At 41.9% G+C, this 144,179-nt stretch overlaps 3 protein-coding genes, 2 non-coding genes and 1 pseudogene across 30 annotated transcripts; 5 read left to right on the forward strand and 1 right to left on the reverse strand.

Annotated features, from left to right (window-relative positions):
* Positions 1 to 30,155: 30,155 nt before the first annotated feature.
* LOC138440815 (adhesion G protein-coupled receptor E2-like) lies at positions 30,156 to 47,301 on the forward strand. The gene is made up of 5 exons (XM_069590780.1): positions 30,156 to 30,219; positions 30,500 to 30,591; positions 31,477 to 31,645; positions 31,727 to 31,837; positions 44,003 to 47,301. The coding sequence occupies exons 2-5, from the start codon at positions 30,521 to 30,523 to the stop codon at positions 44,009 to 44,011; spliced, it is 360 nt and encodes a 119-aa protein (XP_069446881.1). The 5' UTR covers positions 30,156 to 30,219; positions 30,500 to 30,520; the 3' UTR covers positions 44,012 to 47,301.
* A 4,441-nt stretch (positions 47,302 to 51,742) lies between these two features.
* On the forward strand, positions 51,743 to 52,829 carry LOC138440645 (protein SET-like; annotated as a pseudogene).
* A 1,127-nt stretch (positions 52,830 to 53,956) lies between these two features.
* Positions 53,957 to 93,386, forward strand: LOC138440813 (uncharacterized). Of its 6 annotated transcripts, none has more exons than XR_011257139.1 (5): positions 53,964 to 54,350; positions 54,997 to 55,116; positions 63,867 to 64,101; positions 81,997 to 82,149; positions 90,581 to 92,915. XR_011257139.1 is itself a non-coding variant. In XM_069590775.1 (5 exons), the coding sequence occupies exon 5, from the start codon at positions 90,364 to 90,366 to the stop codon at positions 91,507 to 91,509; it is 1,146 nt and encodes a 381-aa protein (XP_069446876.1). In that variant the 5' UTR covers positions 53,964 to 54,350; positions 54,997 to 55,116; positions 63,867 to 64,101; positions 81,997 to 82,149; positions 90,301 to 90,363; the 3' UTR covers positions 91,510 to 93,386. The 6 variants fall into 6 exon arrangements, 3 of the variants coding, with proteins under 3 accessions (XP_069446876.1, XP_069446877.1, XP_069446878.1); XM_069590775.1 differs by having other exon boundaries at positions 90,301 to 93,386; XR_011257137.1 differs by lacking the exons at positions 81,997 to 82,149; positions 90,581 to 92,915 and adding an exon at positions 65,840 to 66,083 and having other exon boundaries at positions 53,957 to 54,350.
* An 8,679-nt stretch (positions 93,387 to 102,065) lies between these two features.
* On the reverse strand, positions 102,066 to 131,315 carry ZNF333 (zinc finger protein 333). 21 transcript variants are annotated; one of them, XM_069590747.1, is made up of 12 exons: positions 131,075 to 131,315; positions 125,265 to 125,308; positions 124,105 to 124,228; positions 123,039 to 123,140; positions 117,570 to 117,652; positions 116,235 to 116,414; positions 114,736 to 114,823; positions 109,917 to 110,005; positions 109,046 to 109,172; positions 108,554 to 108,649; positions 107,782 to 107,858; positions 102,066 to 106,687 (listed from the first exon to the last, which is right to left on the reverse strand). In XM_069590747.1, exons 2-12 carry the CDS (start codon positions 125,265 to 125,267, stop codon positions 105,590 to 105,592), a joined length of 2,067 nt encoding a protein of 688 aa, XP_069446848.1. In that variant the 5' UTR covers positions 125,268 to 125,308; positions 131,075 to 131,315; the 3' UTR covers positions 102,066 to 105,589. The 21 variants fall into 21 exon arrangements, with proteins under 21 accessions (XP_069446848.1, XP_069446865.1, XP_069446858.1 ...); XM_069590764.1 differs by having other exon boundaries at positions 116,307 to 116,414; positions 123,039 to 123,099; positions 131,075 to 131,305; XM_069590757.1 differs by having other exon boundaries at positions 123,039 to 123,099; positions 131,075 to 131,305.
* TRNAG-CCC (transfer RNA glycine (anticodon CCC)) lies at positions 126,763 to 126,835 on the forward strand. Its single transcript has one exon. It is a non-coding gene; the product is annotated as a tRNA-Gly (tRNA).
* Positions 131,316 to 140,188: 8,873 nt separating the features above from the next.
* LOC138441946 (U6 spliceosomal RNA) lies at positions 140,189 to 140,295 on the forward strand. Its single transcript, XR_011257504.1, has one exon. It is a non-coding gene; the product is annotated as a U6 spliceosomal RNA (small nuclear RNA).
* Positions 140,296 to 144,179: the final 3,884 nt, after the last annotated feature.

The following is a 144,179-nucleotide window of genomic DNA, read 5'->3' on the forward strand; positions in this document are numbered from 1 at the left end:
TTAGGCACATCCAAACAATGCACTGTGGTGTCCCTGAGTTCTCCTGCATATGAAGCAGAGTTGATAGGGTCAGCAGAAGCTTCTATGAAGCGAAGTGAAGTCGCTCAGTCATGTCCGACTCTTTGCAACCCCACAGGCTCCTCCATCCATGGGATTTTCCAGGCAAAAATACTGGAGTGGGTTGCCATTTCCTTCTCCAAGGGAACTTCCTGACCCAGGGATCGAACCCAGGTCTCCTGCATTGTATGCAGACTCTTTACCGCTGAGCCACAGGGGAAGCCCAGAACCTTCTATAGGATAAATCTATTAGTTTGCTTTCCTCTGAGAATTCCGGTTTTTAGTTCAAGTATCCTGATGTGGTAGCCATGTCTACTGGGATCTCAAGAATGAGCCAGACATGAAGCAGGGAATCTTACAAGTCTCCTTCTATGTGCATGAAAAGAGATAGAAAATACAGAGAAGGAGAGAGAAATGAAATAGACAAAAAGGGAGGAAAAGAAGCAAAAGACTGTATTCCACTGAAAGAAGAAACGATGGGGAATCACCTTCTTTGGGTGATAGCTGCTTCTGCTGCTGCTAAGTCGCTTCAGTCGTGTCTGACTCTGTGCGACCCCATACACGGCAGCCTACCAGGCTCCCATCCCTGGGATTCTCCAGGCAAGAACACTGAAGTGGGTTGCCGTGTCCTTCTCCAATGCATGAAAGTAAAAAGTGAAAGGGAAATCGTTCAGTTGTGTCCGACTCTTTGCGACCCCATGGACTGCAGCCTACCAGGATCCTCCATCCATGGGATTTTCCAGGCAAGAGTACGGGAGTGGGGTGCCATTGCCTTCTCCATTGGGTGATAGCAGTATTATTCATTCATCTTACAGTTCCCTAAATGCCCCCAACAATAATAATGTGAATACCCAACTAGATAAATATTTTCAATCTTTATGACCTAAAATTATTCATAGCCTCACAATACCATTTATCCTCACATTACTATTTATCTGTTTAAATAAAAATCAATAAATAATTTTAAATACATATAGTGAAATTGATAGAATTAAAGCAAAACATTTTAAAGCTTTTTTTTTTTTCAAAATGTAGTGATGTGGGAAAATGTTTTGATAGGTGAAACAGTTATTTTTTTTTTCTATTGGTTTTGCCATACATTGACATGAATCCACCATGGGTGTACATGCGATCCAAAACATGAACCTCCCTCCCACCTCCCTCCCCACAACATCCTCTGGGTCATCCCCATGCACCAGCCTCAAGCATGCTGTATCCTGCATCAGACATAGACTGGCAATTCGATTCTTACATGATAGTATACATATTGCAATGCCACTCTCCCAAATCATCCCACCCTCTCCCTCTCCCTCTGAGTCCAAAAGTCCGCTATACCCATCTGTGTCTCTTTTGCTGTCTTGCATACAGGGTCATCATTGCCATCTTTCTAAATTCCATATATATGTGTTAGTATACTGTATTGATGTTTTTCTTTCTGGCTTACTTCACTCTGTGTAATCGGCTCCAGTTTCATCCATCTCAACAGAACTGATTCAAATGTATTCTTTTTAATGGCTGAGTAATACTCCATTGTGTATATGTACCACAGCTTTCTTATCCATTCATCTGCTGATGGACATCTAGGTTGTTTCCATGTCCTGGCTATTATAAACAGTGCTGCGATGAACATTGGGATACAAGTGTCTCTTTCAATTCTGGTTTCCTCAGTGTGTATGCCCAGCAGTGGGATTGCTGTGTCATATGGCAGTTCTATTTGCAATTTTTTAAGGAATCTCCACACTGTTCTCCATAGTGGTTGTACTAGTTTGCATTCCCACCAACAGTGTAGGAGAAAATATTGCTGAAATGATAGTGAATTCTAGCAGTGATTTCAGAAAGAAATTACTTCAATGCCCCACAATGTTTCCAGAAAGTAGAAACAGTTAGGATACTTCCTAATTCATTCTGTAAAGCCAGCCTTAACTAACAGAAAACTAGGTAGACATATTACAGGAAAAGAAAACTGCAGATCAGTATAAGTCACAAATATAGGTACAAAGGTCCTCAACAAAATATTAGCAAATCAAAACAAACAATAGAGGGAATTTTATACCAAGACCAAGGAGAATTTATTCCAGGTATGCAGGGTGGGTTCAAAATTTGAAAATAAATGTAATCTATTCCGTCCTTCAGGAGAAGACAATGGCACCCCACTCCAGTACTCTTGCCTGGAAAATCCCATGGATGGAGGAGCCTGGTAGGCTGCAGTCCATGAGGTCGCTAAGAGTCGGACATGACTGAGCGACTTCCCTTTCACTTTTCACTTCCATGAATTGGAGAAGGAAATGGCAACCCACTCCAGTGTTCTTGCCTGGAGAATCCCAGGGACGGGGGAGCCTGGTGGGCTTCCATCTATGGAGTCGCACAGAGTCGGACACGACTGAAGCGACTTAGCAGCAGCAGCAGCAGCAGCATTCTTTCCTTCCGTTAACAATAGTGTTAACTTTAAATTTTGTTAATTACCTCATGTTAATTTTTAAAATACTAATAAGAAAATCAATTTAATCTACTATGTCAACAAGCTAATGAAGAGAAATCATATCAATTGATGTAGAAAGAGCAGTCGACAAAACCCAAAACACATTCATAATAATAAACCTGCAGTAGATTGAGTATAGGAACTTCCTCTATTTTGTAGAGAACGTGTAACACAAAGCCAACAACTAAAAATTCTACTTGATGGTGAGAAAATAGGACAAACCCTTTTCACAAAAATTACCTCAAGATGTATCATATACTTAAAACACAAAACCATCAGTCATTTGGAAGAAAACACTGAGGGAAATCTAGAGTGTCTTAGACTTGACAATAAGATTTTAGACAGAGCACCAAAAGAATAATTCATGAAAAAATAAGTTGTATTTCATTTCCTAAAAAATCCGCTTTGTAAAAGTCACTAAGAGTGACAATAGTCAATCAGCAATCTTAGAAATAGTACTTGAAAACCATGTGTCTAATAAAGGACTTGAATCCAAATTATACATAGAACTCATAAATTCAACAATAAGAAACCAAGTAACCCAGTTCAAAATGGACACCACTGCTGACTTAGCATGAACAAAGGCAAAGACATCTCACCAAAGAAACACTGATGGCAAGAAAGCTTCTGGAAAAATGCACAGCATCTTTTATCATTAGATAATTAGAATATACAACAACCAATATACACCAATTAGAATAGATGAAAACAAACCAAAAAACTCTACATACCAATTGACAAGTATGTGAAGCAATACAAACTCTCATTGGGAGAGTTTGGGATTAAACAATAACAATGGGATTAAAAAATAACATAGCCACTTAGGAGGACAGTTTGGTAGATTCTTCTGAAGTTAAATATAATCTTACCATACAATCCAGCAGTGTAACTACTAGGTATGTGCATGCCTATGTAGTCATTTGTCATGTCCTACTCTTTGTGACCCCATGTACTGTAGCCTGGCAGATCCTCTGTCCATGGAGTTTTTCAGGCAAGAATAATGGAGTGGGTTGCCATTTCCTCCGCCAAGGTATCTTCCTGACCCAGGGATCAAACCCGCATCTCCTGCATTGGCAGGCAAATCCTTTACCACTGTGAAACCTGGGATGTACAACTAAGGTATATACCCAACTAATCCAAAAACGTGTCCACACAAAAATCTGCATTCAAATGATTATAGCAGCTTTACTCATGGTCTCTAAAATTGAAAGCAACCAAGGTGCACTTCAATTAAGTAAATGTATAAACACACTGTGGTACATCTGTACAAATGAATAAAAATAAATTAGTGATAAAAATAAATTAGCAAGCCATAAAATGGCGTGGATAAATCTTATATGCTTGTTTCTAAATGAATGAAGTCAGATTGAAACATTAAGGTTGTATGACTCTGAGGAAGAAACAGTTAAAAGAAAAGGAAAGTTAAAAGACAAGGAATTTTTCACAGCACTGAAACTATTCCATAAGATACTGTAATTGTGAACATGTGACAGTGTGTATTTGTCAAAATGCATTAAACTTTACAAAAAGTAAATATCAAGGTATGCAAATAAAGACATCAGCTAGAAGTTTAAGGGAATTCCAGGATGGAACGCAGACTGTGGAGAAAAAAATCTAACTGTATTCAAATAAATGGAACACCTTCACTGAAGGAAGAAGGGGAAACAGTGGTGAACTTAGTATTACTGGAAATGAGTAGAGACTATGAAATTAAAGGCAAAGAATTGTACATAATTACTGTACTCAAGTTGATACAGTTATATTCCACCATAATATGAGTTAACAATTATGATGCTCCTATAGGTGTATACTGAAATGGAACAATTAAGTAAGTGGATGACAGATGTGGAAACTCAGAATCTCACTACTGCGGTGGTTTTTACACATAAGAAAGGAGAAGGGGCTGGAGTAACTCTATGGTAATAAATTCAAGTTAGAGACATAAATGCACAGGTTTTATATATGTGTATATAAACAGGGGTGTGTATATATATATACATACACAGATTGGTATAGGGCTTCCCTGGTGGTTCAGAGGTAAAGAATCTGCCTGCCAATGCAGGAGACCTGGGTTTAGTCCCCGGGTCAGGAAGGTACCCTGGAGGAGGGCATGGCAACCTGCTCCAGTATTCTTGCCTGAAGAATCCCATAGACAAGAAACCAAGCAGGCTACCGTCCATGGGGACCCAGAGTTGGACACAATTGAATGACTAACCATACATGCAGGCACATAGATTCGTATACACACATGTGTTGTTGTTGTTGTTGTTGTTGCTTAGTCACTAAGTCATGTCCAAATCTTTTGTGACTCCATGGACTATAGACCACCAGGCTCCTCTCTCCACAGGATTCTCCAGGAAAGAATACTGGAGTGGGTTGCCACTTCCTTTTCCAGGGGATCTTCTCTGCCTAGGGATAATTTTTTTTTTTTAATTTTAAAATCTTTAATTCTTACATGCATTCCCAAACATGAACCCCCCTCCCACCGCCCTCCCCATAACATCTTTCTGGGTCATCCCCATGCACCAGCCCCAAGCATGCTGCATCCTGCGTCAGACATAGACTGGCGATTCAATTCTTACATGATAGTATACATGTTAGAATGTCATTCTCCCAAATCATTTTGTTTTAAATATTCAAGCACCCATTCATTAAAAAAGTCAAAATACGTTGGGATATATCTCTATGAATAAAAAAGAATAAAATTCATATATCTGCAGTATAGCTTCTATAAAGACAAGAAAAGATCTTCAATATACCTAGCTGAGTTTAAAATAAAGCAACTTGAGATACAATATGCACAGTATTATTGGGTTAATTCTTTATAAAGTGTAAAATATTCTATTTTTAAAGGTGCCTGAGTTTGGGGCAGTGATTAGAGGCATGTCAACTTTTGTAATGTCCGAGATGTTTCAGCAAGAATACATTTTACTAATGTGATTAACAGGTTATGAATTCAAAAGCAGAGACATCACTTTGCTGACAAAGGTCCCATAGTCAAAGCTGTGGTTTTTCTAGTAATCACATACAGATGTGAAAGTCCTCTATAAAGAAGGCTGAGTGCTGAAGAACTGATGCCTTCGAATTGTTGGGCTGGAGAAGACTATTGAGAGTCCCTTGGACAGCCAGGAAATCAAACCAGTCAATCCTAAAGGAAATCAACCCTGAATATTCATTAAATGATGTAATGCTGAAGCTGAAGCTCCAATATTTTGGCCATCTAATGCGAAGAGCTGACTCATTTGAAAAGACCCTGATATTGGGAAGGGTTGAAGGTAGGAAGAGGAGGGGACGACAGAGGATAAGATGGTTATATGGCATCACCGACTCAATGGACATGAGTTTGGGTAAACTCTGGGAGTTGGTGATAGACAGGGAGGCCTGGCATGCTGCGGTTCATGAGGTCACAAAGAGTTGGACACGACTGAGCAACTGAACTGATACTGATACTGAATGCTGAAGCCCTGTATTCTACAGTTGATCATGGGCTTTTTTTTTTTTTTTGCATATCTTGGTAATAGTGCAAGGATTTCACAGACAGATATGGGGTCTTTGCCCTCCTTCACGCTGATAACATGTCCATCTACATATCAAATCGGCATCTACCTCAAATGCGTAACTCTCCTTTAAAATTAAACATTTGCTAAAAAGGCAGAGTTAAATCAGAGTTCAAAATGTGTTTAGTTGCTTAGTCATGTCTGACTCTTTGTGACACCATGGACTGTAGCCCACCAGGCTCCTCTGTCCATGGGATTTTTCAGGCAAGAATACTAGAGTGGGTTGCCTTGTCCTCCTCCAGGGGATCTTCCCAACCCAGGGACTGAACCCAGATCTCCCACATTGCAGGTGGATTCTCTACTATCTGAGTCACCAGGGATGAAATAGGAAAATATATACAGCTAGGAATAAAAATCAAAGGCATGTATACTTAAAAGGAAAATTTTTATGTGAAAAATGGTAGTCACAGAATCCTACGTATAGTTTGATACAAATTTCTTAAAATGTATAGATAGACAAATCCATGTAGATTAATTTTAGAAAAAGTAATGAAAAAAGCAAGAGTTTCAGAAAACATCTATTTCTGCTTTATTGACTATGCCAAAGCCTTTGACTGTGTGGATCACAATAAACTGTGGAAAATTTTTCAAGAGATGGGAATACCAGACCATCTGACCCGCCTCTTGAGAAACCTATATGCAGGTCAGGAAGCAACAGTAAGAACTGGACAGGGAACAACAGACTGGTTCCAAATAGGAAAAGGAGTACGTCAAGGCTGTATATTGTCACCCTGCTTATTTAACTTATATGCAAAATACATCATGAGAAACGCTGGGCTGGAAGAAACACAAGCTGCAGTCAAGATTGCTGGGAGAAATATCAGTAACCTCAGATATGCGGATGACACCACCCTTATGACAGAAACTGAAGAGGAACTAAAAAGCCTCTTGATGAAAGTGAAAGAGAAGAGTGAAAAAGTAGGCTTAAAGCTTAACATTCAGAAAACAAAGATCATGGCATCTGGTCCCATCACTTCTTGGGAAATAGATGGGGAAACAGTAGAAACAGTGTCAGACTTTATTTTGGGGGGCTCCAAAATCACTGCAGATGGTGACTGCAGCCATAAAATTAAATGACGCTTGCTCCTTGGAAGGAAAGTCATGACTAACTTAGATAGCATATTCAAAAGCAGAGACATTACTTTGCCAACAAAGGTCTATCTAGGCAAGGCTATGGTTTTTCCAGTGGTCATGAATGGATGTGAGAGTTGGACTGTGAGGAAAGCTGAGCACCAAAGAATTCATACTTTTGAGCATCAATTGGTGCTCAAATTGGTGATCAGTTGGTGCACCTGGTGTTGGAGAAGACTCTTGAGAGTCCCTTGGACTGCAAGGAGATCCAACCAGTCCATTCTAAAGGAGATCAGTCCTGGGTGTTCTTTGGAAGGACTGATACTAAAGCTGAAACTCCAATACTTTGGCCACAACATGTGAAGAGTTGACCCATTGGAAAAGACTCTGATGCTGGGGGGGATTGGGGACAGGAGGAGAAGGGGACGACAGAGGATGAGATGGCTGGATGGCATCACTGACTCGATGGACATGAGTTTAAGTGAACTCTGGGAGTTGGTGATGGACAGGGAGGCCTGGCATGCTGCAATTCATGGGGTCGCAAAGAGTTGGACACGACTGAGCGACTGAACTGAACTGAACTGAATGTATTATTATGAAGTGTATATCATAAGTACCTTCATAAGTGAGAAAGAAAATGCAAGTCCATTTGTGACTGTGTTTTGGACAGATTAGCAGTGTAAGGGAATATTTTGTATCTTGCTGTCATCAGCTGTGTGTAAGACAGTTTTTTGTATTTTGCTGTATCGATATGCATTTAACTTCTTTGAAAGAGAATATCCATATTTGTGGTATGACAAAAATTTTTATTTCTATCCAAGAAAAAGAAGCATATTTATCAATAACTTTCCACTTCTTCAGTTTAATGTGTTCACATCTAAGAACATATGTGTTTCATATCCACCAGAAGCAGAACTATTTCTTGGGTTCTCAGCATCTCTGAGGATCAAGCCTTAGATTCCTGAGTCACGCTTCTAGATTTCTGGAGGCCCAAGGCTGCAATTTCAATTCCCCTTAGTCTCAGGTTTCCATTTGTTGCAGTATGTGGTTCCCAGTGTCCTTTACTCACAAACTTCTGGTTTCCAGATCCCTGAGAACACCAGCTTCCGGCAATCAGCAGAACAGGTGTGAAATCTCAGAAAAGGTCATTTTTATCTATCAGACAATAGGAAGCCTCTGCTGTCAACACCTCTAAACTAGGGAGCTCATGGAGAAGATTGGTTCATTGCAGCACTGTAAGAAGAAAACACAAACTACTCAAATGAACCATTAATAAACTAGAGCAAAATGAAAAGTCATCTCAGTTTTAAGGTATACTGGCCCACGGACCCAAAGACTGAGTTATTTCTATCTATGTTGACATGGAACAATCTTCATGTACGCTATAAAGAGAAGTCAAATTGTTGGGTGATTTTTCGGTAAAATACCTCATAATTCTAAAATTATATATTATTAATACTTGAATATTTATGGGAAATCTTACATAACTTTCAAGATTAAAATATAGATTCTATGTTTACTGGAACAAATTATAATTTTGGGATAGTAGATGATAACTATTTAAGGAAGCCTAGATCAGGGTAGTAATCAACCATATGTCTTTTGTGTTTTGGGTATATTTTTTTCCCAATACTTATTCATGTTGTCGGTATCAAAAATGATTTTTTCAATTTTGATAAGGCAAGAATGTAATTGCTGAAAAGCACCATCTAAGGCATAACATATTCTAAGGCATAAACATATTCTGTTTGTGCTCTACCAACAAAACTTCTTGAAATTCTTTATGCATACAAAACATCTGATATATTTTCTTAAATTACAATTTCAAACTCAGTAGCAACTGAGCTTTTATCATTGTTAGGAAGCAGGATTTATTGTGGTGAAACCTCGTGGACCATATGATAAATGTTCATCTCAAAATATTTTGAACACTGGCAACTGAATTTTCTCACAAATCTTTATTCCACCACAAAATGCACACAAATACGATGAAAACAGAGAAGCACAAGTGCTTGAAAGAAACTCACGAAATAGACTATTTGCAGAAGGTATAGTTGTCTACCAAAGAAACTTCAGAGAGTTTACTGAAAAATATAGAGAGTTCTACGTCTATACCAGACTTCCCTGATGGCTCAGATGGTAAAGCATCTGTCTACAATGCAGGAGACTCAGGTTTGATCCCTGGGTAGGGAAGATCCCCTGGAGAAGGAAATGGCAATCCGCTCCAGTACTATTGCCTGGAAAATCCCATGGACCGAGGAGCCTGGTAGGCTACAGTCCATGGGGTCACAAAGAGTCGGACACGACTGAGCGACTTCACTTTCACTTTCACGTCTATACCAAGATAAACATGGAAAGTCCACTGGTTTTCCTATCAAAGGAAAATCCAGGCTTAATATAGGAAAACTGTTTGAAATTTAAGAATAATACTAGGAACAATCCTCCACTGTTGAAATGCTGTAATTTCTCAAGGAGAAAACTATAAAGTGTAATTAAAAGAAATCATATGCTTACATAGAGAGCTATACTGGTGGTGTTGGGAAATCTTAGTTTTATAAGGAATCAATTACCTTCAAATTAATCTACACAACCAGTTCAATCAAAATCAAAGTCCAAAAGACATTTTATGGAACTTATTAAACTTATTAAAGTTTATAGAAAAAAATGTGAAAGGGGAAATAGCACAGTTGTAAAGAATGACATTGATTAATTGTTCATAACTGATATTTCTTACCCTCTACTTTGCCAGTGATCAAACTTGAAACAGGTGTTTCTCTTTCCTACAGGTCCCTGAACTAAGTTAATCCACAAGTCTGTGTAAGCACCAAGATAAAGTGAAATATGCCTTCATTTATAACTTCTCCTGGAAAATGGCTGACCATAGTAAGATACATTTCCTGTCACAAACCAGGGATAATTTCCCCTTATTTATCCACCAGCCCCCTAAAATTAAGTTTATTTTTGCCTACTTCCTCCTTTACCCTATAAAAGAAAAACTTTTTTTCTGTATGATTTTGAGATGCTCACAGATTTCTGAGATCAGAGCATTCTCCCTATTGCAATAGACTTCTTGATGAAAGTCTCTTCTTATCCAACCAGATTTACAATAATTTAAAAGAAAATACACAAATTTGCCTCACAGCATCTATAAAAATGAAACTAAAGCATTTTAAGCATAATATTGGCCTGGAAATGGAAAAATGGATTCATGAAATAGAATCACAAATACATCATGTATAGAAATTTAATGTTTGGTAGGTATGGTATTTTAAATCTATGTTATGAAAGATTACATGTAAAATCAGGAAAGTCACAATAATTTCTTTAATAAAGCACATCAAGACAGCAGGTTATTTATTCAGGAAAAATTATTGATTGAACAAATTCCAGGGCTATTAAAAACCTACCAAATAAACATTGAAAGATGAAGGACAGTGTTCAAGGGAAGACTAAAGCAAAATCCATATAGCAAATAATGGAAAAACTAGACCAAAATAAAAGTTTGTAATAACATAACTGCCAATTTCATCTTATTGCAATTGTAATGGGGATGATATTTACCCTGTTTGCTATCAATATGAGCATGGACATGCATCATCATCAAGTGAGCCTGGTGTTCCCAGATACTCCTGTCCATAGAGGTCAGAAAATGTGCAGTGAACAGAGTGTGAAAGTCATCTTGGACCCACTGCACAGCATTCAAGTTTTTACTGGTTCATCCTCAGTATCTGTCTTTCCTGACAACATACTTACTAATTCCCATCCTTGAAGGCAGCTGTGAGCTAGAAAGGACATTAGTAGTCATATCCCAGCTTAGAAGGGTTGACTTGATTGTATCTGGTTAATAATGCCTTTGTTCGAAAATTTCACAATTTGTATGAAAACAGAAAAGACCCCAAATAGCCAAAGAAGTCTTGAGAAATAAGAATGAAGCTGGAGGAATCAACCCTCCTGACTTCAGACTATACTCCAAAGCTACAGTCATCAAGACAGTATGTTGCTGGCACAAAAAACAGAAATATAGACCAATGGAATAAGATGGAGAGCCAAGAGATAAACCCATGCACCTATGGGTACCTTATTTTTGACACAGGAGGCAAGAATATACAGTGGGGCAAAGAAAGCCTCTTCAATAAGTGGTGCTGGGAAAACTGGACAGTTGTGTGCAAAAGAATGAAATTAGAACACTTCCTAACACCAGACACAAAGATTAACTCAAAATGGATTAAACACCTAAATGTAAAATCAGAAACTATAAAACCTGTAGAGGAACACATAGGCAGAACACTCAATGACATAAATCAGAGCAAGATCTTCTATGACCCACCTCCTAGTGTAATGGAAATAAAAACAAAAATAAAAAACTGGGACATAATTAAACTTAAAAGCTTTTGCACAGCAAAGGAATCTACAAACAAGGTGAAAAGACAACCCTGAGAATGGGAGAAAAATAATAGCAAATGAAACAACTGACAAAGAATTAATTTCCAAAATATACAAGCAGCTCATACAACTTAATATCAGAAAAACAAACAACCCAATCAAAAGGTGGGGTAAGACCTAAACAGATATTTCTCCAAAGAAGACATTTCTTTGTTAACCAAAGACATTTTTTGTTAACCAAAAATGGTCAACAAATTCATGGAAAGGTGCTCAGCATCGCTTATTATTAGAGAAGAGCAAATCAAAACTACAATGAGATACCACCTCACACCAGTCAGAATGGCCATATCAAAAAGTCTACAAACAATAAATGCTGGGAAAAGTGTGGAGAAAAGGAAACCCTCTTGCATTGCTGGTGGGGGTGTAAATTGATGTAGCCACTATGGATGATGGATGATACAGAGATTCCTTTAAAAACTAGGAATAAAACTAGCATATGACTCAGCAGTTTCACTACTAGGCATATATCCTGAGGAAACCAAAACTGAAAAAAGACACATGTACCCCAATGTTCAGTGAAGCACTGTTTACAATAGACAGAACATGAAAGCAACCTAGATGTCCATAGACAGATGAATGGATAAAGAGGCTGTGGTACATATACACAATGAAATACTACTCAACCATAAAAAAGAATGCATATGAGTCAGTTCTAATGAGGTGGATGAACCTAGAGCCTATTATACAGAGAGAATTAAGTCAGAAAGAGAAATATAAATATCATATACTGGTGCATATACATGGAATCTAGAAAGATGGTACTGATGAATTTATTTTCAGGGGAGCAATGGAGAAACAGACATAGAAGACAGACCTAAGGACATGGAGGGAGAGGAGGAGAAAAACGTTGAGACCCATGGAGACACTAATGTGGAAATTTATAATACCATATGTAAAACAGACAACCAATGGAAATTTGCCATATGACTCAAGCAACTCAAACCGGGGCTCTGTGACAATTTAGAAAGGTGGTATGGGGAGGGAGATGGTAGGGAGGCTTCAGAGGGTGGGGACATGGGTGTACCCATGGCTGATTCTTGTTGATGTATGACCAAAACCACACAAGATACTGTAAAGCAAATATCTTTTAATTAAAAACTAAATTGGCAAAAAAACAAAATTAAGAGAAAACTAATACCTTTGTTCTTCACGCTCCTACTATGGGTAGGAGACCAACTGAATTCAGAGGAAATACAACTGTGACTTACACAGATGTTTTCATTTAAAAAAATCTGCATTTGAAAGAAGCAACCTGGTGCTAATTTCTGTGTTAAAACCTCATGTAGTGTTATTGAGCTTGTTTTCCTTCATTCTTTTATCCCAATGAAAATGGATCCTCTTGCTCTAGTCTCCAAAGATGATTCAACATTCCCTTTACTGCTGAGAATATTCTTAGGGATTTAAAATGGTTGATACTTTTGCTTCCAACACAGCTGCCTCTCAAATTTAAGTGAATAGCTTCTCTCTTTTGTTTACTCTTCTCCAGGAATAAAACAGGTAACAAATTTTCAGGGAAAAAATATGGTAACAAAAGACACCACAATCAGAGTTTGAAGACATGATACCATTAAAAATTTGCATTATGTTTTTTCAAAAAGAAGACATATACACACAGCATGCACATGTATATATTCTTAACAATGTAAGTGAATACAATGAATAAAATAGAGAGTTTGCAAAAGACATGAGTATATAATTAACAGAGTACCATGAAAATACCAAAATACATGAAAATTTCAACTACACTGGCAATCAAAGAAATCCAAATTTTTCTGAGATTAAATTTTTTATCCATTAAATTGGGGAAGTTGAAACCATGTGATAATGTATAATTTCAAGATTCCTAAGTCTCCTAATGTTTAAATGCAAGCCTTACAGAATCTTATAAATGTAAAAGTTGAATGTTTCTCTACAAATTATCTAGACTGGTTCTTTACAAATTATATACTGTCATTCTGTTGAGGGAAAGAAAAAAATAAATAAATAAACCTGTGCTCCTTCAGAGACAGTGGCTCATAAGCTTGAAGTTTTGACCTTTTTGTATCCACAGATATGTCAGGCCAGTCCAGTTTATTTCTCTCACTTTTGTTCTTGTCTCCTTATAACAAAGATTTGTGGTGACAGACTAATTACAGTTCAAGCAGGCATGATTTCTTGACTTTTGTCTGGTCATAGCAAGGACTCAAGACAATAGCCTAGTTACAGCTGAACTAGGCAGGATTTGTTAAGAAGACAGCAGACTGTGCATTCTCGGGGTTCTCCTCAAGGTTCTCCTCTCATCAACAGACTAGTTACACTGCAAGTAGGCTAGTTATAAATCAAGTAGGCAGGCTTAATTAAGGAGGCTGCAGACAGTGTACCCTCAAGGTTCTTGTTTCACTGACACAGTAGTTAAAGTTCTGGTAGGCTAGTTATAGCTCAAGCATAGATAGTACACTATCTAGTAGGCATCAGATAGTACACTCTTAAGATGTGAGTGTACAGACAGACTCCATAGGAGATCCTTGATCCCTCTTGTCTTCCACTTTTATACTTTCTGTCTCCTCCTCCTCCAGTGTGATTGGTTCAGCCTTACTCAAAATAGTGCTTGTACCCACCACCAATCAGGGAAGGGAATGCAAATGGGCATATACTCAAAGCCAGCCAAAGAATGGGATGTGCTCTGGGCATGTTTTCCTACCACCGGTTCTCACCCCTGTCCTCAGCCTCCTTTTTTACAGGCTTTTTCTCTTGTTTGCTATTTGCGTGAGTCTTCTAGCTGCCATCTTGGACTGCTTTTTCTATTCTATCTAATATATAATGAATACAACTTCCTAACATTTTTAAGTTCCTCTATCTTAGTCTTCTATTAATTTGATGCCCCAGAGGGATAGTATGGGGAGGGAGGAGGGAAGGGGGTTCAGGTTGGGGAACACGTGTACACCTGTGGTGGATGCATGTTGATGTATGGCAAAACCAATACAATATTGTAAAGTAATTAACCTCCAATTTTAAATAAATAAATTTATATTTTAAGAATTTTAAGAGATAAATGGTGAAGTAGTACGTATAAGTCACTTAAGCCAACTGACAACAAAAACTTTTATATTAAAAGTGAAAAGCAAAAGGAGTATGTTAGCAAAAGTTTTAACTGAATATAGGAAGTTGATCCTATCCTCTAGCACCTGGGTAATGCAGTACCATTAAATAGAAGACTTGTAGAATTTATCACAATGTAATACATGGAAAATAGATGGGGAAACAGTGGAAACAGTGTCAGACTTTATTTTGGGGGGCTTCAAAATCACTGCAGATGGTGACTGCAGCCGTGAAATTAAAAGATGCTTACTCCTTGGAAGAAAAGTTACGACCAACCTAGATAGCATATTCAAAAGCAGAGACATTACTTTGCCAACTAAGGTCCATCTAGTCAAGGCTATGGTTTTTCCAGTAGTCATGTATGGATGTGAGAGTTGGACTGTGAAGAAGGCTGAGCGCTGAAGAATTGAACTGTGGTGTTGGAGAAGACTCTTGAGAGTCCCTTGGACTGCAAGGAGATCCAGCCAGTCCATTCTGAAGGAGATCAGCCCTGGGTGTTCTTTGGAAGGACTGATGCTAAAGCTGAAACTCCAGTACTTTGGCCACCTCTTGCGAAGAGTTGACTCATTGGAAAAGACTTTGATGCTGGAAGGGATTGGGGGCAGGAGGAGAAGGGGACGACAGAGGATGAGGTGACTGGATGGCATCACTGACTTGATGGACATGAATCTGAGTGAACTCCGGGAGATGGTGATGGACAGGGAGGCCTGGCGTGCGGCAATTCATGGAGTCGCAAAGAGTCAGACATGACTGAGCGACTAAACTGAACTGAATATATATTTATATGTATATATATTTACTATATATAGAGAGAGAGAATAAATATATATATTTACTTATTTAACTTATATGCAGAGTACATCATGAGAAACGCTGGGCTGGATGAAGCACAAGCTGGAATCAAGATTGCCGGGAGAAATATCAATAACATCAGATATGCAGATGACACCACCCTTATGTCAAAAAGTGGACAAGAACTAAAGAGCCTCTTGATGAAAGTGAAAGAGGAGAGCGAAAGAGTTGGCTTAAAGCTCAACATTCAGAAAACGAAGATCATGGCATCCAGTCCCATCACTTCATGGAAAACAGATGTGGGCTCCAAAATATCTGCAGGTGTTGATTGCGGCCATGAAATTAAAAGATGCTTACTCCTTGGAAGAAAAGTTATGAACAAGCTAGACAGTATATTAAAAAGCAGAGACATTACTTTGCCAACAAAGGTCCGGCTAGTCAAGGCTATGGTTTTTCCAGGAGTCATGTATGGATGTAAGAGTTGGACTATAAAGAAAGCTGAGCACCAAAGAATTGGTGCCATTGGACTGTGGTGCTGGAGAAGACTCTTGAGAGTCCCTTGGACTGCAAGGAGGTCCAACCACTCCATCCTAAAGGAGATCAGTCCTGGGTGTTCATTGGAGGGACTGATGTTGAAGCTGAATCTCCAATACTTTGGCCACCTGATGCGAAGAGCTGACTCATTTGGAAAGACCCTGATGCTGGGAAAGATTGAGGGCAGGAGGAGAAGGGATGAGAGGATGAGATGGTTGGATGGCTTCACCAACACAATCGAATTAGGTTTGGGTGGACTCCAGCAGTTGGTGATGGACAGGAAGGCCTGGCGTGCTGCAGTTCATGGGGTCACAAAGAGTTGGACATGACTGAGTGACTGAACTGAATTCAACTACCCAAAGTTACAACTATGTAATGTCTATTCTATGGAAAATAACAAATGTTCTCCTTATGGTACTTTTGAGACCTTCACTGAAGCATTATTGTATGGGCACAAAATATAGAAAACAGAAAAATATAACTTCTTCATATTGAATGATCTAGATATATGCAACAGCAGCCAAAAAGAAAAGTGTGGATTTACATGCAATGACATTAAATAACTCCCTAAAAACTATCGCTGACTAAAGGAACTTCGAGGACAAAGTTTATAGCATAAAAAATTTCATTTTAAAACACAGAAATAGCTAAAATATGTACAAACATTTCATATATCAGACAAAAATAAGACTTAAAAAGGTGGAGAGAAGGAAGATAAGACAAAAAAAAAAAAAAAAACCTTGTAAATACAGAGGACAAAGGCCAGGAAGGGGAAGTGGGTGCATTGGGTGAAAGGGATCAAGAAGTCATGCAGATATAACATGCAGTGAAGTGACAATAGTTAATACCATATTGCAAATTTTCTAACAAAGTAAACCTCTCTCTTTTTTTTTAATGTTCCATTGTAAATCACTCTTATCTATGGGCAGTAATCACAGTGATGGGCTCTCGCTCTCTCTCTCTCCCTATTCCCCAGCTTAAGCAAAAGGGAAACTTATTATCTTACATATTGGGAAGTTCTGAGGCCAAGCAAGCTTCAGCACTGGGTGGTTTAGCTGGTCAACAGTGTCATCAAGGTCCATTTTTCTGCTCTGCCTTTCTGACTGGACTGGCGCCACCTTCATGCTGCTGGATGGAGCCTTTCCAGCACTGCATCCAGAGTAGAAATGTCTAGAAAGGGAGGGGCTCTAAGTTTTTTCTTAGGAAGGCAGAATCTTACTAGAAGCCCCATGGATTTTTGTCCTCATTGCAAGAATGAGTCACCAGTCCATCCTAAAATCAATGTCTGACTGGGGATGAGGCACCATAATTGTTTATGGTCAAACAGAATGTACCTTAGAAATGGTGCAGGTGATGGTGGTGGTTGTGCATAACTAGAGATCTTGGACCTTGAGGGCTAAGAAAATAAATGTGAGGGACATCAAAGAACACCTGCTTGTGGGTTAACTTGCTTAATTTAGTTAAGCTCTGTTTTGTTACTGGGTTACCGAAAAGTAAATCTTAAATGTTCCCATCACAAGCAAAAAGATTTGTAACTATGTGTGGTGATGGATGTTAACTAGACTTATTTGGCAATACATATAAATATGAACCAATCATGTTCCACATTTGAAACTAGTATCATGTTGTGTGTCCATTATACCATAATTTTTTAAATGCCCACTAATAAATAATAAATACATCATTCTGCTCACTGGCAACCCGCTCCAGTACTCTTGCCTGGAAAATTCCACTGATGGAGGAGCCTGGTAGGCTACAGTCCATGGGATTGGAAAGAATCGGACATGACTGAGCAACTTCACTGTGTTCACTGCTCACTCTGACCTATGGGCCTCATAGGGATTAAAAGACCAGTAATGATTATTCCCAGGGACGGGGGAGCCTGGTGGGCTGCCGTCGATGGGGTTGCACAGAGTCGGACACGACTGAGGCGACTTAGCAGCAGCAGCAGCAGCAGTGATTATTCATGTTGGGGAGATTTTCTTATACTTGTTATCACACTTTCTTATATCAAAAAATTGAAAACCACCTTCAATGAGTATTTCAGTACAAATACATGCAATTGGGCTTCCCTTGGGCTCAGCTGGTAAAGAATCGGCCTGCAATGCAGGACACCTGGGTTAAATCCCTGGGTTGGGAAGATCCCCTGGAGAAGAGAACAGCTACTCACTCTAGTATTCTGGCCTGGAGGATTCCATGGACTGTATAGTTCACAGGGTCACGAAGAGGCGGACACGACGGAGCAACTTTCACTTTCACCATGCAAATAGTTTCTAAGAAGCTAATCATAAGAGAGATCAGGGGAAAGAAAGAATCCAGATCAGCGTTTTCCCAAGTCGGCGCCTCCAGGGTGCAAATTAGACTTAAAACAAGAAGCCTTTTCAATACACACAGACCAAGATCAGATGTCTTCCGTGGCTGGGCTTGCTGGTCTCTACATCACAAAAAATGCATGCATAAGGTTGCTGCCAGGTATGCAGAATTATAACACGGGGGATAGACAAGTAAAACTGTCTGAGAACTCCCTGTCCAGTCTGCGAATATTATCTCTTCTTTCTTTCTTCCTTGATATTTGACTTGCTTTCCCACTATCTTTATAAGGGAATAGACAGTAGAAATTTTAAGAATATTAGCACAAACTTCAGTTCAGTTCAGTTCAGTCACTCAGTCCTGTCCAACTCCTTGCGACCCCATGAATCACAGCATGCCAGGCCTCCCTGTCCATCACCAACCTCCGGAGTTCACTCAGATTCATGTCCATCGAGTCAGTGATGCCATCCAGCCATCTCATCCTCTGTTGTCTCCTTCTCCTTCTGCCCCCAATCCCTCCCAGCATCAAAGTCTTTTCCAATGAGTCAACTCTTCGCATGAGGTGGCCAAAGTACTGGAGTTTCAGCTTCAGCATCATTCCTTCCAAAGAAATCCCAGAGTTGATCTCCCTCAGAATGGACTGGTTGGATCTCCTTGCAGTCCAAGGGACTCTCAAGAGTCTTCAACACCACAGTTCAAAAGCATCAATTCTTCAGCGCTCAGCTTTCTTCACAGTCCAATTCTCATATCCATACATGACTACTGGAAAAACCATAGCCTTTTTTTTTTTTCTATTTTAAATTTTTATTTTTACCCACAGCAAACATTATTCTCAATGGTGAAAAATTGAAAGCATTTCCCCTAAAGTCAGAACAAGACAAGGGTGCTCACTTTCACCACTACTATCCAACATAGTTCTGGAAGTTTTGGCCATAGCAATCAGAGCAGAAAAAGAAATAAAAGGAATCCAAATTGGAAAGGAAGAAGTAAAACTCTCACTGTTTGCAGATGACATGATCCTCTACATAGAAAACCATAGCCTTGAATAGATGGACCTTAGTCGGCGAAGTAATGTCTCTGCTTTTGAATATGCTATCTAGGTTGCTCATAACTTTTCTTCCAAGGAGTAAGCATCTTTTAATTTCATGGCTGCAGTCACCATCTGCAGTGATTTTGGAGCCCAAAAAAATAAAGTCTGACACTGTTTCCCCATCTATCTGCCATGAAGTGATGGGACCAGATGCCATGATCTTCGTTTTCTGAATGTTGAGCTTTAAGCCAACTTTTTCACTCTCCTTTTTCACTTTCATCAAGAGGCTTTTTAGTTCCTCTTCGCTTTCTGCCATAAGGGTGGTGTCATCTGCATATTGGGGACTTAAAGATTCCTCATTTTACCACAAGTGTTAGTCCAGGTTCTCCTGAGAAACAGACATCACTAGAATGTGTATAGAGAGGAAGAGAGAAAGGGATTTATTTAAGGGGTTGGCTCATGGGATTGTGGAGACTGGAAAGTTGAAAATCTGCAGGGCAGACAGGCAGGGATGACCTGATGCTGCTTCTCAAGTCCAAATGCAATCTGGAAGAAGAATTCCCTCTTCCTCGGTGAGGTCAATCTTTTTACTGTGTTTTTCAACTGCTTGAAAAAAGGATCACCTATATAACAGAGGATAATCTGCATTAGTCAAAGTCTATTGATTTAAGTGCTGTGTGTGTGCATGCGTGCTCAGTCTCTCAGTTGTGTCGGACTCTGGGACCGAGTGGACTACAGCCCTCCAGGCTTCTCTGTCCATGGGACTTCCCCTGCAAGCATATTCCAGCAAGTTGCCAATTCCTTCTTGAGGGGATCTTTCCAGCCCAGGGACTGAACCCACAACTCCTGCTTGGCAGGTGGATTCTTTACCACTAAGTGACCTGGGAAGCGCTGATTTAAATGTTAGTCTCATTAAAAAAAAAAAAAAAAAAAAAAAAAAACCTTCACAGCAACATCTAGGCTAGTGTTTGACCAAACATCTGATACTGTGGCTGAGAAAAGCTGAGAAAATAACTGTTTTGTTTTGTTTTGTTTTTCACAAGAGTAGGAAACCATACTATTTGAAAATTCTAATGGGATAAGAAAAAGCAAGATTACATAGTCTATCGGCTTTATGTGGGATGAAATGATCTGAAGGAAACCAGTATTCTTGCCTGGAGAATTCCATGGACAGAGGAGCCTAACAGGCTACAGCCCATATGGAGGCAAAGAAGTGGACAGAACTGAGAGAGTAACACTTTCAACAGTAAATTAATGAAAAAACTCTATCAGGTCACCTTAATTCTAATGTGTCTTTATTTTCTTCACTGTTTAGAATAATTCCTTTTACCTAGTCAGTCATATTGTCCTCCTTGGATGTAAATTGTTTCCTGATTTTTATGAGAATAGCCATATTTCTTATCTTCTGATAAGTGGAACATAACATTTCTTAATGCTGGATACATTTGGAGGAAATCCTGTAAAGACTCACAGATTATAAGAGGTTTTCATGGGGTTCACTGGGTCATATGGATACGATGAAAGACTGTACCAAGTGGTATACATATTGCCTCTAAGAATAAATTCTATTTATTTGCACCCATAGTTATTTCCTTTTTATTTTTTTTAACTTTTTATTTTGTATTGTAGTAAAGCCAATTAACATTGTTGTGATAGTTTCAGGTGAACAGTGAAGGGACTCAGGGACTTTAGGGACTCAGCCATACAGAAATATGTATCCATTCTCCCCTAAACTCCCTCCCATCCAGAATGCCACTTAACATTGAGCAGATTTCCGTGTACTCTGCAGTAGGTCCTTGTTGGTTATGCATTTTAAATATGGCCATGCATATGGGCCATGGCCCATCCCCAGCTCCCTAACAACCCCTTCCTTCCATCCTTCCCCCTGGAAACTATAAGTTCATCTCTATGTATATGAGATTTTCTGATTTGTAAGTTAGCTCATTTGTATCATTTCTGTTTATGTACCACATATAAGGGTTGTTTTCATAACCTTGATCAGTAACTCATTTTCTCAGACTGAACTGGGAGATCAAGGAAGAAGGCTGGGCCCTGATGCACAGGACCAGGAACTCACTTGAAAAGAACCAGGGAGGTCATTGGACTTCTCTCGTGGCTCAGATGGTAAAGAATGTACTTGCAATGCAGGAGATCCAACTCAGGTTTGATCAACCCAGGTTTGACCCCTGGGTTGGAAAGATCCCCTGGAGATAGTGAGAGGGTAACAGGCAGGAAGGCCAGGGGTCTCCAAATGGAGGAAATAGGCTTCAAGTGTCAGACGTTTTTTATCTCTCCCTCAAGCAGCAGGAAGAAACAAACTACAAGTGTCAGATTTTTTTCCTTCTCCATAAAAAATTAAAAGGAGGTTACTCTATGGAAATGTTTTTCTTAAGCTATGTTAATGAAACTATGCATTTGCTTTGGAATTTGCCTTTCTTTAAAATGGTTCCACCTAAGACTAACTTTTTTTCTTTTCCCAAACCTTGGGTTAATAATAGCTCAACAAACCAGTATTCATATTAATTGTTTTATGGCTGGGAGATGGCACATCTCGTGCCATCCTATCTCAAAAATGCATATTGTAGGAGAGGGGCTTGGTGAAACTCCTTCAGCCTTGAGGTGTCTCTCTTATCTGATTAATAGCTTTCTTTTTTTTTTTTTTTTTTACTTTTTTTTACTTTACAATACTGTATTGGTTTTGCCATACATTGACATGAATCCGCCACGGGTGTATACGAGCTCCCAATCCTCTAACAGACATAAAACAGCTTGCTAAAACTAGCGGGGCGGGGGGTGGGGGGGGGGCACTCTCCACCCCACTTCTGATTTCTATGTCAGAAGCTTTCTCTGCCCATTTTTATAATTTAATAAAACTCTGCTGTACAAAAGTTCTTGAGTGATCAAGCCTGGTCCTTGGTCCCAAAGTTAAATCTTCTTCTTTGGAGATCATGAATCTGACACCGTTACCATAAGCTATCAGTAGGAATGGCTACCCCCTCCAGTATTCTTGCCTGGAGAATTCCATGGACAGAGGAGCCTTTTGGGTTACAGTCCATGGGGTCACAAAGAGTCGGACATGATTGAGTGACTAACATTTTCCTTCAGTTTCATAGAAATCATTTGTGCTATACATGGAGAAGCCACTTAACCAGGGGATAGTGACTATACCTTAGTTATTCTACCTTAGAAGTTGCCTTAGTTCTTACTTCTCACCTGTCCTCAACTCCCTGTCTCCTGATTCCAGGGCTCCATGCCCTACTGACATAATTGTGAGCTCGAGCTCAAACTCAAGGCTGTTTCACTTCTACTACCCATGCTCATCTTGTGTCATGTATGTTAAACCTGAGGAGAGATCCTGGAAGAGAATTCTTCAGAGCAGATTGCTGCCATTGCCAGAGAACAAAGAACCTAGGTACACCAATCTAAAGAACTTTCTCCTCTACAGTTTCATACTTCCATTGGGAGAGGGTGGAGTTTCTAAGATATCCTGCTGATATCAGCTGTCAGTCTATGTATGCTCTGTCCTTTACCTGTAGCATCTGAGGTTCTATGAGGACTGTGTCCATTGATGACTGACTCTTCAGGGAGTCCCAAGAGTTGGAGGTGAAAGGCTGAGTTCTTGATTCTGAGTACAGTACAGGAGGATATGGGATGCCATTGAACAAGAAGGATGCAGGGCCTGGAGCCACCTCCCCAGGAGGAAATGGTTGTGGGGACAGGAGGTGAAATTGTTTGTGACTGTACTATTTTTGTCTTCTTTCTGTTTATCTGTCTCAGGATTCTTGATGCTTATGCTTTTGCCATTGGAATCCACATCTTCAAACAAGAAACATAAGTCTGCTCAGCCAGGCCCATTAGGGACATAAACTGTGAAGTATTTGCTGGGGTCTACGTCCTCTTACCAACAAAGGAAGAGGAAGGTAGGATTATCTGGAATGTAAGGCTCAGTCACAGTTTTATGAATGTAAGAGAAGTTATTCCTCCCCACCCCAACATGCTCAGAAGTTCTTGTCTCTTCCTATTCCAACAGAGGGCTTCCCAGGTGACTCAGTGATAGAGAATGTGCCTGCCAATGTAGGAGACACAGGTTTAATTCTTAGATAATGAAAAGCCCCTGGTAAAGGAAATGGCAACCCACTCCAGTGTTCTTGCCAGAAGAATCCCATGGAGTCTGGCGGGCTAAAGTCCATGGGGTCACAAAGACTCAGACAAGGTTTAGTGACTAAACAACAACAACTTCTAATGGAAGTCACCCCATCCTTTCCTTCCCTCCCTCTACTACTATATCACCAGCTTGAAGCAGGCTTTGTTCATTCCTTGACTTTCTGACTAAGTCTCCATCCCCACTGCTTCTTCCTTCACAGCTTGTGCTTGGTGATGCCCTCCAAACCCTCCATGTGTCAACACTGATGCCTGCCACTGCATTGCAGGATTCAGTTCTGCATCTGAGGACAGCTTCACCAGCCCCTTGAAGAGTCGCCATGGTACAGAGCCCTGGGGTGGTGGAAATGCTCAGACAGATTTGGGGAGAGGCTGTGGTACATCTGTAGCATTCAGCTCTGAGGACAGCACAGAAGCACTTTATTGAGAATAAGAAAGGAGACAATTTAAGAAAGCATGAAGGAGCTGAGCAGTCCCAGAGGGGCTGCAAATTTAATTGATACCAACAATGGGAAAAAATCCTTTCCTCCACACATCGCTAACACTTGTTATTTCTTGTCTTCTTTATAATAGTTATTCTAACAAGTGTGAGGTGATATCTGATTCTGGTTTTGATTTCCTTTTCGTTGATGATTGGTGATGTTGAACACCTTTTCATGTACCTTTTGGCCATTTGGCAGTCTTCTTTGGAAAAATGTCTATTCGGGTCATCTACCCATTTTTTAGTCACTTTGTTTATTTTGCCATTGATTTGTATGAGTTTTTTTATATATTTTGGATATTAACCCCTTGTGTATGTATGATTTGTAATCAGCTTTCTTTATGGTCCAACACTCACATCTACATGACTACTGGAAAAAGCATAGCTTTGACTACAGGGACCATTGTTGGCAAAGTAATGTCTCTGCTTTTTAATATGCTGTCTAGGTTGGTCATAGCTTTTCTTCCAAGGAGCAAGTGTCTTTTAATTGCATGGGTGCAGTCACATTTGGCAGTGATTTTTGAACCCTAGAAAATAAAGTCTGTCACTGTATCCACTGTTTTCCCACCTATTTGCAATGAAATGCTGGGACCAGTGGAGAAAGCAGTGGCAACCCACTCCAGTACTCTTGCCTGGTAAATCCCATGGATGGAGGAGCCTGGTAGGCTACAGTCCATGGGGTCGCTAGGAGTCAGACAGGACTGAGCGACTTCACGTTCACTTTTCACTTTCATGCACTGGAGAAGGAAATGGCAACCCGCTCCAGTGTTCTTGCCTGGAGAATCCCAACTACAGGGGAGCCTGGTGGGCTGCCATCTATGGGGTTGCACAGAGTAGGACATGACTGAAGCGACTTAGCAGCAGCAGCAGCAGCTGGGACCAGATGCCATGATCTTAGTTCTTAAATGTTGAGTTTTAAGTCAGCTTTTCTCTCTCCTCTTTCACTTTCATCAAGAGGCTCTTTAGCTCCCCTTTGTCTTCTGCCCTAAGGGTGGTGTCACCTGCATATCTGAGGTTATTGAAAATTTTCCCTGCAGTCTTGAATCCAGCTTGCGCTTCATCCTGTCAGGCATTTCACTAGATGTATTCTGCATATAAGTTAAATAAACAAGGTGACAATGTTCAGCCTTAAAATACTCCTTTCCCAACTTGGAACCAGTCAGTTGTACCATGTCTGGTTCTAACTGATGCTTCTTGACCTGCATACAGATTTTTCAGGAAGCAGGTAAGGTGGTCAGATAATCCCCTTTCTTTAAGAATTTTCCACAGTTTGTGTTGATCCACATAGTCAAAGGCTTTAGCATAGTTAATGAAACAGAAGTAGATGTTTCTCTGGAATTCTCTTGCTTTTTCTATGATCCAACAGGTGTTGGCAATTTAATAGTTACAGAATCACAGAATAGATGCTCATCAGTTTTTACTGTTGATAGCCTGACAAAAAATAAAAGATGATTACAATTGCAAACCATAATGGGAACATGATTAAGCTAACAATGTAAAATAATTACATACAATTTGGGGGGTCAAGCAGAGTGACTTGGTAAGTGGAAAGATATACCTGGACATGTTTTCATCTGCTCAGCCAGTCTATGTCTTTTGGTTGGTGCACTTAATCCATTTACATTTAAGATAATTACCGATATATATGATCTTATTTCATTTTCATAATTGTTTTGGGTGCATTGTCTCTAGGTAGGGCTTTTCCTTTTCTGTTTCCTGCCTGGAGAAGTTCCTTTACCATTTGTTGTATAGCTGGTTTGGTAGTGCTGAATTCTCTTAACTTTGGTTGTCTGGAAAGCATTTGACTTCATCAAATCTGAAGGAGAGTCTTGCTGGGTAGAGTATTCTTGACTAGAGATTCTTCTCTTTCATCACTCTAAATACATCATACCATTTCCTTCTGGCTTGTAGCATTTCTGTTGAGAAATCAGCTGATAGCCTGATGAGAGTTTTTCCCTGTTGCTTTTAATATTTTATCTCTGTCTTTAATTTTTGCCAATTTGATTACCATGTGTCTCAGTGTGTTCCTCCTTGGGTTTATCCTGCCTGGGACTCAATGTGCTTCTTAGACTTGGTTGACTGTTTTCTTTCCCATGTTAGGGAAGTTTTCAGCTATTATCTCTTCAAGTATTTTCTCAGGTCGTTTATCCCTCTCTTCTCCTTCTGTGACCCCTATAATGTGAATGTTCATGCCTTTAATGTCCCAGAGGTCTCTTAGGCTCCCTGCATTTCTTTTCATGCTTTCTTCTATATTCTGTTCTATGGCAGTGATTTCTACCATTCTGTCCTCCAGGTCATTTATCTGTGCTTCTGCCTCAGTTATTCTGTTATGGATTCCTTCTAGGGTATTTGTCATCTCTGCTTCTTTGTTCTTTAGTTCTTGTAGGTCTTTGGTAAACATTTCTTGTATCTTCTCAATCTTTGCCTCCATACTTTTCCCAAGATCCTGAATCATATTCATTATCATTATTCTGAACGCTTTTTGTGGAATGTTGCCTGTATCCATATCATTTAGCTGTTTTTCTGGGGTTTTATTGTGTCCCTTCATCTGGGATGTAACTTTCTGCCTTTTCATGCTGATTAACTTTCTGTGGTGTGGTTTTGTTTTGGTTGCTGTGGGATTGTGGTTCTTCTTGCTTCTTCTATCTGTCCTCTGATGGAGGAGGCTAAGAGACTTGGGTAAGCTTGGCAGGGACTGGTGGTGGGAAAACCTGGGTCAGGGCCTTACTTGCTGGGCAGGGCCTTACTTAATAAAGCTTTAATCCAATTATCTGCTTATGGATGGGGTTGCTCTTCCTCTCTGGTGGCTTTTTGGCCGAGGTGACCCAACCCTCAGGTCTATGGGCTCTATGGTCAGGTTAATTTCTCCAAGCGGGTTTACACCAAAGGAGACATTCCCAGACAGCTGCTGCCAGTCCCCTCTGTCCCTGTGATGAGCCCCTGCTGACCCACACCTCCACAGGATGCCCTCCAACACTAGCAGGTAGTTTTGGTTCAGTTTCCTGTGGAGTCACTGCTCTTTTTCTTTGAGTCTTGGTGCATGCAAGGTTTTGTTTGTGCCCTCCAAGAGTACAGTCTCCATTTCCCCCATTTCTGTGGAAGTCTTGTAATCAAATCCCACTAGCCTTCCCAGTCAGAAAGAGTCCCTAGGATTCCCAGTTCCTTTGTTGGATCCCCAGGCTAGAAGCCTGACATGCGGTTTCAAACCTTCACAACGGTGGGTGATCTTCTTTTGTATTACTGTTCTCCAGTTTGTGGGTTACCCACCAGGTGGGTATAGGATTTGATTTTATCATGATTGTGCCTCTCCTACCATCTCCTGCCATTTCTTCTTTGTCTTTGGGCATGGAGTATCTTTCTTTGGTAGGTTCCAGCGTCCTCCTGTCTGTGGTTGTTCAACAGCTAGTTGTGATTTTGGTGCTTTTGCAGGAGGAGATGAGCAGAATCCTTCTACTCCTCCATCTTGAACCAGAAGCCCTGGACATGCTCGCTTTCACTTGTAGGTCTTTTCTTGGTTGTGACTCAGAAAGGCCAAGTCCTCTTTCAGTTTGACTCCAGGTCTTTCTCTTCAGTTTTTCTACCTGGTTGCTAGTTATGACCCTCTCCTCAATCTGGTTAAGTATTCATGTCAAGTATTGTTCTTCTGAAAACAGAATTTCTGTCTCTAATACCAAGTTCAACAGTGATCCCTTGCCTGCTTGCTTAGTCACTAAGATGTATCCAACTCTTTGCAACCCCATGGACTGTAGCCTTCCAGGCTCCTCTGTCCATGGATTTCCCAGGCAAGAATACTGGAATGGGTTGGCATACCCAGGGAATCTGCCTGACCCTGGGTCAAACCTGAGTCGCTTACATCTCCTGCATTGGAAAGCAGATTCTTTACCACTCGCCACCATTCCCCAAAAAGGACACTAATTTTGAATAAAGATTTCACCAAAGATAAGTAAATGACAATAAGTGCATGAAAAGATGTTCAACATCATTAGTCATTAGGAAAATACAAATCAAGTCTCACAAAAGGACACGTCACTTCATACTCATTCACTTAAATAATTAAAGGGACTAAAGACTGACAATTTAAAAAAATGAAAAGTTGTGGAAAAATTATAACCCTCATACATTGCTTGTTGAAATGAAATTAGTGCAACCACTTGTAGAAGACAGTTTCTCAAAAGTTTTGACATGTAAGTACCACAGGACCCAGCAATTCCACTCTTAGGTATATATCCTAAACATATGAAAATCCACACACAAAAATTACATCAATGTTCATTGCAGCATTATTCAGAATACCCTAAGCCTGACAATGACAGAAATGTCTATCAACTGATGAAGGCATACCAAAATGTAGTATAGCCACATAATAGAATATTACTCAGGTATGAAGAAAGACTAAAAATGAGTTTTCAGCCATAAAACCATGTTGCAACATGATGAACCTTGAAAACATTAACTGAAAGGATCTAGTCGCAGAAGACCACATACTGTATGATTCCATTTATGTGAGTATCCTGAACAGGCAGATCCATAGTGACAGAAAGTTGATTAATGGTACCCTAGGGTTAGGATCAGGGTTGGGATGCATGGAAGTGGGAATCAGGATTTCCTCATGCTAATGTGAATGCAGTTTCTTTTTGAGGAGTTGAAAGTGTTCTGAAGTTAGACTGTGGTGATGGTTGCACAACTCTGTGACTATCCAGAGATCACTGAACTGTACAGTTTTAATGGGTAAATCTCATTGGATGTGAAATCATATCTCAATAAAACCATAATTTTTTTTTAAAAAAGCAGTGGATGAGTTTTACAGCAGATAAAAAATTAAATTGAATCATCCAAGAAAGGCTCTTAAAACTATGTTAGGTTCAGAGGACTCTCAAAAACTAACACATTTACAGACTTTCCCTGCTTCAACCCTGTTTATCTCAGGAACATCTAGTCATCGGTCTTGTTTCTACTAAAACATGATTTCTTTGGGAATCTTCCTTAACCATTCTATTTCCTTAGACCCAAAACTGAGCATTGCATTCAAAGATACATTGTCATAACCTCCTTTTTTATCATTAAATTGTGTATCTCCTGCCAATATGGGATTTACATGTATAGTCTCTTCACCACTGTATTGTCAGAGACAATCACAGAAACTGTCAAAAAAGAGACACTCAATACTTTTAGAGTAATAAGTGAAATATATAATTATTATACATCCCTAAGGATAAATGCATTTTTTTAATTTTTTAAGGGAGTCACTTTTTAAATATCTGTTTTTAATTGGAGGATAATTGCCTTGCAGTGTCCTGTTTTGTTCTGCTGTACAACAATGTGAATAATCCATAAATATGCATATATTTCCCCCTCTTGATGCTACCTCCCTCCCACCACCATCCCATGCCTCTAGGTTGTCACAGGGCATTGGGTTGAGCTCCCTGTGTTGTGCAACACCTTCCCACGATTTTACACATGGTAATGTATACGTTTCACTGCTGCTCTCTCAATTCACCCCACATTCGCCCCTCATTGTGTCCACAAGTCTGTCCTCTATGCCTCTGTCTCTATTCCTGATCTACAAATAAATTCACCGCTCCATTTTTCTAGATTCCATGTATATGCACTAATATGCAATGCAAATTCATTTTAAAATTAATTCTCATTGGAATATAGTTGATTTCCAAAGTTGTGTTGGTTTTTGCTGTACAGCAAAGTGAATCAATTACCATATACATATATTCAGCCCCTTTTCAGATTCTTTTCGCATATAGGTCATTACAAAGTATTGAGAACAGTACCCTGAGCTCTATAGGAGGTCCTTACTAGTTATCTGTTTTAAATATAGTAGCATGTATATGTCAATCCCAGTCACCCAATTTATCCCCCCTCCTTTCCCCCTTGGTGACTATAAGCTTGTTTTCTACATCTGTGACTTTATTTCTGTTTTGTAAACAGGCTCATTTATACACTTTTTTTGAGGTACTGCATATAATCAATATCATATGATATTTGTCTTTCTCTGTCTGACTTACTTCACTCAGTATGACAATCTCTAGGTCCATTCATGTCACTGCAGATGGCATTATTTGTTTCTTTCTGACTCAGCAATATTCCATCATAAATATGTACCATCTTCTTGATCACAAATGCATTTTTTATTCTCTCCCTTCTCAGCTGCTGGCTCCACTCAGAAGAGGGATTTAAATGGGGTTTCCTTGGACCAGTCTGTGCCATCTTCTCTGTGAGTGATGACATCAAAGCATCTTTAATACTCAGCTAAGCATCATTTAAAAAAGAGAACTAAAAGTGGGGGGGGGGGGGCGTGGGTTGGTGACAGAGGTGACAAGAACAGGAGTGTTCCTGGGTCACCACGGGATTGGTTCCATTTTCTAAGACCATTCTTAAAACTTAACACACTAATATGGTTAAAAATAGAAACTACTTAAGTGTGGAAATGATGTTGGACAGGCTGGACAATGGACTGAAATTTTATTCAATAAATCTTTTCTGGTTTCCTGAAGGTCAATTTAGCTTTCTTTCTGATGACCCTTTGGATTTTGAAAAGCAAACTCTGTTCCCTCAACAGTGAGGTGTCCACCCTGCAGAACACGAGGTAAGATGGAGAGGAGACTGACAGCTCTGCAGATGTGTGGTTGCAAAAGTGAAGGCATGTGCCTGAACAGTTGCTTGTGTCCATTCTCAGGTTTTCTAAGGAATCCCAGAGTAAAATGAATGGAGGTGTCCTAAGGCAGCAAGTTCAGACCCAGTTGTGTTCTCGATCCATCTCTAATTCCAGTTTTGACCTTGTGACTCCCTCAGCAACATTCTCTGGACTTTGTCAGCAGTCTTATGACAAATGTGCAGAGAACAGTTATGTTCCCATGAAGCGCTTAGAGGAATCTGTGACCACTTCCACAGTCTAGCACACTTTCACACCCCACATTTCAAGCTCGTTCTCACCTCTCTCCCACTCCTCTTCCTGGTAAAAATCCAGTGAACATTAAATCTTCCAGGAGGTTTAGGCAGTGCTTTGTTCCAGGAAATCTTGTGCATATCTGATGCTCTTTCTTTTGCATTTCTACCATTATCTTTTCTAAATTAGGCATCTTACTGTTTTGTTGTATTAGTCATTTGAGTAGATCATGAGCTTTATGAAAATAGAAATCTCGCCTTTGTGATGTTTAATGCCCAGGACCCAACACAGAGTGTGACGCATGGTACTTCCTCTGGAACTTTGGTTGAATGAAATTAGGTATCTCCACAGAGGATTATAAAGCTTTTGCAACTTATGAAGTGTCACTTCCCTTTCCATCCAAATCAAAATGTCATTCTAGACCTCAGTGGCATTTCTATTGTGGAGCATCATTGACAGCAAAGAATAAAACCAATCACAACCCAGTCTGAGAAGTCATTACCAACAGGAAAGGAAGGAGCATCCATGGGTGAAGATGAGAATGGCTCTGGTTGTGTCAGGAACTTACTTTCTCCTCCTACCCAGGATGCTGACATTTAAAGCCACAGCTCAGCTCTTCATCTTGGGATGCACGTGGTTTCTGGGACTCCTGCAGGTGGGACCGGCTGCCCACGTCATGGCCTACCTCTTCACCATCATCAACAGCCTGCAGGGTGTCTTCATCTTCCTGGTGTACTGCCTCCTCAGCAAGCAGGTACCACTGTCTTGACTCCCTGTCACGACTCGTCCCATCCTCAGTCCTCTCAGGTGAGCTGACTCAGAGCATGCTTTGCAGGTCCGTGAGCAATACAGGAAATGGTTGAAAAGAATCAGGAAATCCAAAGCCAAGTCTGAGAAGTACACGCTGTCCAGCAGGACCATGTCTGATGATTGCAAACACAGTGAGGTAAGATCATGCACTTCCCCCAGAGCACTTCACTAACCAATTCATTCATCAGCACATGCCTAGCACACTGGACAACTGCATATGAGCTGTTGCTGTCTTAGGATGGCTTACCCTTTGTTTACTATTTGACTCATTCTCAAGTGACATTGGTGGTAAAGAATCCACCTGTCAGTGCAGGAGATGCCAGATACCTGGATTTGAACCCTGGGTCAGGAAGATCCTCTAGGTAGAAAATGGCAATGAACTCCAATATTCTTGCCTGGAAAATTCCATGGACAAAGGAGCTTGGCAGGTACAGTCCATTGGGTTGCACACAACCAGACACTACTGAGCATGCATGCATGCGCACAACACACACACACACACACACACACTAACCATTAGCAGTAATCTCTGTTTGTTTACAAAATGTATTTCACCTGTATTCCTTTGGGAACTGTGTCCATCTTGACTCATATCAATATTCTTATTGAACACTTACTATGTGCCATGCATGATTAACTAAATAAGCAACTATCAATGATCTGAAGTGGTGAGGTACATTCTACTCAGAGTCACATTATCCTACCATTTTGCTGTACACCTGTCTCTACATAACACTCAGAAGCACCCCTCAAAAATGCAGAAAATGGGGGGAGATTATGTACTTATGTGTGCACCAAAGAGAAAGGTGTTAGCTGGAATTTTAGACTTTCTTAACAAGACTGCCTGATATTTTGGGCACTCTCCATGCTGTGCTGTGCTCAGTCGCTTCAGTCATGTCTGATTCCATGCTATCTCATGGACTGTAGCACGCCAGGATCCTCTGTCCATGGGATGTTCTAGGCAAAAATACTGGAGTGGGTTGCCATGCACTCCTCCAGGGGATCTTCCCGGTCCAGGGATCGAATGCAGGTCTCCTGCACTGCAGACAGATTCTTTATCCCCGAGACACTGGGGAAGCCCCTTGGTACCCTCTATCCACCACAAAACCAAAAAAAGATAAGCAGTAGTGACACAAGATAATTCATGGCAGTGAGGACCAAGAAACAACACTTACTGGTTTAGCCTTACAAATGTATTTTCCTTATATTTTCTGACCTCCTCCATCTTCTATTTAATGCCTTCAATCTTCATCTCATTGAAAGGAAACTACTATTCGTGTGGAAGCCCTTCTACACTTCTCACATTACCTGTCCCCCCAACTTCCATAAGCACTGATTCCACCATTGACTCTTCTACCACTTTGCCCTTTCTCAACAAATGTTCTCAGCACTTATTTCACAAAGAAAATCAACAGTCTCGTGATGATACTTTATGAACTCTATGCCATAACAAATATTAGCGTGCATCCTCTTGTATCATTGAGACAATGATCCTTCTCCTCTCTGAAGACAATTATTCCACCTGCTTTGAATACCATTTTTAATGCTTGTCAATTTTCCTTACATTCTTTTTCACACATATTCTCTCATTCTCTCTTCCCCTTACCCTTCTTCCCTCACCCTTGCCTCTCATTTTCAACAGTATTTTCCCCATAGCCATGGATACATGTTTGGTTCTCTTCTGTCTTACAAACATGTACTACTTGGCCATCTTCTAGCTACCAGCCAAGAGTTGACATTTCTGTCTTTATTTCCCTGCCTTAAACTCATGCCTTCAGCCCATGAAAATTAGTTTCTTTCCCCTATATTTCACCAAAATAAATCTCTCTTAGATTTACAATGATCTCCATCTCCTAGAAAGTCTTTCAGAATTTCTGATCATTCTCTGCTGTTTTCTCATAAAACACTCCATCCTTATCCTCACGAGATTCTACTTATGCATTCCTCTTTGTCTTTCTTCCATTCTCTCTTGCTATTCTCTGTCTCCTTTGTAGTTCCATACAAGGGATTGGTTCCAGAACAACTTTAATTCCTATTTTATTCCTTTCTCTTAGACAACAACATTTATTCCTTAGATTCAGTCATAATAGCTGCAAATGGTGACCATTAGTTTCTTTATCTCTTAATTCTCCTCTGAAATCTAAAGGAGTATGGAGTATTTGAAATTTTGGTATCTCAAGGTCATCATCAACTCAGCTTTCCAATTTAAGGCTTGCAATCTTTACCCTAATCCAGCTCTTTCCCATGATGTCCTTCTCAATCTTCATGATACCATGGTTCACCCTTTGGCACAAGTTTGGATCCTGAAAGTTACTCTCAACAGTTATCTTATTATCATCACAACCTACCACCTCTGATCTTCTTGTTCTTATCTTTTCAAATGTTCACAATCTCTCCTGCTATCTCAACTTCCATCACCTCTTCCTTAGCCAGGCTGCCAGCTTGCCTAAACACCTACTATGCTCACCTAACTGACTATTCTTTCCATCCTTGTCACCTCCCAATACATCCTTTACCCAGAAATCAGAAAGATCTTTTCAAAACACAAATAAAATCATTGCACTCTTTGGTAAAATCATTACATATAGGGTCAAAACCAAGAGCCATAGGTCAGTGAGAATTTGTTTGATTCATCTCCTGCTTTCCTCTCCAGCTTCATATACCATGTACTCACCATTATTCCAGCCACATCAAATTTCTTCAATTTTGAAAATTCAATGTGCCTCTTTGAGACAAAGCCTTTGCATATATTCCTTCTCCTTAAAACACTCTTTTTTATTCCTTGACTCAAAACTATGTATGCCTTCAGACATATCTCTATATGTCGATTCCTCCATGAAGCCCGTACCTGCTCAGATTAGATCAGATTCTTCCATGTTTCTCTCCAATAGCCCCTAGAGAGTTTTGTCAGAGTCACTTTGCTCTTGATTTTCTCTATTTGATTAATATGTTTCCTTCTAGATTTACCATCTTCAGGCACCATTTTGCTTTTCCTGTCTGTTATACCTTCAACATTTCACACAGTGCCAGACATGTAGAAATACTCAATGCATAATTGCTACATGATTCATTAAATTAATGAGTGAATAATCTACACCTGCAAGAAGGGGCAGAAACAGTCTTATTCATCAATCTCTCTCTCCAATATTTAACATTTTCCAAATGACCAGAAATTATTTCCTAAACAAAGATGAATGAATGAATGAACTCCCTGATCATTAAGCGGTAGAATATCAGAAAAAAAAATTATCGATTATTTTATGGTGCCTCTTTCCTTTGGAAATATCAAGGTAATTATCTGTCCTATTATTCTTTTTTTATTGTTAACCATTCTGTCTACCAATTAAACCAAAGTATTTCCTTATGATCCCAGAGCATTGTGTAGATCCTAGTTCCCAGGCTGAAACAAATCTGGAATGAAATATTAGCTCAACCAAGTGTTTGCTGTATGAGCTTGGTCAAATTGCTTTTCAAATTGTTTCCAAATTGTGAAACATTTTAAACCCTCAGTTGCCTCATTTGTCTCCTCCCTCCAAATTAAGACCATTTTCTTCAATTAACTCAATCAGAAATAACCACACACTTCCCTTTGCAGACTCTAAGTGGGTCAAGTCTTGGTAGTAGGGCCTGAACATCCTCCTCACACTAAATTCTGATTCAGCCAAGGTTGCAGAATGTAACCTAGCAGGAGTTAATGCGGCTTCCCTCATACAATTGAGGCTGTCCACATGGGGAGGACCCCACAGATCTGAGATTCAATGCCTTGCTCTATCACAGCCCTGTCCCACTCATGGATTACACTCATTCAGAGAGAACAGAACAAATAACTTATGAGTGTCTGCTTAAGGGAATGCTAACGGCGTGTGACTCTCCATGTTCTTGAGTCAACTCAGCCACAGCAAGGGCATAACCCTGTCCCTGGGAGACACAGAGCAGAATCTGAGCTTCCTTCACTTTAGAACCCAAGAAAACTTGCACGTCCATAGGGTAGTTTCCTACCGTTGCTGTAACAGGTTACCACACACTTGCTGCTAAAAACAAACAAATTTATCCCACAGATCTAGAAGTCAAAAGTTCAAAATGGATCTTATGGGACTAAAATCAAAATGTCTGTATCCCTTCTGGAGGCTTTAGGGAAATACACATTTCTTCACCTTTTTTTAACTTCTTGGTGCTGCCTGCATTCCATGGTTAGTGGCCTCATGATGCACTCAATCTTCAAAGTCTGTTTAGTGTACTTTTCAGATCAATCAACTCACCTCTATCCTCCTCCTCCTTCTTCCCCTTCTTCTTCTCCTCCTCCTTCATCTCTCTCTCTCTCTCTTCCTCACCTCCATCATTGTATCTTTCCCCGCCTCTTACTCTTTTACTTCCCTCTCTCCTTTATGAAAACCCAGGTCATTACATTGGCTCATCAGGTAATCCAGGATAAATTTTCCATCTCAAGATCATAAAAGTTCATTTTCCATGTAAGCTAATATATTTGCAGCTTCCAGAGTGAAGATGTTGACATCTTTGTGGGATCATTATTCTGCTAGCACATCTATTGTACATGGGTTTGATTTATAGTTCAGGTCAGTCGCTCAGTCATGTCCAACTCTTTGCAACCCCATGGACTTCAGCACGCCAGACCTCCCTGTCCATCACCAACTCCTGGAGTTTACTCAAACCCATCTCCATTGAGTCAGTCATGCCATCCAACCATCTCATCCTCTGTCATCCCCTTCTCCTCCTGCCTTCAATCTTTCCCAGCATCAGGGTCTTATCAAATGAGTCAGCTCTTTGCATCAGGTGGCCAAAGTATTAGAGTTTCAGCTTCAACATCAGTCCTTCCAATGAACACCCGGACCGATCTCCTTTAGGATGGACTGGTTGGATCTCCTTGCAATCCAAGGGACTCTCAAGAGTCTTCTCCAACACCACAGTTCAAAAACATCAATTCTTTGGTGCTCAGCTTTCTTCACAGTCCAATTATCACATCCATACACGACTACTGCAAAAACCAGAGCTTTGACTAGACAGACCTTTGTTGGCAAAGTAATGTCTCTGCTTTTTAATATGCTGTCTAGGTTAGTCATAACTTTCCTTCCTAGGAGTAAGCATCTTTTAATCTCATGATTTATAGTAGAAACACTGAAATCTTCTTCATATTATATGTATATATGAATAAATATTTGCCACTCTCCCCTACTTCCTGCAGAGATGATATACATGGTGAAAAAACGAAATATACTTTCTCTATACAGAAACACAGCAATGGCATCAGATAGCCATTGAAGCATTCCAAACTTCAAGTAATATGGTCAGCTATTTCTACTATGTATGGGCAAAGGACCAAACAAATCCACGGCTTAATGTAATTACATCTTCTACTGTCTCCTAAGATTTGGTGTCTCTTGGGTTTAAAAGTTAGGGATGTCTTTCTTTCATCCTGGAATTTCTTCTATGGCTTCTTGTCGTCTCATTCAAGAAAAACAAAATAATTTATCTGTGTTCCATTGTGTATAATTTCCTGGAGCACAATATTTGAAACCTTCTTGAGTGAAGTTGCCCATCCCAAACACCAGAATTTTCCCTGAGCTTTCTATAGACCTAGGAATAAATAACTCACTGGGGGTGGTAAGGATTGTCCAAAGGACTTTAGTGTTTTTTCCTTTACATCTCAGGTGATTAACAACAGATAACATTTCTAGACTTTTATCAATCTTTTCAAATTGCCCTATTTTATGACTCCATGAAGAAAACATTTCCCAAACTCTGAGCAGAGGAATCAAGACATACATTTAGAAACAGATGGATTTTTTTTTGGGAAGGACATTTAACTGTTATTATATTCTATAACTTCAGGGTTAGGAAACCTAGGGAGATGGGACTTCTGAGAAAGACTAGGCTCAACCAAATTTCATCCAGTCTGATAGGCATTTTGATCTTATCCTGACAAGTCCATCTGACAAAGAGATTTTTTTTTACTAAACTCTCCTTAAATTTCTTTTCTTTTTTCAAAAGAAATATTTATCTTTCTATGGTCTTATGTATCATTTCTAAAATATTACCTTTCCAAGTTGCTTTAAAAAATCTTTGATTTTTCACAGAGCTAGGACAAATAATTTTCCAATTTGTATGAAACATAAAAACTTCGAGTAGACACAATAATTTTGAGAAAGAAGAATGAAACTGGAAAAATCAACCTTCCTGACTTCAGACTACGCTACAAAGCTACAGTCATCAAGGCAGTATGGTACTGGTAACAGAAATATAGATCAATGGAACAAAAGAGAAAGCCCAGAGATAAATCCATTCACCTATGGACACCTTATCTTTGACAAAGGAGGCAAAAATATATAATGGAGAAAAGACGATCTCTTTAAAAAGTGGTGCTGGGAAAACTGGCTGACCACCCATAAAAGAATGAATCTAGAGCACTTTTTAACACAGTACACAAAAATGAACTCAAAATGGATTAAAGATTTAAACATAAGACCACAAACTATAAAACTCTTAGAGGAAAACATAGGTAGAACAGTTTCTGACATAAATCACAGCAGGATCCTCTATGACCCACCTCCCAGAGTAAAGGAAATAAAAACAAAATAAACAAATTGGGCCTAATTAAACCTAAAAGCTTTCGCACAATGAAGAAAACTATAAACAAGGGGAAAAGGCAGCCTTCCGAATGGGAGAAAATAATAGCAAACAAAGCAACTGACAACAAACAATTAAACTCCAAAATATACAAACAGCTCATGCAGCTCAATACCAGAAAAACAAATGACCCAATCAAAAAATGGGCCAAAGAACTAAACAGACATTTCTCCAAAGAAGACTTATAGATGGTTAACAAACACAGGAAAAGATACTCAACATCGCTCATTACCAGAAAATGCTAATCAAAACCACAATGAGATACCATCTCACACTTTTCAGCATGGCTGCCATCAAAAAGTCTACAAACAGCAAGTGCTGGAGAGGGTGTGGAGAAAAAGGAACCCTCTTATACTGTTGCTGGGAATGCCAACTAGTATGGCCACTATGGAGAACAGTGTGGAGAGTCCTTAAAAAGCTGGAAATAGAACTGCCATATGACCCAGCAATCCCACTGCTGGGCATACACACCAAAGAAACCGGAATTGAAAGAGACACGTGTACCCCAGTATTCATTGCTGCACTGTTTGCAATAGCTAGGGCATGGAAGCAACCTAGATGTCCATGGGCAGATGAATGGATAAGGAGGTTGTGGTACATATACAGAATGGAATATTACTCAGCTATAAAAAAGAATGCATTTGTGTCAGTTCTAATGAGGGGGATGAAGCTGGAGCCTATTATATAGAGTGAAATAAGTCAGAAAGAGAAACACCAATACAATATATTAATGCATATATATAGAATGTAGAAAGATGGTAATGATGACCCTATATGCAAGACAGCTAAAGAGAGGCAGAGGTAGAGAACAGACTTTTGGACTATGTGGGAGAAGGTGAAGGTGGGATAATTTGAGAGAATAGCATTGAAACATGTATATTACATATGGAAAATAGATGACCAGTGCAAGTTTGATGCATGAAACAGGGCACTCAGAACCAGTGTTCTGGGACAACCTGGAGGGATGGGGAAGTGAGGGAGATGGGAGAGGGGTTCAGGATGGTGGGACCCATGTACACCCACAGCTGATTCATGGCAAAAGCCACCCCAATACTGTAAAGTAATTAGCCTTCAATTAAAATAAATTAATTAATTTTTAAAAGATCTTTGGAGGGATTCTCTGACAGTCCAGTGGTTAAGACTTGGCACCTTCACTGCTCTGCGCCCAGCTTCAGTTCCTGCTCAGGAAACTAAGATCCCTCAAGCTGCACAGAGTGGCAGAAAAATAATCATTTGAACTGTATCTTCTTTTTTATTATTTTACTTTATTTTACTTTACAATACTGTATTGGTTTTGCCATACATCAACATGAATCTGCCACAGGTGTACACATGTTCTCAATCCTGAACCACCCTCCCACCTCCCTCCCCATACCATCTCTCTGGGTCTTCCCAGTGCACCAGCCCCAAGCATCCTGTATCCTGCATCGAACCTAGACCGGTGTTTCATTTCTTATATGATATTATACATGTTTCAATGCCATTCTTCCAAATCATCCCACCCTCTCCCTCTCCCACAGAGTCCAAAAGACTGAGCACTGTATCTTCTTATCCCATGGACAACCTGAAGTGTTATTCTTTGAGCCATGAAGTGAGGACAAAAGATACTTAGTAGTGTGTGTTTCAAGAAATTCATCATCTCATCAGTGTGAAAGAAGTCATGCTGGTGGACTCTTGGTTACTCAATTCCTGCAAATCTGGAATTTTACTGTGTCCCAAGGACTTATATTGAAGCTGAAACTTCAATACTTTGGCCACCTGATGTGAAGACCTGACTCATTTGAAAAGACCCTGATGCTGGGAAAGATTGAGGGCAGAAGAAGAAGGGGACGACAGAGGATAAGATGGTTGGATGGCATCACCAACTCAATGGACATGGGTTTGGGTGGACTCTGGGAGTTGGTGATGGACAAAGAGGCCTGGCGTGCTGCAGTTCATGGGGTCGCAAAGAGTTGGACACGACTGAGCAACTGAAGAGAACCGAAGGGTGCATTCAAAAACCTTTAAACACCTAAGATAAATCATAATGGAAAATACTATAAAAAGAATGTATATATGTGCATAACTGAGTCACTTTGCTGTATCTAATTATTAGAGAAACCTTGCCCCACTCAGAGCAGCTTGTTGTGGCCACTAACCAAGAAACAATATTAAAGTTTAAAAGGAATTGCAGGTTATGATGGGGCTACAAAGAAAGAGCCCATCTAAAAGAGGGGTCGTGTTGGGCACTCCCAGATGTCAATCTTGTCCTTGTCCTGCAGGTCCTATAGTGGCAGGGCTTATCTCCACACCTGGTATGGGAAAGTTGCTGGATAAAGTCCCTCTGGTCCTTGATACTGAGGAACAGGCAATTGCACATGAGACACATGGAGGTTTGCTGTGGGAAGTCCCCCCCATCCTGCTGTCAGACGGTGTATCCACCTTTATCAGCAACAATAACACCCAGAACCTCAGCTCCCCTGTCACCTTGGTCTTCCAACATGTGAGTCCTGCTGGGATGGAGCTGTGGATGTGGAAGAGTCCTGAATCCTGGGCAGAGACTTGGGTTTCAGGGGGCTCCCCCACAAATGCGTCATATCCCCAGGAAAGCCCAGCATGAGCTAGCTTTGGGTCAGCATTTCTGAGCAATAGACCCACCAGCTCACACCTACTTCCTGTCCCTATAGTCAGTGATCCTTGGGCCAAAGAAGAAGGTGTACTGCATCTTCTGGGAGCGTGGCCAGAATGGAAGTGGTCACCAGGCCACCAGAGGCTGCAAGATGGTGGGAACCACCTGTCAGTGCACCCACCTCAGCAGCTTTGCTATCCTCATGGCCCACCGTGATGTGCAGAGGAGAACCTTCAGAGTGGCTACATTCAATGTGTGCTGCTGAGTAACAAATTCCCACCCATGTGAAACCAGAAAAAATTAAATCTTGCATGGTACAACTGGGATGGCTGCTCAGATTTTCACAATGCTGAAATCATTCTGTCCACCTGGACTGCATTCTTATTGAGGCTTGGAGTCCTCATCCAACCCTCTGACTTCTGGCACAGTTCAGTTCCTTGTGGTTGTCGGACTGAGGTCTCATCTTCCTATCTGTCAGCAAGGGAGCTGGTATAGCTCTCAAGGCCTATATGTGTTCCTTCTCAGCTGGCCTCTCCTGGACCCTCTCACAGTGTCTCTAAAACTCTCTAAATGTTGAATCTTTTCTCCAAAAAAAAAAGCTCAGTTTGTGGTTTTGCTTTCTTTTGTAAAGAAAGTTCTTTTTTTGTTTGTTTCTTTTTTTCTCAAACTGGAGGATAATTGCTTTACAATGTTGTGTTGGTTTCAGTGATAAAACAATGTGAATTAGCCATGGTGGTTTAGTCTCTAAGTTATCTCCAACTCTTGGACCCAATAGGCTGTAGCCCCCCAGACTGCTTTTCCATGGACTTTCCCAGGAAAGAATACTGGAGTGGGTAGCCATTCTCTTCTCCATGGGGTCTTCCCAGCCCAGGGATGAAACCTGTGTCTCTTATGTCACCTGTGTTCTTACTGCATTCTTTATCACCACCTGGCAAGCCCACCCAGATTCGCATTTGACTTCCAACCTGGAAGTGGTTATGTATACCACACGGGACAGTGATATGGTTGTCAATAGAATTCTCAATACCATGAGGGTCTTCTGGAACGGAGTGACAGGGGCTGTAGAAAGAAAGATTTGATGATGGCAGAGGTCAGGGGGGACCAGAGGAACCAGTGAGTACAGGTGATTCAGGAGAAATCTTTGCCTCTTCACATGACCGAGTGAGCTGCTTACTTTCTCTGGTTCATCAAAACCAACACTCTCTGGCAACCTGAAACAATGGGGAATTTACTGAAATGAAAGTGGCACTCACATGAAAGTAAGCATGAAATGACTGTAGCACAAAATGCTTAAGAATCACAGGAGCCCCTAGAAGTTTGAACAACAATCCAAGGCCATGTTTCTTACAACCATGTGACTAGATGTCAAAATATCCCTACTTAATACACCATTTTACATTGATTGAAGAGTTAAAATATTTGGGCTTTGAATGCCAAGACAATAAGAAAGGAACCATCTCCAGCTCACTTCGAACCCCAGACACTGAGTTCCTCTTGGTCCAAAAACCAAATTTGCTTTCTCCTGCAAGTGCCAATAGATACTTTACACAGTAAATACAATCTATGTATTTCTTATTTGTTCCTTCTTTTTTCACACATCTGATAGATTATTCTCTTGAGTCTACAAAGAGATTCTCCATTATTTTTTTTGACCATGTGGCATTCTGTTGTATAAATTACATATCAAGGCTCTTATAGTGAGTGTTTTTGTTGGATCATTTGCTAATACAAATAATGTTGCAACTGTTTACACTTACTTCATTGATCTCATTTTTGATTATGCAGTTAGGTTGGATACTGCATCAAATTCACAACTGCATGTTTGTAGACACTTCCATATTTCAACATCTTGAGGTCATTCCATCGACCCTGCCACCAGTAGTATGTGTGTGTGTGTGCTCAGTTTTGGTGAACTCTCTTGTGATTCCATGTACTGTAGCCTGCAAGCTCCTCTATCCATGGGATTTTCTGGGCAAGAATACTAGAGTGGGTTGCCATTTCCACTTCCAGGATCTTGCCAACCTAGGGGTCAAACTCACATCTCTTGCATTTCTTGCATTGGAAGGCAGATCTTTTATCCTGAGCCACATGTTTCCCTACAGCCTCACCACAAGGTTCTTATCAAGTTTTGTACTTTTACCCATCTGAGATGTAAATAGCATATCTAAGGAAAGATGTGTATCTTTGTATCCTTTTTATTATTAGTGGAAGGGAACATCTTTCTTTATGAGTCAGTAATCTTTCAATCTCTGGAAACAATTTGTTCATATCCTTGCTATATTTTTCTATTAGCTTGTAGTTCTTTTCTTATGGATTGGGGGACACTCTTTAGATACGCTGCTGGTGAAACTAAAGACTCTCAAGTCCTACAGGACATCAAAAATCATCTGGAAGTCTTGTTATTTATTTGACATTTTACTGATAGATGTCATACCTGACCTAGGATCCAGCATAATCCCACTACCCTCATCCACACTACTGTACCTGGTGAAATCAGGTTCATTATCCACTTATCACATCTTCTAAGAAGCCAGGGAGGTCCGTTGTTTTCTTTTCATTAACACAGAGAGAATCATCTGGACAGAGAATGCTCTAGGTCATTTCATGGAGAGGAAAAAGATAGGGACATCTTCGGAGGGACCAGGGCAGAGGGACCTCCCACTTCACAAATATAACTGACCATTTGTATTTGTCTTCCCACTAGATGGTAAGATTTGTGAAATCAGAAATCTTGCCTGTCTTATTTTTAATGCACAAGGTCAGCACAAAGCCATATGCACAAAACATCCACAGTAATATCAGTTGATTGAAACTGGGGATATTTATTCAACATCATAAGGTTACTGAGATTTGATAAGGAATCCACTGAATTTATAGGTCAATTTGCTGCAATGCTACCATATTAACAATATTGTCTTCTGATCCATGAATGTGGCATGTTAATCCATTTCTTTGGGTCTTCTTTGACTTCTTCTGACAATCTTCTTTAGTTTTCGGTGTAAAAGTTTTGCACTTTCTAACCAAGTGTCATTTTTACATATTCCTTCTCAGGAGGCTTAAATTAATGGCTAAATCCGATGATCTTGTATCCTGTTCGGCAAGGAAAATTCTGAACCGTCATCTTTGGGCAAAACTTTTAAAACTTGTTTTCAGGTTTGTTACAGGAACTCTTCACAGAACCATTGTGTAAGGAAGTATGATGGGAATTCTTGAAATTTAGGTTGCTGGGAGAATTTTGCTTTTCTACTCCATACGGTATGCTCTCCTCACTCTCAGCATAGTCAAAGGGATCTGATGCAATTCCTCAGTTGTCTTAGATTAAATCACCTGCTTCAACATTTTTCTAGAAAGTTCCTAAAGTTTATAGGTATATGAAGATATTTGAAGGTATATGATAAGGAAAATGAGCTTCAGAAAACTGTCTTAAAATACCATAAGACAGGAAAGTAAGGTTCAAATAGCTACATGGAGGGTAAACAATTGCTATGTTGTCCCAAATTTTTCCTGGATTATGTCCTAAAAACACTTGAGTTACAAGCAAGCAGGACAGTTGGTTGCAATACATACATGTTTCAACTTCTTCACACTCCAGCTAAAGATTACTACCTTATGCATGAGAAAAATATATTTTACTACTCACCATATGTGTGGGTGTTTGTAAGTCACTAAGTAGTGTCCAACTCTTTGTGACCCATTGTCCATAGCCCACCAGGCTCTTCTGTCCATGGATTCTCCAGGCAAGAATACTGGAGTGGATAGCTATTCCTTTCTTCAGGGGATCTTCCTGACCCATGGATTGAAGTCAGGCCTCCTGCATTGCAGGCAGATTCTTTACCATCGGAGCCACCATGGAAGCTCAGTACACACCATGTACTGCACTAAATTAAGAGACCTAGTTTCTAATTTCACAGAGCTTACATGTTAAACAAAAGGCTTTGTTAAGAGTAAAATCAGAACCCTGTAAATAAATAAAATCTCTACATCCTGACAATTGTAAGATGTGCTGGGTTAGGAAGAGTATATTGCTACTGCACATTTTTTAAGTTTTACTTACATGTATAACAAACTATTTCACTCTCAGAATGTGATCTTGGCAAGATGCAAGTCCAGTGGGACATAGAAATGTCCCATGGACATCCACTGAACAGATTTGTATCAATTTAAACCAAATGGAAAATGACTTTAAATGATCATAACGTGTTAAATTTTAAATATCCATCAGTACATAATGATACTTAACATATATGAAAATAAGTGTACAAGATATGAGAGAAGGCGATAATGACAATTTTTCAGTATCCGGTAAACCACCACTAAAAGCACTGGGAGAAATCTTGTTGAAAGACTGGCCAATCTCACAATGCTAAAGAATTCTCTTAAATGATCATTGATTTATTACAAAGACCAAAGTGTATTTTTTATAATGTTAGACCAGATAGGCACCAAATGAACTTAATGATCAATCTTAATATCAATAATATCACTCTGATGTTATATATTTCCTGATAAGACATGAACTGAAAACATCCCATTTGTGCTAAATAAAGGTTTGTGCCCATATTGTAAGAATGTGTGTGTGTGGGTGTGTGTTTGTGTGTGTGTGTGTGTGTGCTGTCACTTCAGTCATCTCCAGCCCTCCAGGCTCAGCTGTCCATGGCATTCTCCAGACAAGAATACAAGAGTGGGTTGCCTCTAGTATTGATCTCTTCCAGGGCATCTTTCTGATTGAGGGATCAAACCCTCATCTGCCTGTGTCTCCTGCATTGCAGGCAGATTCTTTACCCACTAAGCCATCGGGGAAGCCCAATCAATTTCACCTATATCTAATCTAAGCTTTAGATCAAGACTTAGCAAAGTATAACCTGCAGGCAAATCCAGGAAGCTGCCTGTCTTTGCAAATAAACTCTTACTGGTTCATAACCACACTATTCACTGGTTTATTGTCCATATTGCTTTCAGGCTACAGTGTGAAGTTGAGTGCTTGTGAAACAGTCTGCAAGACCACAAAGCCCAAAGTTTTTACCATCCAGCCCTTTCTAGAAAAATCTTTCTGGTACCTGTTCTTTGAGACCAGACTTTCAGTACACATGAAACACAGGGGAAAGGCATGCAAGTTAATTAACCATGATGAAGCAGTCAGGCAAATCTAGAACACAGGGAATTTTTCTAATGTCAGTCTCACTGTAAAAGGTGCATAAGGCTATCTAGATTAAAGTGACGAAAGTAGCACGGCAATCAAATTCACTGTCAACTTTAGTAATGAGAGGGTAACAGGCAAGAAGGCCAGGGGTCTCCAAATGGAGCAAATAGACTGCAAGTGTCAGACATTTTTTATCTCTTTCTTAAGTGTCAGGAGGGAAAAAACTGCTCAATTTTATCCCCCTTCTCTATATAAATTTAAAAAGAGCTTTTTCTTAAAATTCTGTGTTGCCATGATGACACCTGGCTCCACCTGAACTTAACTTGTCTCAAACCTTGAGTTTACCAATGCGTGTTTCTTATGGAAATGTTTGTCTTAAGCTTTGTTAATGAACTATGCATTTACCCCAGACTCTGTCTTTCTTCAAGTCGGTTTGCTTAAGACTCAGAACCAATGAGGGCTCAACAAACCTGCATGTTTTACTCATACATTGTTCTCCTAATCTATATTAATGAATCTATATATTTACTTGAAAACCCACCTTTCTTCATGATTCATGTCAATCGTTTTACGGCCCGGGATGACTCACCTGGTGCTAATGTTATCTCAAAATGCATGTTGTGGGTGAGGGGCCTGGTGCCACTCTGAGAGTGGGCACTCTCAGCCCCCTTCTGGTGTCTGTGTCAGAAGCTTTCTCTACCTCTTTTTACTTTAATAAAACTGTATTGCACAATAGTTCTGAGAGAACAAGCCTCGTCACTGGCCCCAGATTGAATTTCTCTCCTCCAGAGGCCAAGAATCCTGGCGTCTTTCATGGCTCAGCAACAGCCTTTCAGTAGGACACAGATTTGGATATATGCTATAAAAATATTTTGGAAACAATTGGGATAAATTGAATATGTATGAGATATTTAAAGTTATTATGAAATTATTTTCTTGGATATAGTAGCATTATAACTATGTAGAGCATATTCTATAAATTCTTCAATATTTGATGAAAATATATTAAAGAAAAAAGTGTTACAGTATGTTCCCTGAAAATCATGTATGAGCAGGAAAATATATGTATGTGTAAATACATTGTGAAAGATTTTTAATATGGCATTATGTGAATAACTGTGGTTTCAAGGTAGAGCATATATAACTTTATGTGTCATTACACAAAATTCTGTCTGTTTAAACTTATAAATAAAATCTATCATAAAATAAATGCTTAATTAATTAATTCCTAAAATATATATACTAATGAATTTTGAGGTTTAGAAAACTAACTTTGTAAATAGATATCTTATAAATATATGGATTTTTATTGCTATATGATGATGATATAAAATCTAAACATTAAAAATAACATTATTATAATACAGGAGGAATAGAGGGTATTTCCACTTCTGCTTAGGAAATAGAAAATGGCAACCAGTAACAGCAAGCTCATAAGAAATATCCAGATAAACTACAAAGTCATTCATTTTCTTGGACTCAGAGAGAGCTGATATACAGCAAAGTAACCTGAACTCTGAGAAAAGACACTATCATCCACGGAGAGACCATCAGGAAGGAACACTGATACACATATGCAAAGCCCAAAAAACAATGATCTGGCTGTCACAGATGATTAGGAGGAATTCATTTAAACTTTTAATCGGAGAAAATGCTTTCACCTTTTCACTGTTCAGTATGATGTTATTTGTGGGGTTTTCTCATATGGCCTTTTCCACAAAACTAGAACAAAAAAATTTTAATGTGTATGGAATCGCAAAAGCAACCTTGAGAAAGAAAAATAGAGCTAAAGGAATCAAGCTCTCTAATTTCAGACTACACTACAAACGACAATTATCAAAACTGCATAGTACTGACACATGCAAAAAAACAGAAATACAGAAGAGTGGAACAGGATAGAAATTCCAAAGATAAATTCATGCACCCATGGTCACCTAATCTATGACAAAAGAAGGAAAAATATACAGTGGAGAAAAGACAGTGTCTTCAATGAGTGGTGCTAGGAGAACTGGACAGCTACATATAAAAGATTGATATTAGAACACTTTTAAACATAATACCAGAAAAAGAAAATCAAAATGGATTAAAGACCAAAACGTAAGGCTAGATACTATAAAACTCTTAGAGGAAAGCAAAGGCACAACACCCTTTGACAGAAATCACAGCAGTATCTTTTGGGGTTCATCTCCTAGAGTAATGGAAATACAAATAAAAACAAACAAATGAGACCTAATTAAAATCAAAAGTTTTTGCACAGCAAAGGAAACGATAAATGAAAAGAAAAGACAACATACAGAGTGGGAGAAGATATTTGCAAATGATGCAACAAACAAGGAGTTAATTTGCAAAATAACAAATAGCTCATAGAACTCCATATAAAAAAGAAAACAACCCAACTGTGTGGACACAGATGGAGAAGGATAGGGTGGGACAAATTGGGAGGGTAGCACTGAAACATAAACTTTGCATGTGTGCATACCAAGTCACTTCAGTTATGTGACTCTGTGTGACCTCATGGACTGTAGACCCCTCAGGCTCCTCTGTCCATGGGGATTCTCCAGGCAAGAATACTGGAGTGGGTTATGAGGCCCTCCTCCAGGGGACCTTCCCAACCCAGGAATCAAAATCACATCTCTTTTGTCTCCTGTGTTGGTGGGCAGCTTCCTTACCACTAGCACCACCTGGGAAGCCCCAAAACATATACTTTACCATATGTAAAATGGATAGCCAGTGGGAACTTGCTGTATAGTGCAGGGAGCTCAAACCCAGTGCTCTGTGACAACCTAGAGATGTTGCATGGGGTGCGAAGTGGGAGAAAGGTCCAAGTTGGAGGAGCTGTGTGTATACCTATGGCTGATTTATGTTGGTGTATAGCAGAAACTAACACAATATTGCAAAGCAATTATCCTCCAATTAAAAAATAAAATTAAAAAGAGACTAGTTGAAGCAACCAGACACCAATAAAATGGACTACCCAGAAGAAATTAAATTCTTAGAAAGGAATAACCTTCTAAGACTGAGCCAGGAAGAAACAGAAAACATGAATAGATTAATCACAACGATTGAACTTTAAACTGTGGCTTAAAATCTTCCAACAAACAAAAGTCCAGGACCAGATGACTTTACAGGAAAATTCTATCAAACATTTGGTGAAGAGTTAAAATCTATCCTTCTCAAACTATTCCAAAATTTCAGAGGAAGGGACACTCATAAGCTCATCCTATGAGGCCACCATTATCTTGATAACAAATGCAGACCAAGATATCATCAGGCCAATATCCCTAAAGGCTCAAATATCCTCAACAAAATACTAGCAAACAAAAATCCAGCAGCACATTTGAAGGATCATATACCATGATCAAATGTGATCTATCCCAGGGATACAAGGTTCTTCAGTAAACACAAATCAATCAATGTGATACACCATATTAACACATTGAAGAATAAAAACCATATGACCATCTTAATGGATACAAAAAAAGCTTTCAACAAAATTCAACACCCATTTATGATAAAAATTCTCCAGAAAGTGGGCACAAAGGGAATCTATCTCAATATGATAAAGGCCATATAAGACAAACCCACAGCAAATACTATTCTCAATGGTAAAAAACTGAAAGCATTTCCTCTGGGATCAGGAACAAGACAAGGATGTCCAATCTCACCGCTATTATTCAACATAGTTTTGAAAGTCCTAGACATGTCAATCAGAGAAGAAAAAGAAAATGACTGAAATCGGAAAAGAAGCTAAACTGATTGCAGATGACACAATACTGCGTATAGAAAATCCTAAACATGCTATGAGAACACTGTTAATACTAGATCTAAACAATGAAGTTGGTAAAATTGCAGGATATGAAATCAATAAGCAGAATCTCTTGCTTTTCTATATACAAAAATCAAAATATTGGAAAGAGAAATTAAAGAGACAATTTCATGTTCCAACAACAACCCAATCAAAAAAATGCACTGGAGATCTATATAGACATTACTCCAAAGAGGATATAAAATGGCCAAAAAGTACACAAAAAGATGCTCAGCGTCACTAAATATTAGGGCATACACATCAAAACTCTCATGAGGTATCACCCACACTGGTCACAAGGGCCATCATCAAATAATCTACAAACAACAAACGCTGAAGAGGGTGTAGAGAAAAGGGAACCTTCCTACACTGTTGATGGGAAAGCAAACTGGTACAGCCACTATGGAGAACAATATGCAAACTGCGGGGTGTCTATAGGATTAGGGAGCAGAAGCACTTCCATAAGGGGACAGAGGCCAAGGGAAGAGTGAAGGGAATAGGGCACTGGTGTTGTCGTGTCCAAGAGATGGACAATAAGAGCTCAACCTTTAGAACTAGAGGATGCCAGTGATCACTGGCAGAAGAAAGGGTCATATGAGGATGCAGTGAGATGAGGGCCAGGTACAAGCCCAGAGAGCACTTTCCTCAGAAACCAACCCTGCCAGCCCTTGATCTTGGAAATCCAGGCCCCAAAACTATGAGAAAATAAATTTCTGCGGTTTGAGACACTCAGTCTATATTTTGTTGTGGCAGTTCTAGCAGGACTGATAATCATGGCCACATAGAAAACAGTAAAGGTGAAAAATGCAAACAAGGAAAATTATCATAATTCCATCACACAGACTACTAGAAAATTTGAGGGATATGTGTTTATCATCTTTAAAAACATATCAGGAATATTTTCTTTTGTCATCAGATATGAATCTCAGACTATGTTGAGCTTTGTTGAAGAATTAAAAAAAAAAAAAAAAGAATTAAATCCTTAGTTTTAGACCTGCCAAGGTTTAGGGATGCTGGGGTGGCATGAGGGAAATCTTTGTGGTGATGGAATATTGATGGATCTTGATTGCAGTGACAGTTGTAGGAATCTACATATGTGATAAAACGACTTGGAATTACAACACACATCGTACCAATGTCAGTTTCTTCATTTAAATATTGGACTGCTGTTGCTGCTGCTAAGTCGCTTCAGTCGTGTCCAACTCTGTGCGACCACATAGACAGCAGCCCACCAGGCTCCCCCGTCCCTGGGATTCTCCAGGCAAGAACACTGGAGTGGGTTGCCATTTCCTTCTCCAGTGCATGAAAGTGAAAAGTGAAAGTGAAGTCGCTCGGTCGTGTCCTACTCCTCGTGACCCCATGGTATGTAGCCTACCAGGCTCCTCCGTCCATGGGATTTTCCAGGCAAGAGTACTGGAGTGGGATGCCATCGCCTTCTCCAAAATATTGGTCTATCATTATATAAAAATGTAATCTTTGTGGGAAAATGACTGAAGATTTCACAGGACTGCTTGGCAGTGTTTTACAACTTCCTCTTAATTTATATTTCAAAATAAAACTAAATATTTCAAAATCAAAATAAAAAAGTCTGAGTTCCCTGAGCTTGCAGTACCTCTCTCCTCCTGTGGGAGGATTCTTGGCTTTTTTTTTTTTTTTTCCCAGCTGCTGCTGCTGCTGCTAAGTCGCTTCAGTAGTGTCGGACTCTGTGCGACCCCACAGACGGCAGCCCACCAGGCTCCCCCGTCCCTGGGATTCTCCAGGCAAGAATACTGGAGTAGGTTGCCATTTCCCTTCTCCAAGGCGTGAAAGTGAAGCTGCTCAGTCCTGTCCGACTCCTAGCGACCCCATGGACCACAGCCTACCAGGCTCCTCCGTCCATGGGATTTTCCAGGCATGGTCCCCCAAACATCAGTCTTCACTTCCACCCCAACCAAAGAAAACATGAAAGCGAGGCCGACTCCTGCCTCCAGGCCAGACGAGGCATCTGCTTCTTCAAACTTGCTGAAGGAAGAAAAAGAACAGCAAGAAGCAATTGAACATATTGATAAATAGACAGACTTAATGAACAAGCCAATGAAGGGACTTTAGAAAGTAGAACAGAAATATAATAAACTCCACCAACCAGGGCTTCCCTGGTGGCTCAGAGGTTAAAGCGTCTGCCTGGATTTCAGGAGACCCGGGTTCGATCCCTGGGTCAGGAAGATCCGCTGGAGAAGGAAATGGCAACCCGCTCCAGTACGCTTGCCTGGAGAATCCCATGGAGGGAGGAGCCTGGTAGGCTACAGTCCATGGGGTCCCAAAGAGTTGGACACGACTGAGCGACTTTCAACCATTTTTAAGAAAGAGGTCAGAATTGATGGCCAAAATCCCAAAATTTTGGATAACAGCATTTGATAACCATCCACAAGTGTCTGCACTGCTTGGGGAGGAGGATGAAGAGTCACTGCATTATTTGACAAGAGTCGAAGTGACAGAATTTGAAGACATTAAATCAGGTTACAGAATAGATTTTTATTTTGATGAAAACCCTTACTTTGAAAACAAAATTCTCTCCAAAGAATTTCATCTGAATAAGAGTGGTGATCCATCTTCAAAGTCCACTGAAATCAAATGAAAATCTGGACAGGATTTGATGAAACAATCAAGTCAAACACAGAATAAAGCCAGCTGGAAGAGACAGCATCAGGAACCAGAAAGCTTCTTCACCTGGTTTACTGATCATTCTGATGCAGGTGCAGATGAGTTAGGAGAAGTCATCAAAGATGATATTTGCCAAATCCATCACAGTACTTGGTTCCTGACGTGGATGATAAAGAAGGGGAAGGAGAAGACAACCACGATGAAGAGGCCAAAGGATTGCTGAAGAAGAGGATGAGGATGAAGGTGAAGAAGATGAAGATGATGATGAGAGAGAGGAAGAAGAAGATGACTAATGGAAGGAACACACGGATTCCAACCTTTTTTGATTTTCTCCAGTCCCTGGGAGCAGGTTGCCGTCTTTTTTTTTTTTTTTCCTCCTCTTGTGTTCAGTCGCCCTGTTTTTGAGGTCTCTTTTCTCCTTTATACCACGATTCAAAACTTATTTGGTGGGGGGTGGGGGGAATACCTTGAGCAGAATTCAGTGGGAAACAAATCTCTACCCACTTCTGTTCCAAATTCATTTTTATCTCTTCCTGTCTCAACAAAAATTTTATGGAATAAACACCACCATGCTCTGTGAGAAAAAAAAGAAAAACTTTCTGCTCCCTTAGCTCTGCTGGAAGCTGGAGGATGCTAGGCCCATTAGTAGGGCATAGAGTTCTAGCTTTTTTCCTCCCTTCTCTGTATATTGTGCTCAGAGATCACACAGTGTCTTTATATGAATATGGATAGCATTTACCAACATGTATCTGTCTACTTTCTCTTGTTTAAAAAAAGAAAAAAAACTTTTAAAATGAGGTTATAAAAGGTCAGCAAAAGGGTGGGTTTGACATGTTTGGGTGGGTTAAGTGGGCATTTTGACAACATGGTTTCTCCTTTGGCATGTTTAATTATGCTGTTTAATGGAAATCCTTGCAGTTTAAGATGACACTTTTAAAATAAAATTCTCTCCTAATGATGACTTGAGCCCTGCCACTTGATGGGAGAATTAGCAGAACCTGTAGGATCTTATTTGCAATTGAAATTCTCTATTGTATTTTTGCTCCTGTTTATTTTTAAATTTTAGTTTCACTGGAAAGGAAAAATGATGCTCAGTTTTAAATGTTAAAAGTGTACAAGTTGCTTGGTTACAATAAAACTAAATGTGTACACACACAAAATTTTAATCTGTTAATATATAGCAAATAAATAATTCTATTCACTCTGAACCAAGATCCTCATACATGCAAAAAGACCAATAAAATGCATCTTCATGTTTGATATAGGGCGGTCACACGCGCGGGACGCGCAGGTCTTCATCTATCAAAAAGACATAAAAACCACTTTTGAAGAGTCTTGCAGTACAAATACCGGTAATGCTATGTAAATGCTTAGAAATTTCAGAGAAGTAATCATCAGGCAAAACAGGAGGAAGAAACACCCAGACCAGTGATTTCCTGTTAGGTAATGAAAAGCAGCATGCGGGTGTGCTAAGTCCCTTCAGTCATGTCTGACTCTTTGTGACCCTATGGGTCATAGCCTGCCAGGCTCCTCTGTCCACAGGATTCTCCAGGCAAGAATACTGGAGTGGGTTGCCATGCCCTCCTCCAGGGGATCTTCCCAACACAGCTATCGAACCCATGTCTCTTCAGTCTCCTGCATTGGCAGGTAGGTTCTTTACCGCTAGCGCCACCCAGAAGAGCCCCGTGAAAAGCAGAAGTCATACTGAAAGCCAGAAGTTCCTCCCCAACACACAGAGGAAGATAAGACATCTACTGTGGCTGGGCTTGCTGGTCTCTGCACCATGAGAAACAGCTATCTAAGTTTGCTTCCAGGTAAGTAGAATTACAACGATGGAGTGAGACAACCAAAGCCATCTGAGACTCTTTATCCAGTTTGAGAATTTTCTCTGTTCTTTACTTTTAAAAAGCTCTTGCTTTATTTCTGGTTTTCCCACTATGTGTACAAAGAAAAACAGGAAAAGAAATTTCAGTTCTGTTCAGTTGCTCAGTCATGTCCAACTCTTTGTAACCCCATGAACTGCCACACGCCAGGCCTCCCTGTCCATCACCAACTCCCAAAGTTCACCCAAACCAATGTCCATTGAGTTGTTTATGCCATCCAACCATCTCATCCTCTGTCGTCCCCTTCTCCTCCTGCCCTCAATCTTTCCCAGCATCAGGGTCTTTTCAAATGAGTCAGCTCTTCGCATCAGGTGAGTTTCAGCTTCAACATCAGCCCTTCCAATGAATATTCAGGACTAATTTCCTTTAGGATGGACTGGTTGGATCTCCTTGCAGTCCAAGGGACTCTCAAGAGTCTTCTCCAACACCATAGTTCAAAAGCATCAATTCTTTGGCGCTCAGCTTTCTTCATAGTTCAACTCTCATATCCATACATGACCACTGGAAAAACCATAACCTTGACTAGATGGACCTTTGTTGACAAAGTAATGTCTCTGCTTTTCAATATGCTGTTTAGGTTGGTCATAACGTTTCTGCCAAGAAGTAAAGTGGAAGTGAAGTCGCTCAGTCGTGTCCGACTCTTCGTGACCCTGTGGACTGTAGCCCACCAGGCTCCTCTGTCCATGGGATTCTCCAGGCAAGAATACTGGAGTGGGTTGCCATTTCCTTCTCCAGGGCATCTTCCCAACTCAGGGATCAAACCCGGGTCTCCCACATTGCAGGCAGACACTTTACCCTCTGAGCCACAAGGAGTAAGCGTCTTTTAATTTCATGACTGCAATCACCATCTGCAGTGATTCTGGAGCCCAGAAAAATAAAGTCAGCCACTGTTTCCACTGTTTCCCCATCTATTTCCCATGAAGTGATGGGACTGGATGCCATGATCTTAGTTTTCTGAATGTTGAGCTTTAAGTCAACATTTTCACTCTCCTCTTTCACTTTCATCAAGAGGCTGTTTATTTCTTCCTCACTTTCTGCCATAAGGTGGTATCATCTGCATATCTGAGGTTATTGATGTTTCTCCTGGCAATCTTGATTCCAGCTTGTGCTTCCTCCAGCCCAGGGTTTCTCATGATGTACTCTGCATAGAAGTTAAAAAGCAGGGTGACAATATACAGCCTTGACGCACTCCTTTTCCTATTTGGAACCAGTCTGTTGTTCCATGTCAGTTCTAACTGTTGCTTCCTGACCTGCATATAGGTTTCTCAAGAGGCAGGTCAGGTGGTCTGGTATTCCCATCTCTTTCAGAATTTTCCACAGTTTATTGTGATCCACACAGTCAAAGGCTTTGGCATAGTCAATAAAGCAGGAATAGATGTTTTTCTGGAACTCTCTTGCTTTTTTGATGATCCAGCAGATGTTGACAATTTGATCTCTGGTTCCTCTGCCTTTTCTAAAACCAGCTTGAACATCTGGAAGTTCACAGTTCACATATTGCTGAAGCCTGGCTTGGAAAATTTTAAGCATTACTTTACTAGCATGAGAGATGAGTACAATTGTGCAGTAGTTTGAGTGTTCTTTGGCACTGCCTCTCTTTTGGATTGGAATGAAAACTGAACATAAGAAGAATATTAACTCAATTATGTTAAGTTCTCAAAGGAGAAATTGGTGAAATATTTAGTTAGTTAATTAATTTATATTTTTGGTTGTGCTGGGTCTTTGCGGTTGAATGTGGGCTTTCTCTGTTTGCCATGCATGGGGGCTCCTTCTCATTTTTGTGACAACTCTCTCTTTTAAAAAACTTTTTATTTTATATTGGCATACAGCCAATTAACAATGTTATGATAGTTTTAGGTGGACAGTAAAGGGACTCAGCCGTATATCTATATGTACCCACTCTCCTCCAAACTCTGGTGGCTCCTGTTGTTGCAGAGGTTGGGCTCTAGCTATGTGGGCTGCAGTAGCTGTGGCCCATGGGGTTAAGTTGTTCTGCAGCATGTGGGACCTTCCTGGACCAGGAATCAAACCCGTGTCCCCTGCATTGGCAGGCAGATTCTTGCCCACTGGGCTACCAGGAAAGTCCCAAGTTGGTGAAATGCATTCTTAGGGAAACTTAACAAAGATTTTCCATTTTACCACCTGTATTAGCCCATGTTCTCAATAGCAACAGAACCAATAGGATGAATCTATAGAGGTGAGAAAGGATTTTATTTAAGAAACTGATTCATGAGATTGTGGAGGTTGGAAAGTCCCAAAATCCCGAAGACCAGGGGCAAGATGGAAACCCAGGATGACCAGATGTTGCATCTCAAGTTCAAGGGCCTTCAGAAGCAAATTTTTTTTTTTCCTTCAAGAAGGTCAATTTTTTTTTCCTTTTAGGCCTTCAACTGATTGGATGAGGCTCACCCAGATTATAGAGGGTAATGTGCTTTATTCAATGTCCACTGATTTAAATGTTAACTCAGAAACAGACTCACTGACTTAGAAAATGAGCTTATGATTACTGGGCTTTTCGTGTGGGGAGGTTTTGATTTCTCACTTAGTCTTCTTACTAGTTACAGGTTTGTTCAGATTTTCTGCTTCTTCAGTTACTTTTGTAGTTTATGTGTCCATAGGAATGTTTGTTTTTTGTGCTAGTCTCAGCCTATTCATAATCACTGTTGTCGTTGGACTGGTCCTTGGGTTCTGTTATCTAACCAAACTTGGATCCCCTCCTCATCTTGGAGTAAAGCCAACCTACTGAAACTGGATTGTGGTGAAGGAAAATGCAGTGTTTATTGTAAAGTACCATACAAGGAGTCCAGGGCATTTAATCCTCAAAGCACCTAAACTTCCCAGTGGGCTTCAGGGACCATTTTTAAAGCCAAAGTGAGGGAAGAGAATCTCAAGTTATGTGACCAACTCATGCACAATTCTCTGATTGGTTGATGGTGAAATAACAGGGCAACTGTTGTATCAGTCCTCAAACTCCTGCAGGCCTGGGGGCTATGTGCTCATGGTCACCAAGAGGTTAGCTTCTTCCATTTGGTGGAGGTTTTAGCATCTGTAAAACTGAAACAGGAAACCAAGATCTTGTTCCCAGAGCCAAAAATTGAATTTCACAAACTCACAGTCACACAGGTAAAATTTATGTTGACGTGTTGGGGGAGTTTGAAATTTCCTCGGTTCTGTCTCACCACAACAAAGATTTGAAATGGTGGACCAGTGTTACAGCTTGATTACAGCTTTGAGTTTTATTCTCAAGCAAAGGAAAATACACCCTCAAGGCATGAGGGCAGACCAACCCCAAAGGAAAGACCTCAGTCTGTCTTGGCTTCCTCTTTTTATACATTTTGTTCCCTCCTCCCTGTACCAGTCCTATGCAAATTGCACTGGCCAAGAAGGGGACGTGTTTGTTTCACCTGAAATTTTCACTTCAGTCCATAGATTTTCTTTTGTTACATTTTCACGGGCTTTTCTCTATCTTTGTCTTTTAGCTACCACCATTTTGGATACCTTTTTCCTATTCTAACTACCTAATATTCCCCCCTCAAGAGATGGGAGGCCCAATTCTTTGGAAATAGTGGCATCGAGGTCTTGCTGGTTACTTCCTGCTGGGCTGGGATGATGAGGGGCATTGGGCCTCCCCCTCTTGCTAGTCTCAAGTCTCAGAGTCCATATAGTGCTGTCCATCCAAGGGTGAGTGACATTTTCTGTGGTCAGGTATAGTTTTATATATCCTTGTTGAATTGGCACAGCATGTTGTAGCTTGTTGATCTGGGCAGAGACAAATGGGTTAGACAATTGATAATACATGGAGCAACCATAAGCAGCATCAATATGGTGATAACAGGATTAGTTGGGGCACTAGCCAACTCCAAATCCCCTCTCACCAAGAGAATTATCCCCCAAAGACAGATTGTAGCCACCCCAAGAACTCTCCAGCTCATTCTATGAGATCCCATAGGATCTGAATGTTTTTCTTGAGGCCTGTGAGATTTTCTTCAACTTAGCTGGAGGTATTTAACCAGAAAAAACACATCTCATTCAAGATGGCTCAAGTCCCTCTTTGTTCAGGGATTAGGAGGTCTATCTCCTGTCTATTTTGGAGTACAACCTCTGCCAAGCTGTGTAGGCCCTTTAGAACTATCCTGAGAAATCTTATCTTCAGAAACTTAATTTTGGGGGTGTTCATTAGAATGGCACTAATTTGTAGTCCTGAATAGGCATCTGCTATCTCCCAGGGGCTCACAGGTGTATTGAGTGTCCTCTTCTGTTTTCTTCCATGGCTTGAATCATGAGTAGTGAATCCAGGAGTCATGTCCTGGTACCTTGACTGTTGTGAGGGTAGAAAGTATTACATGACAGGGACCCTTCCATGTGGGCTGGACCTTTGGGGACCCATTCTCCAGACTTAATTTAGGACTTGAGTCCCTGGAGCATATAGTGGTGGCTCTTTAGAATCTTTTGGGTCCTGATTGACACCCCACAAGTGTATATCTTGTAAGAATTACTCAATGGCCATTGTATAAGATTGGAAGGTCTGAGCCTCTGGATCTAGGAAGAGGTCATTGACATAAACAAAATGTCTCCCATATAGCATCTCATAAGGACTAAGACCAACCTGTTCCTTAGGGGCAATGCCGGTGTGGGGGAGAGCTATCGGTAAAGCCTCCTTCCATCCCATGGATGTCTCCTGGATTATATTTTTTTTTATCACTTTAAGAATCTCTTTCTACTTTTCCTGAAGAATGAGGCCTCCAGGCACAATGGAGATAATAAGTAATGCTTAATGCTTCACTTAGGCATTTACTTAAGGACCCCTCGGGTGCCCTTGGAAGTAAATGATGTCCCATTGTCACTTTATAATGACCCAGGCAGACCAAATCTTGGAATGATTTCATGGAGCAATTTTTTTACCACCTCCTCAGCCTTCTCAGTCCAGGTGGGGAAGCCTTCAATCCATCCTGTGAATGTATCTATCATGACTAGTAGGTATTTTTACCCTTGAGAAACTGGCATCTGGGTCAATTTCATCTGCCAGTCCTCTCCTGGGTAGGCCCCACGTTGTTGGATGGGCTAGGCCAGCTGGGGTCTTCAAGCTCCTTGGGGGTTGTTTAATTGGCAAGTGAGACAAGAGGAGACCACTTGCCTTATAGTCGTTTGGAGGTCTGTTCCTCTGAAGGACCTTTCTAGTAATCTTTGGAGGGCCTTTTCCCCTAAATGAGTGGTAGGTAGCATGTAAGGAGTTAACCAACTTTCATTGGAGGTTCCCAGGCAGAAAAAGGAGTCCTCCCTTTTGGAACCACCCCATATGATCTTCTTGAAAGCCCTCGCTCTTAGCTTTAAGAGTCTCACCTTCAGTATATGAAGGAGTTCCTGGCAAATTAGTCTGTAGAACTAAGGTGGTCACCCCTATTAGGTCATGATTCTGTAATGCTGCTCTCCTAGCTGCCTGATCAGCTGCTTGGTTCCCTCATGCCACTTCTGTGCTCCCTTTTTGGTGTCCTTTACAGTGGGAGACTGAATCCTTAGTGGGCAGATGGACTGCCTCCAAGAGTCGAAGAATCTGATCACCATATTTGTTGGGGACCCTCGGGTGGTCAAGTGGCCCCTTTCTTTCCAAATAGCATCATGTGCATGTAGCACCAGAAAGGCATACTTGGAATCAGTGTAAATGACTCCTCTTTTTCCTTTTCCCAGCTCTAAAGCTCAAGTCAGGGTTATGAGTTCATCCAATTGGGCTGAAGTACCTGGTGGCAAAAGTTTAGCCTCTATGGTCTCAAAATTGGAGACTACTGCATATCTGCCTCTTCTTTTTTCCACCTAAGACAAAGCTGCTTCCATCAGTGTACCAGATTTCCTCAGAATTGGTCAGAGCATCTTCTGGCAATCCCTCTTGGGTTTTGTCCAGTGGTCCAAGGTTTCTAGGCAAGAGTGAAAGGGGAGAGAGCCATGGGGGTAGGCAGGAGGGTGGGTGGGTTAAGAACCTCACAAGGGGATATAGTGAGGCCTGGATTTTCCATCAGAACTACTTGATATCTGAGGATTCTTTGATCTGACATCCATAAATGGCCTCTCCCATTCAGGAGTTGTTTCACTTGGTGGCTGGTAAAAATAGTTAATTCTCCCCCAAGAGAGAGTTTTAAAGCATCCTCTATCAGGACTGCAATCACTGCAAGATTTAGAAGGCAGGGAGAGATCTCTTTCCAATAAGGGAGCAGGACACTCAGGACCACCAGAAACTGGTGGGAAAATATTTGCCATCCCAAATTGTTGCATCTTCATTTGCAACAAAGAAGTGCAAAGGTGAATTTTTTCTAATTGTTTTTCCTGTAGCACCCAAAATGGTACAGGTTTGGGAGGAGAAGTCTCCAGAGTAAGAGGTCAGGTCAGAGTAGGTAGCCCCTGTGTCAACCAAGAAATTCTTGGACCTATCTGCCACATCCAATTGCACCCTTGGCTCCAGCCCCGTGATGATTATCTGTGACAGGTGGGCTGGCTGAAGCGGGCCACTTCAGTCCTGTTGAACCATTGTGAGGGAAGGCTTGGCACTTGACCTTGAAGTTCTTGGGTCCCAAGGGCAAAGTGCTGCCCAATGTCCCAATTGATGGCATTTGTAGCAAGCCATTTTAGGAGACTTTCCATGATTCGTACACTCTTTGGCCCAATGTCCCACCTGTCTACAGATTAGGCATTTGTCTCATGCCCCGTCCTTCAAGGACCCAGGGTTTGCCATAAGGCTTCCCTGGAGGGTGGCCAGCATCCGGGCATGCCTTGTCTCTTTCCCTTTCTCCCTTTCTTGGCCCTTGGCCTCCCTCTCCTGTTCTGTTATAAAAGATATTGGTGACTGGACCATCTCATCTAAAGAGCCATCAGGGTCCTGCTGCTATACCTGTTGTAACTCTATCCTGATGTCTAATGCACATTGGGTCTGGAATTTGTCCTTTAAAATCACCTGTCCCTTGTAAGATTCTAAGTCTAGACTGGTAAACTTTTGGAGGGCCTCTTTTAGCCTTTCTCATTGGACTCCCGAGTTATTGCTGAGATGGGGCACAGTCCCACAACTAGTAAGCTTCTTTTTATTTCTATGGGTGGACTTCCTTAGGGGTGAGTTTTTCTAAAGTTTATTGTGTCCAGTACTGTTGCAACCTGAGAACCGGGCATCCTCAGGTCAGGGTGCAGATCCCCAGGCAAGTTGAGGCATGACAACCTCCTGAAGATCAAATTCCCAGGCAGGTTGAAGCCCAGTATGATGTGCTGGTGAGAACCCTCAGAGGGATGACATTCAAAGGCTACTGCTGTGTAGCAAGTTCCGAAAGTAGTCAGCTTTAAAAACATAAATTTATTATTATCTCACAGTTTCTTCATGTTAACAAATAGTCGTGCTGCAGATGAGCTTTCTGTTCAGGGTCCTACAATGGTCCTTTCATGAGAGGATTGGAGTCCTTCCCTAACTCCCCGATTTCTGGAAGATTTCAGTTCCTCATAGTAGCAGGACTGAGATCTTGTTTTCTTCTCTCTGACAGCCGAGAACCAGGCTCAGTTCCAGGGCTGCCTGTATTCCTTCTCATCTAGTGTTGCTGTTGTTCAGTTGCTAAGTCAGGTACGACTCCTTGCGACCCCGTGTACTACAGCATGACAGGCTCCCCTGTCCTTCACAGTCTCCCAAAGTTTGCTCAGATTCATGTCCATTGAAGTGGTGATGCCACCCAATCATCTCATCCTCTGCTGTCCCATTCTCCTTTTGCCTTCATTCTTTCCCAGCATCAGGGTCTTCTCCAATGAGTGGATTCTGCACATCAGGGGCCAAAGTATTGGAGCTTCACCTTCAGTCCTTCCAATGAATATTCAGGGTTGATTTCCTTTTGAATAAACTAGTTGGAACTTCTTGCTCTCCAAGACACTCTCAGGAGTCTTCTGCAGCACCACAGTTCAGAAGCATCAATTCTTTGGTGATCAGCCATCTTTCTGGTCTCTTCTGTGCCCTCTCACAGTGCACTACTAAATCTATCCAGAGATCAGCAGAAGAAACTCCCTCCTGTCAAAACTCTCTCAAACTCTGAATCTTTTTCTCCAAGTACAGTCCAACTCTTCTGAGGGTTAGAGCAAGTCCGACCAGGGTAAACTCTCTAAGTCAGTTAATGGAGGACTTGAATTCTACCTGCAAGAATCTCTTCACAGAAATACCTGGGTTGGCTTTTGATTGAACACCTGGCAGAATATGGGGATAAGGGTGAGGCTGCCAAATTAGAATTCTTTTTACCTCAAGGGGCTTCAGGACAGGGTGCTCAGGGGCCGCTGCTGATGTGCTCAGTCGTGGCCAACTCTGCAACCCCGTGAACTGTCTGCCAGTTCTGCTGTCTGTGGAATTTTCAGGCAAGAATACTGAAGTCAGTTGCCATTTCCTTCTCCAAGATCAGGGGCTGCAGAAAATATGGATTTTATGCTACCACCATTGTCAAAATATAGTAGTTTTCCACCATCAAGTATCCAGTTCTAATCTGTAGGAATTAGTTCCCATCTAAGAACGGACATTGCAGAGATGTGTGATTGGAGTCCAAGGTGGGTGGTTAATACCTGGACATTGAGTCTCAGATACAGACTCTGCCACACACCATCACATGGTGGGGATGGAGGGTGATGCTCAGCATGAAGTGTCATGCCTCTGTGTACCTACTGTGATAACCAGGAGGCTTAGTCATGCTCAGAAGTCAACAAGAAAATAAACCCTTGTGAGTTCCAGAGTTTGTTCTTGACTAAAGATTCTCCTGTCCCTCTGTCCTTCCAGGGACAGAATTAATCATTCAGATTCCATAAAATTCTAACATTCAGAAGCTGGAGAAAACTATCCACAAATATACCAACTCTATCTGTGTCCTCTATTCTTGATTTTTCTATGTCTAAAAATAAAAATGGTGGAAGGGTCATTACCCAGAGCAGGAAAACATGACTGTGGTCCCCTCTCTGCTGGGTCCCAGGAGGAGGATCCCGCACTGACAGTGATCATCTACGTGGGGCTGAGCCTCTCTCTGCTGTGCCTCCTCCTGGCGGCCCTCACCTTCCTGCTGTGCAAAGCCATCCAGAACACCAGCACCTCGCTCCACCTGCAGCTCTCGCTCTGCCTCTTCCTGGCCCACCTGCTCTTCCTCACAGCCACTGACAGAACTGAGAGCAAGTTACATCTACTGTCCCAGAATATCCCTGTCACAGGGGCTGCTGAGTTCATGGAGCCATGCTTCTTTGGACACTTTAATAAAATGACTTGGGTTCCAGGCAAGGTTAGATTGGTAAATAACCAATTTCACATTGACTGCCGCAACTAGAAGATAAAGACTCTGTTGACAACTCCTTCTTATACATCAAAGTTCTCCCTAGTGGCAAGTTATAGAAATACCCGGGCGGTGCTCCACCCTGACAGTCCCTCCTGGTGACATTTGACAAGCCACCTTCCTCCTCCTCCCCCAGGTGCTGTGCGCCATCATCGCAGGTGCCTTACACTATCTCTACCTGGCCTCCTTCACTGGATGCTGCTGGTGGGCCTGCACCTCTTCCTCTCTGCACGCAACCTGACAGTGGTCAGCTATTCCAGTGTCAACAGGTTCATGAAGAAGGCCATGTTCCCTGCGGGCTACAGAGTCCCGGCTGTGATTGTGTCCACTTCTGAAGCATCCAGGCATCATCTTTATGGGACTTCCACCAGGTGAAATAAATTCTCACTTTTTATCTCTCTAGTGCAACCATGTGTGGAGATTTGTTCACAGTCATAGAAAAAATGTAGCACTTAATTATGGCAGATCATAATATACAGACACTAAGTAATAATCCCTAGGTCATCTTTCTGGTGGAGGATGATAATAATTAAGCAGAATGCCTTCAACCTCTGTTCATGAAATAACAAAGAGGAAATTAAAGGAAGTGCTTAGGGCATCATTTAGAAAAATATAACCTGCTTTTTTATCCTAAATCTATTGGATGTTTCAATTTTTCTTTTGTAATAGTAGAGCTGATATAAACAATCAAAACAATAAACTATCATAATTAAGCATTTACAAGATGCTTACTTTGTGCCAAGGCATTTTTCTAACCATTTTAATGTATGTTAATTCAATTAATCCTGATACCAATACTATGAAGTAGATACTGTCATTCACCTCACTTTACAGATAAGAAAACTGAGGCACAAATAGCTTACGTAAATGCCCAAAGGTGCACAGCTTAATTCAGTTTAGTAGGTAGCCAAGCTTAATTCAAATTCAGAGAGTCAGGCTCCTTAGATTGTACTCTTAATTCAACTTTTATTATTAGGTTTAATGTTTTTACATTTTTACTGAAGTATATCACATATACAACAAAATTCACCCTTTAAAAGTATAAAGACCAGTGGCTTTTAGAATAGTCACATAGTGCTGCTATCACCACAGTCTAATTTTAGAACATTTTCAATTCCCCCAAAGAAACTTCATACACAATAACATTCACTCCTCATTTCTGTTACCCACTCCTCTGTCCCAACCCTTGACAACTGCTTACCTGCTTTCCATCTCTGTTGGATATTTCATATGAATGCAATCATGCATGTGGTCTTTGTGACTAGATGTTCTTACTTAGCCCAGTGTTTTCAAGGTTCATTCATGTTGTAGCATGTATCATGGCCTCACTCTTTGTTGTTGTTTTTGTTGCTATTGTTTTGCAAATAATATTTTATTATATGTTTCTCCATTGACACAGAGTCTTCCTAGTTGACCTAGAGGGATAGAATGGGGACAGAAGGGAGGGGGACAAGAGGGAGGGGCCATATGTATACCTATGGCTGATTCATGTTGGTGTTTGACAGAAAACAACAAAATTCTGTAAAGCAATTATCCTTCAATTAAAAATAAACAAATTTAAAAATATATATTTCATTATATGGATATGCCACATTTTGTTTTTCCATTGATCAGTTGATAGACATTTATGTTATTTACCTTTTTGTAAAGCTATTACAAATGATGTCACTATGAACATATATGTATATGTTCATTTTTCCTGGTTATATATCTACTTTACAAGGAGAATTTCTGGGGTCAAAATGGAAAATCTGTTTAGCATTCTGACAAACCACCACCTGTTTTCCAAAGCTTCTGAACCATTTTACATCCCCAACAGCAACATACAAGGATTTCAATTTATCCACATCATTATCAATACTTATGTTCCACATTTCAAAATTTGGCTATCCTAATGAGGGGTAAGTGAAATTTCATTGTGGTTTCAATTTGTGGTTTCAATTTGTGGTTTCACCAGTGACTAATAATGTTGGGCATCTTTCCACAGGTTTATTGACCATTTGCATATTTTCTTTGGAGAAAAACAGATTCAAATCTTTTGCCTGTTTTTTTTTAAACTTTTGATGTTATTAGTATTGGCATTGAAAATACTATCTAATATCTTTTCAGAAAAAATATGCAGTTGGATTAAAACACGCAAAGCCTAACATAAAGCCATTTGTCAAAGAAGACATGTCTATAAGGTCAAGATGAAATATTACAAAGAAGAACAAAGAAGGGTGTTACTGCACATAAGAGGCAAAAAGTTAGTAACTGGTACAATCCACCTCTTTCACTTCTAGAAGAACTATGGACAGAGGTTCATGACACTGAACAGGAGGCAGTGATCAAGACCATCCCCAAGAAAAAGAAATGCAAGAAGGCAAAATGGCTGTCTGAGGAGGCCTTACAAATAGCTGAGAAAAGAAGAGAAGCTAAAGGTAAAGGAGAAAAGGAAAGCTATACCCATCTGAATGCAGAGTTCCAAAGAATAGCAAGGAGAGAAAAGAAAGACTTCCTCAGTGATGAATGCAAAGAAATAGAGGAAAACAGTAGAATGGGAAAGACTAGAAATCTCTTCAAGAAAATTAGAGATACCAAGGGAACATTTCATGCAAAGATAGGCACAATAAAGGACAGAAATGGTATAGACCTAACAGAATCAGATGATATTAAGAAGAGGTGGCAAGAATGCACAGAAGGACTATACAAAAAAGATCTTCATGACCCAGATAACCACGATGGTGTGATCACTCACCTAGAGCCAGACATCCTGGAATGTGAAGTCAAATGGGCCTTAGGAAGCATCACCATGAACAAAGCTAGTGGAGGGGATGGAATTCCAGTTGAGCTATTTCAAATCCTAAAAGACGATGCTATGAGAGTGTTGCACTCAATATGCCAGCAAACTTAAAAAACTCAGCAGTGGCCACAGGACTAGAAAAGGCCAGTTTTCGTTCCCATCTCAAAGAAAGGCAATGCCAAAGAATGCTCAAACTACCACACAGTTGCACATATCTCACACACTAGTAAAATAATGCTCAAAATTCTGCAAGCTAGGCTTCAAAAGTACATGAACCAAGAACTTCCAGATGTTCAAGCTGGATTTAGGAGAAAAAAAAAAAAAAACAGAGAAACCAGAGATCAAATTCCCAACATCTGTTGGAAAATTTAAAAAAGAGAGAGTTCCAGAAAAATATGTATTTCTGCTTTATTGACTACACCAAAGTCTTTGACTGTGTGGATCACAGGAAACTGTGAAAAATTCTTCAAGATATGGGAATATCACCACCTTACCTGCCTCCTGGGAAATCTGTATGCAGGTCAAGATACAACAATCAGAACCAGACATGAAACAATGGATTGATTTAAATTGGGAAAGGAGTGTGTCGAGGCTGTATACTATCACCCTGCTTATTTAACTTATATGCAGAGTACATCATGCAAAATGCCAGACTGGATGAAGCACAAGCTGAAATCAAGATTGCTGGGAGAAATATCAATAACCTCAGATATGCAGATGACACCAACCCTTATGGCAGAAAGCAAAGAAGAACTAAAGAGCCTCGTGATGAAAGTGAAAGAAGAGGGTGAAAGAGCTGACTTAAAACTCAACATTCAAAAAACTAAGATCATGGCCTCTTTCCCATCACTTTATGGGAAATAGATGGGGAAACAATGGAAACAGTGACAGACTTTATTTTCTTAGGCTCCAAAATCACTGCAGATGGTGACAGCAGCCTTGAAATTAAGACACTTGCTCCTTGGAAGAAAAGTTATGACCAACCTAGACATCATATTCAAAAACAGAGACATTTTTTTGCCTACAAAGGTCCCTCTAGTCAAAGTTGTGATTTTTCCAGGAGCCATGTATGGATATGAGTTGGACTATAAAGAAAGCTGAGCACCAAAGAATTGATACTTTGGAACTGTGGTGTTGGAGAAGACTCTTGAGAGTCTCTTGGACTGCAGGGAGATCAAACCAGTCCATCCTAAAGGAAACCAATCCTGAATAGTCATTGGAATGACTCATGATGAAACTGAAACTCCAATACTTCGGCCACCTGATGCGAAGAACTGACTCATTTGAAAAGGCCCTGATGCTGGGAAATATTGAAGGCAGGAGAAGGGGATGACAGAGGATGAGATGTTTGGATGGCATCACCGAATCAATGGACATGAGTTCGAGCAAACTCCAGGAGTTGATGATGGACAGGGAAGCCTGGCGTGCTACAGTCCATGGGTCACAGTTTTTGACACCACTGAGTGACTGAACTGAACTGAACTAAACAAGCAACGCTTTTGACTTTTTAGAACCAGGTACATATTTCTACACATATTTGAACATATCAATATATCCATCAGGATATATATTCCCTTATAGCTCAGTTGGTAAAGAATCTGCCTGCAATGCAAGAGACCCTGGTTCAATTCCCGGCTCAGGAAGATCCCCTGGAGAAGGGAAAGGTTACCCACTCCAGTATTCTGGCCGGGAGAATTCTATGAACTGTATACTCCATGGGGTCGCAAGGAGTTGGACACAGCTGAGCGACTTTAACTTTCATATATCCATCATCAACAACAATACACTCTATGTTTCTACCTTATGGATACAGTCATCCATCTGTAAGTGAAGATGATTTTACCTTCGCAGAGAAAAAAGCCACATCCTGCCAATATCAATTATTTCATAATTTCTTTGGTTTATTTTTAAATTTAAGTATAGTTCATTTACAAGCTTGTATTAATTTCTTCTGTACAGCAAAATGATTCAGTTATATATGTACATATACATATATAGTCTTTTTTAAATATCCATTCTATTTCATGTTTTGTTTAAATTGGAGGATAATTGCTTTACAATATTGTGTTAATTTATGCCACACAACAGCATGAATCAGTCATAATTACATACATATATCCTGCCCCCCTTGAGCCTCCCTCCGTTTCCCCCATCCCACCCCTCCAGGTCATCACAGAGCACCAGTCTGGGCTCCCTGCATTATATAACAACTTCTCATCAGCTATCATTCAACTAACAGCTTCTCACCATTACACATGGTGGTGTATATATGTCAATGCTGCTTTCTCAATTCATCCTACCCTATTCTTCCCTCCCTGAGTCTACAAGTCCTTTCTCCATGTCAACATCTCCATTTCTTCCCTGCAAATAGCTCCATCAGTACTATTTTTCTAGATTCCATATAATCACATTACTATATATTTTCTCTTTCTGACTTACTTCACTCTGTATAACAGTTTCTAGGTTCACCCACCTCACTATAACTAATACAAATTCATTCTTTTTTACAGCTGAGTAAGATTCCATTGTATATATATACCATAACTTCTTTTTTTTAATTTCACTATTTCCTATTTATTTTTTCTCATATATATAGACATTTTCAACAAAAATGAGATCACACTGTAGTTATTTTTTCTTTTTTATGTATTTATTTATTTTAATTGGAGGCTAATTACGTTATAATATTGTAGTGGGTTTTGCCATACATTGACATGAATCAGCCATGGGTGTACATGCGCCTCCCATCCTGAACACCCCTTCTACACCCTCCCTCCCCATCCCATCCCTCAGGGTCATCCCAGTGCACCAGCCCTGAAGTCCCTGTCTCATGCATCGAACCTGGACTGGCAATCTGCTTTGGGGGGGGGGGGTGGTTAAACTTTATTTAATTTTTTTTTTTTTTTACTTTAAAATACTATATTGGTTTTGCCATACATTGATATGAATCTGCCACAGGAGTACATGAGTTCCCAACCCTGAACCCCCCTCCACCACCCTCCCCATATCATCTCTCTGGGTCATCCCAGTGCACCAGCCCCCAGCATCCTGTATCCTGTATTGAACCTAGACTGGCGATTCTTTTCTTACATGATAGTATACATGTTTCAATGTCATTCTTCCAAATCACCCCACCCTGTCCCTCTCCCACAGAGTCCAAAAGTCTGTTCTATACATCTGTCTCTTTTGCTGTCTCGCATACAGGGTTATCATTGCCATCTTTTTAAATTCCATATATATGTGTTAGTATACTGTATTGGTGTTTTTATTTCTGGCTTACTTCATTCTGTATAATCGGCTCCAGTTTCAAACACCTCATTAGAACTGATTCAAATGTATTCTTTTTAATGGCTGAGTAATACTCCATTGTATATATGTACCACAGCTTTCTTATCCATTCATCTGCTGATGGACATCTAGGTTGCTTCCATGTCCTGGCTATTATAAACAGTGCTGTGATGAACATTGGGGTACATGTGTCTCTTTCAATTCTGGTTTCCTCGGTGTGTATGCCCAGCAGGGGGATTGCTGGGTCATAAGGCACTTCTATTTCCAGTCTTTTAAGGAATCTCCACACTGTTCTCCATAGTGCTGTACTAGTTTGCATTCCCACCAACAGTGTAAGAGGGTTCCCTTTTCTCCACACCCTCTCCAGCATTTATTACTTGTAGACTTTTGGATCACAGTCATTCTGACTGGTGTGAAATGGTACCTCATTGTGGTCTTGATTTGCGTTTCTCTGATAATGAGTGATGTTAAGCATCTTTTCATGTGTTTGTTAGCCATCCGTATGTATTCTTTGGAGAAATGTCTATTTAGTTCTTTGGCCCATTTTTTGATTGGATCATTTATTTTTCTGGAATTGAGCTGCATAAGTTGTTTGCATATTTTTGAGATTAGTTGTTTGTCAGTTGCTTCATTTGCTATTATTTTCTCCCATTCTGAAGGCTGTCTTCTCACCTTGCTTATAGAGAAGGCTCTACACATGGACATCACCAGATTGATTTGATTCTTTGCAGCCAAGATGGAGAAGCTCTATACAGTCAACAAAAACAAGACTGGGAGCTGACTGTAAATCAGATCATGAACTCCTTATTACCAAATTCAGACTGAAATTGAAGAAAGTAGGGAAAACCACTAGACCATTCAGGTATGACCTAAATCAAATCCCTTATAATTATACGGTGGAAATGAGAAATAGATTTAAGGGACTAGATATGATAGATAGAGTGCCTGATGAACTATGGAATGAGGTTCATGACATTGTACAGGAGGCAGGGATCAAGACCATCCCCATGGAAAAGAAATGCAAAAAAGCAAAGTGGCTGTCTGGGAAGGCCTTACAAATAGCTGTGAAAAGAAGAGAAGCAAAAAGCAAAGGAGAAAAGGAAAGATATAAGCATCTGAATGCAGATTTCCAAAGAAAAACGAGAAGAGATAAGAAAGCCTTCATCAGTGATCAATGAAAAGAAAGAGGAAAACAACACAATGGGAAAGACTAGAGATCCCTTCAAGAAAATTAGAGATACCAAGGGAACATTTCATGCAAAGATGGGCTCAATAAAGGACAGAAATGGTAGGGACCTAACAGAAGCAGAAGATATTAAGAAGAGGTGGCAAGAATACACGGAGGAATTGTACAAAAAAAGATCTCCATGACCCAGATAATCACGATGGTGTGATCACTCATCTAGAGCCAGACATCCTGGAATGTGAAGTCAAGTGGGCCTTAGAAAGCATCACTACGAACAAAGCTAGTGGAGGTGATGGAATTCCAGTTGAGCTATTTCAAATCCTGAAAGATGATGCTGTGAAAGTGCTGCACTCAATATGCCAGCAAAATTGGAAAACTTCAGCAGTGGCCACAGGGCTGGAAAAGGTCAGTTTTTATTCCAATCCCAAAGAAAGGTAATGCAAAAGAATGCTCAAACTACCACACAATTGCACTCATCTCACATGCTAGTAAAGTAATGCTCAAAATTCTCCAAGCCAGGCTTTAGCAATACGTAAACTGTGAACTTCCTGATGTTCAAACTGGTTTTAGAAAAGTCAGAGGAACCAGAGATCAAATTGCCAACATCCACTGGATCATGGAAAAAGAAAGAGAGTTCCAGAAAAACATCTATTTCTGCTTTATTGACTATGCCAAAGCCTCTGACTATGTGGATTACAATAAACTGTGGAAAATTCTGCAAGAGATGGGAATACCAGACCACGTAACCTGCTTCTTGAGAAATCTGTATGCAGATCAGGAAGCAACTGTTAGAACTGGACATGGAACAACAGACTGGTTCCAAATAGGAAAAGGAGCATGTCAAGGCTGTTTATTGTCACCCTGCTTATTTAACTTCTATGCAGAGTACATCATGAGAAACGCTGGACTGGAAGAAACACAAGCTGGAATCAAGATTGCCAGGAGAAATATCAATAACCTCAGATATGCAGATGACACCACCCTTATGGCAGAGAGTGAAGAGGAACTAAAAAGCCTCTTGATGAAAGTGAAAGTGGAGAGTGAAAAAGTTGGCTTAAAGCTCAACATCCAGAAAATGAAGATCATAGCATCCGGTCCCATCACTTCATGGGAAATAGACGGGGAAACAATGTAAACAGTGTCAGACTTTATTTTTGGGGGCTCCAAAATCACTGCAGATGGTGACTGCAGCCATGAAATTAAAAGACTCTTACTCCCTGGAAGAAAAGTTATGACCAACCTAGACAGCATATTGAAAAGCAGAGACATTACTTTGCCAACTAAGGTCCATCTAGTCAAGGCTATGGTTTTCCCAGTAGTCATGTGTGGATGTGAGATTTGGACTGTGAAGAAGGCTGAGCGCCAAAGAATTGATGCTTTTGAACTGCGGTGTTGGAGAAGACTCTTGAGAGTCCCTTGGACTGCAAGGAGATCCAACCAGTCCATTCTGAAGGAGATCAACCCTAGGATTTCTTTGGAAGGAATGATGCTAAAGCTGAAACTGCAGTACTTTGGCCACCTCATGCGACGAGTTGACTCATTGGAAAAGACTCTGATGCTGGGAGGTATTGGGGGCAGGAGGAGAAGGGGACGACCCAGGATGAGATGGCTGGATGGCATCACCGACTCGATGGACGTGAGTTTGAGTGAACTCTGGGAGTTGGTGATGGACAGCGAGGCCTGGTGTGCTGCGATTCATGGGGTCTCAAAGAGTCGGACACGACTGAGCGACTGAACTGAACTGATAGTTTCCTTTGTTGTGCAGAAGCTTTTAATTTTAATTAGATGCCATTTGTTTATTTTTGCTCTTATTTCCAGTATTCTGGGAGGTGGATCATAGAGGATCCTGCTGTGATTTATGCCAGAGAGTGTTTTGCCTATGTTCTCCTCTAGGAGTTTTCTAGTTTCTGGTCTTACATTTAGATATTTAATCCATTTTGAGTTTATTTTTGTGAAAGGTGTTAGAAAGTGTTCTAGTTTCATTCTTTTACAAGTGGTTGACCAGTTTTCCTAGCACCAGTTGTTAAAGAGATTGTCTTTACTCCATTGTATATTCTTGCTTCCTTTGTCAAAGATAAGGTGTCCATATGTGTGTGGATTTATCTCTGGGCTTTCTATTGTGTTCCATTGATCTATATGTCTGTCTTTGTGCCAGTACCAGTATCATACTGTCTTGATGACTGTGGCTTTGTAGTAGAGCCTGAAGTCAGGCAGGTTGGTTCCTCCAGTTCCATTCTTCTTTCTCAAGATTGCTTTGGCTATTTGAGGTTTTTTGTATTTCCATACAAATTGTGAAATTATTTGTTCTAGCTCTGTGAAAAATACAGTTGGTAGCTTGATAGGGATTGCATTGAATCTATAGATTGCTTTGGGTATTTTACTCATTTTCACTATATTGATTCTTCCAATCCATGAACATGGTATATTTCTCCATCTATTAATCTCCTCTTTGATTTCTTTCATCAGTGTTTTATAGTTTTCTATATATAGGTCTTTGGTTTCTTTAGGTAGATATATTCCTAAGCATTTTATTCTTTTCATTGCAATGGTGAATGGAATTGTTTCCTTAATTTCTTTTTCTACTTTCTCATTATTAGTGTATAGGAATGCAAGGAATTTCTGTGTGTTGATTTTATATCCTGCAACTTTACTATATTCATTGATTAGCTCTAGTAGTTTTCTGGTGGAGTCTTCAGGGTTTTCTATGTAGAGGATCATGTCATCTGTGAACAGTGAGAGTTTTACTTCTTCTTTTCCTATTTGGATTCCTTTTCTTTCTTTTTCTGCTCTGATTGCTGTGGCCAAAACTTCCAGAACTATGTTGAATTATAGCAGTGAAAGTGGGCACCCTTGTCTTGTTCTTGACTCTAGGGGAAATGCTTTCAATTTTTCACCATTGAGAATAATGTTTGCTGTGGGTTTGTCATATATAGATTTTATTATGTTGAGGTATGTTCCTTCTATTCCTACTTTCTGGAGAGTTTTTATCATAAATGGATGTTGAATTTTGTCAAAGGCTTTCTCTGCATCTATTGAGATAATCATATGGCTTTTATTTTTCAATTTGTTAATGTGGTGAATTACATTGATTGATTTGCAGATATTGAAGAATCCTTGCATCCCTGGGATAAAGCCCACTTGGTCATGGTGTATGATCTTTTTAATGTGTTGTCGGATTCTGACTGCTAGAATTTTGTTGAGGATTTTTGCATTTATGTTCATCAGTGATATTGGCCTGTAGTTTTCTTTTTTGTGTGGCAGCTTTGTCAGGTTTTGGTATTAGGGTGATGGTGGCCTCATAGAATGAGTCTGGAAGTTTACCTTCCTCTGCAATTTTCTGGAAGAGTTTGAGTAGGATAGGTGTTGCTGCTGCTGCTAAGTCACTTCAGTCGTGTCCGACTCTATGCAACCCCATAGACGGCAGCCCACCAGGCTTCCCCATCCCTGGGATTCATGTTAGCTCTTCTCTAAATTTTTGGTAGAATTCAGCTGTATAGCCATCTGGACCTGGGCTTTTGTTTGCTGGAAGATTTCTGATTACAGTTTCAATTTCAGTGCTTGTGATGGGTCTGTTGAGATTTTCTATTTATTCCTGATTCAGCTTTGGAAAGTTGTACTTTTCTAAGAATTTGTCCATTTCTTCCACCTTTTCCATTTTATTGGTATATACTTGCGGATAGTAGTCTCTTAGGATCCTTTGTATTTCTGTGTTGTCTGTTGTGATCTCTCCGTTTTCATTTCTAATTTTATTGATTTGACTTTTCTCTCTTTGCTTCTTGATGAGTCTGGCTAATGGTTTGTCAATATTATTTATTCTTACAAAGAACCAGCTTTTGGCTTTGTTGATTTTTGGTATGGTCTCTTTTGTTTCTTTTGCATTTATTTCTGCCCTAATTTTTGAGATTTATTTCCTTCTACTAACCCTGGGGTTCTCCATTTCTTCCTTTTCTAGTTGCTTTAGGTGTAGAGTTAGGTTATTTATTTGACTTTTTTCTTGTTTCTTGAGGCATGCCTGTAATGCTATAAACTTTCCCCTTAGCACTGCTTTTATAGTGTCCCACAGGTTCGGGGTTGTTGTGTTTTCATTTTCATTCGTTTCTATGCATATTTTGATTTCTTTTTTGATTTCTTCTGTGATTTGTTGGTTATTCAGAAGCATGTTGTTCAGCTTCCATATGTTGGAATTTTTAATAGTTTTTCTCCTGTAATTGAGATCTAATCTTAATGCATTATGGTCAGAAAAGATGCTTGGGATGATTTCAATTTTTTTTAATTTATCAAGGTTAGATTTATGCCCCAGGATGTGATCTATCCTGGAGAAGGTTCCGTGAGCACTTGAGAAAAAGGTGAAATTCATTGTTTTAGGGTGAAATGTCCTATAGATATCAATTAGGTCTAACTGGTCTATTGTATCATTTAACGTTTGCGTTTCTTTGTTAATTTTCTGTTTAGTTAATCTGTCCATAGGTGTAAGTGGGGTATTAAAGTCTCCCACTATTATTGTGTTATTGTTAATTTCCCCTTTCATACTTGTTAGCATTTGTCTTACATATTGCAGTGCTCCTATGTTGGTGCATATATATTTATAATTGTTATATCTTCTTCTTGGATTGATCCTTTGATCATTATGTAGTGTCCTTCTTTGTCTCTTTTCACAGCCTTTGTTTTAAAGTCTATTTTATCGGATATGAGTATTGCTACTCCTGCTTTCTTTTGGTCTCTATTTGCATGGAATATCTTTTTCCAGCCCTTCACTGTCAGTCTGTATGTGTCTCTTGTTTTGAGGTGGGTCTCTTGTAGACAACATATATAGGGGTCTTGTTTTTTATCCATTCAGCCAGTCTTTGTCTTTTGGTTGGGGCGTTCAACCCATTTACATTTAAGGTAATTATTGATAAGTATGATCCCGTTACCATTTACTTTATTGTTTTGGGTTCAGGTTTATACACCCTTTTTGTGTTTCCTGTCTAGAGAATATCCTTTAGCAATTTTTGGAGAGCTGATTTGGTGGTGCTGAATTCTCTCAGCTTTTGCTTGTCTGTAAAGCTTTTGATTTCTCCTTCCTATTTGAATGAGATCCTTGCTGGGTACAGTAATCTGGGCTGTAGGTCATTTTCTTTCATTACTTTAAGTATGTCTTGTGATTCCCTCCTGGCCTGAAGAGTTTCTATTGAAAAATCAGCTGTTATCCTTATGGGAATCCCCTTGTGTGTTATTTGTTGTTTTCCCCTTGCTGCTTTAAATATTTGTTCTTTGTGTTTGATCTTTGTTAATTTGATTAATATGTGTCTCGTGATGTTTTGCCTTGGGTTTATCCTGTTTGGGAATCTCTGGGTTTCTTGGACTTGGGTGACTATCTCCTTCCCCATTTTAGGGAAGTTTTCAACTATCATCTCCCCAAGTATTTTCTCATGGTCTTTCTTTTAGTCGTCTTCTTCTGGGACTCCTATAATTCAAATGTTGGAGCATTTCATATTGTCCTGGAGGTCTCTGAGATTGTCCTCATTTCTTTTAATTCATTTTTCTTTTTTCCTCTCTGATTCATTTATTTCTACCATTCTATTTTCTATTTCGCTAATCCTATCTTCTGCCTCCATTGTTCTACTATTTGTTGCCTCCAGAGTGTTTCTGATCTCATTTATTGCATTATTGATTATATATCAACTCGTTTTTATTTCTTCTAGGTCCTTGTTAAACCTTTCTTGCATCTTTTCAATCCTTGTCTCCAGGCTATCTATCTGTGATTCCATTTTGATTTCAACGTTTTGGATCATTTTCACTATCATTATCCGGAATCCTTTATCAGGTAGATTCCCTATCTCTTCCTTTTTTGTTTGGTTTGTTGGGCATTTCTCCTGTTCCTTTACCTGCTGGGTATTCCTCTGTCTCTTCATCTTAGTTATATTGCTGCATTTGGGGTGGCCATTCTGTGTTTTGGCAGTTTGTGGAGTTCTCATTATTGTGGAGTTTCCTCGCTGTGGGTGGGGTTGTATCAGTGGCTTGTCAAGGTTTCTTGGTTAGGGAAGCTTGTGTCAGAGTTCTGGTGGCTGGAGCTCGATTTCTTCTCTCTGGAATGCAATGAAGTGTCTAGTAATGAGTTATGAGAAGTCAATGGTTTTGGAGTAACTTTGAGCTGCCTGTATATTGAAGCTCAGGGGTGTGTTCCTGTGATGCTAGAGAATTTGCATGGTATGTCTTGCTCTGGAACTTGTTGGCCCTTGGGTGGTGCTTGGTTTCAGTGTAGGTATGGAGGCATTTGATGAGCTCCTATCGATTAATGTTCCCTGGAATCAGGAGTTCTCTGATGTTCTCAGGATTTGGACTTAAGCCTCCTGCTTCTGGTTTTCAGTTTTAATTTTTACAGTAGCCTCAAGACTTCTCCATATATACAGCACTGATGATAAAACATCTAGGTTAGAGATGAAAATTTTCTCCACATTGAGGGACACCCAGAGAGGTTCACTGAGTTACATGGAGAAGAGAAGAGGGAGTGGGGAGTTAGAGGTGACTGGAATGAGATGAAGTTGGATCAGAAGAGGAGAGAGCAAGCTAGCCAGTAATCACTTCCTTATGTGTACTTCACTGTCTGGACCACTCAGAGATGTTCACGGAATTATACAGAGAAGAGGAGAGGGTGGACAGAGACAGAGGTGGCCAGGAGGATAAAAGAGGGAAATGAAAAGGAGAGAGACAGCCAGCAACCAGTTCCCTAAGTGTTCTCCATCATCTGTAACACACAGAGATTCACAGAGTTGGGTAGAGAAGAGAAGGGGGAGGGAGGAGACAAAGACAACCTGGTCTAGAAAAAGGAGAGTCCAAAGGAGGAGAAACTGGTCAAGCCAGTAATCTCGCTCTCAAGTAAAAATGGGTACTGAAGACTGGGTTTTTAAAGGTACAAAATTGACAACAAATACCAAAAAGCAAAGATTAAAAATCTAGGGTAGAGGTTGGATTTTCAAAAATACAATATTAAAGAAAAGAAGAAGAAGGGAAAAAAACAAAGTCACAAGAACTATTAAAAAAAAACACAAAAAATATATATGGCGTTTGGTTTAAAAATAGGGTCTTTCTTTTTTTTAAGTATTAGTAGGTTATAAAATAAAAATTAAAGGAGAAATAGAGAACTTAAAAATTAAGGTATATCTGGGACTTTCTCTGGTGTTGTTGTGGGCAGTGTGGGGTCAGTTCATTTTCAGATAATTCCTTGGTCCGGCTTATATTTCTCAAGCTCTATAGGCCCCTTCCTATGTAGTCGGTACTAATGACAGGGTTTTAATCTATTGCACCTGTCACTTCCAAGGCGGAAGTTCTAGCTGTTTTAGCTTCTTCTGTTTGCTGGTCTCCAGTGTCTGTTTTCCGCCCTGACACAAGGGAGCGGTGGTGGACACTTTTTTTAGGCTCACTTGTTCAATTGCGCTGTGGGGAAGGAGGGTTGCTGCAGACAAATAACACTGGCATGTGCTCATAGTATCTCAGCCACGCTGGGCCTGCCCTGCTCACCGCGCACCCTGCTCAGGCTCTAGGCTTCTCCGCCGGGAACCATCTGAGGCCGGCCCTGGGCTGCATTCACCTCCCCGGTCTAAGCCGCTCAGGCTCAGGCACTCAGGTAGTTCTCAGAGGCACAGACTTGGTTGGGCTTGTGATTTGTGCCCTCCCTTCCCAGGTCTGAGCAGCTCGGGTGTCTGGCGAGCACAGTCACTGTGACTTATCGCCTTTCCCATCTCTGCTACTCAGTTTTCTGGGTGTACATCTGGCGCCCCTTCTTAGGTGGATGGTGACTGTCCAGAACCCCAAGTCTTAGTTAGCAAAGAAACTTGCTTGCAATTTGGTAATGTCTCCCTGGGGCTGCGATTGTCCCCTTCCAGCCCTTCCGACTCTGGCTGCCTGCCACCAGAGGGGGATGGTCTGCAGCCAGCTAATTCTGTTCCATCCTTTGTTCTGTGCGTGGTCCTGGCGGTGTCTTATGTTAGAGCTTTTTGCATGATAGCTATCCCACAGTCCGGTTTGCTAGCCCAAGTTAGTTCACTCTGGTTACACTCCGGGCATTACAGCCCGATTCTTGAAAAGCACTGCAGCCCACGCCTCCCTGCCCAGCCCCCCACTTGCTAGTGGCATATGCAGGCGTCTGTGCCTCATCTAAGCTGGGGGAGTTACCGTTGGGCTCATAATCTGTTGGTTTTAATTATTTATTTTCCCTCCCTGTTATGTTGCCCTCTGTGCTTCCAAGGCTCGCCACAGACTCAGCAGCGAGAGTGTTTCCTGGTGTTTGGAAACTTCTCTCTTTTTAAGACTCCCTTCCCAGAATGGAGCTCCTTTTTCATCTTTTATATTTTTTCCTACCTGTTCCTGAAGACAATGATCTCCTTTTCTGGGTGCCTGATGTTCTCTACCAGCATTCAGAAGTTGTTTTGTGAAGTTTACTCAGCATTGAAATGTTCTTTTGATGAATTCGTGAGGGAGAAAGTGGTCTCCCCATCCCATTCCTCTGCCATCTTAGGACCGCCCCCCATAACTTCTTTATCTATTCATCTGTCAGTGGATATCTAGGTTGCTTCCATGTCCTGGCTATTGTAAATAGCACTGCAGTGAACACTAGGGTACATGTGTCTTTTTGAATTACGGTTTTCTCAGGGTGTATGCATAGTAGTGGGTCATATGTTTCTTTTAATCCTAGATTTTTAAAGAATCTCATACCGTTCTCCATATTGTCTGTATCAATCTACATTCCCACTAATGGTGCAAGACGTTTCCCTTTTCCCCACACCCTCTCCAGCATTTATTGTTTGTAGAGTTTTTGATGATGGCCATTCTGACCAATGTGAGGTGATATCTCATTGTAGTTTTGATTTGCATTTCTTTAATAATGAGCAAAGTTGAGTATCTTTTCCTGTGTTTATTGGCCACCTGCTTTATCACAGGATATTGAATAGAGTTCTGTGTGCTACGCAACAGGGCCTTGCTGCTTATCCATTCCGCATGCAATCACTTACATCTGCTAACCTGGACCTCCCATTGCATCCCTCCCCCAACCCACTCTCCCTTGGCAACCACAAGTCTGATCACTATGTCTATGAGTCGATTTCTGTTTCATAGATAGGTTCATTTGTGCCATTTTAGATTCCACATATAAGTCATATCATATGGTGTTTATCTTTCTCTGACTGACTTCTCTTAGTGTGATAATCACTAGCTGTAGCCATGTTGCTACAAATGGTAGTTTCATTATTTTTATGGGAGAGTAGTGTTCCATTTTATTTACATGCCACATCCTCTTTATCTGTGCCTATCAGAGACACTTGCTTTTGATTGTTTTTATTTCCTCTGTATGTTGCATACTTTCCTGTTTCTTTGTATGAGACATAGAAGTAGTGAAAGGCTCTCAGTCATTTCCAACTCTTTGCAACCCCCTTGGAATTCTCCAGGCCAGAATACTGGAGTGGGTAGCTGTTCCCTTCTCCAGGGTATCTCCCCAACACAAGGATCGAAGCCCGGTCTCCCACATTGCAGGTGGAATCTTCACCAGCTGAGCCACCAAGGATATCACAATTATTGTTTAAAACTAGATGTCTTAGATAATACATTATAACACTCCAGTTCTCACATTCCTCTGCCCTCACAGGTTTGTTGTTTTCAGTTTGCTGCTGTTTGTTTAATAGTTTAGTGATGTTCCTAGATTAATTCTGTGTATTGATAATTTCCTGCAGTGGATGGCCTTTGAGTTCTGGTTTCCTCTGCCCTCCAAGGTTTGTTGTTTCTAGTTTGTGCTGATTGTTTATTAGGTTAATTTTGTGTATTGATAATTCCCTGCAGTGTGTGACCTTTGAGTTCTAGTTTAGGTTCTTATTTTTATTTTTAGTTCTAGGTGCCTAGGGGCTCATATCTAGTTCAGTATGATCTAATGGCCACCCAGTGTTTGGCCATAAGATTTCCTTAAATGCCTTTTCCAATGAGTTGGCTCTTTGCATTGAGAAGATGACCCTCTTGTTTACTAGTCAACTAAATGCTTGTGCTGAGTTCTTCGGTATCAACTTGATTAACAAGATTTTTAGAATCACCTAAGAGAAGCTAGTATGCAATTTAACAGGCAGAAGTGAAGTAACAATAATTGCTTTCTGAAGGTCTTTGACATTCGATGAGTTGACAGACAGATTCAGGAGTGCCAATGAATTTTAGTTTGACTTCTCTGTATTCTGCTGTACTCAGCTCTTCTTCCCAACTAATGTTCCTGATGACCAAAAGTGACTTCAAGCCTATCAACAGGCATTTGCCTGTGGAGCCAAAGACATGACAGATTTGCAAATACTTTATCACAAAATCAAACTTGGCAGTCTCTCTTCAGCAGGTGGATATTCTTTTACTAACTGCTTGGTGGCTATTTTGAAAATCAAAACTCCTTCTTTCAAATTTTCCACTCCAAGCTGTTTCCTCAAATGTGTAAGGTCTAATTCCTATAATAAATCCATTATCCCTAATTTCATAGTAGACTTGGTTCCATGATTGAATTCTAAGTTTTACTGTTATTGGTTCTAGAAGTATGGAACTCTAGAGCTGGGCATCTAAACTTGGCTCTGTGTTCTGATTAGATTTAATCAGATTAATTATTCTATTGTGTGTGTGTGTGTGTGTGTGTGTGTTTAAAAAGACAACAATATTTCACAGCATGCTGTGGCAAAAATGTAATTAAATTAACCTTATACAATTCTTTGTAGATAACTATAGATAAATGCCTGTAGAAAGCAAAGCACTGAGTACCCAAGTATTTGCTGTCTTACAGATTTTTAGTGAAAGAAGTGCAGTGGGTTAGTGAGTTGCTTCTAAAGGCACAGGAGAACTTGGAGAAGGAAATGCTGAACTCAGGACTTGAAATGCTTTAATTTCCAGTTCAAGTTTCAGGCAAGGAAAAGCAACAGTCGGTTACCAGAAGTATTGCAGAAATTTGTTCTACTCTCTAGTGCTTATAAGGTGCAGAGGGATTGATTCTCTTCTGTATTGTGCTAATTCAATACACAGATAAGGCAGAGAGTGATGTCAACAACATGGTGGAGTGCAAAGCTGCCTTTGTCTTTCCCCGTCAATCTACAACCAGTAAAACATACACAGTTCGGCAAATGTGCTCCAGCATACCAAGATGATGGATTATTACATGCATCTGTACATCTAAAGGTGGGTAGAGTGAAATATATAGAGGAGACGAAACTGAGGGAATGATGGAGGCAGTCTGAAACCCAAGCACCTGTCTGTGATAGCTGAACCTGCAGCCCCAGGGAACCTGGTAGGATTCAGGGGATGTGGAACCCAAGACTCTGGCCTCCCAGCCACAAGGACACTTGTGGCCATTGATAACTGGGTAAGAGTGGCAGTGGACCCTGGGATCCTGTTCTTCCAACCAGTGAGGTGCCCATGACCGTGGACCCCCATCCCCACCTTGCAACAGTGGAGCTCATGAACCTTAAAACACTAGGCACAACAAGGGCACCTGCATGACCCCAGCTCCCCTGGGTAGTAGTACCTGCAAATCATGCCATCCTGGATATGAGGGACGAACTCAACATTACAGTGAACCAGGCAGCAATAAATGGTAGCAGCAAGGCACCAGCAACCTCAGAGACACAACAAATGATAATGAAGGCACAGAGCCAAACCTTGCAGGCAGCATATAGTTGGGTCTTATTTTTAATCCATCTAATTCCTGTGGTCATGTATGGATGTGAAAGTTAGACAGTGAAGAAGGCTGAGCGCCGAAGAATTGATGCTTTTGAACTGTGGTGTTGGAGAAGACTCTTGAGAGTCCCTTGGACTGCAAGGAGATCCAACCAGTCCATTCTGAAGGAGATCAGCCCTGGGATTTCTTTGGAAGGAATGATGCTAAAGCTGAAGCTCCAGTACTTTGGCCACCTCATGCAAAGAGCTGATTCATTGGAAAAGACTCTGATGCTGGGGAAATTTGAGGGCAGGAGGAAAAGGGGATGCAGAGGATGAGATGGTTGGATGGCATCACCGACTCAATGGACATGGGTTTGGGTGAACTCCAGGAGTTGGTGATGGACAGGGAGGCCTGGCATGCTGCAGTTCATGGGGCCACAAAGAGTTGGACATGACCAAGAAACTGAACTGAAATGAACTGACAACTCATCAAGCACTATGAAGAACAAGAATAATGCTATCACAGAAAGAAAATGATAATCCTCTAGAAACCAAGCTTAAAGGCACAGAGTACAGAGACTGAACTGACAGAGAATTCAAACAGCTGCCATGAAGAAACTCAACCAGCTATGAGAAAATTCAGAAAGGTAGTTTAATGAGCTCAGAAATAAAATTAATGAACAAAAGGAATACTTCAAAAAAAAAAAAGGTTGAACCTCTAAAAAAGAACCAAACATAAATTTTGGCGCTTAGGAACTCAATAAACCAGGTTAAAAATGTTCTAGACAGCACTGGAAATTGAGCAAGGTGATAAACACAGAATCAGGATATTGTAACTCTTTATCAGAATAGGTTAATAAAAATTTAATACAGCATAAAGGCTAAAGGGGGAAATTAAGCAGAAAAATAACTATAGTTACCTCAACTTGGTAACAAATTCACAATATAAAATCAGATTATTTGAAACAACCAGAACACAAAATAAAAAAGATGCAATCCATGTAGGTAGATGTAGGTAAGATATTATCAACAGAAAAAAGGACTATTTAATCTGAGACACTGTATACAAACCTCAACCACAAAACATAAATCTAAGTCAGAGAAGCAAAACATTTAAAAAAGAGGAAACTGAGAAAAACATCTAAGAAAATCACCAAACCAAAGTTGGCAGACAGAAATACTTGGAAAAAGGAACAATGAATATATAGAACAACCAGAAAACAAAAGATAAAATGGCACTACTAATTCTTTTATCTACCAATAATCATCCTAAACGTAAATGGATTGAATTCATCCAAAAAACAGAGAGTAGCTAGATGGATTGAAAACAAGAAGGGGAGGGGGGGGCAGTCCTAAGATGGCGGAGGAATAGGATGGGGAGACCACTTTCTTCCCCACAAATTCCTCAAAAGAACATTTTAACGCTGAGAAAATTCCACAAAACAACTTCTGAATGCTGGCAGAGGACATCAAGCACCCAGAAAGGCAGCCCATTGTCTTCAAAAGGTGGTAGGAGAAAATATAAAAGATAAAAAGAGAGACAAAAGAGGTAGGGATAGAGATCTGTCCTGGGAAGGGAGTCCTTAAAAAGTGAGAGGTTTCCAAACACCAGGAAACACTCTCACCAGAGGGTCTGTGGTGAGTCTTGGAATCTCAGAGGGCAAAGAACCAGAAGGAAAATAAATAAATACATAATTAAAACCCACAGATTATGTGCCTAACAGCAACTCTGAGCAGAGAAGCAGCGCAGACACTCGTGTCTGCCACCAGCAAGCGGGGGCTGGACAGGGAGGCGAGGGCTGCATAGCTTAGGGTAAGGATGGGGCCTGAACGCCCGGAGGACAATCTGAGTGAACTAACATGAGATATCAACCCAGACTGGGGGATAGCACAGAGAGAGGGGAAAAAAAAAAGAGAGAGGGAACTATCCCCCAAAAAGCCCTAACCTAAGACACCGCCAGGCCCGCTCACAGAACAAAGGACTGAACAACAGAGCTAGCCAGCTGCAGACCGGCCCATTCCGCCACCAGAGACAGGCAGGCGAGGGCAACAAAAACCAGAAGGGGGAAATCGCGGCCCCAGAGAGGCATCATCTACCAAACTGCAAGGAGGCTTCATTGCTAACCAAGACTTCTTGGGATTCTGGATGGTCGACATCCACCGGGAGGGTCACAGCCAGAGATCAGCTCCCCAGAAGGGACACACAGCACACATGAGAAGGCGCGCCCTGCCGGGAGCCAGCGTGAGGAATCCCACCCGTGACAAGGTCATGCAGCAGAGGCCTTGATGGGCAAGGCCAATCAGGCCTCAGGGTTTCCCCCTGGTATTTCCTGAGCATGCATCCCAAAAAATAAGAATCTGCCTGCCTTATTGTATTTTTCCACTTTTCTGACACTCTCTGGCAAAAGTTAACTCAGGGCTTTAGTCTTCTGCATTTGAAAGGGATGTTTCAGCTCAAAACCCCTCTGATAACTCTCTAGCTTGCCTAACAGGTTCCCCTGGACCTCTTACAGCTTGTGAATTGCTTGCAGCCCCCCAACCGCAAGAGGCACAAAGCTTAAAAACATCTTAAAGATACAGAGCCTTTTTCTAAAGAGCTAAAAATCATATTGGTGACGGATTTCACTGTTGACTCAATGATTGCTGCCAGGCCTCCATATTCTTTATCTTTTAAGCACCTGGGAGGATGTTAATCAATGTAAACAGGATATGGAAAAAGATATATAATAGTTTTGATGTTAGCAACACTAGAATTTGAGTTAATTACTTTTCTTTTGTTACAAATCACTGTATTCCTTTTACTTGTTATAAATTGCTGTATCTTTGCTATGTAAGAATGTAACTTTATTCAGGGCTTTCTGAAAGTGGCACCAGACTTTGAGAAGAACAACACAAATAAGTCTTCTGGTTGACAAACCCTTATCAGAAAAAAGGCTGTAAAATGTTAATTGGCCCTTTTGGCCAGAAGATGATGTAAATTACCTAAGACAGGTATGCAGAGAGAAAAGCCTGGTTTTGATAAGAGCCTGGGCTGCTAACGCTGCATAATTTTGTATTACCCATTGATCTCTATGTACAATCAAAAAGGTATAAAAGGCCTTTCTAGACAATAGAGGCCGGGCCAGTCATTGGAAGGACTGGTTTCCCCCGTGTCTCCTCTTTACTCTATTTTCTGGCTGAATTCCCATCTGGGGCGTGGAGGCTCGCCATGTCTACTTACTTGCCCCAGCTTCTAAAATCCACGTGAGAGGGAGCCCAAGGTGGGGCACACCCTGTTATTCAAGAGGACGCCGGTGGCCTAACGTAGATGGTGCAAGCTCCTTGTCTGGAACTTTATTGGATTTCCATGTAAACCAAGTTATTCAGCCTCTTTTCTCCACTTAATTTTCCTACTACACTATTTCTTCCTAATCTAATCTTATATTTATAAGTAAATAAGTTTTTTCCTCACCAACGCCATCCCCGATTCGAATTTCCTGGATCCACCGGGGCTGGACCCCGGCAGTGCCCATTGTACACCCAGAAAACCAAGTGGCTGGGACAGGGGAGGTGATAAGACATACCCCACAGCTGGAGGTGACTATGCTCGCCAAGCACCTGGTCACCTGAGCTGCTTGGACCTGGGAAGGGCACAAAACGCAGGCCCAACTGAGTCTGCACCTTTGTAGAGTACCCAAGAACCTGAACCTGAGCAGCTTAGACCTGGGAAGTGAAGTGAAGTGAAGTGAAGTGAGCTCACTCAGTCGTGTCCGACTCTTTGCAACCCCATGGACTGTAGCCCACCAAGTTCTTCCATCCCTGGGATTCTCCAGGCAAGGATACTGGAGTGGGTTGACATTTCCTTCTCCAGGGGAACTTCCTGACCCAGGAATCAAACCCAGGTCTCCCGCATTGAGAGCAGGCTTTTTACCCTCTGAGCCCCCAGGGAAGCAGCACAAACATTTCTAGCCCTGGGAAGTGCACACAACCCAGGGCCCACCTCAGAAAGTTCCTGGCAGAGCAACCTAAAGCCTGAGAAGTGTAGACCATGAAAGCACACATGTTGTGAGTGGGGGCAAACTCAGTGCACCTGAAACGCTGCGAGCACTCCTCACACACAAAAAAAGTGATGACCATTGCCCCCTTGTGTCAGGGAAGAAATTAGACACTGAAGAGACCAACAAACAGAAGAAGATAAAATAAACAGAAAGAATCGCTTTGGAAGTGACAGGTGTAATAGATTAAAACCCTGTAGTTAGCACTGACTACATAGGAAGGGACCTATAGTTCTGGACAAGTATAAGCCGGATCAAGGAACTACCTGAAAATGAACTGACCCCACACTGTCCACAAAAACACCAGAGAAAGTCCTAGATATATTTTTACTATTATCATTCTTTAAATTTAAAGAAACAAATTTAAGTCCTCTATTATGCCTTTAATTTTCATTTTTATAACCTATTACCTTGAAAAAAAAGACCCCATTTTTAAAGCAAACTTCATATATATTTTTATAATTTTTGTGACTTTGTTTTGTTTTTATAATACTGTACTTTTGAGAATCTAACCTCTACTCTAGATTTTTAATCTTTGCTTTCTGGTGTTTGTTATCAATTTTGTACCTTTAAGAACCCAATCTTCAGTACCCAATTTTACTTGGGAGTGAGATTACTGGCTTGACTGCTCTCTCCCCCTTTTGATTCTCCTTTTTCTCCACCAGGTCGCCTCTATCTCCCCCCTCCACTTTCTCTTCTCTACCCAACTCTGTGAATCTCTTTGTGTGTTCCAGACTGTGGAGAGCACTTAGGGAAGTCATTACCGGCTGGATCTCTCTTGCTCCTTTTGATTCCCCCTCTTCTCCTCCTGGTCACCTCTATCTCCCTCCTCCCTCTTCTCTTCTCTATGTAACTCTGTGAACCTCTCTGGGTGTCCCTCACTGTGGAGAAACTTTTCATCATTAGCCTAGATGTTTGATCATCAGTGTTGTATAGATGGAGAAGTCTTGAGGCTACTGTAAGAATAAAACTGAAAACCAGAGGCAGGCAGCTTAAGTCTAAAACCTGAGAACACCAGAGAACTCCTGACTCCAGGGAACATTAATCAGTAAGAGCTTATCAAAAGCCTCCATACCTACACTGAAACCAAGCACCACCCAAGAGCCAACAAGTTCCAGAGCAAGACATATCACGCAAGTTCTCCAGCAACACAGGAACATAGTCCTGAGCTATATATACAGGCTGCCCAAAGTCACACCAAACCCACTGACATCTCAAAACTCACTACTAGACACTTCATTGCACTCCATAGTGAAGAAATCCAGCTCTACCCGCCAGAACACTGATGCAAGCTTCCCTAAACAGCAAACCTAGACAAGCCACCAGTCCAACCCCACCCACACCAAGGAACCTCCACAATAATGAGAACTTCACAAACTGCCAGAATACGGAAAGGCCACCCCAAACACAGCAATAAAAGCAAGATGAAAAGGCAGAGAAATATTCAGCAGGTAAAGATAATTAACATGATAATTAACTATCAAACCAAACAAAAGAGGAAGAGATAGTGGATCTACCTGATAAAGAATTCAGAATAATGATAGTAAAAATTATCCAAAAGCTTGAAAACAAAATTGAGTTACAGATAAATAGCCTGCAAACAAGGATTGAGAAGAGGCAGCAAATGTTTAAAAAGGACCTAGAAGAAATTTTTAAAAAGTCAATATATAATGAATAATGCAATAAATGAGATCAAGAACACTCTGGAGGGAAACAGTAGAATAACAGAGGCAGAAGATAGGATAAGTGAGGTTGAAGATAGAATGGTAAAATAAATGAAGCAGAGAGGAAAAAAGAAAAAAGAATTAAAAGAAATGAGGACAACCTTAGAGAACACTGCTGCTGCTGCTGCTGCTGCTGCTGCTGCTGCTGCTGCTGCTGCTGCTAAGTCACTTCAATCATATCCAACTCTGTGCAACCCCATAGACAGCAGCCCACCAAGCTCCCCAGTCCCTGGGATTCTCCAGGCAAGAACACTGGAGTGGGTTGCCATTTCCTGCTCCAATGCATGACAGTGAAAAGTGAAAGTGAAGTCGCTCAGTCATGTCTGACTCTTAGCGACCCCATGGACTGCAGCCTACCAGGCTCCTCCGTCCATGGGATTTTCCAGGCAAGACTACCAGAATGGGGTGCCACTGGGACAATGTTAAATGCCCGAACATTCAAATCATAGGAGTTCTAGAAGAAGAAGACAAAAAGAAAGACCATGAGAAAATACTGGAGGAGATAATAGTTGAAAACTTCCCTAAAATGGGGAAGGAAATAGTCACCCAAGTCCAAGAAACCCAGAGAATCCCAAACAGGATAAATCCAAGGCAAAACACCCCAAGACACATATTAATCAAATTAACAAAGATCAAACACAAAGAATAAATATTTAAAGCAGCAAGGGAAAAACAACAAATAACATGCAACAGGATTCCCATAAGGATAACAGCTGATCTTTCAATAGAAACTCTTCACGCCAGAAGGGAATGGCAGGACATACTTAAAGTAATGAAAGAGAAAAACCTACAACTCAGATTACTGTACCCAGCAAGGATCTCATTCAAATATGAAGGAGAAATCAAAAGCTTAACAGATAAGCAAAACCTGAGAGAATTAAGCACCACCAAACCAGCTCTCCAACAAACACTAAAGGATTTTCTCTACACAGGAAACAAAGAAAGGGTGTATAAACTCGAACCCAAAACAACAAAGTAAATGGCAATGATATCATACTTATCAATAATTACCTTAGATGTAAATGGGTTGAATGCCCCAACCAAAAGACAAAGACTGGCTCAGTTCAGTTCAGTTCAGTTCAGTCACTCAGTCGTGTCCGACTCTTTGCAACCTCATGAATCGCAGCACGCCAGGTCTCCCTGTCCATCATCAACTCACGAGGTTCGCTCAGACTCACATCCATTGAGTCAGTGATGCCATCCAGCCATCTCATCCTGGGTCGTCCCCTTCTCCTCCTGCCCCCAATACCTCCCAGCATCACAATCTTTTCCAATGAGTCAACTCTTTGCATGAGGTGGCCAAAGTACTGGAGTTTCAGCTTTAGCATCATTCCTTCCAAAGAAATCCCAGGGCTGATCTCCTTTAGAATGGACTGGTTGGATCTCCTTGCAGTCCAAGGGACTCTCAAGAGTCTTCTCCAACACCACAGTTCAAAAGCATCAATTCTTTGGCGCTCAGCCTTCTTCACAGTCCAACTCTCACATCTATACATGACCACTGGAAAAACCATAGCCTTCGACTAGATGGACTTTTGTTGGCAAAGTAATGTCTCTGCTTTACAACATGCTATCTAGGTTGGTCATAACTTTTCTTCCAAGGAGTAAGCGTCTTGTAATTTCATGGCTGCAATCACCATCTGCAGTGATTTTGGAGCCCAGAAAAATAAAGTCTGACACTGTTTCTACTGTTTCCCCATTTATTTCCCATGAAGTGATGGGACCAGATGCCATGATCTTCATTTTACGAATGTTGAACTTTAAGCCAACATTTTCACTCTCCTCTTTCACTTTCATCAAGAGGCTTTTTAGTTCCTCTTCACTTTCTGCCATAAGGGTGGTGTCATCTGCATATCTGAGCTTATTGATATTTCTCCCGGCAATCTTGATTCCAGCTTGTGTTTCTTCCACTCCAGTGTTTCTCATGATGTATCTACTACCGAGGGCAGGAATCCCACAGAAGAAATGGAGTAACCATCATGGTCAACAAAAGAGTCCAAAATGCAGTATTTGGATGCAATTTCAAAAATGACAGAATGATTTCTGTTCATCTCCATGGCAAAGCATTCAATATCACAGTTATCCAAGTCTATGCCCCAACCAGTAATGCTAAACAAACTGAAGTTGAACGGTTTTTTAGAGACCTACAAGAATTTTTAGAACTAACACCCAAAAAAGATGTCCTTTTCATTATAGGGGACTGGAATGCAAAAGTAGGAAGTCAAGAAACACCTGGAGTAACAGGCAAATTTGGCCTTGGAATGCAGAATGAAGCAGGGCAAAGACTAATCGAGTTTTGCCAAGAAAATGCACTGGTCATAGCAAACACCCTCCTCCAACAACACAAGAGAAGACTCTACACATGGACATCACCAGATGGTCAACTCCGAAATCAGATTGATTATATTCTCTGCAGCAAAAGATGGAGAAGCTCCATACAGTCAACAAAAACAAGACCGGGAGCTGACTGTGGCTCAGATCATGAACTCCTTATTGTCAAATTCAGACTTAAATTGAAGAAAGTAGGGAAAACCTCTAGGCCATTCAGGTATGACCTAAATCAAATCCCTTATGATTATACAGTGGATGTGAGAAATAGATTTAAGAGTCTATATCTGATAGATAGAGTGCCTGATGAACTACGGAGTGAGGTTCGTGACATTGTACAGGAGACAAGGATCAAGACCATCCCCATGGAAAAGAAATGCAAAAAAGCAAAATGGCTGTCTGGGGAGGCCTTACAAATAGCTGTGAAAAGAAGAGAAGTGAAAAGCAAAGGAGAAAAGGAAAGATATAAGCATCTAAATGCAGAGTTCCAAAGAATAGCAAGAAGAGATAAGAAAGCCTTCTTCAGTGATCAGTGCAAAGAAATAGAGGAAAAGAACAGAATGGGAAAGACTAGAGATCTCTTCAAGAAAATTACAGATACCAAGGGAACATTTCATGCAAAGATGGGCTCGATAAAGGACAGAAAAGGTATGGACCTAACTGAAGCAGAAGATATTAAGAAGAGGTGGCAAGAATACATGGAAGAACTGTACAAAAAAGATCTTCACGACCCAGATAATCATGATGATGTGATCACTAAAATAGAGCCAGACATCCTGGAATGTGAAGTCAAGTAGGCCTTAGAAAGCATCACTATGAACAAAGCTAGTGGAGGTGATGGAATTCCATTTGAGCTATTTCAAATCCTGAAAGATGATGTTGTGAAAGTGCTGCACTCAATATGCCAGCAAATTTGGAAAACTCAGCCGTGGACACAGAACTGGAAAAGGTCAGTTTTCATTCCAATTCCAAAGAAAGGCAATGCTCAAAGAATGCTCAAACTACCGCACAATTGCACTCATCTCACATGCTAGTAAAGTAATGCTCAAGATTCTCCAAGCCAGACTTCAGCAATACGTGAACCGTGAACTCCCTGATGTTCAAGCTGGTTTTAGAAAAGTCAGAGGAACCAGAGATCAAATTTCCAACATCCGCTGGATCATGGAAAAAGCAAGAGAGTTCCAGAAAAACATCTATTTCTGCTTTATTGACTATGCCAAAGCCTTTGACTGTGCGGATCACAAGAAACTGTGGAAAATTCTGGAAGTGATGGGAATACCAAAACTTATGGGACACTGTAAAAGCAGTGCTAAGGGGAAGGTTAGTAGCAATACAGGCTTACCTCAAGAAACAATAAAAAGCTAAATAAATAACCTAACTCTACACCTAAAGCAACTAGATAAGGAAGAAATGAAGAACCCCAGGGTTACTAGAAGGAAAGAAATCTTAAAAATTAGGGCAGAAATAAATGCAAAAGAAACAAAAGAGACCATAGCAAAAATCAACAAAGCCAAAGCTGGTTTTTGAGAAGATAAATAAAATTAACAAAACCATTACCCAGACTCATCAAGAAACAAAGGGAGAAGAATCAAATCAACAAAATTAGAAATGAAAATGGAGAAATCACAACAGACAACACAGAAATACAAAGGATCATAAGAGACTACTGTCAGCAACGATATGTCAACGAAATGGACAACTTGGAAGAAATGGACAAATTCTTAGAAAAGTACAACTTTCCAAAATGGAACCAGGAAGAAATAGAAAATCTTCACAGACCCATCACAAGCACTGAAATTGAAACTGTAATCAGAAATCTTCCAGCAAACAAAAGCCCAGGACCAGACGGCTTCACAGCTGAATTCTACCAAAAATTTAGAGAAGAGCTAACACCTATCCTACTCAAACTCTTCCAGAAAATTGCAGAGGAAGGTAAACTTCCAAACTCATTCCATGAGTCCACCATCATCCTAATACCAAAACCAGACAAAGATGCCACAAAAAAAGAAAACTACAGGCCAATATCACTGATGAACATAAATGCAAAAATCCTTAACAAAATTCTAGCAATCAGAATCCAACAACATATTAAAAAGATCATACATCATAACCAAGTGGACTTTATCCACGGGATGCAAGGATTCTTCAATATCCACACATCAATCGATGTTATACACCACATTAACAAATTGAAAAATAAAAACCATATGATTATCTCAATAGATGCAGAGAAAGCCTTTGGCAAAATTCAACATCCATTTATGATTAATAAAAACCCTCCAGAAAGCAGGAATAGAAGGAACATACCTCAACATAATAAAATCTATATATGACAAACCCACAGTAAACATTATCCTCAGTGGTGAAAAATTGAAAGCATTTCCCCTAAAGTCAGGTACAAGACAAGGGTGCCCACTTTCACCACTACTATTCAACATAGTTTTGAAAGTTTTGGCCACAGCAATCAGAGAAGAAAAAGAAATAAAAGGAATCCAGGTTGAAAAAGAAGAAGTAAAGCTCTCACTGTTCACAGATGACATGCTCCTCTACATAGAAAATCCTAAAGACTCCACCAGAAAATTACTAGAGCTAATCAATGAATATAGTAAAGTTGCAAGATATAAAATCAACACACAGAAATCCTTTGCATTCCTATACACTAACAATGAGAAAACAGAAAGAGAAATTAAGGAAACAATTCCATTCACCATTGCAATGAAGAGAATAAAATACTTAGGAATATACCTATCTAAAGAAACAAAAGAACTGTATATAGAAAACTATAAAACAGTGGTGAAAGAAATCAAAGAGGACACAAATAAAAGGACAAATATACCATGTTCATTGATTGGCAGAATCAATATAGTGGAAATGAGTATGCTACCCCAAGCAATCTACAGATTCAATGCAATCCCTATCAAGCTACCAACGGTATTTTTCACGGAGCTAAAACAAATAATTTCACAATTTGTATGGAAATACAAAAAAAACCTCGAATAGCCAAAGCAATCTTGAGAAAGAAGAATGGAACTAGAGGAATCAACCTGCCTGACTTCAGGCTCTACTACAAAGCCACAGTCATCAAGACAGTATGATACTGGCACAAAGACAGAAATATAGATCAACGGAACAAAATAGAAAGCCCAGAGATAAATCCACACACATATGGACACCTTATCTTCGACAAAGGAGGCAAGAATATACAATGGAGTAAAGACAATCTCTTTAACAAGTGGTGCTGGGGAAACTGGTCAACCACTTGTAAAAGAATGAAACTAGAACACTTTCTAACACCATACACAAAAATAAACTCAAAATGGATTAAAGATCTAAACGTAAGACCAGAAACTAGAAAACTCCTAGAGGAGAATACAGGCAAAACACTCTCCTACATAAATCACAGCAGGATCCTCAATGATCCACCTCCCAGAATTCTGGAAATAAAAGCAGAAATAAACAAATGGGATCTAATTAAAATTAAAAGCTTCTGCACAACAAAGGAAACTATAAGCAAGGTGAAAAGACAGCCTTCAGAATGGGAGAAAATAATAGCAAATGAAGCAACTGACAAACAACTAATCTCAGAAATATACAAGCAACTCCTGCAGCTCAATTCCAGAAAAATAAACAACCCAATTTAAAAATGGGCCAAAGAACTAAACAGACACTTCTCCAAAGAAGACATACAGATGGCTAACAAACATATGAAAAGATGCTCAACATCACTCATTATCAGAGAAATGCAAATCAAAATCACAATGAGGTACCATTTCACGCCAGTCAGAATGGCTGCGATCCGAAAGTCTACAAGCAATAAATGCTGGAGAGGGTGTTCAGAAAAGGGAACCCTTTTACACTGTTGGTGGGAACAAAAACTAGTACAGCCACTATGGAGAACAATGTGGAGATTCCTTTAAAAACTAGAAATAGAACTGCCATATGACCCAGCAATCCCACTTCTGGGCATACACACTGAGGAAACCAGAACTGAAAGGGACACGTGTACCCCAATGTTCATCACAGCACTGTTTATAGTAGCCAGGACATGGAAGCAACCTAGATATCCATCAGCAGACAAATGGATAAGAAAGCTGTGGTACATATACACAATGGAATATTATTCAGCTTTTAAAAAGAATACATTTGAATCAGTTCTAATGAGGTGGTTGAAACTGGAACCTATTATACAGAGTGAAGTAAGCCAGAAAGAAACACACCAATAGAGTATACTAACGCGTATATATGGAATTTAGAAAGATGGTAACAATAACCCTATATGCAAGACAGAAAAAGAGACACAGATATACAGAACAGCCTTTTGGACTCTGTGGGAGAGGACGAGGGTGGGATGATTTAGGAGAATGGCATTGAAACATGTATATTATCATATGTGAAATGAATCGCCAGTCCAGGTTCAATGCATGATACAAGGTGCTCGGGGCTGGTGCACTGGGATGACCCAGAGGGATGGGAGGGAGGTAGGAGGGGGTTCAGGATGGGGAACACGTGTACACCCGTTGTGGATTCTTGTTGATGTATGGCAAAACCAATCCAATATTGTAAAGTAATTAGCCTCCAACTAAAATAAATGAATTTAAATTTTAAAAAATAAATATTATTGTTGGAAAGGTGTGGGGGAAAAAAATCTGTCACTGTTTCCACCTTTTTTTCCAACCCAGCTAAGCCAGCTTATCAGTTCCTGACACAGAGAAAGTCATATAATAAATTTGTGTTGTCTTAAGCTGGTAAATTGGGGGGGGGGGGGATAATTTGTGATAAAGCCATTAAGAACTAATACACCCCATAAGAGAATTCTCCTTGATGAGGTTTGACATTATCTTCTCAGCTTTATCTTCCTCTCCACACCAGACAGTGCTCCTCAGACACCAGAATGTTGGAAGGCCAGGGTTTATCTTTCACTGTTCCTGCCTCAAGGAGCCTCCAACTCCATCTAAGAAATGATCCTTTCTATGTATTGTACAAATAGGTAATATAGCTAATATTCTGTAATAACTATAAATGGACTGTAACCTTTAAAATTGTGTTAAATGTTTTACGTTTGTATGAATTAAAAATTATATAGATTTATGGATTGAATAGATTATAATGCTGTGTTAGTTTCAGGTGTAAAGCAAAGTGAATCAGTTATTCAGTTATGTGTATAGATATAGATATAAATTCATTCTTTTTCAGATTCTTTCCCCATATAGGTTATTACAGAATATTGAGTAGAATTCCTGTGCTAAACAGTATGTCTTTATTAGCTATCTATTTTATGTATAGTAGTGTGTATGTCAATCCAAATCCCCTAATTTATTACTTCTCCCCACGTTTCCCCTTGGGTATATTTGCTAAGTTTGGTTTTTATCTTTTGTAATTTTTATTGGGGTATAGTTGATTGTGTTTCCCTGGTGACTCAGAGTTTAAAAAAAACCCACTCACCAGTGTAGGAGGTGTGGGTTTGGTCCCTGTGTCAGGAAGATCCCCTTGAGAAGGAAATAGCAATTCACTCCAGTATTCTTGCCTAGAGAATCCCATGGACAGAGGAGCCCGGTAGGCTGCTGTCCATAGGGTCATGCAGAGTCAGACATGACTGAAGCAACTTAGCATGCATGCATGCATTGGAGAAGGAAATGGCAACCCACTCCAGTATTCTTGCCTGGAAAATCCCAAGGACAGAGGAGCCTGGTGGGCTGCCATCTGTGGGGTCGCATAGAGTCAGACACGACTGAAGCGACTTAGCAGCAGCAGCAGCAGCCAGCATTCTTGCCTGGGAAATCCCATGAATAGAAAGAGCCAGGTGGGCTACACTGCAAGGGGTCATGAAATAGTCATACATAACTAAGTGAATAAACAGCAATAGTTGACTTACAATGTTATGTTAGTTTCAGTATACAGCAAAGTGAATCTGGTCTTTTTAATTTTTTTAACTGATGACTATAGTGGTGCCCAGGACCCCAGCTGCAGTGAGGTATCTGTCTGCACTTCCATGACAAGCTTCTATTTTTGGAGTTCATAACTCAATGATAGACATTATATGCTTTGCATTGAACATCAACAACGACAACAACAAAATCCTTTCTAACCAAAGCCTAAATGTCAATCAGTTCAGTTCAGTTCAGTCACTCAGTCATATCTGACTCGTTGTAACCCCATGAACCACAGCATGTCAGGCCTCCTTGTCCATTACCAACTGCCAGAGACTACCCAAACCTATGTCCATTGAGTAGGTGATGCCATCCAACCATCTCACCGTCTGTCGTCCCCTTCTCCTCCTGCCCTCAATCTTTCCCAGCATCAGGGTCTTTTCAAATGAGTCAGCTCTTCATATGAGGTGGCCAAAGTACTGGAGTTTCAGCTTCAGCATCAGTCCTTCCAATGAACACCCAGGACCAGTTGGATCTCCTTGCAGTCCAAGGGACTCTCAAGAGTCTTCTCCAACACCACAGTTCAAAAGCATCAATTCTTCGGCCCTCAGCTTTCTTTATAGTCCAACTCTCACATCCATACATGACCACTAGAAAAACCATAGCCTTGACTAGATGGACCTTTGTTGACAAAGTAATGTCTCTGCTTTTCAACATGCTATCTAGGTTGGTCATAACTTTCCTTCCAAAGAGTACGCGTCTTTTAATTTCATGGCTGCAGTCACCATCTTGGAGCCCAAAAAAAATAAAGTCAGCCACTGTTTCCACTGTTTCCCCATCTATTTTCCATGAAGTGGCAAATATATTAAAGCATATATATGGAATTTAGAAAGATGTTAATGATGACCCTATATGCAAGACAGCAAAAGAGACACAGATGTAAAGAACAGACTTTTGGACTCTGTGGGAGAAGGCAAGGGTGGGATGATTGGAGAGAATAGCAATGAAACATGAATATTGCCATATGTGAAAGAGATCGCCAGTCCAGGTTTGATGCATGAGACAGGGCTTTCAGGGCCGGTGCACTGGGATGACCCTGAGGGATGGGATGGGGAGGGAGGTGGGAGGGGGGTTCAGGATGGGGGACACATGTACACTCATGGCTGATTCATGTCAATGTATGGAAAAACCACTACAATATTGTAAAGTAATTAGCCTCTAATTAAAATAATTTTAAAAAAATAAAAATAAAAATTGGAAAAAAAAAAAAGAACCTGAACTTAAACTAGGTCTGTGATCTCAGCTGGAAGACCATGAGTTTGAATCCTAGCTGAGTTTGAATCCCAGCCACGTGGGGTAGAGTCCCAAACAGAGTTTTGGCTGGTTTTGAGTCCCAACACACAGTTTCAAGTCCCAATCTGAGGTAAATTGTTTCACTCTCACCATTGATTATTTTTTCCTGTTCTTAAATATTTCCAAGTAGTATGAAATGGGCCATATATGTGATTATAATCCTACGGATTCTTTACCAGCTGAGCTAGCAGGGAGGCCCAACCTTCCTGGGAGAAATAGTAAATAGCCACTTCTTAGGGTGCACCAGCTCTCAAGCTCAGGCTTGGAGAACTTTCTGCTTTTGATTTTAAGCAATAAAGATATTTCTTCTTCAAATAAATCACATGAGAATTTATATGTGTGTGTTCTGTAGATGAACTGACAGGAAATATCTAGCATACATGCTTTCTTCCTCATGGTTTATTATGAGACCCACAGTTCTGCTTTTTTATTCCTGGTATTACCAGTAAAATTACAGCCTGCCTACTTGGTGGTGGTTCAAGTTTCCTACTAATAAGGGAGCAAAGGATGCAACTTCCCCCAGCTCACCTGCAAAAGAAAGTTTTGTGAATATCTCACTAAAAGATTCCCTCAACTCTGAAACTGGCATCAATCTACTGGTCATTTAATGAGGAGACAAGTCTGATATCACAAAACTAGTGACTGGCAGGGCCAAGAATCAGATTCTGTGCTTGTTTAATGGCAAAGCTTGTGCTCTTTCTACTAAATTGCTCTCTTGTCTAACTAACATAACTGGAGTGGATGCAAAGAAAAACAGAAAATGAAAAAGAAAATGGCTGGGATAGAGAAGCGAGCCTGGTGCCTGGCAATGCACAGGAATGGTCATCACATGTGAGCTTTATGGCAGTCTTTGTAAATGAGGCCTGAGGATGAATAGGGAGTAGGCACTGTGGGCTGAGGGATAACAGGATGGAGCATCTCAGGGGTGGATTGTTTTCCAGATAAGTAACTGGGATCATGAAACTACGATTCTTCAGGGCTAGGCTAGGAAATGTGAACCTCTTTCTGAGAGCAGTAGAGACCCATGAAAGAATCTTAGGGGAAAGATGTTTGAAAGTCCAGAATCTATGGGAAGCAATGGGGAGGGCAGTCAGTTGGAGTCAGCACAAGCACCAGAATGCTCTGGGATGAGGTACAAGAGTCTAGTTGGTATTCACCCTAAATTAGGAAACTCCCTGGGCAAGTCTATTCCTACACAGAAATCAAACAGGCACCCAAATACCCAAGAAAAGGGAGGCTTCTTTGTTAAGCTACCAACATCGGGTGATCATGAGAGCATCATTTGCATCTCTCCAGTTACTAGGCACAATTGTCAAGCAGCAACTTGATGTAGGAGAAACACAGTCTCTACTTGCCCCCCTCCAAGGAGTCATGGCATTGCACGTCCATCCTCCATTTAGGAGCATTTGTCTATGTGAATTCATGTAGACTTAATGAGTATGTTATTTTCTGTCAGCACAGTGCTAGACTTAAAGGAAGTGACACTAACCAGGCTCCATGTGATCTCTAATCTCAGGGAACTTACAGAAAAGAGGAGGATAAAGTCCAGTAATCAATTCCCAAAAGCAGCATGATTTTAGGAAGCAAAGAACCCCGTTTCCGGCTTCCATCGTGGATATAGAAAACTGGTAACACTTTGCTGCCACCACAGCAACAAGAAAAGCCTGAATAATTGGCAGAAATATAAATTTCTCAGAGGGAAGGGATCGTTAGGGAGCTTGGGATGGACATGTACACATTGCTATATTTTAAATGGACAGGACTTCCCTGGTGGTCCATGGGTTAAGAATCTGCCTGCCAATGTAGGGGACATGGGTTCAATCCCTAGTCCAGGAAGAGTCCACACGTCACGGGGCAACTATGACCATGAGCCACAACTACTGAGCCTGCGCTCCAAAGCCAGGGTTCTGCAACAAGAGAAGCCACCACAATGAGACGCCTGTGCCCCTGCTTATCGCAATTAGAGAAAGCCCACATGCAGCAACAAAGAACTGCCTCAGCCAAAATTAAATAAAAATTTTATTAGAATAAATACAAAATGAAGTGGATAACCAAGGACCTACTGTATGGCACAAGGAACTCTGCTCAATGTTATGTGACAGCCTGGATGAGAGGGGAGTTAAAGAGAGAATGGATACAAGTATATGTATGGCTGAGTCCCTTCCCTGTTCGCCTGAAACTGTCACAACGTTGTTCATTGGCTATACCCCCATATAAAATTAAAAGTTTAAATAAAATATAAAAAGAAACAAACACACACACACACACACAAAAAAAAACACACATAACTTTCTTGAACCCAGAAGGTGTAACTAACCTGAAATCTAGGGGAAGAGATATGGACAGAGACATGGATATGAGCACTGGCTCACCCATAGCACAGGATGAAGACAAGAGGGTAAGATGCCTGCTGAAATTTGTAACCAAGTGCTAAATGTCAGACACGTGTATGATAGACAATCTGGAAGCCTCACACACAAGGCAAGTTCTAACCCACTCGACATTCTTCTTGCACCACCAGGCACTCATAAGGAAGATTATGGAGAGGGCCAGAGATGGGGAGAAAGTCTCCCTCCTCAGCCAGATCCAAACATCACTATGATCTAAGTTACTAGAGACATTACCACCAGTGGTTTCCCTACCACATAATCACAAAGCCTTTTCCTAACCTCTAGCAGCAGTTTTCTCATCATATTTCCAGCCATTAAGTTTCCTCACACTTCTCATCTGCTTTCTTGCTGCAAAGTTCTAAAGTCAATGCCACACTTTAAGCTTTTGTTTCAGCCACATCCTATTTCTGATACAAACGTCTGTGTCAGTTATGTATTGCTGCCTAACCAGCTTATATGCTCACAATTCTTTGCGTCAGCATCTGAGATAAACTCAGCTGGGCAGTTCTGATACCCAGGGTCATTCATGAGACTTAAGTCACCTGATGGCTTGTCTGGAGTCAGATGGTCTAAGAAGGCCTCACTCACCTGTCTGAGGATTGTTGCTGACCATCAACGAATCCTCTCTCTCCATGTGGTGTCTACTCCTGGAGGAGGCTGGCCCAGGCTTCATCACACTGCCAAGAACCTAATCTTGAGCTAAAAGATGGCAAAGCCTAATGTGTTTTTCCTTTTTTTAATTATTAACTTTGGCTGCATTGGGTCTTCATTGCTTACTCTCGTTGCAGTAAGCAGGGGCTCCTCTCTAGTACGGTGCACAGGCTTCCCATTGTGGTGGGTTCCCTTTGTTTCAGAGCACAGGCCCTAGGATGGACAGTTTTCAGTTAACTACAGCTCCCGGGCTCTAGAACACAGATTCAATAGTTGTAGCTCACAGAGTGAGTTGCTCCATGGCCTGTGGGATCTTCCTGGACCAGGGATCAAACCAGTGTCCCCTACACTGGCAGGTGGATTCTTAACCATTGGACCACCAAGGAAGTCCCCCAATGTGTTTTTCTAGCTTCTCTCATGTTTGATAATGTTTCACTGACCAAAGAAAGTCATGTGATCAAGTTCATCTTCAAAGGGTAGAGAAATAAACTCCACCTCTTGATAAGAGGAGCATCAAAGTCACACTGAAGAGAGGTGTACATAAGAGAATGGATGAAATTACCATGTAGCAATCTACAACATCACTATTCACACACACAAAACAAAGCAAGATAAAACATAAGAAATCACTTACCCACTAATACAGCTATAAGTAAATTGACAGTAGCATGTGCTGTCAAGAATATGAAGCAAATGAAACTTTAATCTACTGATGTAGTGGTTGGTTGTTTAGCCAGTCATGTCCGACACTTTCTCAACCCCACAGACTGTAGCACACCAGACTCCTCTGTCTATGGGATTTCCAAGGCAAGAATACTGGAGTGAGTTGCCGTTCCCTTCACCAGGAGATCTTCCCAACCCAGGAACTGAACTGGCATCTCCTCCATTGCAGGTGGTCTGCTCCTTTACCACTTCCCACTGAGTCACCAGGGATTCCCAATTGATGATGGAAGTATGAACTGTTTCAACCACTCTGGAAAACTGTTTAGCAGTATCTACTGAAGCTAAAAATATGCCTATGCAATGACCCAGAAATTCCATGTCTAGGTTTTACACCCAAGAGAAATAAGAAGATATGTTCACAATAAGATGTACACAAGAATACTCATAGCAGCTTTATTCATAACAGCATTGGGAAAGAACCCAGATGTCCATGAACAGAGTGAAATTTTTTTAACTGTAGTGTATTCAGACAATGGAATATTACACAGCAATTTTAAAAGAGATCTACTGATAATGTGACAAAGATAAAGTTCATAGGCACTATATTAAGTGAAAACATCAGACACAAGAAGGTGTACTGTGTGGTTCTATTTTTCTGAACAGGAAAAACAAATCTGTGGTGCTAGAAGTCAGAATACTGGTTAACTCTGGAGATGGGGCTCATTGACCTGGGTCGGGCCCAAGAGAACCTTCTGGGAAGATGGAATATTTTCTTTTTGATGTGGTGTGAAAGTGTCACTCAATCATGCCCAACTTTGTGACCCTGTCAACTGTAGCCCACCAGGCTCTCTGTCCATGGACTTCTCCAGGCAAGAATACTGCAGTGGGTAGCCATTCCTTTCTCTAGAGTGGTATAGATATATACATAAAATTCACTGAGGTGAACACTGAGACTTACGGACTTTTATATAAGTTACGTCTCAATTAAAGAACTTTAGGGGAATTCCCTGGCAGTCCAGTGGTTAGGATTCTGCACTTTCACTGCCAAGGGTGTGGGTTCAATCCTTTGTCAGGGAACTGAGATCCCACAAAGCCTTTCAGTGTGTGGGGAAAAAAAAAAAAACAAAAAAGCTTTAAAACACAAAAACAGAACTCTGAGTACAGGGAAAAATAGAGAACAGCTCCCTGCAGTGAAGTTCTGTAGAGAAAGCCAGACTGTCACTTACCACCTGCAGGACCTCAGTTAACTCAACTTATCAGGCCTCAGTTTCCTCATCTGTGAATTGGGGATAATAACAGTACCTTCCTCAAAGTGTCATTGTAAGGACTAAATAACTTAAAAGATACAAAGTTTAGGGTAGTAGCTATAATACTATCTAGCAATAATAAGCACTAAATAACCATTTGCTATTATGATGATGAATGGCTGAATACTCATTGCTAGGGAGAAAGATGGCCACTATAAGAATAAAAGGAATAATTAACTGAAAGCTTACAAGATGTCAAAAATCTTTTAATCCCATTGCTTCAAAATATATGAAATTTAAAACTAACAGAATTAAAACACTCATTCAGCAATTCATACATATGGTGGGAGAGTTTAATGTAACTTTCTCAGTAAATGATAGGCTGGAAACTGCTAAGGACTGAATGTTGGTGCTCCCTGGAGTTGACATGCTGAAGCCTAACTCCCAAGGGGATGGTGTTAGATGAGGCCCTTGGGAGGTAATTAGGTTGTAGGGATGGAGTCCTCATGAATGGGATCAGTGCCCTTACAAAAGAGACCCCAGGGAGCTCTCTTGCTCTCCTTCTGCCATGTGAGACATGGCAAGAAGATGGCCATTTATGAACCAGGAAGTGGGGCCTCAGCAGACATCAAATCTGCCAGCCGTGATCTTGGACTTCCTACCTCTAGGAACTGTGAGAAATAAATTTCTGCTGTTTGTAAGCCACCCAGTATTTTTGTTATAGCAGCCTGAGCTAAGACAGAAACCAGTATTTTTAAATGGGTAAAAGACTTTTATACACAAAGAGCATGCTCCATCTAGTGGACATTTGTAGGATACAATACATTGATTTCTACCATCCAAGAAGCATTTATAAAAATGAACCATATATTAAGTGCATCAGTTAGAGACTGCATTCAGCCACAATAAACCCATCCCTGCCCTCCCCCAGACTTCCCTCCCCCAAAAAAAGACAATGTCATGTACCAGTAAGAAGTGCATCATTTTCATGTAAACAAGATGTCCAGAAACAAACAACTCAGGGCTGGTACACCCACACAAGGATACCAACCGGGGAACCAGGATGGTTGTAGCTCTGGCCACAGTCTATTCTTTTTTAATCTATTATTTTTATATGTTTAATTTGGCAGCACCATACAGCTGTGGGATCTTAGTTCCCTGACCAGGGATCAAACCCTCAGCCCTGTATTGGAAGCTCAAAGTCCTAACCACTGGACCACTAGGGAAGTCCCCCACATTCTAGACTGTGGCTTTCGCCCTCGTGGTCACAGGACGCCTCCTCTAGCACCAGATATGGTGCCCGCTTGTACAAAAGGCAAGAAGGAGAGAAAGTGAAAGTGTTAGTCGCTCAGTCGTGTCTGAAGACTCTTTGTGACCCCATGGACTGTAGTCCGCCAGACTCCTCTGTTCATGGAATACTCCAGGCAAGAATACTGGAGTAGGTAGCCATTCCCTTCTCCAGGGGATCTTCCTGACCCAGGGATTGAAGCTGGGTCTCCCACATTGTGGGCAGATTTTTCACTGTCCAAGCCACCAGGGAAGGAGAGGGATCTGGCTAAATGAAACCATTCCTTTGTGACATCTTCCCCAGGACTCACACTCAATGACGTCTCTTGCTGGCCAGGACTGGAGAACGTGGCCTCCCCTGCCAGCAAGGACAGGGAGGTGGAAGTATTTTAATCATGCACATTCCCTGATGGTGTAGTGGATTGAATGCGGCCCCCACCACCACCATCACCAAAAGACATGTCCACCCAGAAACTCCGGTTGTGAACTCAGTTGGAAAAGGGTCTTTGTAGATGTCATTAAATTAAAGATCTTGAGATGAGGCCATCCTGCATATCTGGGTAGACCCTAAATCCAATGATGTGTCCTTATAAGAGACACTTAGAAGACACAGGAGAGGACACAGACACACAGTGGAGAAGGCCATTTGAAGATGGAGGCAGCGATGGGGACGATGCTGCCACAAGGCAAGGCACACCTGGGGCCACCAAAAGTGGGAAGAGGCAAAGAAGCCTCCTCTCCTAGAGACTTTAGAGGGAACGTGGCCCTGCAGACACCTTGATTTCAACTTCTGCCCTCCAGAAGTATGAGAATAAAATTCTCTTGCTTTAAGCCACAAATATATATATATATACATTGCATAGTCCCAATCTGAACAAATAAAACCTAGATGATTTTGCAGGTAAGAAGGGGAAGTTTTGGCAGGCAACTACCAAGACATGCCATTTTCCAGGCAAGAGTACTGGAGTGGGTTGCTGTTTCCTTCTCCAGGGGATCTTCCCAACCCAGGGACTGAACCCAGGTCTCCAGCATTGCAGGCAGACGCTTTACCGCCTGAGCCATCAGGGAAGCCCTAGCCCTAAAAGCAAATCTCCACAAATACTTAACATTCAACAACATAAAGATCACACACTCTGCTTGTGGTGTGTTATGTGTGTGTGTGCACGTGCTCAGTCATGTCTGAGTCTTTGTGACCCCAGGGACTGCGGCCCACCAGGATCCCCGGGATTTCCCAGGCAAGAATACTGGAGTGGGTTGCCATTTCCTTCTCCAGGGGATCCTCCCAACCCAGGGATACACCCCTCCTCTCCTACACTGGCAGGCAATTCTTCACCACTGAGCCACCATATAGGATGTCGCTAAAGGAGTACTGTGAGAGATGATTATGTCCCCAGATGTTGAGTCTGTAGAAACAGGAAGTTAATCAGCAAGGGGCCCTTCCATGGGAAGAGACACAGGTAAAGGCAGGTCGCCAGTCCTGACGTTTTCTCCCCTGGCGTGAATCCTCTTGTGCACGCTGAGTGAAGAGCTGTGTCGGAAGGCTTTGTCACACTGAGTGCATTCGTAGGGTCTCCCTGTGGTGTGGGTTCTCACGTGGACGATGAGGTGCGAGGACTGGCCGAAGGCTCGCCCGCACTGCGGGCACACGTAGGGCTTCTTGCCGGTGTGGGTCCTCGCGTGTTTCCTGAGGGAGGAGGGCTCCCCGAAGGCGCGCCCGCACTCCGGGCACGGGTAGGGCTTCTCCCCGGTGTGGATCCGCATGTGACTCTTGAGGGTGGAGAGCCGACTCAGGACCTGCCCGCAGGTGGCGCACTCGTACAGCTTCTCACCCGTGTGGATCCTCTTGTGCACGTTCAGGTTGGTGCTCGTGCGGAAGGGCTTCCCGCAGTGGTTGCACTGGTAGGGCTTCTCTCTGGTGTGGGTCCGCACGTGCGTCTTCAGCGACGAGTGCTCCCGGAAGGTCTTCCCACAGTGGCAGCATTCGAAGGGCTTCTCTCCGGTGTGGGTCCTCATGTGGCTCCGCAGGGAGGATGGCTGGGTGAAAGCCTTCCCACAGTCCTTGCATGAGTAGGGCTTCTCGCCCATGTGGTTCCTCTGGTGCAGGATCAGGTTGAAGTTCCTCGTGAAGGTCTTCCCGCACTGGCTGCACTCGAAGGGCTTCTCGCCGCCGTGGGTCTTCAGGTGGCGCCGCAAGTTGGAGAAGTACTTGAAGGCCTGCCGGCACTCCTGACACTCGAAGCACTTCTCCGCGGTGTGCGTCTTCTCGTGACGGATGAGCTCAGAGCTGTACCTGAAGGATCTTGCACATTTGTCGCACGTGTAGGTTTTATCCCCGCTCGGGACCTTCTCAGGCACGATGAGGCGGGTGGTCCGGAGGAAGGATTTTCGGCTCTCTCGACCTTCAAATGGGTTTCCCTCAGTAGGAAATTGTGGGTACTGAAAAAGCGGTTTGATGCTGTCAAAGGGCTTTCCAAGCTCATCATATTTATAGAGGTTTTCTCCGACCTGAGGTGGCTCCTGTCAATTGAGGAAAATGGGAAGACCAGAGGCTTTACTTCAGTCACAGGTATTCTCCCACAAGCAAACTGTGTGTAGGAGAGAGGCGGTCCTATAGCTCAAACTTTTACCGGCCTAGTGTATCTCTGCCATTGCTACCCTGAGTTCCTTCAAGAGGATACTCTGCCACAAAGAGCTATCATTTTCATTACCTTCATGGGACTTCTTAGAAAAAGATTTTTTTTTTTAATTGTTAAAGGCTAAAGTAAGTCTTGAATGTTCTACATCTATGTCAGATTTACAAAAATGGTAAACTTTGCACTGTTTACAACAGCCAAGACATGGAAGCAACCTAAATGTCCATCGATAGAGGGATGGATAAAGAAGATAAAGTAATGGTCTACTACTCAGCCATTAAAACGAATGAAATAATGCCATTTGCAGCAACACAGATGGACCTAGAGATTGTCACATGGAGTGAAGTAAGTCAGAGAAGAACTATCCTATGACGTCCCTTATACAAGGAATCTAAAAAGAAACGATATAAATGACCTCACTAGCAAAGCAGAAACAGACTCACAGACTTAACAGTACAAACTTACGGCTGCTGGCTGGCAGGGGGGTGGGGGGACATGAAGGGACAGTTAGGGAGTTTGGGTTGGGATGGACATGTACACACTGCTATATCTAAGATGGGTAACAACAAGGACCTGCTGTATAGCACAGGAAACTGCTCAGTGTTATGTGGCAGCCTGGATGGGAGGGAGTGTGGGAGAGAATGCAGACACGTCTCTGTATGGCTGAGTCCCTTCACTGTTCACGCGAAACTGAACATTCACCTGAAACACAGCACTGTTAATCAGCTATACCCCAATACAACATACAAAGGTTTTAAAAACGACTAGCTTTGGGGACTCTGTGAAGATACATATTGATCTACATTTAGAGTTTTTTTTCCCCAGTTCATGACATTCACAGATTCCCAACAAACTGCTTTCTCCTAGGTGAGTGCCACTTGCCTTGAATATCTCTCTGAGCTTCTTGAGTTTCTAGCCTACAGCAATCCCAGGCTTTTCCTACTGTAGAGGACCAAGAATAATCCCTTTATGTCTTACCCTTTTCATGCCAATGGATGGAATTGCCGCCAAAATATCTTGATTAGGAATTGAGTCTTGGTATTGAAGGTGAGGACCTGGAATGAATTAAGGGGGAGGAAATATCAAGTGCACAGGGAAGGAAACTCTGGGATCAAAAGGACCAGTAAGCTAGCTACATGCAGATTTTTTTTTTAATATTGATCCTAAATATGTGAAGAAACTGAATAAGAGGAACATATCAGGACTTCCCTGGTCCAGTGGTTAAGAAACCACACTTGCAATGCAGGGGGTCAAGGTTCGATCTCTGGTTGGGGAACTAAGATCTCACATGCCACATGATGTAGCCAAAAAATAAATTTTTTTTTTTTAAAAAGGAACATATTAAGGAGCAAAAAAAATTTTTAAGGTGTTTGGCTATGTGAAGAGTTAAGTAATCACAGGAATAAGGAGTGGAAATAGTAGATAATTTTCTAAGAAAAGACTCCATGAAGACTGAGCCTGATGTTGACAGAAAGTATTAGTTAAAAACAGAGTGGGGAGGAACTGGATGAAATATACACATGAAAGTGCTAAATGTAAAAAGGAGGTAGGATAATTTAGTCTATGCTCTATGAAGCCAGAGTAAAGTATTAGAGGTAAAAAGGCAAGGGAAAGAGGAACGAAAGTGAAATTTACTGAGGAAGCTCAACCCAACAGCCTTCCCCATCAAGGATACTGAAAGTGTTTCTAAATCTAACACACTCATCTTAGCAACCAGAGCTGGTGCTCCCCTCGCCTGCCTGGTGCTCACCTAAGTGGGATCCTGGGAAGATCCCTCTCTCAGTGACGCACAGCTCTTCTCTTTGCTCCAAATGGGAAGACATCCTAGTTTTGCAGAGTTGATCACCTGCTCATGGGAAAAGATGCAGGGTGTGAGCAGACTGTGCCTGCCACACAACAGGGGCTGATACTCTGAAGTCTTCAGGGTCATTGGAGATGAGAACAGCAAAAAGGGCATGCTTACATTCTGATGTAAGCTTCCTTCACAAAGGAACTAAAGTACAAGCTCCCTCAATGGATCCCGAAGAACAGTAGGACTCTCTAACCCCCGCAATCCAGGGCCTGGCTCAAGAAGGCACTTAAGAAGCCCAGAAGAGCAGACAGGCCTTTCATTTCCATGAGGAAGCCACAAGACTATAATAAGCACCACGAGGGCAGGACCTGTCTGTCTCTTCACCTCTGAATTCTGGGAACCCACAGTGGCTGCAAGCATGTGTGCATGAAGCAGCAAGGCTGGCCTTACCCACAGAGGCCACGTTCCTGTAGTTCTCCAGCATCACATCTCTGTAGAGGCTTTTCTGGGAAGAGTCTAGAAACAGCCATTCTTCCGGTGTGAACAGCACGGCCACATCTGCGAAGGTGACTGGCTCCTAAAATGCACATCCAGGGGCTCAGCCAGAGGCCAGCTCCCCCCCAGGACTTGAGAGGACAGTGAGGGGTTTGCAGGCCTGGGGAAGGGAGACTCCTGTGCACAGGATGTTCAGATATGGTTCTAAGGTCCCTCAGCTCAGGCCTCAGAACTGGAACTTTTCTCCATCTATTCTTCCCTCCAAAAATGAGAGCATCCCGAAGTGTGGCAGCCAAGGACCTCAACTTCATGACAGGACCTAGCTATTAACAACTAGCCAGGACTTCCCTGGTGGCATCTGCCTGCCAATGCAGGGGACACAGGTTCGATTCCTGATCCAGGAAGATCCCACATGCCACAGGGTGACTAAGCCCACGTGCCACAACTACTGAACTCAAGTGCCACAACTACTGAAGCCCGTGCACCCAGAGCCCATGCGCCACAAGAAGAGATGCCACTGCAATGAGAAGCCCGTGCATTGCAACGAACAGTGGCCCTTGCTCGCTGCAGCTACAGAAAGCCTGAGCGCAGCTACAATGACCCAGTGCAGCCAGAAGAAAATAAATGATTCACAATAAAACAACTACTAGCCTGGAAATCCTTGCCCTTAACCCCAGGGTCCAGCAAGTGAGGTCACTGCTCACCCACCACTACAGGCCCAGTGCCTGGAAGCTTGGACACCAGCCCTGTGGGGTTGAGAAGCTCCCAGACAGGGGGAGGGGACAAGGAGGCAAAGCAGGAAGAAGAGCAAGGAGTTCTTGCTTACCTGTGGACAGGTGGTCAGTCCCCCAGGAGTCATGGCTTCTTCTTCTGTGCTCCGCTTCTGGAGCCAGGCAGGGCCCTGAGCGGACAAAGCTGCAGGAGAAGAGGAAAGCCATGAGGGTCTCAGCAGCAGGGCTGAGGCTGCACACCTTGACTGTGAGTGACCACAGGTGCACACACTCCCTTGGACAAACACACACACACACACACACATACTGTACACTGAGACGTGCATGCACATATGCTTGCACACACCCACAGCTACTTGGGCACGTGGGCACACTCACTCACACCCGTACACACACATGCATACACTACATGCAGAGATACATACACAAGCACACACACAAACACACAGAAATATACAAAAACACACACAGCTCTTTCATCTCAGCAGCCAGTATGCCATCCAGACTAAGACACGAAAACTTAGGGGCCACATGAGCCACAGCCACATCATGGGAAACACCCAGGAAGCTGAGCTAACACTGCTGGCCTGTTTCACCACAGGATCAACTTGAACGAATATCACGCAGGAGACTTTGGGAAAGTCAGTACAAGGCATTACCACTTAAAGAGGAACTAGAGCCTCTGTCCAACTGTCAAACTTGATAAACAGTTAACCTTGGTCGGTGAGAAGATCCAGATAAGTGCTGTTGAGAACAAGACTGAAGCTGTCCCTATCACTGATGTGATGTGATCAGAAAGATCTGGGGAACAAAAAGCTCCCAAAGCAGCCTGTCATCATGAAGGCCAAATTCTACAGAAGAGCTGAGAAGACTAAGGGTGTGGGAGGGGCTTGCAGAGAAGGTAATGGCAACCCACTTCAGTATTCTTGCCTGGGAAATCCCAGGGACAGAGGAGCCTGGCAGGCTACAGTCCATGAGAGCAAGAGGGGTTGGACACGACTTAGCAACTGAACAGCACCACACCAGCTTGAAGCCACATGGTGGGAAATTCATTAAATGGCATCAAGTACTTCCGCATGGAACTCTGTTCAATGTTATGTGGCAGCACGGATGGGAGGGGAGTTTGGAGGAGAATGGATACATGTATACGTACAGCTGAGTCCTATATATATATATGACTCAGCTTCACTGTTCACCTGAAACTATCACAACATCATTAATTGTCTATACCCCAATAACAACTAAAACGTTTTTATTTTTAACATTAACAAGTGCTTTAAAAAAAAGAAAAGAAACACACACACATTTCCTCCATTCCAAATCTCTGGAGCCACAGTCTTGATTCACCAACAGACTCTGAGGTTTCTACAGCGCTCCTTTCTCCCTCTTGACTCAGCCCTGGGTCAGTTGTTCCTCCCTGATTGCAGGGCCCCTTCCTCTGCCCTGACTCTGTAGGGTTGGTACCACCCAGGACTTACCACAAGCCAAGCACAGAGAAACCACCACTTCCCTGGGAGCCTGCCTGAGAAGGAAGTGTCCTTCCTTTTCTGTCTTCAGATTGATAACATTCCTCCCCCACACCAGGCTCCTCACTCTGGCCTGTTACAGAAGAGAAGTGATGCCCTGCCATCCCATCTCTCTATACCCCCACTTCCTCTCTCAGTGGAACCTTTCCCTCGGTCATTAAATCTGAACCATGTCCAATCCTGATCCCATGTTATTAGTTTCCCAGGGCAGCTATTAAAAAAATAATAATAATACCACAACTGGGTGGCTTAAAACAACAGAATTGTATTCTCTCAGAGTTCTGGCAGCCAGAAGTCCAGGATCAAGCCATCAGCGGGGCCACACTCCCTCTGAAACTCCAGCTGAGTCATTCCTTGCCTTTTCTTGGCTTATGGTTGTTGTTGTGATTCAGCCCTTAAGTCGTATCTGACTCTTTGCAACCCCATGGACTGCAGCACACCAAGTTCCCCTGTCCTTCACTACCTCCCGGAGTTTGCTCAGATTCATGTCCATTGAGTCGGTGATGCCATCCAAACATCTCATCCTCTGTCATCCCCTTCTCCTCCTGCCCTCAGTCTTTCCCAGCATCAGGGTCTTTTCCAGTGAGTCAGCTCTTCACATCAGGTGGCCAAAGTATTGGAGCATCAGCTTCAGCATCAGTCCTTCCAATGAATATTCAAGACTGATTTCCTTTAGGGTTGACTGGTTTGATCTCCGTGCAGTTGAAGGGACTCTCAAGAGTCTCCTCCAGCACAATTCAAAAGCATCAATTCTTTGGCACTCAACTTTCTTTATGGTCCAACTCTCACATCCATACATGACTACTGGAAAAACTTTGGCTTCTGATGATGAAGGTCAGTTCTGGGCTTATAACTGCGTCCCTCAAATCGCTGCCTCTGTTCTCATATGACCTTCGCCCCCACGTGTCCCTGTCTTCACAAGGCATCTTCCCCTTCTTAAAATGGCACAATTCATATGGGATTAGGGTCCACTGTCATGACCTCATCTTAACCTGACGTCATCTGCGAAGACCCTATTTCCAAACAAGGTCACGTTCACAGGTACCAAGGGTTAGAACTTCAATATAGATAGTCTGGTGGGAGGGGGGCTCACAATACAGCTCTAATACTCCACCTTTCCCTCTGGCTACTGTTTTATCTCTTTGTTCCCCATCATGGGCAATCTCTGTATTCATTCCCTCACCTTGTATTCAGTTCCGAAACACTACCATTCAACAACCAGCACCTCACTAGGGTCCCCTGTGACCTCCATCTACAGGGAGGATCTAGTAGAAATGTTCAGTCATCCAATCCCTCTATCTTAAAACCCACCGCCCCGGGCTTCGGAGGGCTTCTTTGGTGGCTCAGTTGGTAAAGAATATGCCTGCAATGCGGGAGACCTGGGTCAGGAAGATCTCCCTAGAGAAGAGAATGGCAACCCACTCTAGTATTCTTGCCTGAAAAATCCCATGGACAGAGGAGCCTGGCAGGCTACAGTCCTCGGGGTCACAAAGAGTCAGACATGAATGAGTAACTAAACACTTCCACTTTGCTGGGCTTCGGCACCCACCCCCCAGCCTCCTCCTCCACTCCTGTTCAAGTTCCTGCCCCGTCACTTGCTGGTGTCCCATAGGGATGCCAGCATGCTTCTCCTGCATTGGCAGGTGGGTTCTTTAATGTTGAGGCCACCAGGGAAGCCCCCAGTCCCCCTCCCATAAGTGCCCCCAATTTTCTGGTAAATGAATGTATACATGATCCACCAAACTATCTCAACTTCACCTCCTGAATACATTTTACATAGTTCCATGCTTCCCTCCTGTGCAGACAAAAGTTAACATAGCCCTCCTGACTGCTCTCCTTAGCAAGGCCAGCTGGCAAAGCTGGCCCTTAGCTGGCCACACAGCATGTGGGATCTTAGTTCCCCAACCAGGGATTGAACCCATGCCCCCTACATTGGAAGCATGGGGTCTTAACCACTTGACTGCCAGGGAAGTCCCAGAACTTGGATTTCGAGACAGCTCCCTTGACCCTAACTGATAAGAGGGGCTCACTCTGCTTAAACCGTCTGTTCAAACAATGCGGTCCATGTTGGATGGCTGCTTTCTTTCCAGAAGCCTGGAGTTTAGGTATGTGCTGGGCAGATGGTGCCTACATGACCAGCCCCCAGGGAAAACCCTGGGCTCTGAGTCTAAAAGGAACCTCCCTGTAAATTTCACTGTGCACATGTTGTGACAGCTTGCTGCTGAAGGAATTAAGCACGTCCTGTGTGACTCCACTGGGAGAGGACTCCGAAAGCTTGTGCCTGGGTTCCTCCAGGCGTCACCCCAAAAGCCCTTTCCCTTTGCTGGTTTTGCTTTGCATTCCTTTTCTGGACGAAATCAGAGCCATGAGTACAACTGTAAGCTGAGTTTGGGGCGTGGCTTTAGGGACCCCTGACACGCCTACTCCATACACACTCCCCAGTCAGACAGCGAGCCCCCAGTGGGAGGGTGTCAGGGGTTTGTCTGCAACTGCTTCCCAGTGCCCTTCTCACCACGAGATGACAGTCTAGAGCGCTTCCAGGGTACTTTAAGAGCCAAGAGTACTCCAAGTACTCCATGAGTACTTTATAGCACAGATGGCCAAAAAGCACTTGAAAAGATGCTCAACATCGCTAGTCATTAGAGACATGCAGATCAAAACTACAGTGAAGTATCAGATGGCCCCTGTCAGAATGGCCATCATCGAAAAATCTACAAACAAGAAATGCTGGAGAGGGTGTGGGGAAAGGGGATCCTCCTTCACAGTTGGTGGGAACGCAAATTGATACAGTCACTATGGAGAACAGTATGGAGGTGCCTAAAGAAACTAAAAACAGAACTACCATATGACTCAGCAGTCCCTCTCCTGGACATATACATGCAGAAAATCATAACTGAAAAAGATACATGCACTCCAGTGTTCACTGCAGCACTGTTTACAACAGCCAGGATACCGAACCAACCTAAATGTCCATTGAGACAGAAATGGATAAAGAAGACATGGTACATATATACGATGGAATATTGTACGTGCTACATTTTCAGTTGTGTCCAACTTTTGCGACTCCACAGCCTGTGGCATGCCAAGCTCCTCTGTCCATGGGATTCTCTAGGCAAGAATACTGGAGTGGGTTGCCATGCCCTCCTCCAGGGGGTCTTCCCAATCCAGGGATCAAACCTACATCTCTTTTGTCTCCTGCACTGGCAGGCAGGTTCTTTACCACGAGTGCCACCTGGGGAGCCCACAAAAAATAAGATGACTTTATATATTCTCTCCCTAAGACAACGACTGCAGTCAGAAGAAAGGAAGGTGGATCCAAGTTCGCAGACACAACAGAACACAACACAGCAGGGCCCTCAGGCTGTAATTCCACCAGGCGCTCACTCACCAGCACCCCCAGCCCTCCACAGTCTGGGGAGGCCCAGCGCAGGCTCCGGCGTGGCCACCCTCTGCATCTGCACAGCCACCTTCAGCCCCTGGACAGAGTGACAGGCACAGATTATAGAGTCACAGCGTGGGTGGGATCCGCTCACACCTGCTCACCCAGACTGAACTGGTGTGACTGGCCCTGCTTTGGGAAACATGCTAAGAGGAGGGACAAGGCTCATTCACCATGTCCAGGTTTACAACTCCTCAACACAAAGCTACTCAGTATGAAATTTCAAGTCCAAGACGGGACAGAGAGAGAGGGCCTGGGTAAGGAAGGGCTCATATAAGCAGCCTCTGGGAGCGGGGGACATCCTGGGGCACAGAGGAGCAGTGGATGGCCGGTAGACTGAGGAGTGAGGCAGGAGGCATGGGTGGAGCCCTGCAAATGAGAGGGTGTTAGTAAACTATTCCCAAGGGGAAAATCCCTGCTGTGGGAGAAGGGACGGGAACCCTCCTACACCAACGGCCACTCCCTCAGGAAAGGTGTTTAAACCAACTTGTGTATTTTTTTTTTTAATTTCTATTTACGTTTGGCTGTGCTGGGTCTTCGTTGCTGCGCCTGGGCTTTCTCTAGTTCTGGTGTGCAGCACTCTCTAGTTGTGGGGAGGGGATCCTCACTACAGCGGCTTCTCTTTTTGCAGAAAACAGGCTCAATAGCTGTGGCTCTTAGGCTCTAGAGCTCGGGCTCAGTAGTTGTGGTGCACGGTCTTAGTGGCCCTGTGGCATGTGGAATCTTCCTGGACCAGGGATCGAACCCGTGTGCCCTGCAGGTGGATTCTTAAACCACTGGACCACCAGGAAAGCGCCTGACTTGCTTACTATAGGATGTCTCTGGCCTCCATGTCCAGCAGGAGGCTGGGTCCAGGAGAACTAACAGTGGCTCTGGGCAAGGTGGTGGCACTAGGGCCAGGAGGAGCAGTCAGAGGCAGGTTTATATTTCGGAGGAAAAGATGGCAGGACTTGGTGGAGAATGGGAAGCAAATGTGGCTGGTCCCTCAGGGCCGGTGATGGGTGGGAGACAGGGGAGAATAGGCCCCTTCTCCTCAGGGCAGGGCTCCAAGCACACCTTAAAGTGTCCTTCTCTGTAACTCTCTCCACCTCAGAACCAAAACACAAGGCCCCAAGCCCAGAGCATGGTTACCAGCCTGGACACTCTCCACACAGCCCTTGGGTCACAGGACCTGCTCATTCCTGCAGGTTTCCTGGCCGTGGAAAGGATGGAAGGATTAAAGAAGGAAATCTGGACCCAGAGAGCCAAGACCTGGACCCTGGGTGCAACCCCCTCCCCTAGGACTGCCCTGGGCCTGACACCACACTGGGGATAATTACACTCAATGCAGAAACACCAAGGCCTGGTCAGTAGTTCTCACCAGGAGCTAAGCCTGGGCCTCCAGCATGTTCCCCATTTCCAATCTAGTTGGTCTTCCATTCCTCCCTCCCTCCTGCCTCCCCACTTACAGACATATCCTGAACCGTGGGCCTTCTTGGCAGGGGCTGGGGCCCTCCTAGCAGACCACCTTCCAGACTTACTGCATATTCAGAAGACTGCTGGAGAGCTGACCAGTCCTCTGGAGCCGGAGGCATCACCTCCTCTTCCATCTCAGACTTGATCTCTATCTTCAGGTCCAGCTCTGGCCCCTGGGAAAAGGAATGGAGGGTGCTAAGCAGGAAGAGGTGGTATGTAGGCCGTCCTCACCATAAGAGACCCAAAGTTTGGGGGTAGTGCCATCAGAATTTGGGGTCCGTGGGACTTCCCTGGTGGTCCAGTGGCTAAGACTCTGCACTCCCGATGCAGTAGGCCTGGGTTCTATCCCTGGTCAGGGAACTAGATCCCACTTGTCACAGCTAAAGTGTTAATTGCTCAGTCATGTCTGACTCTTTGCGACCCCATGGACTGTAGCTCGCCAGGTTCCTCTACCTGTGATTCTCTAGGCAAGAATACTGGAGTAGGGTGCCATTCTCTGCTCCAAGGGGATCTTCCCGACCCAGGGATTGAACCTAGGTCGGTCCCACATTGCAGGCAGATTCTTTACTGTCTGAGCCACCAGGGAAGCCCATGTCGCAACTAAGACCTAGCCAAATTAATTAATTAAGAAAAGAATTTGGGCAACGTGGGTCTGGCAGTTTCAGACCTGGCAACTCCCCTACTTCACTGTGGGCACCAGCCAACGAGGGTGTCTGAGGACCAATTGCACCAAGGACTTGGACGCACACACCTGACCCTTTTCTGGTTCTGGGGGACCCGTAGCTGGAGGGTAGACCACCAACTCTCAGAGGCACTGCAAGATATTTTACTAGAAAGGTTTTTGCTTTGTTCCGGGCAGCACTGCACAGCTTGTGAGATCTTTGTTCACCAACCAGGGATTAAACTTGAGACCCTGGCAGTAAAACTGCAGAGTCCTAACCACTAGACTTCCAGGGGCGTCCCTAAAAAGGTTTTTACAGAAAAGTTGGGAGCACTTCGTTCTGCATATGAACACTGTTCTGTGTTTTCCTAGGTTCTGTATCTGCCTACCTGGCATCCATCAATCACAGGGCCACAGTCAGTTATCCACATCTCCCGTGACCCACAGCCCACACTCTGAACCACCTCCTTTATGCAGTTCTCACACATCAAGCCAATATTCCCTCCACCCTAAATCACCCAAGACGGGCGCTTCCTCCAGATACTTCATGTCCTGGAGGAAACACCTTGGCTCAAGTGTCTGCCTGGCCCTGGTGTGCACATCCAACTCAGCTACTCCTCACCTTCTCCTATAACAGGGAATGAAGAATCGCCCCCATGAATCTTACCATTTGGAAATCATAGGATGAGTTTTCCTCTGAAATATCCTGCAGAGGAGTAGGCTCTTTGGGTGTAAATTGAGATTCCCAGTCTAAAATGAATGGGGGGGAAAAAAAACTATCTTATTTCAGAAAGAAGTCATGGTATGAAACTGACACACACCTTTTTTTTTTAATATTGACCCTAAACTTGGGACAATACTGAAAGGTAGAAGGTATCAGTGAGCAAGCTTGTGTTGTGCTGTGTGCTCAGTCATGTCCAACTCTTTGTGACCCCATGGACTGTAGCCCGCCAGGCTTCCCTGTCCATGGGATTCTTCAGGCAAGAATACTGGAGGGGGTCGCCATTTCCTCCTCCAGGGGACCTTCCCGATCCTGGGGGTAGTCTCTTATGTCTCCTGCATTGGCAGGTGGATTCTTTACTGCTGCAGCGAGCAAAGGGAGATTCTAAAGAGTAGGGCTGTGTGTAGAGCTGGGCAGTGACGGGATGAGGCGGAAACCAGAGGCTTTTCCTGGTAAAAGAATTCATGGAGACTTTTTTAATATTTATTTATTTTTGGCTGTGCTAGGTCTTTACTGTGGCCCATGGGATCTTCACTGCAGCATGAGGGATCTTTCGCTGCCGTGCATGCACCTCTCTAGTTGTGGTCCACAGGCAGCTCAAGGGCTCTCCAGGTGTAGCACTGGGGCTTAGTTGCCCCTCGCTATGTGGGATCTCAGTTCCCTGACCATGTATGGAGCCCATGTCCCATACACTGGAACGTGGATTCTTAACCACTGGACTACCAAGGAAGTCCCCTCCACGGAGATTTAGACTGATATTGCCAGAAAGTGTGTTATCAGAGAAACAAGATGTAATCAAACAAGAAATATATATAGAAATGTTCAATATAAAGATGAACCTGGTATACCCCAATACAAAATAAAAAGTTTGAAGAAGAAAAAAAAATTTTTTTTTTAAAGACAAACTTGTGACTTCCCTGGTGGTCCATTGGTTAAGGCTCCACAATCCCAATGCAGGGGACCTGGGTTCAATCCCAGGTCAGAGAACTAAGATCCCATATGCCACTGCAAGTAAAGACCCTTTGTGCTGCAACTAAGACCTGCCACCATAATAAATAAATAAATAAATATTTTCAAATTTAAAAAAAAGAACTAAACAAAAAGTGTGTGTATGACATGCAGAAATCAGAATCCTCACCCACCACTGGGGGAAAGGTAAATTAGTGTCCTTAATCTCAAAAGAGGGCAACAAAGGATCAGAGGTTGGATGGCATCACCAAAACAATAGACATGGACTTAGGCAAACTCAGGGATATCGTGAATGACAGGGAAGCCTGGCGTGCTACAGTCCATTCGGTCACAAAGAGTTGGACATGACTTGGCAACTGAACAAGAACAACAAATCTCAAAAGCAGTTTGACTGAATTGAAGCTGTGATCAAAAATCTCCCAAAAAACAAAAGCCCATGACCAGATGGTTTCACAGGAGAATTCTATCAAACATTTAGAGAAGAGATAATGCTTGTCCTTCTAAAACTCTTTCAAAAAACTGCAGAGGAAGGAACATTTCCAAACTCATTCTATGAGGTGACCATCACTCTGATACCAAAACCAGACAAAAACAACACACAAAAAAAGAAAACTACAGGCCAATGTCACCGATGAATATAGATGCAAAAACCCTCAACAAAATTTTAGCAAACGGAATTCAGGAACACACCATAAAGACAAACTTGTGACTTCCCTGGTCAAGTTGGGTTTATTCCAGGAATGCAAGGATTCTTCAATATACACAAATCAATCAATGTGATATACTGTATTAACAAATTGAAAGATAAAACCATATTATCATCTCAATAGATGCAAAAAAAGCCTTTGACAAAATTCAGCACCAATTTATGATTAAAACTCTTCAAAACATGGGCATAGAAGGAACTTACCTCAACATAGTAAAGGTCATATATGATAAGCCTACAGCAAACATTATTCTCAATGGTGAAAAACTGAAAGCATTCCCCCTAAGATCAGGAACAAGAAAAGGGTGTCCACTTTCATCACTATTATTCAACACAGTTCTGGAAGTCCTAGCTACAGCAATCAGAAAAGAAAAAGAAATGAGGAATCCAGATCAGAAAAGAAGTAAAGCTCTCACTGTTTGCAGATGACATGATAATGTACATGGAAAACCCTAAAGATAGTGTCAGAAAATTACTAGAGCTAGTCAGTGAATTTAGCAAAGTTGGAAGATATAAAATCAATATACAGAAATCACTTGCATTTCTATATACTAACAATGAAAAATCAGAAAGAGAAATTAAGGAATCAATCTCATTCACCATTGCAACAAAAAGAATTAAAAATCTAGGAATAAACTTACCTAAGGAAACAGAAGAACTGTACAAAGAAAATTATAAGACACTAATGAAAGAAATCAAAGACAACATAAATAGATGGAGAGATATTCTATGTTCCTGGGTAGGAAGAATCAATATTATAAAAATGACTAGACTACCACATGCAATCTACAGATTCAATGCGATCCCTATCAAACTACCAATGGCCTTTTTCACAGAACTAGAACAAAAAAATTTCACAATTCATACGGAAACACAAAAGACCCCAAGCAGCCAAAGCAGTCTTGAGAAAGAAGAATGGAGCTGGAGAAATCAACCTTCCTGGCTTCAGATTATACTACAAAGCTACAGTCATCAAGACAGTATGGTATTGGCACAAAAACAGAAATATAGACCAATGGAACAAGATAGAAAGCCCAGAAATAAACCCATGCACTTATGGGTACCTTATTTTTGACAAAGGAGGCAAGAATACACAATGGGGAAAAGACAGACTCTTCGATAAACGGTTCTCGGAAAACTGGACAGCTACGTGTAAAAGAATGAAATTAGAACACTTCCTAACACTATACACAAAGATTAAACTCAAAATGGACTAAAGACCTAAGTAAGATCAGAAATTATAAAACTCTTAGAGGAAAACATAGACAGAACACTCTCTGACATAAAGCAAGATCTTCTATGACCCACCTCCGAGAGTAACGGAAATAAAAACAAGAGTAAACAAGTGGGACTTGATTAAATGTAAAAGCTTTTGCACAGCAAAGGAAACTATAAGCAAGGTGAAAAGACAACCCTCAGAATGGGGAAAATAATAGCAAATGGAAGAACTGACCAAGAGTTAATTTCCAAAATATATAAGCAGTTCATATAATTCAATGCCAGAAAAACAAACAATCCAATCAAAAAGTGGGAAAAAGACCTAAACAGACATTTCTCCAAAGAAGACATACAGATGGCTAACAAACACATGAAAAGATGCTCAACACTGCTCATTATTAGAGAAATGCAAACCAAACCACAATGAGATATCACCTCACACCAGGCAGAATGGCCATCAAAAAGTCTACAAACAATAAATGCTGGAGAGGGTGTGGAGAAAAGGGAACACCCTTGCACTGTTGGTGGGAATGTAAATTGATACAGACACTATGAAAGACAATATGGAGATTCCTTAAAAACTAAGAATAAAACCACCATATGACACAATAATCCCGCTCCTAGGCATATACCCTGAGGAAACCAAAATCGAAAAAGACACATGCATCCCACTGTTCATTGCAGCACTGTTTACAATAGCTAGAACATAAAGCAACCTAGATGTCCGTTCACAGATGAATGGATAAAGAAATTATGGTACATATACACAATGGAATATTACTCAGCCATAAAAAGGAACTCATTTGAGTCAGTTCTGATGAGGTGGATGGACCTAGAATCTATTATACAGAGTGAAGTAGGTCAGAAAGAGAAAGAGAAATATCGTATTCTAACGCACATATACAGAATCTAGAAAAACAGTACTGAAGAATTTATTTACAGGGCAGCAACGGAGAAACAGACATAGAGAACAGACTTATGGAGATGGGGAGAGGGGAGGAGAGGGTGAGATGCATGGAAAGAGTAACATGGAAACTTACATTACCACCTGTAAAATAGATAGCAAACAGGAATTTACTGTATGTCTCAGGAAACTCAAACAGGGGCTCTGTATCAACCTGGAGGGATGGGTTGGGGAGGGAGATGGGAGGGAGGTTCAAAAGGGAGGGGATATATGTATACCTATGGCTGATTCATGTTGAGGTTTGACAGAAAACAACAAAATTCTGTAAAGCAATTATCCTTCAATTAAAAAAAAAATTAAAAAGAAAAAAAAAATGTTTTAAAAGCAATTTGGCAGTTCCTCAGAAAGTTTAACAAAATGACCCAGCAATTCCACACCTAAGTGGAATTCTCACACTCAAGGGAAACGAAAACACATCCACAAAACTTCTTGCTCACAAGTGTTCAGAGTGGCACTACTCACAGCCACCAAAAATGAAAACAAACATCCCCCACCTGATGAATGGATCAACAGAACGTGGTCCTTCCACAAGGAGGACTGCCATTCGGCCTTAAAAAGCAATGAAGCCTCTCATGCTATGACATGAAGGAGCCTCAGAAAACATGATGCTGAGTGAAAGAAGACAGATATGGATGTATGAGTCCATCTGTGTGAAATGTCCAGGACAGGCAAATCCAGAGACAGAAGGTGGATTAGCAGTTGCTGGGGGCTGCGGGAGGAGGGATGGGAAGTGACCGCTAATCAGTAAAGGGTTTCTTTTTGAGGTGATGGAAGTGTTCCAGAGCTGGATAGTGGTGATGGTTGCACAACTTTGTGAATATACTAAAAACCTGTGAACTGCACACTTTAAAAGGGTGAAGTTTACAGTGTGTGAATATCTCAATTTAAAAAAAAAAAAGACAAGTTGATTTGCAGGGCAGGAATAGAGACACAGACATAGACAACAGACTTGTGTACACAGCGGGGGAAGGAGAGGGTGGGACGAATTGAGAGAGGAGCACTGAAACATATACATCACGTATGCAAAACGGATAGCAAGTGGGAAGTTGCTGTGTAACACACGGAGCTCAACCAGTGCTCTGACAACCTAGAGTGGTGGCATGGGGTCGGTGGGGTGGGAGGGAGCTTCAGGAGAGAGCAGATGTGTGTATACTTGTGGCTGATTTGCCTTGTGGAATAGCAGAAGCCAACACAACACTAAAGCAATTATCCTCTGATTTTAAAAACAGTATACACTTTAAAAAAAAACCTTAAAAAATAGAAATTGAAACAGATCTTTTTTTCAACTCTTTTAATTTATTTATTTTTAATTGGAGGATAACGGCTTTACAACGTTGTACTGGTTTCTGCCATACATCAACGTGAATCTGAAACCAACAATTAGAGGAGAGTTAGAAAGCGAAAAAAGGAAGAGGTAGAGGAACTCACCCCAAACAGTCTTATTTCCCCTCAGAATAAAGAATCTTACAAATACTCTCAAACTGACACTTCCCAGCAGCACCCACCCCTCAACCCTAGTCTGGGTGGGTCACGACACCCTATGCCCCCGGGAACTTACCCACACCCGTGGCATAGAGAACACCGTGCTCTGCTGCTTTCAGCTCTTCTCTTGACTCCACCTGGGAGACAAGACTGGCTTTGCATGGTGGAGTCCCTGCTGCTGGAGAAGGACATATGGGCCAAGGGAGGAAAGGCTTGCAGAGGAAAATAAATGCTTCCCCAGCCTGCCCACTCTCCACCTGAGCCTTAGCTCCTGAAGCCAAGCAAGTAGGCGGGGACCTAAGCAATCACATTCAATTTTTTTTTTAATGAATTCAATGAGGTTCCTTTACAAGGGCCCAAACCACAAACACTCTCCTCTCTGCCCTTCCGAACTGAGGTTCTCAAAGTTCCAAGGCCAAACTCAAGGAGACCCATGCAGGTCCTGACCATGGAGAAAGTATTAGTCGCTCAGTCATGTCCAACTCGTTGCAACCGCTATGAACTGTAGCCCGCTAGGCTCCTCTGTAGTTCCTCTGTCCGTGGAATTCTCCAGGCAAGAATACTGGAGTGGGTAGCCATTCCCTCCTCCAGAGGATCTTCCTGACCCAGTGACCGACCCTGAGTCTCCCGCAATGCAGGCAGATTCTTTACCATCTGAGCCACCAGGAAGCCCTGACTATAGAGAGAATGAAGTCCACTCGGTGCATGCAGCTGTTATCCTGTGAAAGCCCATGAATGAAGAACCTTATGAAACCCACACCGCATCACTGTGGCCATATGGCAGGCACTTAAAGGGCATTTGCAGGGCTTCCCCGCCTACCAATGCAGGAGACGTGGTGAGTTCAGTGTCGGGTCCAGGAAGACCGCTCATGCTGTGGGGCCACTAACCCCATGCACCACAACTACTGAGCCAGTGGTCTGGACCCAGGGAGCCGCAACTACTGAAGCCTGCGCGTCTCAGAGCTTGTACTCCACAATAAGAGAAGTCGCTGCAGTGAGAAACCCACGCACCACAACCAGAGTAGGTCCCTCTCGCCCCAAGTAAAGAAAGACCCAGCACAGCCATAAATAAATAAATAATTTAAAAAGAAAAAAAAAAGAGCCTCTGCATACAGGAAGAACCAGAGTAGCGAAAGCCTTACCCCTGGCCGCCGGGGTCCTGCAGTTGTCCTGCAGCACGTGTCTGCACAGGTTCCTCCCAGCATCGTCCAGCAACGTCCACTCCTGGATCAGCTCCATCGCCACATCCTCTAAGGTGACTGATTCCTAAGGCAGCGCATGTATTGCGGCTCAGCAAGGACCACCCCCACCATTCTACAGAATGAGGGTTTATCCCTTGGGGAAGGCAGACCCAATGCGAGAATATTCAGTGTTCTCTGCAAAGCTGGGCTCAGCAAACCTGGCCTGCCTCCTGTTTGTCTAAATAAAGTTTTATTGGCACATGGCCACACCCATCTGTTCATCTCTGTGGTTGTCACTGTGCTACTAGGGCAAAACTGAAGAGTTGCTGGGACAGAGCTCATATGGCGTACCCAACCAAAAATAATTACTTTCTTTTAACATTTGGACAAATCTGACAGTATAAGCGTTGGCTCTCTGCTGCTGCACTATCCAGTGATGACAGAGCCTGTTCTTCTCAGCTTTACTGAGGTTTTCCTGAACTCCTTATTCAAGGCATCAGAAGTTTGAGCTTGCTCTTTTCATTTTCATGAAGTCCCTAGGATGAGTCATTGTTTTATCCCTGTTAAAACTGGACTTCCATTGCATCTGGGAAACGTGATGGCCTTTTAATCTCGGAATTCTCTAGAACAGCACTGACTGGTAAAGCTCTCTGTCATGAATGGAATGTTCTATGCCTGCACTTTCCAAAAAAAGGCAGCCACTGCACGTGTGGCTCCTGAGCACTTGAGAAATGTGGTTTGGTAACTGAGAAGCTAAGGTTTAAATTTTGTTGGATTTTAATTAACCTTAATTTTTAGAGCCACGTGTGTTTTCGGTAGGTCTCACAAGCGATGGCAGGGATGGCCGTGGAGGAGTTCTGTGGCTGCCAGCTCAATCTGAGCCCCCTCACTGCCATTAGACTCCGGAATTAGGTACCAAACCCCAGGATTGCTTTGGGAACCCTCCATCCAAGCCAGTTCCCTCTGGAACTGCAGGTCATGCACTGAAAGAAGCTAAAACGTCCCGGGGATGGGCCTAAAGGTGCTCCACACTTCCCTCCCCTTCCCGAGAGAGCAGACAGGGCCCCCAGTACAAGATTATCCCACCCCTACAACCATCCAGACTCAACCTTCCCCCTCACCATGATACCAGCGCCAGGGTATAAAGTTTCAGTGTGTGTCCTTCCTGCAATAAGAAAGACGGAGGTAAGAGGAGAAACGAGAGGAAGCAGAACACCAAGCAGGGCTTTGGCCCGGGTGATTAATTCCCTTTCTGTGGACCATGAGCAGGGCGCCAAGCCAAACAGCCAAATTACTCAGAAATTTACTTCAATACGCAACATATTGGGCCCCTCATCATCTTTCACACCACAGGCCCTGACCATTTCTACTGACTCCTCTCACGTAACAAAAGGACCACCTCTCCTCTTTGTTGTTGTTGTGCGGTCACTAAGTTGTGTCCGACTCTCTGCAGCACCATGGACTGTAGCCCACCAGGCTGCTCTTGTCCATGCGATTTCCCAAGCAAGAATACTGGAGTGCGTTACCATTTCCTTCGAACTTGAGTCTCCTGCATTAGCAGGCAGATTCTTTACCACTGAGCCACCTGGGAAGCTCCCTTAAAACACCTCAAGGGACTCCCCTGATAGTCTGGTAATTAAGACTTCGCCTTTCAATGCAGGGGGTTCGAGTTCTATCCCTGGTAAGGCAGCTAAGATCCCACATGCCTCATGGCCAAGAAACCAAAACAGAACAGAAACATCATTTTAACAGATTAAATTATTATAAAAAGTCCACATCAACAACAACAAAAAATTTTTTAACAAAAAAACCTCTAACACTTTCTACTTTTCCTCCATTACCCTTATCGAGTTGGGATTTTTATATGTATTTGTTTATGTGAGTTTGCCTCTCTCTCCAGCAATAACGTAAATCCTCCAAGTACAGAACTGTGTCCTTAAAATTAAAAGACGCCTGCTCCTTGAAAGAAAAGCTGTTACAAACCTAGACAGTGACCTAAAAAGCACAGAAACCACTTTGCTGACAAAGGTCCGTGCAGTCAAAGCTACGGTTTTTCCAGTAGTCATGTACAGATGTGAGAGTGGGACCATAAAGAAGGCTGAGTGCCAAAGAATGGATGCTTTCAAGCTGTGGTGTTGTAGAAGACTCTTGAGAATCCCTTGGACAGCAAAGAGATCAAACCAGTCAATCCTAAAAAAATTCAACTCTGAATAATCATTTGAAGGACTGATACTGACGCTGATGCTCTAATACTTTGGCCACCTGATGTGAAGACCTGACTCACTGGAAAAGACCCTGATCCTGGGGAAGATTGAGGGCAGGAGGAGAAGGGGGTGACAGAGAATGAGATGATGGATGGTATCACTGACTCAATGGACATGAGTTTGAACTAACTCCGGGATATGGTGAAGGACAGGGAAGCCTGGGGTGCTGCAGTGCACGGGCTCACAAAGAGTCGGTCACGACTTAGTGGCTAAACAACAACCACCACTTTCTTCAGGACTCCAAATCCTGCCACCAGCACAGCACTTGATGCGTACTTTACATATCAGAGGTTGGCAAACTTTTTCTATAGATGGCTCGATAGTAAATAGCTTAGGATTTGTGGGCCACAGGACTTCCCTGGTGGTCCAGTGGCTAAGACTCTGCACTCCCAATGCAGGGGGCCCAGGTTTGATCCCTGGACAGGGAACTATATCCTACATGCCACAACTAAGAGTTCACATGGTGGGCTTCCCTGGGGGCTCATGGTAAAGAATACACCTGCCAATGCAGGAGACACGGGTTCGATCCGTGATCAGGGAAGATCCCACTTGGCTCACAGCAACTAAGCCTGTGCACCACAACTACTGAGCCTATGCGCTGGAGCCTGGGAACTGCAACTACTAAGCCCACGTGCTACAACTCTGAAGCTCACATGCCTAGAGCCTGTGCTCTGCAACAAGAGAAGCCACCACAATGAGAAGCCCATGCACCACAACTAGAGAGTAGCCCCTACTTGCCACAACTAGAGGAAAGTCTGTGCAGCAACAAAGACCCGGCACAGTTAAAAATAATACATAAATAATGAAATTAGGAAATTGAGGGAAAAAAGTCTGTGAGCCACATGTATGGCAACTATTTAATTGTGACTGTAGCACAGAAACAGCCATAGGGAGCATGTAAACATATGTGTTCCAGTGAGTGAATGAGTGAGTCACTCAGTCATGTCCAACTCTTTGTGACCCCATGGACTGTAGCTTGCCAGGCTCCTCTGTCCATGGAATTCTCCAGGCAAGAATATTGTGTTTTATCGTGTTCAAATAAAACTTTATTAATAGAAACTAGCACTGGAGCAGTTTTGGCCCACAGGTCACAGTTTGCCAACCCCTACTCTGTATCATGGGCTTCCCTGGTGGTTCAGATGGTAAAGAATCTGCGGGAGACCCGGGTTCAAAACCTGAGTTGGCAAGATCCCCTGGAGAAGGGAATGGCAACCCACTCCAGTATTCTTGCCTGAAGAATTCCATGGACAGAGGAGCCTGCCGGGCCCCAGTCCATGGGGTCACAAAGAGTCAGACACAACTGAGCGGCTAACTTATACACTTACTCTATATCATGTGGTAGAGAGAAAACATCAAACACCAAATACTCTAATTCTACCTCCTACACATCTTAAACATGCCAGCCTTTCCAATTTCACCATCATCACCAAACCCCAACTTTTTCAGCTCCAAAATCATCTGAGTTCTGAACTTACAAAAGCTTCTATACATGTGGACTCTGCATTCATCCTTATCCATCCTAAATTCCATGCTGAATCCAGAAGCTAGTGTTTTGTTTAAATCATCAACAAAATCATATTACTCCGTATTTAAAACTCTGATTCAATGGCTTCCAAATGGCCTTAGAACAAGGTCCAAAGCTTACCATGATCTTCCATGCCCTCCCTCCTCTCCACTCAACACTTTCACTCCACACTTGGCTTTCTGTCTTAACTTTCTCCATCTTTTCTCAGCTCCTGGAACACACCAGGCTTTGTACTGCCTGAGAGATTATGCTTCTGTGGTTCTTTCAAATCTCCTCCCTACTCTGATTCCACAGCCTCTTTGTCTAGCTATATACAACGCATCTTTCAGGTTCAAACGTTTGTCCGTTTTAAGATACTTTTCCTGACTTTCTTAAGTTCCCCTGATTTGTGTTTTCTATTGGTTTGGCCAAAAAGTTCAAATGGAATTTTGTGTAACATCTTACAGGTGTGTCAACTACAATTGGCACTTGTCAAGGGCATCAGCCATCTGCCTCTCCTGGGACTGTATCCTGTGATGCTGCTGGGGCTGCCACTGACTTTTGACATGCCCTGAAGAGAGTTCAGGGTGGAGAATACATGAGGCAATATGCCTCAGGAAAACTGGTGGGACAGGTCTTCAGATAGATATTTTTAGGAACTGGTTTTATGAACCCAATCTTTTCATCTCCTCATATCTAGTAAAGCACTAACTCCCTTCATGGTGACAACAGCGCCTCATGACTAGCAGAAAACTTTCTGTAAAGTAAGTACCTGGTTGCACTGAACTCTCCCTTCACCAAAATCTTATATATTGACCTTCCTCCCCTACCTCTTGGGAACAGTTTCTCAGAACTATCTGAGGTGCTACCTCCTGGGCTGCAGTCCTCAATTTTCCCCCAAATAAAACAACGCACAACTCTCAAGTTGTGCAATTTTTCACATTATGCAATATTTTTAAGTCGCCACACACATCACCCTTATTGTTAATTTAAAATCTACCTTCCCAGCTAGACTAAAACCTCCACGGGGCAAGTGCTAAATCTATTTGGGTCACATTGTTTCCCCTGTTCAGGGTCCAGTTCATCGGCCCCCCTCCAATGAAAATGTGCCCAAAAAATCAACTCAAGAATAAATCAGTATAGCTAAATTAAAAAGGCACATGCCTACATACACACACACACAAACCCACCACTACCACCACCACAAAAATAAAAATTATTTTAAATGCCTGATATAAAATCACACCACCAAATCTCAGGTATCTTTAAGAAACATTGATTCTTTCTAAAAAAACACAGTGGGACATGAATTCTCTGAAAAGAAATACCTCACTCATTAAATCAAAATCTGACATTTAATTCTCCTCCAGAATTAATTTCTTCCTCATTTCTTATTAGAAGTGAGTCTTAAATGCAAATCAAAACCACAATGAGGTACCATCTCATGCAGGTCAGAAAGACTGCCATCTACAAACAAAAGTCTACAAATAATAAATGCTGGAGAGGGTGTGGAGAAAACAGAACTCTGTTACACTGTTGGTGGGAATGCAAACTAGTACAGCCACTATGGAGAACAGTGTGGATTCTCTAAAAAACTGAAAATAGAACTGCCATACAACCCAGCAACCCCACTGCTGGGCATACACACCAAGGAAACTAGAATTGAAAGAGACACGTGTACTCCAATGTTCATCGCAGCACTGTTTACAATAGCCAGGACATGGAAGCAACCTAGATGTCCATCAGCAGATGAATGGATAAGAAAGCTATGGTACATATACAAAATGGATTATCCATTAAAAAAAAATGCATTTGAGTCAGTTCTAATGAGGTGGATGAAACTGGAGCCTATTATACAGAGTGAAGTAAGTCAGAAAGAAAAACACCAATACAGTATATTAAAACATATATATGGAATTTAGAAAGATGGTAACGATGATGCTATGTGTAAGACATCAAAAGAGACATGGACATAAAGAACAGACTTTAGGACTTTGTGGGAGAATACGAGGGTGGGATGATTTGAGAGAATGGCATTGAAACATATATATTACCATATGTGAAACAGATGACCAGTCCAAGTTCAATGCATGAAACAGGGCACTCAAAACTGGTGCACTGGGACAACCCAGAGGGATGGGATGGGGAGGGAAGTGGGGGGGGGGGAGATTGGGGACAGGGGACACGTGTACACCTGTGGCTGATTCATGTCAATGTAGGGCAGTATTGTAAAGTGATTAGCCTCCATTTAAAACAAATTGATTTTAAAAAAGAAGTGAGTCTTAACCTATTATTTAAAAAAGACATTCAATTCACTGCCAACTCAACTTCAGTTCACAGTACTAACAAACCTTATGTTCTTTTTCCTGGCATCGCAAGTTTTGAAGCCTTCTGCTGATTTACAGGCTGGAGCCAACTTGAAAAGAACTAAATAACCTTACTTTTCATTGATGTTAGTAAGACTTGTGACATAAGTGAAAAATAGCTTTTATTAAGACTCCCTTCCTTTGCAGTAAGTAAAACTGATACAAAGTAAAAGTCACAAATTTAAAGCGCTTTTGAAGGAAAGAAGGAAGGAGAAAGAAAACCAAAGGGAAAAGAAAACTAACAGGTCCTAAGCTAAAGAACTGCAAATTATCAGTTGCAAAAAAAAAAAAAAAAAAATCATCTAATTCATCCTTCGATAGGAAGTACATTCCATTTTTCAAATCCACATGCCAAGTCACTCAAACGAATTTGCACAGGTAGATTCAGCCCTAAATTTCCTTGGGCAGAGCTGGATAATCTGAAACGCAATATGCAACAAAACGTGATTTATTAATTAAAAAATTCTCCTGCATAAATGAGATACAGTAGGCCTACAAATCCGGAAGGACAAGTGAATGCTGGAGCCAGCTGGTGCACCACTCCTTCGCTGCGGGACCTGGACTATACTTCGTGATTTCCCGCGCAATAAGTGGATGACAGTCCTGTCTCCCCAAACAAGGAGTACCTGAGCGCGACAGACGGGAGAGGGGAAGCTCAGCTGCACAGCCAAGCTATGCGGTTGCCGACCCAGCCCCAGGCGGACCGCGGGGAGGAAGTCCCTTGGCCAGCTAGTCAGTTCTAGACTCTGAGACCCCTCCCCGCTCCCGCCGAGCATTCCCGAGGGGATGGGCCGCACCTGCAGACTGGCCGGAGACACTCCCACCGCAAGGCGCCGCGCGGTCCAGCACAGCCACCTCCGTCCGCGGCCGCAGTGCACTTCCGCTTCCGGTGTCAGGGCCCCCAGCAGCGGAAGTGGCCGAGGCACTGGCTCTCAGGGCCAAAGGAGCTGCGGACTGTGGCGGGGAGCTTAACTCCTCTTTTATGACCTTGGAGGAGAAATTCTAGTTTCTTTCCCCCGGTTGGGGGCAAGGTTAAGCTCTGGGGTGGGGTCTGACCGGACCTAGAGGGTGGAGTTAGGGGCGGGGCGTATGCCACATGGTCCGGGCTAGTTGTTATTGTTGTTTGTTTAGTTGCTAAGTCGTGTCCGACTCTGTGACCCCATGGACTGCAGCGCGCCAGGCTTCTCAGTCCTTCACTGTTTTCCAGAGTTTGCACAAATCCATGTCCCAGTCGGTGATGCTATCTAACCATTTCATCCTCTGCCGGCCCTCCTTCTTCTTTTGCCCTCAGTCTTTTCCAGCATCGGGGTCTTTTTCCAATGAGTCGGCTCTTCGAATCCGGTGGCCAAAGTATTGACGTTTCAGCAGCAGTCCTTCCAATGACTATTCTGGGATGAGCTTAAGCCTGTGGAGTGGGGATTGGGGCGGGACCTAGGCTTGGTGGGTGGGGCGGCGCTTCGCTGGCACTTTGGGATGCTCAGTGTTTGACTTTCCTCTCCCCCTTCCTTCCGCCCCCCTCCCCTCGCCTGCCCCGCCCTGCCTTTCTCCTTTGTGTTTGGTTTGGTTTGGGGGTTTGGGGGGTTTTGTTGTTTTCTTTTTGGCTTTCTTAGAAGAGAATAGAGTTTTTTAGAGCGGGAGAGGATGTAAGAAGGGAGAGCCGACCTTTTTCGCTGGATAGTAGCCAGTTGTTTGGGGTTGGGTTTTTTTTATGTTTTGATGCTTTATACACAGGAATGATATATTTACAAACTAGTCAGTTGCAACATTAGCCTGTAAAATCAAAAACATTTCTTAATAGGTCTCAAAGGGAAAGGGAACTTTATAATGACACGCTTTCACATTAACCAGTATGACAAATCATAAGAAACTTAACACCATGTTCAAAGTAAAATATACAGAACAAGCATTTTGAAGTCAGCTATTGTGTTTAACTCACAATTAATACTATGTGTACACGTCTCATTATTTCCTCCCAGGTTATCAACCAATGAAGAAAATATTCCTTTGATGCAGAACCACGAACGCATATTTGTTTTTTAGTTGAGCAAGTTTTATTAAGTCTCATCACTAGAATTTGGTATCTAAATGAAACATATATTTGCCTTTTTTTCCCTCCACATTACAAAAGAAAAACAGACTGAAAAAAACTTGTGAATAAAAACCCAAACTATGTATTATAATCACTTAATACCTGTTTTGAATTGTATCATTTCTTCCAAAGCAATTTTGGCTTACTAGCAAAAATCATTTATTGTTTTTTTAACTTTTTTATTGATCTGTAACATATACGTAGAAAATTGCTTTGCAGTGTACCTACAGAAACATACAGGAATACACAGAAATCGACATAGCTCAAAGAATTTTCACAAAGTGAACACACTCAGAATGTTCCCTCATGTCTGTTTCATTTACTGTCTTCTTCCTCAAAGGAAAATCACTATCCTGATTTCTACTACTGTAGGTTGGTTTTGTCTAATTTATTATTTTATATAAATAAACACACTGTATAAATTCTTTTTTCTTTGATTTCTTTGGCTCAACATCATGTTTGTAAACTTTGTTCATGTTATTGCACGTTGAATAAATAATTCCATACAGTGCAATGTGGTGAAGTCATTAAAGTTTAAGTGGTATATAGGTTACAGTAGCTAATCAAAATATGTCAGTGTTATGAGTTAACTACACAACAACATCTTTATTTTAATCCCCTGGTGTTTATCTATTCCCAAATTTAATCTGCACCATCTGATTTTATTGCCTAGAATTATTTGCATGAAAAAAATATTTTTTTAACAAGTAAAATCAAATTTTGTTAGTGCCATAAACATATTTCTTTCCCCTAACGAGTAAATGATTTGGCAAGATTAACCTCACTTGAAATGTGATAAAACTGAGAGTGAATAAAATCAATCACCTTGACATAAAATCACTGAGCACAGAGAAGGTATTTCTTAACCATTTGTTGGATGGATGAGAAGATGATGGGTGAATGGATGGTTGAGTGGGTAAATGATGCATGGACAGATAGGTGGGTGGGTTACAGTTGGGTGGATGATGCATGGATAGATGGATGGATGGATGATGATAGGTGGAGGGATAAATTAATGTGATGACCAGGTTCCTAAATTCCATTTTAATGCACTTGTTACAAAAATTAGTATCCTTAGACCTGGATTTTCAAGGGCAATAAGAATATATTATCAGATTTTAAATGATGTGAAAGTCGCTCAGTCGTGTCTGACTCTTTACGACCCCAAGGACTGTGGCCCACCAGGCTCCTCCATCCTTGGGATTTTCCAGGCCAGAATACTGGAGTTGGTAACCATTTCCTTCTCCAAGGGAGTTCCCAATCCAAGGATTGAACCCAGGTCTCCCGCATTGCAGGAGGATTCTTTACCATCTGCGCTACCAGGGAAACCCAAAGGAACTAGTTAATATATCTGTAGGATTTTCTTCAGTTCCTTATACCCCAAGATTTAGAGCTTTCATACCTCAATCCTGCTTCATAAACCCAGCTGCTTTGAATTTCTTATTCCTTAGTTTCCCCAGAAGATGGCAGTAGGGTGTAAAGACTAAGTGGGCTTCTCTGGTGGCTCAGCCGATAAAGAATCTTAAGTATTAACGTCCAAATAGGATTCAACCATCATTATTATCAATAAAATAATATTAATAACAAGGGAGGGTTTTCCCAGGTGGCTCAGTGGTAAATAATCTGTCTGCCAATGCAAGACACATGGGTTCAACCTCTGGGTTGGGAAGATCCCTTAGAGGAGGAAATGGCAACCCACTCCCGTATTCTTGCCTGGAAAACCCCACGGACAGAGGAATCTGGCAGACTGTAGTCCATGGTGGTGGCAAAGAGTCTGATATGACTTAGCGACTGAGCACTTACACAGATAACAAGGGATCTTATTTGCACCCTGCCATAATCCAAGTACAGTATTTCTTTTTTCCAGGCATAAATGTATATTAAAATTTTTACAGTAAATAAACTGACTTCCTTTTTTGGAAGGCAGTCAAATTCTATTTTTTTAGTTCCCTGACAGCTCAGTTGGTAAAGAATCCACCTGCAATGCAGGAGACTCCAGTTCGATTCCTGGGTGGGGAAGATCCTCTGCAGAAGGGATGGGCTACCCACTCCAGTATTCTTGGGCTTCCCTTGTGGCTCAGCTGGTAAATAATCCGCCTGCGATGTGGGAGACCTGGGTTCAATCCCAGGGTTGGAAATATTCCCTGGAGAAGGGAAAGGCTACACCCTCCAGTATTCTGGCCTGGAGAATTCCATGGATTGTATAGTCCATGGAAAGTTATGACCAACCTAGATAGCATATTCAAAAACAGAGACATTACTTTGCCAACTAAGGTCCGTCTAGTCAAGGCTATGGTTTTTCCAGTAGTCATGTATGGATGTAAGAGTTGGACTGTGAAGAAAGCTGAGCGCCGAAGAATTGATGCTTTTGAACTGTGGTGTTGGAGAAGGCTCTTGAGAGTCCCTTGGACTGCAAGGAGATCCAGCCAGTCCATTCTGAAGGAGATCAGCCCTGGGTGTTCTTAGGAAGGAATGATGCTGAAGCTGAAGCTCCAGTACTTTGGCCACCTCATGTGAAGAGTTGACTCATTGGAAAAGACTCTGGGAGGGATTGAGGGCAGGAGGAGAAGGAGACGACAGAGGATGAGATGGCTGGATGGAATCACCGACTCGATGGACGTGAATCTGAGTGAACTCTGGGAGTTGGTGATGGACAGGGAGGCCTGGTGTGCTGCGATTCATGGGGTCACAAAAAGTCGGACACGACTGAGCGACTGAACTGAACTGAACTGAACTGATAGTCCATGGGGTCACAAAGAGTGGGACACAACTGAGTGACTTTCACTAAATTCTATTTTATTGCATTTGATCTTTTTTTCTTTTCTCTCTCTTTTTTTTCTGGCCATGCTACATGGCACGTGGGATCTCAGTTCCCCAAGCAAGGATCTAACTTGCACCGCCTGCACTGGAAGCATGGAGTCTAAACTGGTCCACCAAGGAAGTCCCCTGTTGGGACTTCTAAGTGAAGTCACATACTTCTAAGTGAAGGTTCCCCCATACTTCCAAAATAAGATAATGTTGAAGATACCTTATAATGAATTTCACATTTGACCTTATTTTTTTTGTAACAACAGTTGTGAAAATTGAGTTACAATCTTTTAAAAAAAAATTCCTCCTTTAACATGCATCTTTTCTGAAACTTGTCAAGACAAGTAGACACATTACAACATCAATATTCAGAAAGATAACCTTTTTTTCCTTGACTTTGAAATTTTAATGTCAAAATAAGTTCTTAAAATAACACTTTCACAAAAATAAGGTAGCTTTATGCTGTAAAAACATTAGTTCTTTTGTCAAAGGTTACGTTCATCTGTTTACATGTATGTTCTGCTGTCACCACCTGTCAGTATCATCTTTAATTTTTATGTATTTATTTATTTATTTGATCACCCAGGTCTTAGTTCCAGCACATAGGGTTTGGGGTTTGTTTCTTTTTTCCCGCATGTGAACTCTTGGTTGCAGCATGTGGGATTTGTTCCTCTACCAGGGATCAAAGCCAGGCCCCCAGCACAGGAAATCTTAGCCACTGAACCACCAGGGTTTTTCTTTTGTATGGAGAGCTACATGGTGGCTTGTTGGCTATCCAGGTATGCTTTGCAGCCTAAATGTATAATACTGACAGGGAAGAGGTCAACTGTGGTTTCATGAACATGCTGAGTTGGTCCCAGTGTTGTCTGCACATCTCAATAGATCTTGAAGGAACAGTACTGGTACTCCTCATCACAGTCCTTTTTAATTTTGCCACAAATCCCATAGCACATACCACATTGGCTGCAGCACTTTGTCAGGGAAGGAAAGCTAATATTGGACACAAAACAGTGAAGAGCCATACCCATTTGGCGGAGAGGATTTATCATCATAACATGGGAAAGGCTTAGATCCATCTCCTCATTTATACTTGCAAAGCTGGTGCTCACCTCCCAGAAAGTTCAAGATAGCATTCAGGCGTTTGTCTGTCTTGTGAATTCCCTTCTGGTTAGTCTGCAAGGTAGCCCTCCAGTCAGTAGCCTGGGCCTGCTCCTGGCACCTGAAAGCTGTGGTCAGGAGAGGGATGAGGAGGGTGGGAGGCAAAGGTCATCAGTGCAGTGCGGAACTCCACGGGTCTCCAGAGCCTGCAAGGTGGGTGCCCCTTCCCAGAGCCCCCAGGCCGCCCTCAGTAGCAGCCCCAAACCGGGTTCGATGACCTTGTGCATGCGTGCCAAGCCACTTCAGTTGTTTCTGACTCTTTGCGACCCTACGGATCATAGCCCGCCAGTTTCCTTTGTACATGAGATTCTCCAGGCATGAATGCTAGAGTGGGTTGCCATGCCCTTCTCCAGGAGATCTTCTGAACTAGGGATCAAACCCAGATCTCTTATGTCTCCTGCAGTGGCATACGGGTTCTTTGATCCATATCCATGTGTCCTTCCTGGCTGGAGGCTGGTCCTCACAGCCTCCACTGGGCTTCCACCAGGGAGGCGATCTCACTGTACAGTATTTCTAAATCTTGTTTCAGAATAAAACCAGAAACAGCTGGAAACTTTGAATTATGTTTTCCTGTGTTGATGACATAACCAAATAAGGGAGAGATTGTGTTAGGTCAGGTTCCTGTAGTGGGGGGCTGAGTGGTTGGGATTTGTTGGGAATGCTACCAGGAGAGGGAAAGAAGGAAAACAGGATGATGGAATGGAACAAAGATGTAGTTTCAGCCGGAGTAAAAATCACCTTGTGGCTTCCCTGGTGGCTCGGTGGTAAAGAATCCGCCTGCAAGTGCAGGAGACACAGATTTGATCCCTCTTCTTGGAACACACCACATGCTGTGGAGCAACTAAGCTGGAGCACCCACAACTACTGAGCCTGTGCTCTGCAACAAGAGAAGTCACTGCAGTGAGAAGCCTGCGCATCACAGTTAGAGAAAGCCCATGCACAGCAATGGAGACTGAGCACAGCTAAAAATAAATAAATGAATAAATAGACCAATTTAAAAAAATAATAAAAATTTAAATGTAATGAAAGAGGAAATGGCATTCATATTCTGTGTAGCAACTTTTGAGGCAGTGGGCAAACATAACCAGACAAAGGTTTGATAAGAGTAGTGGACACCCCTGGTGCTCTGCCCAGATCCCATCCATCACTTTACCTGTCAGGTTATGTCCCCACCCCACCCCAGGGGCAGCCCACAGTCAATGACTGACACAGGGGGATAAAAGACCTCACCTCAAGACAGATCATCTCCATGATGACATACTGGAGTATGACAGTACATACTCCAGAGCTCCCCCACAGAATTAGCTGCGGTGACCCCTAGCCTCCCTAAAAAAAAAAAAATGTACATCCCAACCCCTCCTCCCCCAAACAAACCATACACATCCCAAGATACCCTCAACAAATTATTTGCATGCTAACTATTACTCCCCTCAACATAGCATGTGCATTCTAATCCTTACTCAAAAACAAAAACAAAAAAAAAGATCATTTGTATGCCAACACTTAACCGTCCAACAAATTATGTCGTCCTAATCCTTACTACCTCAACAAGTCATGTGATCACAACCCTAGCACCTCTGACAAATTATGTACATCCGAGCTCTTAACCTCCCTCCCCCAACAAAGCATAGGCATCTTAATTCCTGTATCAAGATCTGCTGAAAGGCAACTGGCCAAAGGTGGCCACCTTATGAAAAGATCTCTATCAATTAGCAGAGGCTACTTTGGGAGCTATTCTAAAGGCTTCGTGAGAGGAAATATTTTTCCTGGGTCTGAGAGTTGGAAGGTGAGTTGGAAGAGAGAGAAAGGGAATTTCAGATAGTGGGAATATCATGTGCAAAAAGACTCCATGAGAATGGGGGACTTTTGTCTGTTCAGTTTTATCCCTTGGGCCTGAGAATGGAGAGCGTCCTCTAGGGTGAGGCTGGAGGTTGAGCCTGGACTCTACGATGTGTAGATGCCCAGAGATCTGCATTGTTGGGAGTTACTGGCCCCTACCACCAGGAGACCTCTCAGGAGCTAGACTTCTCTGAAGCAGCTGATAACTACTTTCTGCAAATCTTTATGTTCATGCATTCATTTAAATAAATATTTATGGAACACCTACTGTGTGCTAGACCCAATGGGAAGTGCAAAGATTATAGCAATGCATAAGCTAGACAAAAACCCTTGCATATGATTATCTCAATATATGCAGAGAAAGCCTTTGGCAAAATTCAACATCCATTTCTGATAAAAAAAAAAAAAAAAACTCTCCAGAAAGCAGGAATAGAAGGAACATACCTCAACATAATAAAATCTATATATGACAAACCCACAGCAAACATTATCCTCAATGGTGAAAAATTGAAAGCATTTCCCCTAAAGTCAGGAAGAAGACGGGGTGCCCACTTTCACTGCTACTATTCAACATAGTTCTGGAAGTTTTGGCCACAGCAATCAGAGCAGAAAAAGAAAGAAAAGGAATCCAAATTGGAAAAGAAGAAGTAAAACTCTCACTGTTTGCAGATGACATGATCCTCTACATAGAAAACCCTAAAGACTCCACCAGAAAATTACTAGAGCTAATCAATGAATATAGTAAAGTTGCAGGATATAAAATCAACACACAGAAATCCCCTGCATTCCTATACACTAATAATGAGAAAGTAGAAAAAGAAATTAAGGAAACAATTCCATTCACCATTGCAATGAAAAGAATAAAACACTTAGGAATATATCTGCCTAAAGAAAATAAAGACCTATAATGCTGCTGCTGTGTCACTTCAGTCGTGTCTGACTCTGTGCGACCCCATAGATGGCAGCCAACCAGGCTCCCCCATCCCTGGGATTCTCCAGGCAAGAACACTGGAGTGGGTTGCCATTATATAGAAAACTATAAAACACTGGTGAAAGAAATCAAAGAGGACACTAATAGATGGAGAAATATACCATGTTCATGGATTGGAAGAATCAATAGAGTGAAAATGAGTATACTACCCAAAGCAATCTACAGATTCAATGCAATCCCTATCAAGCTAACAACGGTATTTTTCAGAGAGCTAGAACAAACAATTTCACAATTGTATGGAAATACAAAAAAAACCTCGAATAGCCAAAGCAATCTTGAGAAAGAAGAATGGAACTGGAGGAATCAACCTGCCTGACTTCAGGCTCTACTACAAAGCCACAGTCATCAAGACAGTATGGTACTGGCACAAAAACAGAAATATAGATCAATGGAACAAAATAGAAAGCCCAGAGATAAATCCACGCACCTATGGACACCTTATCTTTAACAAAGGAGGCAAGAATATGCAATGGAGTAAAGACAATCTCTTTAACAAGTGATGCTGGGGAAACTGGTCAACCACTTGTAAAAGAATGAAACTAGAACACTTTCTAACACCGTACACAAAAATAAACTGAAATGGATTAAAGATCTAAACATAAGACCAGAAACTATAAAACTCCTAGAGGAGAACATAGGCAAAACACTCTCTGACATAAATCACAGCAGAATCCTCTATGACCCACCTCCCAGAATACTGGAAATAAAAGCAAAAATAAACAAATGAGATCTAATTAACATTAAAAGCTTCTGCACAACAAAGGAAACTATAAGCAAGGTGAAAAGACAGACTTCAGAATGGGAGAAAATAATAGCAAATGAAGCAACTGACAAACAACTAATCTCAAAAATATACAAGCAACACCTGCAGCCCAATTCTAGAAAGATAAAAGACCCAATCAAAAAATGGGCCAAAGAACTAAACAGACATTTCTCCAAAGAAGACATACGGATGGCTAACAAACACATGAAAAGATGCTCAACATCACTCATTATCAGAGAAATGTAAATCAAAACCACAATGAGGTGCTCGCTTCGGCAGCACATATACTAAAATTGGAACGATACAGAGAAGATTAGCATGGCCCCTGCGCAAGGATGACACGCAAATTCGTGAAGCGTTCCATATTTTTTTCCAGAAAAATAAACGACCCAATCAAAAAATGGGCCAAAGAACTAAATAGACATTTCTCCAAAGAAGACATACGGATGGCTAACAAACACATGAAAAGATGCTCAACATCACTCATTATTAGAGAAATGCAAATCAAAACCACAATGAGGTACCACTTCACACCAGTCAGAATGGCTGCGATCCAAAAGTCTGCAAGCAATAAATGCTGGAGAGGGTGTGGAGAAAAGGGAACCCTCCTACACGGTTGGTGGGAATGCAAACTAGTACAGCCACTATGGAGAACAGTGTGGAGATTCCTTAAAAAATTGCAAATAGAACTACCTTATGACCCAGCAATCCCACTGCTGGGCATACACACCGAGGAAACCAGAATTGAAAGAGACACATGTACCTCAATGTTCATCGCAGCACTGTTTATAATAGCCAGGACATGGAAACAACCTAGATGTCCATCAGCAGATGAATGGATAAGAAAGCTGTGGTACATATACACAATGGAGTATTACTCAGCCATTAAAAAGAATTCATTTGAATCAGTTCTGATGAGATGGATGAAGCTGGAGCCGATTATACAGAGTGAAGTAAGCCAGAAAGAAAAACACCAATACAGTATACTAACACATATATATGGAATTTAGGAAGATGGCAATGACGACCCTGTATGCAAGACAGGAAAAAAGACACAGATGTGTATAACGGACTTTTGGACTCAGAGGGAGAGGGAGAGGGTGGGATGATTTGGGAGAATGGGAATTCTAACATGTATACTATCATGTAAGAATTGAATCGCCAGTCCATGTCTGACGTAGGGTGCAGCATGCTTGGGGCTGGTGCATGGGGATGACCCAGAGAGATGTTGTGGGGAGGGAGGTGGGAGCGGGGGGTCATGTTTGGGAACGCATGTAAGAATTAAAGATTTTAAAATTTAAAAAATAAAAAATAAAAAACACAATGAGGTACCATTTCACGCCTGTCAGAATGGCTGAGATCCAAAAGTCTATAAGCAATAAATGCTGGAGAGGGTGTGGAGAAAAGGGAACCCTCTTACACTGTTGGTGGGAATGCAAACTAGCACAGCCACTATGGAGAACAGTGTGGAGATTCCTTTAAAAATTGCAAATAGAACTGCTTTATGACCCAGCAATCCCACTATTGGGCATACACACCGAGGAAACCAGAATTGAAAGAGACACGTGTACCCCAGTGTTCATCGTAGCACTGTTTATAGTAGCCAGGACATGGAAGCAACCTAGATGTCCATCAGCAGATGAATGGATAAGAAAGCTGTGGTACATATACACAATGGAGTATTACTCAGCCATTAAAATGAATACATTTGAGTCAGTTCTAATGAGGTGGATGAAACTGGAGCCGATTATACAGAGTGAAGAAAGCCAGAAAGAAAAACACCAATACAGTATACTAATGCATATATATGAAATTTAGAAAGATGGCAACGATAACCCTGTACGTGAGACAGCATAAGAGACACAGATGTATAGAACAGTCTTTTGGACTCTATGGGAGAGGGCGAGGGTGGGATGATTTGGGAGAATGGCATTGAAACATGTATAATATCATACAAGAAATGAATCGCCAGTGTAGGTTTGATGCAGGATACAAGATGCTTAGGGTGGTGCACTGGGATGACCCAGAGAGATGTTATGGGGAGGGAAATGGGAGGGGGTTTCAGGATTGGAAACATGTGTACACCCGTGACGGATTCATGTTGATGTATGGCAAAATCAATACAGTATTGTAAAGTAAAATAAAGTAAAATAAAAATAAAAAAAACCTTGCACTGTGGAATTGGCATTCCAGTAGTGGAGAGAGACAATAAACAAAATAAATCAAGTAAGAAACTTCCCTTGTGGTCCAGTGGCTAAGACTCTGCATTCCCAATGAAGGGAGCCCAGGTTTGATTCCTGGGAACTATATCCCACAGGCAGCAATTAAGAGTTTGCATGCTGCAACTAAAGATCCCACATGCCAGAACTTAAGACCTGGCACAGCCAAATAAATATTTACTTATTCATTCATAAATAAAGTAAATAAGCAGATTGCTCTGTATATTAGGCTTTCCTGATAGCTCAGTCAGTAATGAATCCACCTGCAATGCAGGTGACCCCAGTTCAATTCCTGGGTCAGGAAGATCTGCTGGAGAAGGGATAGGCCACTCATTTTAGTATTGTTGGGCTTCCCTTGTGGCTCAGCTGGTAAAGAATCCACCTGTAAAGTGGGAGACTTAGGTTCCTTTGCATATATGCAAAAGTGATATATTATAAAACCTTATTTCCAAATAAATCTATAATAGCTTGTTCAATAAGAATAAAATAAAAACTATAAAGAATGAAAAAAAAATCATGTCATAGTTTAAATATTACGTTTGGTGGTATGTAAAATAATGGTGGCTTCCCTGGTGGTTCAGATGGTAAAGAATACACCTGCAATGCTAGAGACCTGGGTTCAATATCTGGGTAGGAAGATCCCCTGGAGAAGGGAATGGCAACCCACTCCAGTATTCTTGCCTGGAGAATTCTATGAACAGAGGAGGCTGGTGGGCTACAGTCCATGGGGTCACAAAGAGTCTGACATGACTTAGTGACCGAACAACAAAATAATGGTTCCCCTTAAAGTTGATAATGCTTTGGGTTTGCTTACATATAGAATGCATAGAGAGGGGAAATGTTAACTCTACCTTAGAGTAGAGAAGAAGGCAGAGTAGAGCTCCAGGGGGTCTACTTTGGGAGTCAAGGAAGGATGTATTTAAAAAAATGCACACATGGAAGTTGTGGCCAAGGGCAGAGCAGTGGAGGGAAAAGGGAAATTCCAGGTGGAGGTGACCACACGGAGGCTGGACCACGAACGTGTGTGCAGGGGTGCCTAAGCAAAGTTACTCAGGAAAGGTGGACAGCCTGAGGGAGAAGAGTGGGAAATGAGGCTGGAGAGGTGAACTGGGGCCAGATTGAGTGGGACTTATACACCTATGATGCACATTTAGCCTGCAAAGTATCTGTGGGGCTGTAAGGCAGAGTTGTGATGGGCTCAGATTCATGTTTCTGAAAGCTCTCTCAGCTGCAGGACAAAGAATGGGATGAAAGAACAACCATTCTGAAGACTGTTAAAGTTATTCCAGAACAGAGATGTCTGAGGGACAGAAAAGTGGAATAATTTTCCCCAAGTCACATAGCTAGTAACTGGCCAAGCCAAGATTTGAAACTAGACAGTCTGGCTCTAGAACTACCACTCTGCAACAACATTTGCCTGACAATTAGGTGGCACTGTCTGTCCTTCTTGATCAACTCTTGCCTCCAACTCTCACTCCACCTCCAGAGGGCCACTAGGAGAAAGAACAAGAAGGCCCACCTCGTGGCTGCTGGGCCAGTGAAACGTTGAGAACCCAACAGTCTTACTGTGCAAGATTCACAGCCTTGTCGACCCCAAGTGAAAAAGTGAAAGTGTCAGTCACTCAGTCGTGTCTGACTCTTTATCACTCCAGGGACTGCCACCAGCCAGGCTCCTCCATCCATGGGATTTTTCAGGCAAGAATACTGGAGTCAATAGCCCTTCCCTTCTCCAGGGGATCTTCCTGACCCAGGGATTGGACCTAGGTCTCCTGCATTGCAGGCAGGTTCTTTATTATCCAAGCTACCAGGGAAATCAACCCCAAGAGCTGGCTAATTCCACCAAGCTCTAACTACCCAAAGAAGTCCCCCTTCATCTTCTCTCATTCACACTCTAGGCTCCAACTCTGTCTAGAGTTGATGTTGACTGTACTTGGTGTCTCCACTTCTTCACCTCCCAGTTTTTCTTCAATCTACTCCATTCTGGCCTCCATCATCACCTCCACCACCATGATCTCTGCCACCAACCTCCACTGTT

The sequence above is a fragment of the Ovis canadensis genome, chromosome 5, assembly GCF_042477335.2.
Source record: "Ovis canadensis isolate MfBH-ARS-UI-01 breed Bighorn chromosome 5, ARS-UI_OviCan_v2, whole genome shotgun sequence".
Taxonomy (NCBI): Eukaryota; Metazoa; Chordata; class Mammalia; order Artiodactyla; family Bovidae; genus Ovis; species Ovis canadensis.

What these genes read in the sequence shown, in the direction of transcription:
- LOC138440815 (XM_069590780.1), top strand. Translation starts at nt 30,521, where the DNA reads ATGACCCTTTGGATTTTGAAAAGCAAACTCTGTTCCCTCAACAGTGAG. An exon ending in TCCACCCTGCAGAACACGAG is followed by an intron (nt 30,592 to 31,476) that starts GTAAGATGGAGA and finishes CCTCCTACCCAG; the next exon opens with GATGCTGACATTTAAAGCCA. An exon ending in ACTGCCTCCTCAGCAAGCAG is followed by an intron (nt 31,646 to 31,726) that starts GTACCACTGTCT and finishes CATGCTTTGCAG; the next exon opens with GTCCGTGAGCAATACAGGAA.
- LOC138440813 (XM_069590775.1), top strand. Translation starts at nt 90,364, where the DNA reads ATGGTCAACAAAAGAGTCCAAAATGCAGTATTTGGATGCAATTTCAAA.
- ZNF333 (XM_069590747.1), bottom strand. An exon ending in TCTCTATGCCACGGGTGTGG is followed by an intron (nt 117,653 to 123,038) that starts GTAAGTTCCCGG and finishes CATTCATTTTAG; the next exon opens with ACTGGGAATCTCAATTTACA. An exon ending in GTGGAGGGCTGGGGGTGCTG is followed by an intron (nt 110,006 to 114,735) that starts GTGAGTGAGCGC and finishes CTTCTCCTGCAG; the next exon opens with CTTTGTCCGCTCAGGGCCCT.